This window comes from Toxorhynchites rutilus, chromosome 2, assembly GCF_029784135.1.
Source record: "Toxorhynchites rutilus septentrionalis strain SRP chromosome 2, ASM2978413v1, whole genome shotgun sequence".
Taxonomy (NCBI): Eukaryota; Metazoa; Arthropoda; class Insecta; order Diptera; family Culicidae; genus Toxorhynchites; species Toxorhynchites rutilus.
In genome coordinates, this window is record NC_073745.1 from 342,856,550 (window position 1) to 342,967,012 (window position 110,463).

General features: G+C 40.6%; 4 protein-coding genes and 1 long non-coding RNA gene across 5 annotated transcripts; 2 read left to right on the forward strand and 3 right to left on the reverse strand.

The window, feature by feature from the left end:
* Positions 1 to 19,236: 19,236 nt before the first annotated feature.
* LOC129767161 (uncharacterized) lies at positions 19,237 to 21,324 on the reverse strand. Its single transcript, XM_055767783.1, has one exon. It carries the CDS (start codon positions 21,322 to 21,324, stop codon positions 19,237 to 19,239), a length of 2,088 nt encoding a protein of 695 aa, XP_055623758.1.
* Positions 21,325 to 21,414: 90 nt separating this feature from the next.
* LOC129767162 (uncharacterized) lies at positions 21,415 to 26,768 on the forward strand. The gene is made up of 4 exons (XM_055767784.1): positions 21,415 to 22,424; positions 22,705 to 23,089; positions 23,169 to 23,684; positions 24,147 to 26,768. The coding sequence occupies exons 1-4, from the start codon at positions 21,415 to 21,417 to the stop codon at positions 26,766 to 26,768; spliced, it is 4,533 nt and encodes a 1,510-aa protein (XP_055623759.1).
* Positions 26,769 to 29,222: 2,454 nt separating this feature from the next.
* Positions 29,223 to 61,625, reverse strand: LOC129771274 (cell division cycle protein 27 homolog). Its single transcript, XM_055774762.1, has 6 exons — positions 60,880 to 61,625; positions 46,909 to 46,984; positions 46,699 to 46,846; positions 45,682 to 46,636; positions 44,759 to 45,616; positions 29,223 to 30,814 (listed from the first exon to the last, which is right to left on the reverse strand). Exons 1-6 carry the CDS (start codon positions 60,901 to 60,903, stop codon positions 29,996 to 29,998), a joined length of 2,880 nt encoding a protein of 959 aa, XP_055630737.1. The 5' UTR covers positions 60,904 to 61,625; the 3' UTR covers positions 29,223 to 29,995.
* Positions 61,626 to 69,178: 7,553 nt separating this feature from the next.
* On the reverse strand, positions 69,179 to 94,319 carry LOC129771273 (midasin). Its single transcript, XM_055774761.1, has 6 exons — positions 94,080 to 94,319; positions 93,776 to 94,017; positions 87,245 to 93,720; positions 75,683 to 84,713; positions 69,559 to 70,342; positions 69,179 to 69,499 (listed from the first exon to the last, which is right to left on the reverse strand). Exons 1-6 carry the CDS (start codon positions 94,170 to 94,172, stop codon positions 69,317 to 69,319), a joined length of 16,809 nt encoding a protein of 5,602 aa, XP_055630736.1. The 5' UTR covers positions 94,173 to 94,319; the 3' UTR covers positions 69,179 to 69,316.
* A 1,010-nt stretch (positions 94,320 to 95,329) lies between these two features.
* On the forward strand, positions 95,330 to 98,064 carry LOC129771275 (uncharacterized). Its single transcript, XR_008742325.1, has 3 exons — positions 95,330 to 95,451; positions 95,510 to 95,748; positions 95,825 to 98,064. It is a non-coding gene; the product is annotated as an uncharacterized LOC129771275 (long non-coding RNA).
* The last annotated feature ends 12,399 nt before the right edge of the window (positions 98,065 to 110,463 follow it).

A 110,463-nucleotide genomic window follows, 5' to 3' on the forward strand; every position in this document is an offset into this window, starting at 1 on the left:
GCAGATTGCGAAACCGGGTTTATTCAATATGACATAAAACCAAATAAAAAAAAACAAACAAGAAAACCAGAAAACAGTAAAAATCCGATACAGTTCCCAAGGAAAGGCGCAAGGTGGTTAAGCAAAATTTTTCTCATGCCCTTTCTTTTCACTCTTCCGCTTGCGGCAGTTTCGAGCGTACATTTTTAAACCGAACTCTGTTTTATTTTTTCTCACGAATATGTGCCACCACTTGCGAGAAATGATTCGTTTTCACCTGTTTTCCCACCGTTCTATTTTTGCCGGTTTCGCCTTTTGCATCCTTCGCAGTTCCAGCTTGCTCTATGCAAAAGGATGCGATTTTTTCCCACCGATTCGGGGCGAACTGTTTTGCTTGCCGGTGTGGTTGTTTGACCACCGCTGATTACTTGAAGGATATAGTTTTTTTTATTATTTGGAATTTTAAATGTCCACGCACGAGGATTCTTTCAACTCTTCCTGTTTTATCTTCTTCAACAGGAATACAGGAATTTAGGTAATATCTTCGACATTTGTATAGAATAACATTTTTGATTTCCGTCATGCTTGTTAAAACCATCCATAAAAAAGCTCTAAAGGCTGATTTAGACGATGCCAGTCAGCGCTCTAGTTGAAGTATCCAGTGAATAGAGAACAGACACTCTGTTCAAGTAAGAGGCCAATTACTTGTTCGATACTGGTACAAGTAACTTGAACAGAGTGTCTGTTCTCTGTTCACTGGATACTTCAACTAGAGCGCTGACTGGCATCGTCTAAATCTGCCTTAAAAACTAAACTAAATCAGCCGCACGAAATTGACCAACGGTTCCAACTTATTAACCCCATAAGAATGATTACCTCTATCCTTACAGATTACATTTTTTTTTTTTGTACTAAATTTATTTTCAAATGGCTCAGCAACATTAAGTAACAATGAGCCGAGTTAATGAATAGGGAAAAGCCTATTTGAGTAGAACAATTCCAATGTTCTTTCTCAAAAAGGCATAAAAACCCTATTATCTTTTCGTAAAATGTATAATGTAAACAATATGGATAATGACAAAATTCACAATAACATAATATTATAGGCTTCTTGTTTAAGCTTCTTGTTACAGAGATGTCCATCTCCTAGGAACTTGCTATCTCCTTGGGACTGAGGAAGGGATGAAAATCTGCTCACTTTTCGAATTCTGAAGAAGAAAGTTGCAATAGAGAAAAGGAAACGCTAATAATAAAAATCAAAACAATAAAGGAAAACTAAACATATATATTCATATTTGAAAGTGTATGGATTTGAGAAAATCATAAATTAAAGAAATAGCATCAATATTACGAGTAGCCAGAACGTCGCGAATCGGAAATTTAAGTGGCATTCCCTTATTGCGAAAATTTTCTATTAAAGATAACCTGTCATTTTGAAACTCAGAACAAAACCACACAATATGATCAATATCCTGATATCCTATACCACACACGCATAGGTTACTATCACTGATGTTAATTCGAAAAAGATGTGCATTCGAAGAATAATGGTTAGACATGAATCTGCACACTACCCATGTAAAATCTCGAGAAAAATTATATCCTTTAAGCCATGGTTTGAGAGAAACCCTAGGAATGGTAGAATATAGCCATCGGCCTTTATTACTACTATTCTAACTTGACTGCCAAGATACAAGTGCCCGTTCACGAGGAAAATGAAGATATTCATCGAAAGTAATAGGCCTATAGAATAAGTCTCCTTCCATAGCGCCCTTCTTGGCAAGAAAGTCTGCTTTCTCATTTCCTGGTATCGAACAATGAGACGGAATCCATACAAAAGTGATATTAAATGAACTAGTTATCAGAGCACTTAAAAGTTGATGGATTTCAGATAAGAAATACGACGCATATCTAGTTCTCACTGAACGGAGTACCTCTAAAGAGCTGAGACTATCAGAAAAAATAAAAAAGTGATCTGGGGTCAAGGTCTGAATATGGAGTAAGGCCATGTATATTGCAGCCAATTCTGCAACAAACACCGAACAAGGTAAACTAAGCCTACGGAAAGTGAAGAAGTTGATATTGAATATACCAAAGCCTGTGGATCCATTAAGACAAGATCCATCAGTAAAAAAAGATTTGGTTGGGTCAATATGTTTATACCTTGACAGGAATATCGCAGGTATAACTAAATGGCGGAGATCATCTGAAATATTATGCACATAATCCTTCATTGACAGGTCAATAGTAATAGAGGAATTGAACAAAATTGAAGGAATGATCTGGAAACCAGATAAAGTAGATGGACTTTCCAAAGTCATAAATACATGATATAGAGACATTCGCCTAGATCGAAAGCCTGAGTTCAACATTTTTTCAAAGTTTGCTATCACCTTCGGATTAAGTGTTTCACACCGTATTAAAAAACGGAATGATAACTCGAAAAAACGTACGGAAAGAGGAAGTATGCCAGCTAGAATTTCTAGGCTCATAGTATGTGTTGACTGCATACAACCTAGAGCAATACGCAAACAGCGATATTGAATCCTTTCCAGATGCAAAATATGGGAACAGGCAGCGGACCTGAAGCAAAAACTACCATACTCCATAACAGATAAAATGATTGTTTTATACAACCTAATCAAATCCTCAGGATGAGCTCCCCACCAAGTTCCTGTTCTGGATCGAAGAAAATTTATTCTTTTCTGACATTTTTGTTTCAAGTAGCCTATGTGTTTACCCCATGTTCCTTTGGAGTCAAACACAACACCTAAATACTTGAATGACATCGAGCGACGAATAGGTCTATCCAAAAGTTTAAGCTGTATTTGTGCAGTATTATGTTTTCTTGAGAATACAACCATCTCTGTCTTCTCAGTAGAAAATTCAATACCCAATCTACAGGCCCAATCAACCAAATTGTTAAGAGAATCTTGCAAAGGATTATGAAGATCGGTGCTGTCTTTGCCCATTACCGATACTACACAATCATCTGCAAACTGTCTCAAAGTACAATTTCCCGATAAACAAACATCAATATCATTTACATAGAAGTTGTAAAGAGTTGGACTAAGACATGAGCCTTGAGGAAGACCCATGTAGCTAATGCGTAAAACTGACGAAGAACCATGAGAAAAACTCATATGTTTTTCACGCATTAGGTTAAACAGAAAACTATTTCATTTCTGGGAAAACCCATTTCGACGAAGTTTTTTAAAAAGAACTTCAATGGAAACAGAATCAAACGCACCTTTGATATCTAGGAACACTGATGCCATTTGCTGCTTACTACACAAGGCAAAGTCAACCTCTGATGAAAGAAGCGCAAGACAATCATTGGTTCCTTTGCCTCTACGAAACCCGAACTGCGAATGCGAGAGAAGATTATTAGATTCAACCCAGCTGTCTAAACGATGGAGAATCATTTTTTCTAGTAATTTGCGAATGCAAGATAGCATTGCAATTGGTCTATAAGAATTATAATCAGACGCAGGTTTACCAGGTTTCAGAATAGCTATAACTTTAATTTGTCGCCACTCATGCGGAACAATATTCTGCTCAAGGAAAGCATTGAACAGTTTCAACAAACGTCTCTCCGCATTATCAGGTAGATTTTTCAACAAATTAAATTTGATCCTATCTTACCCTGGAGCCGTGTTGTTGCAAGAAAGAAGAGCAAGAGAAAAATCAGTCATACTGAACGGAGGCTCAACATCATCAGATGTCTCTAAGAAGGGAGAAGGTGCGGGGGCTGAGTCTGGACATATCTTCTTGGCAAAGTCAAAAATCCACCTTTCTGAATATTCAACTTCTTCATTTGAATGAGATGAATTTCTCATTTGTCTGGCAACTCTCCAAAGAGTGCTCAAGGAAGTCTCTCGTGAAAGCCCATTTACAAAATGACGCCAATAGCCTCTCTTTTTAGCTTTAATGAAGCTTTTGAATTTACGCTCCAGATAAATGTAGTTATCATAACGTTCAAGGGTGCCCAATTTTCGCCAATCCTTGAACGCATTCGATTTATCTTTATAGAGATTTGTACATTCTTGGTCCCACCATAGATTAGGAGGACGTCTACGAAACGAATTACCAGGAAAGCGCTTCGTCTGAGCATCAATAGCACTGTCAAGAATTAAACCAGTTAGAAAATTATATTCTTCCAGCGGGGGTAACTCATGAACTAATGCCACCGATTCTGAAATAATTGAAGAAAATCTCTTCCAATCAATGTTTCTAGATAAATCATGCTGAATATTTGTTGTTTCAGACGATTTTGAATTATTTGAAATGGAAATAGTGATTGGCAAATGATCACTTCCATGTGGATCTTGGATGACATTCCAATAACAATCTAAAGAAAAAGAGGAAGAACACAGGGACAAATCTAAGCAACTAGTGCGGCCTGAAGATGGAGCAATTCTTGTTACATCACCTGTATTCAAAATTGCCATGTTGAAGTCCTCACAAAGATCATAAATCAAATTGGCCCTTCGATCATCAAAAGACTCACCCCATCCAATTCCATGAGAGTTGAAATCTCCCAAAATAAGATTAGGTTGCGGTAAAAGTTCAACAATATTCACAAGATTTCTATAATTAAGCATAGTTCTTGGAGGAATATAAATAGAAGCAATGCATAAATCTTTACCCTTGATACGTGCCTGACACGCAAGAATTTCAATTCCTGTGACTAAAGGCAGGGGAATCCTGTAAAATGGGTAGCATTTTCTAATACCTATGAGATCTCCTCCATAAGAATCATTGCGGTCTAAACGGATAATATTAAAATCATGGATGTTTAACACATTGTCCGAACGAAGCCATGTCTCAGAAAGAGCAAACGCATCACAATTCAAAAAATGGAGCATTTGCTTGAAAGAATCAAGTTTAGGAAGAATACTTCTACAATTCCACTGCAAAATAGAGGATTTTCCTGGCTCATCCAATAAATTAGACATCGAAATTAATGATCGAGAGGAGGGGCCATTTTGAAGTCATTTGTTTAGCTATCTGGCTGATAGAAGGAAGCCAAGCAAAAATTAAACCTTTCATTGAATCTGATATTCCGAAAAAATCAAGAATCCATTGAACAATTGATGAAAAGGATATACCTCCTGAAAAAGATGAGGATTCAGGAACCGATTGAGAAGTAAATTGAGAATGGCTTGACAATTCAGGGAAATGAACGTCATAATTTGTAGATCTCCAATCAGGAGGGTTATTCTTGGGTGGAGCAGAATAATTAGAATATTCTGGATTATTAGAGATCAATCCTCTTTTTTTAGATGGCTTAGATGAAGAAGCAATTTTTCTCTTCCTGACCCTTCCTGTGATTACTGGATCAAATTGAGAATCCGAATCATCATCCTCTGATAAAACAGAGAAAGGATTTTCTGAAGCCTCGGGTACCTGAGGTGAAGCTGCCTTGAGCATATCAGCGAAGGATCGATTAGAACGATCCTTAAGTGATTGCTTGAGTTTCATCGAACGTAATTTGTATTTCGGACAATCCTTAATTGTATGAGGAACATCTCCACAAAAAATACATTTATCAACATCTTTGTTACAAGTGACTTCGTCATGGTCGTCTCCACATTTTGAGCATTTCGTTTTATTACAACAGTAGGTTTTAGTGTGACCTAACTGATTGCAATTTAAGCAAGTCATTATTTTAGGAATATATAACCGAACTGGAAGACGAAGTTTGTCAATAAGCACATAATTTGGAAGTGCTGTGCCTTCGAAGGAAATTCTGAAAGAGCCAGAAGGATAATACTTTTTTTCTGTACCCTCAGATTTCAAAGAGTTCAGAGATCTCACCTCCAAAACTTTAGCATGTGGAATATTTGCATTGTGGAAGATACCCTTATCTTTTACAAAATCTTGAAGTTGAAGAGATTTTTCCGTAACTACACCATCGATTTCAACAATGTGAGCCGGAATATAAACTTTATATTCATTAGTGAACAAAGAGTTTTTCACTATCGCGTTAGCGTCTTTGTAATTTGAGAGCACAACACGAAGTTTACCTTTATTGACTTTCATCATTTCTAAGACACCTGAGTAGTTAGACGTCAGGTCTTTGCAAATTTGAGATACTCTTAGAGGTTTCCCTTTCGGACGGAAAAATACCACCCAACGGTTTTTCGATGATGCCGGGGCGTTCTGGTATTGTCTAATACGTGGAAGTTGAGCAGAATTAGGCAGAGATTGTGTCGAAGAGTGAGGAACAGAGTCACTATTTGGTACAGACGAAGAGTTTGACTGCAATTGTTTTTGTTTTTTTCCTGAAGAAACCGTAAAATCATCTGGAGGAGGGTCTAAGACCCTCATTTCAGCATCGGAGGGTTCATTACCCTCCATTTAAAAAAAAAAGAGTCGAAAGAGTCGTAAAAATGAGAGAGAAGATTCTTTAGAACACGTAAATATTAAATGATAAAATTTAAAAAAAAATTAATAAAATGAAATATGTGTATGAATATGTATATGTATACGTATGCGTGAAAGAAAAATAAAACGGAAACTTATCTTAAATGTATCTAGATGAATGATAGAGAACTTCTAAAATCCTTGAAGCGGGTCCAATGGCAACTTCACACTCCAAAAAAACACTTGAAAAATAATTCCGACTTCAAGAAAATTCCTTTCTTTTCAGTATATCGTCCCGGCTTCTTTCGAAATACCGTCAAAAATAGTCTTGAATATAACTGAAAATCACAGAAAAAAAAGGAACGGAAAATACGTTTTTATTCGTGATGATTTGAAATAGACGTCACCTTATTCCCAAGGCTTGCTGCTATGGAATGAGATTACATATTGTTGATGAACAAGCCAAAAAAAATAATTCGTTTCTATGCGTCAGTAGCAGTAGCATAATTTTATCGTTTAATTTCTGTTTTACAAAAAATTAAATGTCATACATGGGAAATGCAAGATTAAAGAGTGGAACGGTCAAAATTTGTTCAACTTTATTTAGACATATTTCATTTGAGCGTGTAACATATGTAGATTAATTCTCGCGTAACTTTTGAAAAGGTCCTATGTAACATTCACATCAACTCGAGAAAAACGAAGTTGAAGGCCGGGACATTGATCCACGAATTGTTTCAAAAGGAATCGTTCTTTATCACTACTTTTACCACTAGCAGTCAATAATAACACTGAAAAAACGATCTTAACTGTTGTTATGTGATTTTAGTTTTAATTTGAAGCCTCCGAGCGAAAAATGTTACATTGGACGTTTTGATTGACCGCTTGGTACATAGGACAAATCACGTTGCACGATGAAAATTGAAAAATAACTACTGAACAACGATCCAAATACTCCCACTTCGTGCTAAAAGCAGATCATTATTGTTATAATTCGAAAATAACAAAAACTCTAAATGTCCAAATTGTGACTTAGTGTTGTTTTGATTGCTTTGTTACTTCGGACGTATCGAGCGTCAGAGGAAAGTGGCGTCCGAAGTAACAGTCGAATGCTTAAAATTCGAATCTGTACATTGGACATTTTTTGTATCGGTGATAGAAGGGCGAAAAGGATAGATACCTGAGCGGTTGTTTTCGCAATGCATTCAATGATTGAGAACTAATAGTGTGCATACATTAACTCGATTTGTTTACATTTGTTACTTAGGACCTTTTCAAAAGTTATGCGAGAAATATGATAATTTCAGCTGTCCGGTTTTTATAAGACCATTTCCAAATTCATAAGTATTATCAATGGAAAATTCAAAACAATCGGCAGATATACATGCCAATAATTGGAAACCTTGCCAGTTCGGTTAATAACCTGGAAAATTCTTGTTGGCATACTATTTACCAAATTCTGCTGAACGGATTTCTCGATATTTTCCCATGTCACCGATATTGTTGTTCACTGTTTATTGTTGTTTATTCATCCATCGGACTTGAAGGTCTACATGAATACTACACTTAAACTACATTTGAAATTTGATCACGGAGAACTTTACAACTCACATTAAAATGAAACAAATAATGAAAATAAAATTAAATAGCACACACATAGATGAAACTGGCTCGTGCTGAGCGTAATCTTTTCGGTGTGGTGGAAGTCGTAGGAAACTCCGCTGTCTGAGTGGTCGTGGTACGACGTTAATATCCATGGGGCATCTATCTCACCAAGGAGAAGTTTTCCAACGAATGTGGCTTTCATTATGTTCCGTCTCTTCTCCAGTGTTTCCATCCCCAGCAGACGGCATCGGCTTTCATATGATGGGAGCTCATTTGGATTTTGCCGAGGCAGAAATCTCAATCCGTACCTCAGAAACTTCGATTATATTCTCCCAATCCCTTCGATCCATACCCTGCGGAAGGGACTCCATTCTACAACCGCTGTTTCCAATGTGGATCAAACAAAACTAAAATACAGAGATCTTAAGCAGTATGGGTCACGAAATTCGGCGGATATCCGGAAGATGAACCCTAAGTTTCTCGTTCCCTATGCGGTAGGTCCAGATGATAGGGGTTTTCTTCCTAGTGAATGAGATGACTGTGACACTTCTTCACGCTTATGATCAGATAGTTTCGCCTACATATTGCGGCCTCGAGCTCTTCGTTATGGTATATATAAAGAGACCAGATGGTCGAAGGTCTAACGCGGGACACAAAAAACAAAACGTTATGTATATACGTTATGTGAAAATAAACCATAGTTTAGCGAGTCTCATTTATTCGTGAAACACTTAACATGTGTCCTTGCAATTAAACCTGATCTGTATTATCGTCATATCAGTTGTGATTTTTCGATGGTTTAGATTATGTTTACGCCTGAAAATCACTGGCTCAGTTAGAGCATTAAAACCTGGCAAGCACGATTCAAATTCAACAATTTTCTTCAAATTCAATCAATTTCAATCCATTTTTCATCCAATTCATTTATGTCCGCCGAACATAGCCGATCTGTTATTTACAACATTTTCTCCCTGTCGTTCCTTAAGCAGGGAGATCGAAACAACTGGCCAAACGGTGAAGGAGAATCTGGTCAAAATGGACATTTTTATGTGGAAGCGTCAGGAACCGGCAGTATCTGAGCAGCAGGCAATCTCCCAGAAGGAGTAGCTTCAGGTGCTGGTGAAAAACTTCTTTCCGGCGAAACACTTCTTTTCGTGCTTATAATGAAAGACGAGACGTGCTTGATGCTAGAATTCAACGAATGGCCGGGGGCCGGGTACTTTACGTTCCCCAGGTAAGCGATGACGTCGAATATATCATCCACATCAAGTTCTCGAAGAAGGTCCTTCTCTGACAGACGAGAAGGGAATGTCCAAGCCGCTCTTCTTTCGAGTCATATGGCGAACGGGGAACGTGTACGAAGTGCTTGCCGAAACTTGCGAAGGTAATGTGGTCTTTATGCCGAAACGGGGATCAGCCCATTATGCCAAAAGATCACTGAATAATGTATAATGAATCGGCTAGAGATAAACATTGTCGCGTAGCCAACCTTTCCAACATACCACAGTTGCTTCCTATTGAAAACTTTTAAGCGAGTGGCCAAAATGGAGAGATATCTGACTACCAAAGCCACGGAAAGGTAAAAGAACATGTCGACATACATGATTGAGGTTCCGACCAACATTTGCTTCATTTGCGATACTTCATTAAACAACCCTGCCTCTTCCTGTCCAGCATACACTAGTTCTTCCGGCTTATTTAACACGTTAAACCCTGACCGAGCTAGAGGACCAAAGATGAACTTTTCGTTTGACTCACGTTGATCCCTGCGGATCAATAGGGGACTTTTATAAAAAACATTATAAATCTTAATAAAAATCCTAAAAATAAATCCTTATAAAAATCAAATCTTTACAAAAATCAATTTTCCGATTTTATTGCTGTCGTTTCCTGTTTACACTCTCTAAACAAAAAGTCCACTGTGATGAAACCAGCTCAACGTATTAATCGTTAAATGCATTGGAAGCGCTCTTGAACAGTCTGACAACAGTTTATTTTGAGATTCATCCATTTAAGAAAATCAACATGACCAAATTGTAATACTGAAATATATTGATATCGCGGGACATTTTCGTTCCTTTTTGCCAAATGCGGGACGTTTCGCGGGACGTAATCCTACGCGGGACATTTTGTTGAAATGCGGGACTGTCCCGCGTAACGCGGGACGTCTGGTCAGTTAAGGTATATAGCAAAATTTATTCTTTTGAAAACATTCTTTGTCATAACATACTCAGCCCTACTGTATTCCGACGGTATTCCATTCTGTTCGAAACCGTTATTTCGTTCGAGTTTTAATTTTGCGTTCCTTTTTTCGAACGTTTTGCCCATTTAAGAACTGAAGAGCAAACGTCATAAAAAGATTAGATGAATTCTCGCATAACTTTTGAAAAGGTCCTAAGTAACAAATGTAAACAAATCGAGTTAATGTATGCACACTATTAGTTCTCAATCATTGAATGCATTGCGAAAACAACCGCTCAGGTATCTATCCTTTTCGCCCTTCTATCACCGATACAAAAAATGTCCAATGTACAGATTCGAATTTTAAGCATTCGACTGTTACTTCGGACGCCACTTTCCTCTGACGCTCGATACGTCCGAAGTAACAAAGCAATCAAAACAACACTAAGTCACAATTTGGACATTTAGAGTTTTTGTTATTTTCGAATTATAACAATAATGATCTGCTTTTAGCACGAAGTGGGAGTATTTGGATCGTTGTTCAGTAGTTATTTTTCAATTTTCATCGTGCAACGTGATTTGTCCTATGTACCAAGCGGTCAATCAAAACGTCCAATGTAACATTTTTCGCTCGGAGGCTTCAAATTAAAACTAAAATCACATAACAACAGTTAAGATCGTTTTTTCAGTGTTATTATTGACTGCTAGTGGTAAAAGTAGTGATAAAGAACGATTCCTTTTGAAACAATTCGTGGATCAATGTCCCGGCCTTCAACTTCGTTTTTCTCGAGTTGATGTGAATGTTACATAGGACCTTTTCAAAAGTTACGCGAGATTTAACCCTTTGCGGTCGTATTAATTTTGGGCATGGGTATCGTACTGGTCGGAATTATTTCCCTTGAAAACCCAGTGATATATGCAAGATTATGAAAAATAAACATTTTTTATTTGTTTGTGAACTTTATTTTGTGCGAAATCTTTCGAAATAGTCTCCAAGAGTGAATCATATGAAGTATAATCAATACATCATTTTATTTTTATTATCCGTTGAATATAAGACACTTTTTCCATTAATGCAATAAATGTATAATTGATGCCAGCAATGTGTATCCGAAAAGTTCAGCACTTTTCAATTTTTTTTTTTTTGTTTATTTTGCAGATTATTTAGATGACATAACACACTTATGCAAACAATTATTCTGCTCTTTAAAAACAACTACTTCAACATAATTCAAACCAGTTACTCAAATAATGATTTCAGCGTATCCGAAATGATCAAAAGTTTTCACTTTAGATGAACAAAGATTTTGTCGCTTGAGACACCTATAAGATGGAGGCGATCTGGCGTAGTGGTAACATCCATGCCTCTCACGCTGAAGGTCACGAGTTCAATTCTCACTCCCGACATTCTTCCAAAAATGGAAGTAAAAAGTGACGAACCAGTCAAATGAGTTGAAAATCACTATAATACAGATAAAAAAAATAATAAAACTTATAAGATTATTCAAATAACATGAGACATTTATGCAAACAGTAGTTCTGATATTTATGAACAATCTTTTCCATCACACCAAAGTGTTACAATGGCTAAATTCTGCTGTAATTATTTTTTGTCCCACATTCTTATGCGTTATTTTGTGTGGGTGACCACTTTGTTTGATACTTAGTACCGTTATCTATTACTCGTAGGAGCGTCGTATTGGTTCATTAGCAGTGCTTGGATTTTGAATGAACTGAATATGAGCATATGCCCTTCATTTGTTTTCTCATTCATGTACGTTGCTCCCTTTGAACCATTCAACACTACGGTGCCAGGCGTATTGCCTTGATTCACTGCCATCGACATCGGTGAACCATCAACATTCGAAGCTTGAATTTTAAAAGAGGAGCTCGAGCATTCTAAGCTCATTCTTTCTTCTATTCGCTATGATACATACTTGTGGACGTCATCCACTCACAGCTGTAAACTAAATACAGGCGCTTGTGCTCTCTTAGCGGGCTGTGGCCGAGCCTTGGCTGCACATATGGTGCACGGGAGGAGAATTGAATTGAAGCATTTTTCTAGTTTCGCATTTATTTTACTCACAGCAAACTGCTAGGCTTAAACATGAAGTTTATTAAACTTTTAATGTCATAACGTTTTATTTGAACGTTACGTATCTTTCAGGCAATAATATGAAACTTGAACTATTAATGTTAGTTCAAATATTCTATTTATAACAAGTTAATCTACCTAACAATGGTTTTAGGCTCGAATTATCTCCACCAAAATAGGTTTTTCAGAAAATCATCATAATTTTTGAACTTCAATAGTTGGGCTATGTTGTTTCATTTAGGAATGTAACACGGATTACATTTTCCTTTTCAACTGCAAACCGGAAACTGGTGCGTTAGTGCGCTTTTTATAAAGTAAAAAACTTTAGTACGCGAAGATAAGCGCTTTGGTGTTGCATGTATATATAAACTTATATACAGTATCAGAACAAAGCCATTCCTTATATTTCTATTAGGCATGGTAGAGTTTGATGAAAGGCACAACTTGACATACCTGACCCAAAAAGTTATTCGATATACAATTTTGGACTCGAAACTGTATACAGTTTGAAAGAGAAATATTTTTTTAATGTTTCGAATATGACTTATTTCGAAAAAAAAGTTACCTTTTAACGTTAAGGTGAAATATAAGTGCCTATTATAAGTACAGTGGGGTGAAAATCGTGACTTTTAAAGATTTAGTTGAATTTTTACCAGGAATTTTTTATATCGATATTGCATTAAGAAAGACAGAAGTTGGGTGTCGAAGAACAAATTGTAGAGAACTAGAGAACTTTAATCCAATCGATAGAAACAATTTTTTTTTTCCAAAATATATATTTTTATAAAGGCCCATATGGCGTTAGCCATATTAAACAATAATGTTTAATATAAATTTCTGGGACAAAACTAATAATAACATATTGAAAATTACCAACTTTTAAGTTTTTCACTTCCAAAATGTTATTTAAATACACTAATTTAGATGTTCCAGTACTTTATTCTTTAGCGTACTTTTTAATGTAGATCCAGTTAGAGGCAACAGAGTCTGAAACAACAAAAAGTTCTATAACTCTGTCATTGTTGAAATTCAAACATATGCGTAGAAGGATTTTTCTCATCAAATATGATCGTCTATCATCTCCTGAGAGATTCTGAATAAATTTATTTTTTTCGTATGAGAAAGGTGTGACTTTAAGAAATGAATCAAAAAATTAAATTCTACTTTTATATTAAAAAAAACGAAAATATATGCATAAAAAACGAATAGAACAATGTTTTTGACTCGATAAAATACAGAATTCGATTATATACAGTTCAAAGTTCGTAAAAAGTTCGGTACTGTAAGAAAGTATGAAACGCTGTTGAAAACTATAGAGAAACTGCTATACGCGATGTCCAGAACAACAACGACATACTGCTTCGCATAGTAGTTTCAAAACAATTGATTGTTATTTCAAGCAATAATTCCAAGAGTATAAATCTAAACATTTAATTTTTAAACGATTTGTTAATAAAACTTGTCATTATCGATGCGCGTTTTTATTAAAAACATAATCGAAGTTACAGAAAGACATAGACAAGTTTGTTAGAAAATACATTATATCGTTCCTATTACACGATATTGCAATGAATTCGAAGTTTTGAGGTAAGTTTACTGCTTGCTTTATTCACGTGAATACATTCCTCGTACAGCGAAATACAGCAAATATGTATGTGTTGTCTACCGTAAATTTCTTGGTGGAAGGAGTAATATTACATATCAATCCAATATATAACGTATGAACGTTATGTTATGAAATATCATTAAAGATAATTATACAGTAATTCAAGTGAGAATGAAAATATCTTATAATTTATCGAACATTGCATCGCTCACCCAATCATCACATTATATTCACATAAACTTAAACTCAAAACATATGAAGGAGTACCTTATGAATCTGCTTCAAAATAATGTCGACGATATTAATACAAAAAGTGCGACACACGGATCGCGCGCATTTCTAAAATATAGATTCTAGCTGGCTCAAATGAAATACGCTTGAGGAATTATTTGCATTCAAATTCAGTAGCACATAGAGATGTGCCATCCGCTCATGAGCTGTTCCGAAGAATCGACTCTTTGAAGTGAGTTGACGCGGAACAACTCGCAAAAAAAATCAAACAGCTCTTCAGCTCACTTTGATGATGATGAAGGAGAGAAAAGAGCTGTAGAATTGAAGAGAGTGTGTGAGCTGTAAGATTCAAATGAACTGACCGTCTCTCGCTCTTCGTGTTAAGACATCAGTTTAGTTTCATTTGTCCCTCGTCTTTTCAACTGTTATATTCGCGTTGACGGCATTGAGCTTTGTTTACCAGTTTAGGGGGCGCCAAAAATAATAATTGGCTCTCAGGCAGAATGAACACGTTTTTAAAATTCAAATTATTAATGAAAATTAACTTCTGTGTATCAAATGAGTATTCTATTTCAATGAAAAACACTTTGTTTGCAGGCGGTGCAAAAATCTCATAAGATTTTTTTTTTTTGAAGAAAACTTTCTATTGTAATGTAAAGCCTCAGTAAAAATGTCGGAAATGTTGTACTCGCCGAGTCTGTTGTAAATAATAGTCTGGAATACGTGTTTCAAGTAATTAATAATATGGTGTGAAAAATTTCATTTGAATTTTAACATTTTCAAACTGGCTTCGTGGCTATCGAGTTTGGGACCCAAATTGAAAGTCGGCACTGACAACTGAGCTGAAGAGCTGTTCATAAAGAACAGCTCATTTAGATGAGCTGATATGATCAGAGCTGTTCATCATGATGAGCTGATTTGCACACCTCTAGTAGCACACACTAAATTTGAATGATTCAACTGCAAACTGGCACGTGAATCTCATATGCTACTGAACCAAATATACTGCTTACAGCCTACGTTCAGGGGATAAAAAAGAATTGCTAGACTCTCTTTCAAATAGTCTCACGACTTTTTAGCGTTATGAGTACAAATTCTTCAGCACATATGGATGGACACAATCGTTCTCACTTTTATTTCTCGTGTGGTATCTTCAGCGCGAACAGCAGTTGCTTGGTACGTTAGTGTGAGAGCTTTAGAGCAACTGAACTGTTTTACGGTTCGTTCATTCAAATTTGAATGAATGGTGAAAGCACTGTTCATTAGACATCAAGCTTCGTTTAGGAAAAGCATAAACTGATACTTGGTCGCGTAAAATATAAAATTAGCATAGTTTCTTGTTATGGTGGCTGAGAGCAGACAAACGACCACAAAGAGTTAAACCCAGCAAAAAAACGAACAACACTTCTGAACGAAATTGACGTTAAATATACCTTATTCTAAGCATGCAACAATGTATGAAAATATCTTGTTGAAATTCTAACTGTTTGTGTTACAACGAAATATATTCAGGATGGTCATACAGAAGCCATGCTGCAACGAGCGACTCAACAAAACGTGGAACAATACAAACTGAAGCGAAGGCAGCAAACACATTTCTTTCGGGAAAAAAGCGCCACCTGGAAGAGAAAGAGTGTGAGGAGATGGAGCTGCTTTATCAGAGATGGAACATGAAAGGTGGGAAGATTTTGAGATCTGTGACGTCACAGATTTTGTTTATGTATGTTACTTTTCTTATGATAATCCACTACATAGGAAAAGTGTTGTTATTAAAAGTAAAAATAAGTAGATAAAATGAACGAGCTAGTTTTTTTTCCTTAAATCAATGCTAGCGTTCAAAATCATAAGGGATCAACTGACATTTTAACAGAAACTGAAATTTCAGTATTATTGAGGTGTTCTAAACTCAATTTAAACTCAATTTTACTTCTCGTTACGTTGCCCAAAAATGTAAATGAACAAAGTCATAGTCACAGAATCTGTTGTTCCATTGACGGAGAAACATTCGACATTGCATGGAAAAAAGATTGCAAGCTTTTTTCATGTAAAATGCACTTGGAAAATAAATTTAATTGACTCCGTATGACCTAGATTGAGACGAAAAGTTTTCCGCTTGGGTCTTAGTTTTAGACGAATGAAGTGTTCAGCACCCTAATTGTGAAAAATAATTACAATTGCTGACAAAGGATAAAACTACTTGAAGTTGCTCTAAAATCCAAACATAGTACACATTAGAATACTATATCTGATATAAGAAGAAATCAGAGAAAAAATTAAAGTTCGTGATATGTTCTGTTTTTTTATAATGCGAAAAATATTGTTTGGAAATATGTAATTAGTTTCTGTATATTCTCTTTCAACGTTATTCGTTGACACATTCAATTTTGTACCATTTGAGTAACTGACTGGTATGCCTGGTATGTGAACTTCCTATCTTGCTGGCTACTAATACAATCAAAGTTTAACGCAACCAAAACTCGTGAATCTTCCCACCTTCTATTCTTCATCTCGTGCTTTATCGTTCTCGAGAATCGCGAAAGTTCTTGAAGAAACTAAACACCTCGCACAAAGGCTTTGTGCCGCGAGCCGAAATGTGCAAGAAGAAGGAAGGAGGCATCTTGCCGAACGAACGCGAGGTGATCGAAAGGTGGAGGTAGCGCTACGATGAACACCTGAACAGCGCGTAGACAGGAAACCAAGACTGCCAAACCAAGACGGGACAGGAAACCAAGAGGAGGTTATCAGGCCGGATTCATGTCCGGTTGCTCGACGACGGACCAGATTTTTTCACTGCGGCAGATTCTCCAAAAGTGCTGCGAGTATCAGGTCCCTACGCACCACATCTTCGTTGACTTCAAGGCCGCATATGATACAATCGACCGACGACAGCTACGGAGGATCATGGCCGAACAAGGCTTTCCCCGAAAGCTGAAAAGACTGATTCAGGCAACGATGAACGGTGTGCGATGCAGTGTGCGGATCTCAGGTGAGCTGTCGGAATCATTTGAGACTCACAGGGAACTTCGACAAGGCGATGGACCGTCCTGTCTGCTCTTCAACGTGGCGCTGGAAGGTGTTATGCGAAGAGCGGGCTTCAACATGCGGGGCACGATTTTTAACAAGTCTAGTCAGTTTATCTGCTTCGCCGACGACGTGGACATAATCGGAAAAACACATTTGCCGGTAGCCGACTTGTATACCCGACTGAAACACGAAGCAAGGCTGGTTGGGCTTGGGATTAATGCGTCTAAATACTACTAAATACATGCTAGCATGAGGGACTGATCGCAATAGGGTTCTTCTTGGTTGTTCGAGCCGTTCGCCGCGAATAATTTATCTCAGTGCATCTGCGAATGCACCCCGTTGAATTTATCAACACATCGCTGCACGCAGTACCATCGTGACAGCGAGAAACTGCAGCCGCACGAGGCGAAGAAGAAAAGTGGCCATATTTCAAATTTTTCACTGTGCTTCCGATGCGTTTAGACGTGAATTTTAAGCAATCAAATAATCAAATGTAGTATTACTAAATATAGTTAGAAACCAGAAAAGAAAGTGTTTTTCATTATGATGTGCGATTCCGTGATTCCGTGTTAATTAAGGAAAAATTACAGTCCACTCGTTAATTAAGCAACATATTTTGGTCCAATCGAACTGGATTGAGTGCAGTGAAATGACTCTGACTAGAGATGGGCAAAACAGTTCACTTTGATGAACGGTTCACTCACTAACCGTTCATCTAAGTGAATCAGTTCTTTTGAACCGTTCTTTCGCTCTTTCGTTCAGCGATATTAAGAACAACATAGAATGTTAGCTGGAACCCAACATCATTAGACAGCAGCATCAATATTGATATCGTTGGATTGGATAGTGTATGTATGGGATTTATATTTTTGAAATTTAGTGGGGAAAGATAAGCTGCTTCATTAAAAGTCGCAAACTGTATGTGAAAATATGTTTATAGGTCAACAAAAGTTTATGTAATAATTTGATGCTCACAAAATATGTGCAATTTTTCATATTCTCTTTTTGGACAACACACAGGTTCACGCAATTGGCCAAACAATGAATTGAAAGCAACGAAAAAACTTTTTTCTCAACATACCCTCACTATAAAATTGTATTTTACTTATTCCATGAATCGCCCCAGCTTCCCCCAGATTTTTTTCTGATAAATAGAAAGTATATGATATGTATATGAAGTTTTGCTTTTAAAACTACGAGAATCTAATTTAATTTTTAACCCAAAATTGAGAATACATTAACAAAATAAACCCTGGGTTACACGCATTTTGCTCATAAATGACAAATCGTTTTATTTTCCTTACAAGCGTTCTCGTTATATTTATCCATTCCGCCCAGCGCAAATCAGTTCAGCTGCACTCGTTCGTTCGCAAACAATTTGTCCGCAAACACTTCGTTCTCAAACAGTTCGTTCCCAAACAGTTCACTCTCAATCAGTTCTTTCCCATACAGTTCACTCGCAAACAGTTCGTTCACAAACAGTTCACTCTCCAGCAGTTCACTCCCAAACAGTTCACTCGCAAACCGTTCTTACGGAATCAGTTCGTTCACAAACCGTTCGCTCGCAATCAGTTCGTGGGGGAGAACTATCGTTCTTTGAAAAAGAACGACCGCTCGTTCACTCTTTTCGGCGAACTAGTTCTTTCGTACCGTTCGTGAACGGTTTGCCCATCTCTAACTCTGACTGTTCCGGATAAAGAATCGGAAGTGAAGAAGTGGTTTCGAATTCCGAAATAGTCGGAAATTTGTTAAGAAAAAATAAATGCGGTAATGGTGTGTGCATTCATAGCCGCCATTGAAGTTAAGAAAAGCGACGTAGCCATTTTTCTGTGAAGTTGAAATTATGGTGTGCGGTCGCCATTTTGTGAAGTGAATCATAAATTGAAGAAAATTGACTATTCGAGCAATTAAGTGCTCAACGAAGTGAAGTTGGTTTAAGACCCTCTATTAAATGAAGTTGATCATCACAAAGCTGGTGTTCCGGTTATTCCGCTGTGTACGTTAGTAGAATCGTTGCGTGAGCATAGACTTGGCTGTGTTCCCAACGGATGTCAGGCATAAGGCTTGGTTTTAAGTGGTTTCACAGTGGAATTTAGGAAAAACGCTGAGTGAAGTACGTTGTTGAGAAGCCAGTGTTTCGGTTTGGTTACCTGTGTTGCTTGGTCGCATTCAAGAAATAGCATCGAGGAATCCTTATGGTACTAATGCTGAGGAACATTCCAGTCCACTTGATCCATCGTTCAAATATGTCTTCTGGCACCTTTTCGTCCCATTTCAATCCAGCATGCCACGTATCCTGCAGTAATATCTTCCCTTGTACGAGGAATACGCTAAGGAGTCCCAAGGGGTCAAATATTCCCAATAAACATTTTAGCATTTGCCGCTTGGTTGGTCTATTACCGCTATCAATTATCTGCTGTATCTCATCCTTCATATTAATCGCAAATTTAAGTTTATCTTCAGTCGTCAGCCACAACATTCCCAACACTCGTTCACTACTGACCGTTGGATTCGAGCAGAGGTTCTTGCTATCCAAAGTTTCCTTCTCCTGTAATTCGCTGAGCAACGAAGTGCTGTTTGAAAGCCAATTTCTGAGATGAAATCCACCCTGTTGATGTATTAACCTCACTTCCTTAGATACCAGCTCTGCTTCCTCTTCGCTCTCAAAACTATCGAGATAGTCATCCACGTAGTGGTTTTTCAATATTCCTTCAACCGCTCGTGGGAAGCGATCAGCGAATTCTGCTGCATTGACGTTCTTTACATATTGTGCAGATGCTGGTGAGCATGTGGCTCCGAAGGTTGCTACGTCCATCATAAATATTTCTAATTGTTCTGACGGATCGTTACGGAATAAAAATCGTTGAGCATGGCGATCTACTTCTCGAATCTTCATTTGGTGAAACATCTCTCTGATGTCGGCAGAAACTCCCACCCAAAACTGTCGAAAACGAAATAGCACATCTGGAAGCGACGTTAGTTGATCTGGGCCTTTCAGTAGCATGGAATTCAAGGATATTCCATCCACTGTGGCTGCCGCATCCCACACTAGACGTACTTTACCGGGTTTCCGTGGATTTGTCACTACTCCCAGTGGTAAATACCACACTCGTTTTGGATTGGCTCGATCTAGTTCTTCTTGAGTTGCGCGATGTGCGTAGCCTTTCAATACATACTCAGTGATCTGCTTTTTGAGATTGGACGCGAGTTCTGGATCTCTAATCATCTTGCGTTCCAGGCATTCGAAACGCTTGACCGCCATCTTGTGACTATCTGGGAGCTCTACGTCATCATATCTCCACAATAGACCTGTTTCGAACCTTTCACCAACTCGTATGGTCGTTTGCTCCATGATTTTCTTAGCGCGTTTTTCTTCTTCAGACTCTGGTACGGGTGCTGGTTTCACACCTGCATCTTCCATAGTGAAATAATCTCTCACTGCGTTGTAGAGCTTCTGATCACTTGCGCATTCACATGTATGAAAATTTAGCGTATGCGTTGACTCTTTACTGCTACCACCAAAAATGCTCCATCCTAACCTCGTTTTTACAGCGATGGGCTCGCCTTTTTGGCCTTCTTTCACTTGCAGAGGTATCGTAAGGTTCACATTGTTAACTCCAATTAACAGACGAGGTACAGCCTTCTCGTAGCTTACAACTGGCAGACCCAGGAGATAACAATAGCGTTGCGCCAAATCTTCATAACTGAGGCTCTGTTCCGGCAAAGTGAGCTCTTTCACGGTGCGAAGATCGTTGAGGTAGAACTGTTTTTGCCTATTAACTCCTCTAATCGAAACTTGAACTTGTTTTGAATCCGGCTCGAGTCTGGTGACGTTCCCTGTCCATTTTAAACACAATGGTTTCGTCCATCCATCGATACCCAACTGTTCCACCAGGTCACTCTCGATCAGCGACAAATCTGACCCATCGTCCAAGAAGGCAAACGTTTCGATGGATCCACGTGGTCCTGAGATAATGACCGGAACAATTCGGAATAGAAGAGTTTGTTTGTAGCGTTGATGAACGTGATTCTGCACCGTTGATAAACTTTGAACAGGCTGACCGTTGGAATGGTTTGAATGTAATAGCGGATGATGACGGTACTGACATCCTTCTATCACGCATTGTTTCGCATTTTTGCAGCTCCTCCTACCGTGTGCGTTTAGACAACACCGGCATAAACCGTTAGTTTGTGCAAACTTCCATCTATCATTCACGGAATACGCTTTGAACATCATACACTCAGCTATTCGATGATCTGAAGTGTACAGTTGCGTGAGCATATACTTGGCTGTGCTCCCAGCCACCACAGAGCATAGTGTAGCATGTCGGAAAATAGTGTTTCGAAGCAGCAGCAAATCGGAAAATCTGTAACTAGTTCTGCACTTGGGCAGTCTAATCAGAGTTCCTCTACTCCCTTAAGCAAGAAGGAAAAGAAGAAACTTAAGTTAACGGAAAAGTTGACCTCAATGGAGAACATACAAAGAGTTGTTCGCCGTCGTGGCACAGCTAAAGGTAAGGTGACTCGTATTTTAAATATAATTCGCCCAAATGAAGAGGAAGTAGTCCAGCTGACGGAAGCTGAGATTAAGGTATACCTGAAGAAATTGGAGGCAGCGCATAAAGATTTTAACGATGCCCACGACGAAATTATGAATGTGGTTTCGGTTGATGACTACGAACAACACGAACAGCAATACGAGGATCAGCTCACCAGGAACAATGCAGCTGTAGCGGCAGCCGCTGCGGCCATGAACGCGAGAAATGATCATCAAACCCAGCAGGCGCCGGTTGTAATCAATCAACCGCTTCGCATACCAATTCCCACATTCGACGGCCGTTATGAGAGCTGGCCAAAGTTCAAGGCCATGTTCAAGGATCTTGTGGATAAGGGTCCAGATCCGCCAGCAGTTAAGTTATACCATTTGGACAAGTCTCTGGTAGGTAATGCAGCGGGTCTAATCGATGCCAAGACAATCAACGAAGGCAATTATGCCCACGCGTGGAAGGTCTTGGAAGAGAGGTTTGAGAATAAGCGTCACGCTATCGATTCTCACATTCACGGTCTGCTGAATCTTAAGCGCATGACAAAGAAGAGCCATGTAGAGCTGCGGAGTCTGGTTGATGAAGGCAGTAAGCATGTGGAAGGTCTTAAGTTCCTGGAGCGAGACTTTAATGGAGTAGGAGAGGATTTCGTGATACATCTACTGGCAGCTGCGTTACACAACGATGTGCGTCACACGTGGGAGACCACAATTAAGCACGGTGAACTACCTGACTACAACGAGATGCTTAAGTTCCTGAAGGAGCAAGTTTTCATCCTGGATCAAGGCTAGTAACCAAAGGTCCTCGAAGTCCGTGTCTGCAGTCAACAAGCCTGTAGTGCAGAAAGCCCATACTGCCGTCTCATTAAGCGAATCGGAAATTAGTTGCGATTTTTGTGGAAAGGTTCATGCTAATTACCAGTGTTCAGAATTTAAGGCTCTTTCTGTGTCTCAGAGATTGGTTAAAGTAAGAGAGAGAAATGTTTGCTTTAATTGTCTCAGGAGGGGTCATCATAGTATCAACTGTTCGTCAGAGAAATCTTGTCAAAAATGTAAACGTCGCCACCATAGTCTTCTTCATGCCGAGGAGAAACCTAATCAAGTCCAGAATCCACCAATTAAGTCACCCCCGAAGCCAGTAGCGGAAAGGGAAGATTCATCCACATCGACTCTGGCGACTGCCACATGTTCAAGCCTGGCTAGCCGCATGCAGCAAGTGCTGTTGCTTACAGCGGTGGTCGATGTATTGGATAAAAACTACCAGCCGCATTCGTGTAGATTATTGTTAGACAGTGGTTCTCAAGTGAATTTAATTACACGTTCTCTAGCGAATAAGTTGGGCTTGAAGCTGGATTCATCGAACTTCACAGTAATCGGGGTGAACAGTATGAAGACTCAATCATCCAATTGTGGGGTTGTACATCTTTCATCGAGGTACAAGGATTTTCAAGCGAAGGTAAAATGTCTTGTAACTGCCAAGGTGACATCAGATCTCCCATCATCGATCATCAACATCAGTGCATTGGAAATTTCAGCTAACAGATCCGAACTTTTTCCATCCAAGTAAAGTGGATATGCTCCTGGGTAACGAATGGTTTCTTAAGTTGTTACTACCCGGAGAGTTTTCGTTGGCTCATAATCTTCCCATACTTCGTGAGACGCAATTTGGCTGGGTTGTCAGTGGAGTGTATGATGAAGGTTTGGCATTTGATGGAATAGTCTACTCGCACACCGTCACGATGGATGAATTAAGTCATACCATACAACGATTCTGGGAAATAGAGGATGTCGTTGGAACTGATGAAGGTGGTAGCGAAGAAGAGGAATGTGAAGAGCACTTCAAGGCAACCTATCGTAGAGACGCTTCCGGACGATACATCGTCCAACTGCCTTTAAAAGAGTCCGTAAGCGAGTTGGGAGATTCCAGACCACTTGCATTAAGAAGATTCTATGCGCTAGAACCAAAACTTTCGCAGCATCCAGATGTATGGAAGCAATACCAAGACTTTATGGATGAGTACGAGAGTCTTGGCCACTGCAAAGAAGTGGATGTAAGTAAGGATCCTACAGATATCATAAAATGGTATTTGCCTCATCATGCGGTTCTGCGACCTTCGAATACAACTACTAAGTGCCGCGTTGTGTTCGATGCGTCTGCAAAGGTATCTGGTCGGTCGCTAAACGATGTTATGAAGATTGGTGCTAACAAAGTGATATGCAGTCTATATGTCTTCGGTTTCGTTTTCCACTAAATGTTTTAGCTACCGACGTGGCAAAGATGTACAGACAAATCCTCGTCGATCAACGACATACGCCGCTATCTCGAGTATTCTGGAGGAAGAGTCCTTCCGATCCGCTGCAAGTCCTAGAACTTACGACAGTAACCTATGGCACAGCTTCCGCCCCGTTTTTGGCAACGCGAGCACTTTTGCAACTGGCTATCGACGAAGGCTCTAAGTATCCTGTGGCTACAAACATGTTTCTTTGTTTTTAAGAGGCTTTAAACTTTGCAGTTCATTCGCCTCCAAGCTACAAACATCGTTAAGAACAATTTCTACGTGGACAATGCTTTGTTCGGGTTTGACGACTTAAATGAAGCAAGTGAAGCTCAAGTGCAGTTAATAGATTTACTTAAGGCAGGTGGATTTCATCTGCATAAATGGGCTTCTAATCATCCTGAGTTGCTGAAACGGATTCCGGAAGGCGATCAGGATGAACTTGTCAGCATTGACGAAAATGGTTCAAATGAGGTGATTAAAACGTTGGGATTAATGTGGAACCCCGCTCTGGATGTTATGCAGTTCGTTTCCGTCTCAACCGTGTGTAAAGACAGTGTAACTAAGCGACAAGTGCTGTCGCTCGTGTCGAGAATGTTCGACCCGTTGGGTCTTGTGACGCCGGTGATTCTTATCGGCAAACTTCTGATGAAAGCCATATGGAAGGAAGAATTGGGATGGGACGATGAGCTCACGGGTGATTTGAAGGGAAAGTGTAATAAATTATTAAGTGCTTTAAGTGGAGTTAGCAATCTCCAAATTCCTCGTCGTGTTGTGGTCAATGGAGCCGTTGCATTTGAGCTGCATGGATTTGCTGATGCAACTTTGGAGGCCTACGGTGCCTGTATATACGTCAGGTCAATTGTACCTGATGAAGCAGCAGTGGTGAAGTTATTGTGTGCCAAATCGAAAATCGTTCCTAAAACAGTGTTGACCATTCCAAGAAAGGAGCTTTTAGCAGCGCTTTTGTTACACAGATTGGTGAAGAAAATGTTAGCTGTATTAACGCTGCCCTTTCGAGACATTTGTTTGTGGTCGGACAATCAAGTGGTGTTAGCTTGGCTGAAGAAAAACCCGGAACGTTTAGAAGTGTTTGTACGAAATCGGGTTAGTGAGATAAACTCTACCGGTTCACAATTTAAGTGGAAGAATGTGGATACGCTGGAAAATCCAGACGATGTAGTGTCGCGTGGCCAATCTGCTGACGTTCTTAAGAGTAACGATCTTTGGTGGAGTGGCCCATTGTTCCTGCGCAGCGAGGAATATCAGATGGTGGTTCCAGAGCTTCTACCTGATGAAGATGTTCCTGAGATGCGGCGAGCCACTGTAGCTTCAACGATTGTGTCATTGGAGTATTTGCCGGTGTTCCATAAGTTCGAGTCTTTTCGAAAGCTGCAACGAGTTCTGGCATACGTCTTGCGTTTCTGCCGGAATGCAATGGAGAAGGTGGTCAAGAGGAGAATCACTGGTCGATTTCCCAGTGTGTTTGAAATGCGAGAGTCTTTAAAAGTCATAATCAAGGTAATTCAGCTGCCGCACTTTGGTAAAGAGATAGCCATGATGATGTTCGGTGAATACAGTGAAGGGTTTTCTAAATTGAATCCTTTTTTGGACGTTGGTATGATTCGCGTCGGCGGACAACTGCGACATTCAAGTCTTCCTTATGGAGTTAAGCATCCGTGGATCTTACCAAATAAGGATGAAATCGTTCAACGCTTCATTGAGACAGCACATCGTGAGAACCTTCACATTGGCCCATCTGCTTTGCTGGCCCAGATTCGTCGTCAACTCTGGATTTTAGGAACCCGTTCAGCTGTTCGCAAGGTAACAAAGAATTGCGTGCAGTGTTTTAGACTCAACCCTCCTTGTGCTGGTCAGTTCATGGGAGATCTTCCCATGGCAAGGTGCGATAAGGCTCCGGCTTTCATAAGAGTTGGCGTGGATTTCGCGGGTCCTATACTAATCAAGCAGACTGGAAGAAGGCTAGCACCTGTCAAGGGATACGTGTGCGTCTTCGTTTGCATGGTCACTAAAGGCATTCATTTGGAGGTAATAGAAGATCTGTCAGCCGATGCGTTTATAGCTGCCCTACATCGATTTGTTTCTCGTCGTGGTGTCCCCGAGCAGATATATTCGGATAATGGGACAAATTTCGTAGGTGCGCGGAATGAACTAAACGAACTGTATCGTCTTTTCAAGCAGCAAGATACCGACTTCAAGATATTCGAGTTCTGTCAACCCTGGCAGATTGAATGGAAAATGATTCCCCCAAATGCACCGCACATGGACGGGATCTGGGAGGCAGGCGTGAAGAGCTTCAAGACCATTTTTAAGAAGAAGTGCCAATCAAGCCTCCTGACGATGTCCGAGTTTTCGACCTTGCTCTGTCAAATCGAAGCTCAACTCAATTCTCGGCCTTTATACGGTCCTTCTGATGATCCGTCGGAATTCGAGCCGTTAACCCCAGGCCATTTTATGATCGATCGTCCTCTGACTGCCATTCCGGAGCCTAGTTATGATGGAATCCCGGTGAATAGACTTTCCAGATGGCAGTATGTCCAGCATCTGCGTCGAGAATTCTGGAAGCGCTGGTCTGAAGAATACCTCTTGGAGTTACAGGTCCGACAAAGGTGGAATAAAAGGAAGGAAAACATTCTACCTGGAACAGTGGTGATTATCAAGGATGATAACTTACCTCCTCAGAAATGGAGGTTGGGGAAGGTCGAATCAACCTGTGTAGGAGCAGATGGATTGATCCGTGTGGTGGATGTTCGAAATAAGGCGGGTTTGCTGAGACGGCCAATTCATAAACTGGCGCCTTTACCTATCCTGAACAACCTTGAGATCAGAAAGGTCTAAATTCCCTCGGGGGAGGATGTTCGAGCCGTTCGCCGCGAATAATTTATCTCAGTGCATCTGCAAATGCACCCCGCTGAATTTATCAACACATCGCTGCACGCAGTACCATCATGACAGCGAGAAACTGCAGCCGCACGAGGCGAAGAAGAAAAGTGGCCATATTTCGAATTCTTCACTGTGCTTCCGATGCGTATAGACGTGAATTTTAAGCAATCAAATAATCAAATGTAGTATTACTAAATATAGTTAGAAACCAGAAAAGAAAGTGTTTTTGGTTATGATGTGCGATTCCGTGATTCCGTGTTAATTAAGGAAAAATTACAGTCCACTCGTTAATTAAGCAACATTGGTAGTAGTGTTGTAATCGAAGGCGACGAGCTCGTGGTGGTAGAGGAATTTGTCTACCTTAGCTTGTTGATAACAACTGACAGCAACAACAGCCGTGAAATTCGAAGACGCATAGTCAATGGAATCATGCCTACTATGGGCTCCGCAAATCCTTGAGGTCCAACAAACTCCGACCCCGTACGGAGTGTACCATGTACAAATCCCTAATAAGACCGATTGTTCTCTATGGGCACGAAGCATGGACGATGCTTGAAGAGGACTCACAAGCGCTTGGTATTTTCGAACGCCGAGTGCTCAGAACAATATACGGTGGTGTACAGGAAAACGGAGTATGGAGAGGAAGAATGAACCACGAACTAGCGCAACTCTATGGCGAACCCAGCATCCAGAAAGTCACCAAGGCTGGACGAGTGCCATGGACAGGGCATGTTGCAAGATTGCCGGACAGCAGCCCTGCAAAGATGGTGTTCGCACCGAATCCGGTAGGAACAAGAAGGAGAGGAGCCCAGCGAGCGAGGTGGTTGGACCAGATGGAGCAGGACTTGCCAAGAATATGTGCAGCCGTGAGTTGGAGAACTGCAGCCATGGATCGTGTTTATTGGCGAAAAGTTATGAATCAGATCTAATCTCTCAATGGGACGTTGAATCATTGTACAAATAAAATAAAAATACAGAAGATGGACAGATATTTTTTCAACAAAAGCCATTATGTTGGTTTTTTTTTATTTTTTTAACAAAAGCCAATGGTGTAATTTTGATTATCCCAATCTTCAAGAATGATTTTTTTCCGTTTTGCGGCCAACACCTACATTTCTTTCCTGTAGGAGGTTAAATCCAATATTTTTTCCTACATCACAATGTGTGATTTTCTATCAATGTAATACTGTAGAAAAGTTTACATTTTTTTTATACTTTTATAATGTTTTGTTTTCGGTTAGGTTATGTGTAAATAAAGATAATCTTATCGAGTCGAGTTCTTGCTCGAACTTCGTGTGCGAAAAATGGCATATATTTAAGAGTTTCTGAAACATTCCCCAAAGGAAAATACCGGGGACACAAACTAAAACAAAATAATTTGCTGAAGATATGCGACAAGCGAACCAAACAACTCGAAAAATTCTGACACTTGTATCGATAGCTTTTACTCCGTCGATGCTATCGACATTGCTCGGTATCTATAATAGTAAAATAGAGCTAACGAATAAAATTCTGATGGACTGATCGAGTAAGGGGCTCTTTTTTATCCCATTTGTTTATTTTAGGCTCATTAGCATTCAGCTGTAACAGAGCCGAATTTTAATCGTGTACATGTCACATGTTTATCTTATCTATAAATAGAACATTACACAGTTGTATTTTTTTTTTCGGCGTAGGAGTATTTCTTCTGTTCTTCCATTGTTCAGTTAGACCACCGGACAGCGGAGACAGTTGATATGATTCATTATTGTGTTATTAATAGAACAGAAGCCCGATGTTTTTTGCGAAGCAGAGCAGTTGTTTGGATGAATCGATCTTATTTCGACCGTGGATCGATCTCCATCGCCGTTGATTGTTGCGTGGACGTAGTTATTCTGTAACAACACAAAGGTGGTCACAATGAGGGCCCTGAGTTTTGAACTCACGATCGATCGCTTACTAAGCGATCTAAGCTTACTAAGATGGTCACAATGAGGGCCCTGAGTTTTGAACTCACGATCGATCGCTTACTAAGCGAACGCGCAACCAATGTGGCTACGAAGACCCTCTTATGGACCCTTGTCGAGGATTAGTTTAGAGAGTTAAGTTCTATCGCTGATCTATTTTTCGATCGATTTAAGAAATGTTACTTAAAAAGCTAAAGCTTCCTAAATATATCCAAACTTATTCGCTTTTTTGGCATATGCTACCAAAATTAGCTCCAAACTCAAACGGTTAAGACATCCTAGCCTCACTCTACCGACACCCTTGTGGTTTCTTACTAATGAGAATTCTTCATCGTTCCTATATCGATGATTATTTCCAACACGACGATAAAATTTACTTTCACTGAAAAATATGGAGCATAATTTCGAAGATAACAATACTGTCATGCAATTGATGAGGTCGCCAAAATAAACAATCCAACAATTCTTGTTTAAATAATTCATACAAACGACCTATTTATGGTTTATTTTCACATCTCTTCTTTTTTTTCGTTTTTTTTTCTTTGCGAATCACGATTATTTATTACATTTGTTATACTTCATATATCATTACTATTTCAACTACACCAGTCAATGCCTTTTATTCATATTTATAAACTTTGTATTGGATTTCAGGCGTACATTTCCATAGAGCAAGTCCCTCTCTCGGTAAGAATTTCTATTCATTCAGAGCATTAGAGGCTTGTTGAGAAAGTACAACTTGTGATACATTTTGAATGCACGTGTAAATTTACTTGGCAGCAAAATGTTCCAACATTAACCCAAATCCAGTATTGTGTTGTCAGTCCATACTACGCGCGATGATACCTCACTATAATGAATGAATTATGATTTTGATAACTGCCCGGCCGGTTATATCCTAAATGTACTCATGATGAATGTTTTGAATCTTCCTCAAGTTGGTGGGCACCATTTTTGCTGGTTTGTTAGAATTTTTCCTACACAGTCAACATTTGGAAAGTCTGAGGAGCAACTCACTACCGTTCTACTTGGATCAACACAAGATGACAGAATGCAAGCTATTACATAGAAAAAAAACTAGTACCGAAACGAACACAGCTAGAGGGAAACCAAAAAAAATCATTATTTAAGAACGAATCGAGGGCTCTACACAAAGCTATTTTTAGATTTTATGGTATATAAGGCTGGAAAACGAAAAACTTGCTAATGAACACCCCTGTAAGGGTTTAATTTGCTCTAGTAACTATCACTATCGTACAGATTACCGCCAAGAACATCGATTGACTCATTTCGTACATTGACGGTCGAATCGTCGCTAGAGACCTGCTCTCCGCCGACTGAATAATCTGGATCAGCACTACTGCTGCCAATATCCGCCTCGTTAATTCCACTAACCCCACCTCCATCAGTCCCATCAATATTAGTTTCAGTTCCAGATGCTGGTCCACTCGAATCTCCACCCGCGCCTCCAGCGGAACCATCCTGTGTCCGCATAATAGAATCGAAATTATCCTTAATCTGGTTGTTCGCTCCCTTCGAACCCAGATCCGTCGCCCAGCTGAGATGCATTAAAGCCAAGTCTACATTGCCAAGCTTCTTGTAGATCTTACCCATAACATAATATACAACTGCTTCTTTTGGCACAATCTGCTTCAGCTCCTCCAACTCCTTCAGCGCTTCCTGATACCGACCCATCGTGAAATACATCGATCCTCGGTGGAACTTGCACAGGGGGTTCTTCGGATCCAACGCGATGGCAGCGTTGAGCGTTCGCAACGCCTGATCGGTCTTTCGCAGAAAGAACTGCATCGCTCCAATGTGCACCATGATAACCGAATTCTTCGGATTTATCGCTAGCGCTTTCCGGTAGTGCAGCTCGGCCAGTTCGTACCGTTCCTGCTTGCTGAAGATGGTACCGATCCCGAACCAGGCATTGTAGTGACGTGAATCTCTCAGAATTGCATATCGATACATCGACAGGGCCTTCTCCAGCTCCTCGGTCATGACGAGCTCGTGTCCAAGCAGCGTGTAGCTGTACGGGAAGTCCTCATCCACCTGGAAAATTTTAATAAAAAGTGTTCAATTCCAAATTTTAAACTGTTAGGCAAGGCGCAAATTGAGAAGCGTATAGCGCTCGTAAACGAACACGAGACCACCAACACGACTCATACGTGCCACAAACGTAGCGTGGTGGAGCGCATATTCAGTCGCAGTTTGGTGTAAATAACGTGCCACTCGCATACAATGTCTGATTCACACAGTTTTGCGCGATATATTTATTTACTAACACAATCACCCGACCGGTACGACCAGCACGAGAAACTGTGGTTCAGCCACAGCGTCACGCGAGTCGTGTCTCACGAGCGCTCCACAATCTCGCGTCATCTGGCCAATTTGCGCCGTTCTATCTGTTTTCATTAGCCACAAAAACAGGCGCTATATCGCGGCAAGTTACTCGCGCTATACGCGTCTCAACTTGCGCCTGGCCTTAACTGAGCAATTCCAAATGAAATCGACAAATGACAAAACATGAGTATTTTCGATTCAAAAGCTTGGATACCATTTGGATTGGAGGAAATATGAGTTTTCCACAGCATTTGGGAATTTTTTGGCGTATCGATTTTGGTAAGGGAAATTTTCGATAATTTATATCTCAAAAACTATGAGTCGTACCGAAATAGTGTCTTAAAAAGAGTTAAGTGCGATTCACATACAACATCCACGTCATGTTCACGTTCCGTCACGTCACGTTGCGTCAATTATTCTTCCATGGAATTCCTATTGAAGCATTGAAGTATGTGAATGTTTGCATGAGATATTCTTGGAATTTAATTGAATTTAATTGAATAATTGACGCAACGTGACGGGACGGAACGTGAACGTGACTGAGATGTTGTATGTGAATCGCACTTTATAGACTATTGATGTTTGAACACGAAGAAAATATACACTGAGAAAAAAAATAGTAATAGTTTATTTACAAAAAAAACATTACCTTAAAATGTTTTTTTTTTTTTTTTTTTTTTTTCTGTATTATAGTGACTTTCAACTCATTTTGGCTGGTTCGTCACTTCTACTTCCATTTTTGGAAGAATGTCGGGAGTGAGAATTGAACTCGTGACCTTTAGCGTGAGAGGCATGGATGTTACCACTACGCCAGATCGCCTCCACTGCCTTAAAATGTGTATTTTTTATCTTTTTTAATTTTTTCTTATAATTCATTTAACATATAGAAATAAACGGCATGGTCCGCGAATTTTTAAAGGTGTATCCAGGGTTGCCAATTATAATTTTTAAAAATCAGGAAGAATTAAAATAAAAATCAAGATAAATCAGGATAGCTCATAATGGGTTGTCCGAAAAGTTTATTTAATTTTATATCCATAGTTCTGTTTCACAATCTTTCGCCATCTTTCACGCAGCTTAAATATTCTATCCTTCCAGAACATATTTGCTTCCTCGTCAAAAACTGATGCGAGCTATACATGTAAGAAACAGGATGCTTGATACTAGCTCATAATACAGAATCCATTCCAAATCCCAGAGTATATCTTTCTTCGGGCGAAGACCGGATATGTAAAAAAATTAATAAGCATGGTATGAATCCTCGCATAAGCGGAAATGCTAGTGTTTCGCCTAACCTTTTGATCGTTTATATATTTTTCCGAAAAAAAACTACAGGATCACTACAGTCAATTGCAAAGAAATCAATAATCAAATTTTCACTGAATTCATAATCCATACTTTGGAATGAATCTTTACTCGACAAATGAGGAAAGCATATCAACAGCAGAATACTTGTTGAATTTTTCCTGATTTTTCTGATATTTAGTACGGTTATAAATATATTTACCATAGTCCCGTCATTAAAGATGATTCTACTTTGAATCAGACGAACAAATTAAATATAAAATCTTTTTATACTGACTGTGGATTCAAACATTTTCTCTCGAGTAATTTTTTCACTCTGGGGATACATCTACATACACATTATCCTCAATAAAGTAATGTTGTTCCTCAAACTTCTTCTTTCTTCTTCAATGGCACTAACGTTCCTAGAGGAACTTCGCCGTCTCAACGTAGTATTACTTGCGTCATTTTTATTAGTACTTAGTTGAGATTTCTATGCCAAATAACACGCCTTGAATGCATTCTGAGTGGCAAGCTCTAGAATACGCGTGATCACAGTGCAAGTCGGAGGAAATTTCTTTGACGAAAAATTCCCCCGACCAGAACGGGAATCGAACCCGAACACCCGGCATGTTAGTTATGACGCTAACCACTCGGCCACGGGAGCACAAACTTAATCTCGTTGTAATTTCATAAATTCGTCGAACAATCTGGTTTCATGAAATTTCAAGCACTGTTTTGAAAAGCCACGAAACAATTGAGGGTAGAGATAAGAAAAAGTGAAGTACAACTTTGCGTCTAGAGAATTTATCTTAATGGAAGATATATACAAGTGCGAACCGGAGAACGATCATGACAGAAAATTTTGGCATGGAAACCAGAATAATTGTTACGAATAATGTAAAGAGTACAAAAATCACGAAAAATGAGGATCATTTCAAAAAAATCGGGATAAATCGAGCGTTCGTCAGGATATCAGGCAATGCGCTAAAAAGGCTGGGAAATCCTGAAAAATCAGGAAAGTTGGCATGTTTGGGTATATCTAAAAGAATATTGCATCCCATCCAACTTTTCGCATTTTCTTTTTATTCATACTTCGAGCCCAAGCCCGAATGCTCGCACCTTCCTCTTTACCCCGTCCATAAGGTTCTGTACAATGTCAGGTTGTAGTTTTTTTTTTGAACAGAAATCCATTTTCTCTTGAAGTCCGCCTCCGATTTGACAACTTTTGGGTTCTTCCGGAGGGCCTGCTTCACAATCGCCCAATATTTCTCTATTGGGCGAAGCTCCGGCGCGTTGGGCGGGTTCATTTCCTTTGGCACGAAGGTGACCCCGTTGGCTTCGTACCACTCCAACACGTCCTTTGAATAATGGCACGAAGCGAGATCCGGCCAGAAGATGGTCGGGCCCTCGTGCTACTTCAATAGTGGTAGTAAGCGCTTCTGTAGGCACTCCTTAAGGTAAACCTGCCCGTTTACCGTGCCGGTCATCACGAAGGGGGCGCTCCGCTTTCCGCAAGAGCAGATCGCTTGCCACACCATGTACTTTTTGGCAATCTTGGATAGTTTCTGCTTGCGAATCTCCTCCGGAACGCTGAATTTGTCCTCTGCGGAGAAGAACAACAGGCCCGGCAGCTGACGAAAGTCCGCTTTGACGTAGGTTTCGTCGTCCATTACCAGGCAATGCAGCTTCGTCAGCATTTCGGTGTACAGCTTCCGGGCTCGCGTCTTCTCTACCATGTTTTGCCTTTCGTCGCGGTTAGGAGCCTTCTGAACCTTGTATGTACGCAGGCCCTCCCGCTGCTTGGTCTGCTGGACGAATGAACTTGACAAATTCAGCTTTTTGGCGACATCCCGGACCGAACTTCTCGGATCACGTCTAAACTGCTTAACTACGCGCTTGTGATCTTTTTCACTGACGGAGCATCCATTTTTGCCGTTCTTCACCTTCCGGTCGATGGTTAGGTTCTCAAAGTATCGTTTTAGTACTCTGCTGACCGTGGATTGGACGATTCCCAGCATCTTACCGATGTATCGATGTGACAATTCCGGATTCTCGAAATGAGTGCGCAGGATTAATTCACGACGCTCTTATTCGTTCGACGACATTTTTCCAAATTTACGAAAAATTGACAGTGAAGCATGGCCAACGTGATCTATACACTCTTATCTGATTATAAACGAAAGCTGAAGATATAATTCCTAAAAATTAAATTTCTACAGCGTTTTTTCCGTGATGCAATTTGATGTGACACACCCTTTACCCCTGTTATAGAAGCTCGCTTCCTTATTGGCAAAAAACTCGGATAGCCAATTTTCACAGGCCTCTTTTGTGGCTAACTTCTGACTACCTAGCTCGTTCGCCATGGACAAAAACAGGTAGTAGTCACTTGGTGCAAGGTTCGGACTATACGGCGGATGCAAAAGAACCTCCCATCCGAGCTCCCGGAGCTTCTGGCGCGTCACCAAAGAAGTGTGTGGCCTGGCGTTGTCCTGATGGAAGACAATGCGGCCTCTGTTTATTAAAGATGGCCTCTTCTTCATGAGTGCTACCTTCAAGTGGTCCAGTTGTTGGCAGTACAGGTCCGAATTGAGCGTTTGGCCATAGGGAAGCAGCTCATAATAGATTATTCCTTGACAATCCCACCAAACACACAACAGAACCTTCCTGGCCGTTAATGAGGGCTTGGCCACCGTCTGAGCCGCTTCAGCGGGCTTCGACCACGACCGTTTGCGCTTCACGTTGTCGTAAGTGACCCACTTTTCATCGCCAGTCACCATCCACTTCAGAAACGGGTCGATTTTGTTGCAATTCAGCAGCGATTCACATGCGTCGATACGGTCAAAGATATTTTTTTGCGTCAACGTGTGTGGCACCCATACATCGAGCTTCTTTGTGAATCCAAGCTTCTTCAAATGGTTAATAACGGTTTGATGACTTCTCTCCAGCTCTTGGCCGATGCTACGGCTGCTACTATGCCGGTCTTTCTCGGCTAATTCAGCTATTTTGTCGCAATTTTCGACGACAGGCCTTCCGGAGCGTGGCGCATCTTCGACGACCTCTACACCAGAACGAAAACGTTGAAACCATCGTTGTGCGGTGGAAATGGAAACTGTATCGGGTCCATAAACTGCACAAATTTGATTGGCAGCTTGAGATGCATTTTTGCCTTTGTCATAGTAGTACTGTAAAATATGTCGGATTTTCTCTTTATTTTGCTCCATATTTGCGACACTATAACTCACGTACGACTTAACCAAACAAAACACTGTCAAGGAATATAGTATAGCGCGAATAATACCTTTCCAACAAGCTATAGTATGACTCGATACAATGAATACAACTAGAACTACGCGCTTACAACGACACCTCGCGGAAATACCGCAGGACTTTTTTGACAGCCTAATATATACCCTGCATCGAACTCTCGAACCGTTCAATACATAAATTTTCTGCCAGTAAACGACGTGGCCGACGAGTTTGGACTGGTCACATCAGACGATCCGCGTATCGGTGTTCATTCCAGAAGGTTGCAAGGTAACCTTGGAAGTGTATATCGACATTTTGAGTAAGTATGGACCATTTTTTTTTATTCGTCCTTTAATCCAAGTCCAAGTCATGGAAAGTTCCACCTGCGGAGTTTGACTGGGGCGATACATCTCCAAAACAATCCAAAACAACGGAGATGTCCAAAGGTCAGCTCAGTGTTGACAGAAACCACACGCTGAGCATAAGCTGCATAAGCATAAGCTGACTTGATCTCGACGGTCAGTACGTGTCGAGACAGCGAAAGTTAGGCCTTACGATCCTTTTGGTCATAACTAGTGTTTAGCAAGAGGTGTCAGGAAAGTTACCACCACAGGGATAACTGACATTACAAAAATTACAAAATACATCACACTTAAATTTACATCGAATTTCACCCGGATGACAATTGAATCGTTCGTTTGAGAAACCCTATAAGTACATTTGACGCTTTTGCGAAAAAACGACAAAACTGTTTTTTTCAAAATTTTGACCTGGTCCTCCAATTTGTTGGTATAAGGTTCGATTATTTTACCCAAAACATATTATTCGAGACCGCTACTACATCAATAGAACATGTTGAGTTCAAAATATAACGCTTCATAGTTGGTGGGCTTATGGGGTTTCTCAAACAAACGAGAAATCAGCGGTTTTGAAGTGATTAAATGCAAATTTATGTACCGTCGATGGGGATGAGATTGGGTTAGATCAGTGGTGGCCAAGCTGCGGCCCTCCAGCTTTGTTCATGCGGCCCGCAGCCTGATTTGAAAAAAAAAATCATTTGAGCGAAATTGAGAATATAGTTGCCATACAATTGAATAAAAATAACTTTGTGAGTAATTCTTGTTAATCGTGGTTATCAATGCTGATCAATTTCTGTTTACTTTTCCGTTTTTTCCGTACTAATTTAACCTTCTGACAATTGTTCTCGTTAGTACTCAAAGTACTCAAAGTACTCTGCTCACACTCGAATGAATTCGTGCCAAAAGTAACGGCAGTACAAAAGTAACGGCAGTCGGTTACGAGTAGCCCCATACATGCATGTTACTAATACAGGTTTACTCGCAACCGAGTAACTGACAACGTATAAACCAGGCTGGAAACTTTTTCAAGAGTCTTATGAAATAGAATGAGATGTATGTATGCGTGAGTAAATAAGAGAGAGAGAGATAGTTTGAGAGAAAATTCATTCGATTTTGCTGTGCTCTAGTAAAAAAAAAGTGGCTGACGAAGGTCGTGTATTCCAGGGAAAATTGTCTGAAATATACTTTTTACGTGCATAAATCATGGTTTATTTGTTTTGTAATGAAGCTGCTGCTGTTTCGAAGGTTCAATCTGAAACGAAAATATGATCCTGTGCAGGAAAACTGACTGAGTTAGGAGCGAAAATTGTTTGTTTGAAAGTTTGAAAGAACGAGCTGCCGACTATGTATTGTATTCAATAGTGATAGATGAGAAAAGGATTTCGAAGTTACCTAGGAATTGGCTTGCCTTTTTCCTATGGATGTAGGATTCGAGAATGTCTTGAAGGATATCGTCCAAATCATCAATCAACTCGTACGCATTGGATCATCGTGAGTTCCAGGCTTCTTTTCTTAATTTTTTTTTCTTTTCACTCGAAAACAAACTCAAATTCAAACAAATGGGAAATTTTCGTTTTCACCATTTTCTGACCATGTTTCAGTTATGGAAGAAGTGAAATCAAAGTCGAGGAATAATATACCTGATGGTCAGTCACTATTAGTGAATATCTCTCACATTCAAGCTGATTTAGATAAACGGCTCAAAAAACTAGTTCGAGTGAAATCGAAACTGTGTTGGATTATTCTTGTATTTAAAAATTTTCTATATTGAAACAAACAAAAAAAATATTTGTGGAAACTTTTTGATGGTTAGAAGAACGTTCGATTTAATCGTGATAACGGTATTATCAAGTTTAGCTATAAATTTTGGAGCGAAGAAAAATGGTAACAATGCAGTTGTGTAGTACGACGTTTCCCTTCACTCTCACAAAGTTCCGTGGTTCCTTCAGTACTTGTTCGGTTTCCTATCAACGATGAAGTTCGGTCTGCGTGTGGCAATTGTCACTTTATTTAAGTGCGGGAAAACGTCGAAACAGATTTACGAGTTGCTGAAACCGTTTTCTATCAATGAACGACTCGTATTCCGTACACTACTACAACAGTACAAAGAAACAGCTGGTGTGGGCGATAGGCCCAAAAAAGGAACCTATGTGAGTCATTTATTAACGCTCAGATTGAAGCGAATATATTTGGAACGATGAAAAAAAAATCCTAGAAAGGTTAAAAAACGAGACTAGCAACAAACCTGCCAGACTTCATCTCCGCAAATGATTGGCCATTTGCGAATCTATCGGATTTTCCCCCGTTTTTGACCCAATCTCACCCTTATCGACGGTACTTTTAATGTTCATAATGCTCATAACAAGTAAGAATGGGGCTGTTTTTAAGTTATTTTCTGCATTAAAGGAGGAATGGGTAAGGTGGGTCGGATAAGTATTACTTGTTTGACTCTTAATTTATAAGGAATATCAAAAATACGTTATGGAGGGTGATAGAGGATACATTATAATACTTTTTGCGTAACGTAATATATGAGAAGTAAATAGTACTACGGGGCTTTGCCTGCCACTCAGCTTAGTATTCTTTGTACACTTCAACAGTTCATTATTGAGGGCTTACTATGCCTTTCAGAAGCATCCGATCGTGCATTGTGTGACAAGGCAAGCACAACAATACGCTTTTTGTTCCAGGGCTGTCGAACGAATTTCCCGTGATGATAATTGGAAACATGGACTTATGGGGTTTTGTTCGCGCTAGTGAACGGGTTTCGCGATGAGTTTCGCGATCACAATCATTACACAACAAGAGCGACGACGACGACGAGTGTGCGAACATGAAAGGATGTGCATTTTAGGTGGCAGAGCGTGGATGAATAATCCTGATTCATTTAATTTAATTGTTTTATTCCACCCAGTATTTTATTCCGTTGGCACAACACCAACAGGTTTCTCAGACAAACGACTATTTGAAACCCCAGTTAGGGCAAAAATCCAGCAAAAATTCAATCAACTTTGATTCGATCCGCTCAAAGCTATAAATGTTTATTTATTTAAGACTAGCTGACCCGGCAAACTTCGTTCCGCCCAAAATGTATTTTTCTGTTATCAATACCTTCAAACATGCACGTTTTCTTGCTGAGCGAACGTTCATGGGTTCAATTGATCTTCTAATTGACACTTTACAATTTCCTTTTACTATAAATTTCCTAAAACTTCTACCAAAACTCATCATTGAAACATCAAATTATTTTCAGACACAATTTTCGTTCAAGATTTTCCACTTGCAAATAACATGTTTCTCCCCTACATGGAATACATGTTTGATACAAAAAATATAATAAAATGATGACATCTCAAATCGGACGATTCCTTCCTCGAGTTTTGCGCTTACGTTTTTGTTTGATTAGTTCTCGGGATATGCAAAAATTCGTATTTCATTTGTATGGTAGCCCCTCCCCCTCAACTTTAGAGAGGGATTTTTGGAAACCAGATGTAGTAGGAAAGTATCAACCGTGTAAATGAGGTTCGGAGGTATTTATGGCTATGGCAAACATCAAGCTCCAGTTTGAAGAGGGAGTCGAACGCTAACGCAATATCGCAGTCGCTGGTAGTTATAGTGTGGAAAAGATAATCTGAATTTCATGGCTGAAATGGTCAATGCATACACATTGTTAGGAATGATTCGAAAGTGGTCGGTTATCTGTGTTATAAAGCTTAACTATGTGTGTGTGTATTCTATTTGCCTATACTTTATGGCATGTGAGCAGAAAGAGGGGAAACTGACAGCATCCTCGTTTCTGCTAACTCGAACTATGCTGTGACAGAAGGATGTTCACAGTTGACTTATTTCATAGCACACAACACACATTGATCCATCCATCCATCCATCCAACACTTTTGAAATTATCTTCACAATCATGTCCTAATCACAGAGTTAATCTTATCTGGAAGACAAACTTCATCATCATCATTTATCGAAATTGAAGTTCATAGCAATTAAGGGTGGAGCGATCAAAATTTAGTCAACTTGAATTGTAGTTAAGTAAACATTTAAGAAACCTTAACACTCTTCAGCTTATACGTGTTTGTGCGTAGGATGCAAAGAAAGTAGTCTCCTCCCTGCTTTGTTCAAGTAGTGGTAGGCAAAAAAAAAGCAAACAATAGTACTAAACATCGATCGAAATCATACAAATTCAAAATTGAAAACAGTAAATTATCGCACCTGTATTACAAAAACTATGCAAAAACCGATGAACAAATGTGTGGAAAGGTAATATCGAAGCGATTTCGTTCCCGCAAATTGAAAATCTGATGAAAGATTAATTCACACACTGCTGATTTTTTCTCTTTCATTGATGCATCCATCAAGAGTCATCGCGACACTTTCATTGGTTTTGTTTTGAAGTGTTTAGTTATAGTGAGGCCACTTTAAGGGACCAAATTGGCGTTTTTGGAAAACGAGAAAAACCTTTCCTCCATTCCGGGTCATCTTCCGAAGTGATTGCAAACTAGTATTTTACACTTTCGCAAGAAGTGGAGTAAAGTGAAAGTATAAAATTGGAATTGCGTGTGAGACCAATTAAGAATTATGTAGGGTGGATAATCCTGGTCGACCCGTGATCGTGTTCTGTGGCAAATGGTTCCCGCGCATAATATCGATTATGAAAAAGTCCTGCCAAAGGTAATTATGTGCAGTGATTGGAGAAAGTTTACAGCATATTGCCTTACAAATGCAAGGAAAAACTTAAGACATTCTACATTGTCCACCCAATGTTTTGGACGGATATGATGACCTGGTGGTTCACGACATTGGTGACACCAGCCATTAAGACGAAAGCTCACTCGCTACCGGGCGTTGAGCATCTGTATTCAACGTTAGCGAACGATCAGTTGGAAAATCATTTCAAAACTATTCTGCTTCTGCATTGCGGGACTTGGCACTTCGACATTTTGCTGAAGTAAACAAAAACTGTTCAGTATGAAATCGATAAAAGATCACATCAAACATTATCTGCAGTAAAAATGCGGTGCACTATCGTGTCTATCGTCGGCTCGACTTGCATGATTTTTAGAACTTCGAAAATAAAAAACAGTAAAAAAACTTCATAACTTCGAACAAATTGAGTATTTTTTTCAATTCTAATTTCTTTGTGTGTTTAACACATGCGCTCTCTGTGTGTATACACAGGCAATTTCCTTTACCTTACCTTACCTACATCCTTTTTTTTTTTTGCTCTTCAGTTCTCAAAATGCCGTTTTGTCTCAAATTTCGAACACTCAAGCTTTGATGGCCATTCAACAGTGTCCCATTACTCAAAATGGTACTTGTTCGCGAAATTAATGTGATTTTTGGATACAATAAAGCCTTCTTTTTCATTTGACCACAATAAAATTGATTTACAAATACAAATTCTTGGTGAAAAACTATAAAATTGTTTAATCACTTTTATCTCAAATTCCGAACAGCAAAAATGCATATATTTTTTAAATCCTAACTTTTAAACTACTTGACCGATTCATATGATCGATTTATCAAAATAAAATCAATTAGCTAATCTTTTATGGAAAAATGTTATACTCGCAAAAAAAAATAAATTTTTATAACAATAAAGTTCAGTAAATTCACATTTAAAAATGAAGTGTTCGCAATTTGAATCATGCGTGAAACTTGATTCATACTCCGAAAACTAATTGTAATGAAGATTTCTGGATAAAATATCTATTTTTTATCCATTTATTGTAGATTCTTACCATTTCTAGCACTTAAAACATCAAACAAAATAGTTGAAAAACTACAAAAACTGAAAAATTAACGATGTTTGTTTTTTACAAAATTTGCTAACGCAAACATTTTATCATTAGTTTTGAATGTCACTGTTTTGCAAATGCTTAATATTATAAATTATAGGCTGTGTAGTACAGGTATCTAATGATATGAAAATGAAGACTACAACCCAAAGAATATCAGGGTTTTGATTATTCAATTATTTATACATTGAAGTTCATTAAATTTACATTTGAATATGAGGTGTTCGGAATTCGAATCATTCGTAGAAACTTGATTCATATTTCGAACACTACTTCAATATTAATTTTAATGAAGATTTCTACATAAAATATCATTTATTTCACCCATTTATTGTAGTTTCTTACATTCTCTAGCACTTAACATGAAAACAACAAAATAAATAGTTGGAACAACTACAAAAACTGAAAAATTTACGATGCTTGTTTTTAACGGAATTTGCTAACGCAAACATTTTATCATTAGTTTTGACTGACACTTTTTTTGCAAATGTCTAACATCATAAAATACTAGCTGTACCCTGCCACGCTTTGCTGTGGCACATTGTGGTTGCATGGTTGAGTTGAATTTTTCATTTTTTTATGTTGTAACAACAATCCTAGATGTGTTTGATTGTTTTGTATATTGTATCATAGTTTGAGCTCAATCGGTTCCGTATTTTTCGAGTTTTTGACGCGTACACAACGGAACAGAACATTTATATGTAAGGATATATAAGGATCAAGGATGTAAAACAAGGGAGCATGATGTGATTTACAATTAATCGCAAACTGCACAGATCGCAATCTGTGCAAACTGCGACTAACTATTAATCCTCACCCATCATAACCAAATGATTTTCTCTTGGTAACTCTGAGTAGACCAAAGCATTGCTAGACTGAAACTAGTTCGAATAATTGAGTTACTCTCCTTCCTCGTTTTGTTTTCAACAAACATATAGCAAAAACAATATTACGATCATAAGGTGTTGGACAGGTTATTCCAGACGACATTGGAATATATTCCATCTGATCATCTTTAGAAAGTGTTAATGACCTTCAAATATATTCCAATGCCGTCAGTTCACTGAAATTATTCGCATACCGTTTGATGATAAGGTAGGATGTTGATAATCATCTGCTGCGATACCTATTGTTCCAACAGTATTCATTCGACAATATGAAGACTGAATACCTGGAATTAACCAGATTCAACCATGCATATCTGCGGTCAAAGCAGTATGTACACTTGAGAGATGCAACAAGTTTGAAGGGATATAAAAAAACATTAGTCGTTCGATAAATCTACTGCCACATATGTCGGAAGTCCACGATACATGAATATCATACGTCCATACTATTTCATTACATTTATTCGCAACGAAGAACGTAATCACACAGAATTGAATTAATCAAATATGTGATCCGTTTTATCTACAAAATAAAAAAGGGTCTGAAATTCAATCGAATTCGAAAGGTGTTTGGTGAAGTCACTAATTGAATTACTATTGGAAAAATTATTTGGAGAGAAATGTGAATGTTCAGAATTATTGGAATCTAAAAACGATTTTGGGCGAGATGAGATTCGCCCAAATCTGCTGGTAATAAAATTAATCAATTGCATCCATTAACCGTCTGCTGTTTATCGGGCGGGAGACGACAGCAAAATAAAATCGACACGAGACTGAGTCAGCCACTCACTGCGGTCTGTGCAATAGAGAATTAAAATCCCTCGATGAGTGTCGTAAGATTTCAGTTGATCGTCTCTTGTTACACTTTCCGATCAAGAACTCATCATCCGCTCTATGGAATGGGATTAATCATTTGTGGCTTGCACTCACGATAAAACTTGAGTAGTAGAATGCTTCGAGAGTGCAAGCAGTGGGGATTCCGCTTTCATATTGCTTTTTTGAGATCTTGGTAGCTCACCGTTCCAAGTATTCTCTCTGTGTACATATGAAGAATAAAAGAGCCTCGCCTGCTGGGGGTGATTTATAAACATCCGACTAGAGGGATATACTTATTCATTGATCGTTGAATGTGATTTTTTACCATCCCTGATAAGGATAGACGAGGGAAATCGATAAATTTTAAATCACTTCGAACACAATTTCAGTTCATAATTTTGTCAAACACGTGCGAAAAAAGTTGTTTCCTTCACATAGAACACATATTCATTACTGAATAGTCGATTTTCATTAGAAGCTCAATTTCAGAAACGCACTCTGGTCATACATAAAATCTTTTTTCTTCCAATTTTCCATTTTTTTATGCCGTAACAACACTTCTTGAAGTGGACTGTATATTGTATACAACTTTGAACTCAATCGGTTCCTTACTTTTCGAGTTTTTGACGCGTACACAAACGAACAGAACATTTTTATATATATAGAGATTATAAATTATAGGCTGTATCGGTACCTTTAAATGATGTCAAAATGAAGCATATACCTCAAAGAATATCTGTTTTCATTATTCAATTACTTATAACATAACAGTTTAGTAAATTTACATTTAAAAATGAAGTGTTCGGAATTTGAGACTGTTCTGAATATGAGACAAAACGGTTCAAGCAAGAGGAGCAATGTTGAAAGTTTTGCACAGTGGACACTTCAAATATATTGCCGCAGAACCGAATACAAAAACCGATCTTGATCTTAATCAAGTCTAGATAAAGAGCAAGTCGTAATCTCGGTAACAATAGGCGAACAATTACTCAAGCCAGGTTTTACAGAGGATAGAAGCGGCAGAATCGGTCAGTCTGGAATCTGCAATCGTACGAAATAGATCAATTTACAGAATTATCATCTGTTTGAAATTTATCTGTCGACTTAGAACTTAAACATAAAATAAAATATAGCTCAATACAAATTCTTTATGTTCGTATACAAACTGCTATAGAGAAATATTTTAGCATAAAGTAGATTATACGGCCGGTAGTACGCCCCAGATTTTTTTTCTAGAAACATTAAGCTCACCTGTATTGCACGGAAGAAAAATTTGATCGCTGTCTCATGCTCCTTGTGGGCCGAAAAACAGTTGCCTGCAACGCACCACGTAATCGGCGAGGTTTTGTCCTGTGCCATCAGATCCTGGGCCAGGGCAGACAGCACCACATCCTTTTGCAGGTGCCACAAATCTGTACTGTAAATCTCCATGAACTGTAACCGATGTGGCTCTCGATCGTGGATCTCCCGGAAGATATTGACAGCCGCCTCATAATCTCGCATCTCATGATGAGCCAGTGCGATCATACTCTGCACCCAGCTGCTGTTGAAGTGATGTGGAGGAACGTTGCTAAAATGATCGATCGCTTTTTTACAATCGTAGCTCTGTAGCCGGAGGTACCCATGGCCGAGTTCCTTCAACAGCGTCATCAGTCCATCGGCACTCTGTTTCTTCATCGCTAGCACTTGCTGGGCTACCTTCTGCGCGCTGTTTATGCTGTTATTGATGAACACTTTCTCGCTCAGCGTTTCATTCGACGTGATGGTTTCGATTTTTTCCTTCCCATCACTTCCCGTGCATGATTTCCGCTCGACATTCTCCAGCAGATTGGCAGCGCTACTGTTCAGATTCTTCGAGATTCGTTGCTTCGACTTGCGAGGAGGCGATCGAGGCGCTACGAATTTGTTGTTTAGCTGAGGACTTTTGGTATTCTCTTTGACCGAGTAGTTGTTGTTGCTGAAAAGACGTGAACTTCGGCGAACATTCTGCGCCTGCAAAGCACCTCCGGTCGTGTTAGGTGTCCGCGGGGTTGTCAGTTGGTTGCCGGTCTGACTAAACACTATCGGTTTCGTGTTTGTACTCTGTTGCTGCAGCAGCATTGTTGTTGCCTTGGGATGAAAAAAGTTTTATCAGAATGTTTACTCGTAGTGGGATTCGCAGAATCAAAACTTACCGCTGTGTCATTCTTACGATTGATGATGTTCCCCATCGTACCCAAATTATGATGACCACGCATTTTCTTGTTGCTACTGAGCAAGGCTATCTTCTGCTGATCGCTGTCTGATATAAGCTGCTGTTGCTGTGTGCCATTTTGCTGAGTTTGCTGCTGACTCTGTTGGACTTGCTGCTGTTGCTGTATTCCAGTAGCCGAAGAAAGCTGCTGAGGTGATGGGGTCATAAACAGTGTCGAATGTTCGTTCAAACTTGGGCTATTGCCAATTGGAAGCACTCCAAAGCTGGGTGTGGTGGGACTTATTGCGGCGAGGTATTTAAACTGCTGCTTTCGGAAAGGTGTTCCGGCATCGCCCCCCGTGTTGGGTGTTTGTTCCTCTCCCATTGCACCGCTGCCAATTCTAGCGTTCGTTACACAGTTTGGATTCTGCCCTGGTGGCTGCGGTGGAGGATTATTTGGTGTGTTCATAATATTTTGTATCAAGCATTGTGAAACCTGATCGATTGGAGTGGACAGATGACCACCCCCGATCAATTGCTGATCAACGCTGTCCGCTGTTATTATTCCTCCCCCTCCTCTTACACCTCCCCCACCGCCTCCACCTGTGCCTCCTGTACCAGCGTTGCCGAACCACACCACCGCCGAAGTCATCGCTGGATGTGTCGCCTGGCTGGTCGCAAACACATCCGTACTCGTAAGCTGAAAGACACCATTTGGATCCGGTTTCTCCCCACGATTACACAGATCGGCAAACGAATGCCACATAAATGGATTCAGCTTAACTGCCTTCCGGTTTGCATCGTTGGCGAGCCCCGCTCGCTCAGTCTTCTGACAGATCTTTGAGAGCAACTCGAGTGCGAAGCAACCGATGTCACCAAACTCCTTCGCTACCTCATCCAGATGACGTGCCCTCAGGTGGTCATCGTTGATAAGTGTGTGCTCCGCTTCCGAATATCTAAGGTGATTGAATGCAAAGAAGTAAATTTCATTGGCTTATATTACGCAAACCACACTCACTGTTTCAGGTCGAAGGCACATTTGGACAGCAAAAAGCGACACTGCGTTGAGCGGACACTCTTTCTCGAGAGAAGCCAATGGGCCTGGTGCTTTTGTCCAGCGCGATAGTAACAGGTCGCCAGTAGAAACAAACTCTCCTCCGATTCCACTGTAATAATGAATGAGATATCAATTAATGGTTTCATCAATACGAATATCATGAAACATTACCTTCGGCACACAGTCTTTCCGCCAGGAAAATCGCATCCTGATAGTCGTAATGGTTCAAACAGTGCCATATTGCGGCCTACGGAAAAAAAGCAATCAAAATAAACAGTTATAATCGTATCCAATCAATAATCTCCGCTCTTTTTTCTCTGAGAACTTGAACCCTTTGACGTAATTTATTTTAGTATATTAGGCATTCTCTTTTAAACACTCCTTCCCTCCCACCTACAACCCTTGGACTGTTTGGTACGACACTAAATAAACAGTTTCTATTAATAATTTATCATTTTCATTGCTACATGATGAATCTTGAGCGAACGAATGCGCGCATCCAAATTGAAGCATATTGATTTGTTTTGCCCTATGACGCGCTCTTTAGCGCAATCGAGGTTGAAACTAGCGATGTCCTCTAATCGTTCGATTAATCGAACATCAAATCATCCAACGGCCACTACTGTTTTATTTTCTTGTAGAAGTGTTTTGATTGTATTCAACTCACATTGTACCCAGCGAACATTTGATCGTATAACTTGGCATATTCCAAGTCGTATATAACTTGGAATATAACAATCTTATATAATGTCGAGCGAAGCATGCATCGTGTATATCTAAAATCATATAAAATGCGAAAAGTCTGATTCTATTTATCACGACATATTAAGTCGTAATTGGACATTGGACATAAAAACCATCGGTTTTTTGATAGGCACTATCGTACAACTAAACAAATCGACATCATATATGCATATCTGGCAGATGCAGTTCGAGAGTCACATAAACGTATAATTTGGATCAATGTAGTACTGCGAAAAATCGTATACATGCTGTGGAAAGTCATTCAACAGTAAATCATATTAGATCGTAATTGAGGACATATTACATCATATTATGAATTTGATACATACAAGATTGTTGATGTATATTTCAAGATGCATCTATGGTACAAGCTGCGACCATTTTGTCACTAGATTGAATAGGAGAGCGGCATATGAAAACAATACGAAACGAAGCGCTTACCTGAATCATAAAAAAGTGAGGTTAAACGGAAGCGTTCGAAGTTCTGCATTCGTTCAATAAGTTTAGTGGTATTCAAATGATAGTTACTAGTACTTTTGCTGAAAAACAAAACACAATAGAGTTTCAAGATGGCTGCAGAGTGGTTTTGTCGTATTGACCAACTTGGATCAATTGAAAGAACAAATTGTTCTTAGAGTAATGAAAAAAAAATCTTTAGAATTATGAATCTTCTAGGTTATAATTTCGAATAAAAGAAACTGAGTATGTGGTTTGTTTGATTGTGTTTACTTCCTTTTCCTTAACACGTTGAGCCCCGGCCAAAATAGGAGACCGACAGTGAGCTTTTCGTCTGGCCCATGTCGTTCCCAACGAATCGATAGTGAACTTTTCTAAATATCTATTTGTAGCTTGGTTGTTGTCGTTTCCAATGCCGACACTCTTCGAAAGATAATTCTACTGTCGGTCCGGTGAGATTGCCACAAAAAAGACGTAACATTCAGTGTCAGTCCCTAGAGACCAACGCGGGGCTTAACGTGTTAATATATAGTTGAAAAAACGTAAGTGAAATCGGCACATGACGTATCCGTTTGCTCTTTCATATCATACTAGCAGACACGAACTTCGTCTCGCCAAAAAATGATTTTTATGTGAATACTTTCAACATTCACGTTCTCTCAATAAGCGAACATTTGTGAGTCCAATCGCAGAGCTCTTCACTGATTGATTACCTTTCGACCCTTTACAATTTCCTTCTCTTATAAATTTCCTAGTTCTTGAGCTTGAGCTTGAGCTTGGGTAGACTGTACAATTCGTAGTTGCTCTCCGTGATTGACCTGAACCAACCAAATTGCACAAAGAACACACAGAATGACGCTTGGGACTAGCAAATCATTCTCGTTGTGCAATTCTCGGTGATTCGAGCTTTAAATGGTCAATAACGACGCCGGCCACGTCCTTACAGTCACCAGGGGAAGGGAAGGAATGTTAGTATGATATTCGCCGCCCGAAGGCCAGAAGGGTCGCCTCTATAGCGTGGTTCCCTAGCGTTTATCATGGGAGGGATAGTTGTTAGTAAGGAGAGGTAAGAATCAGGATTCACTGAGGTAAGTGATGTGATTATAAAAACGTTAACTATCGACCATTTGACGAAATGAAATTCCGAAAATCTCAGTGTCACGATTATCTTTAGGTATCCCGAAAAGGAAAACCACAATCGCGAGGACGGAGAGTTATGGGAAACCTGAGAAGGTAACCAATAAAACTCATCTAAAATCAATTGGACCCACGATATATTCTTTTATTCATTTCGCATACTCTATATCTGACTTGAATCGTATCAACGGAGAATCATCTTTGGGAAACCTTAGAAGGTAACCGAGAAGACTCGTTTAGAATCAATCGGGCTCACGAAATATTCCGTTAATCAACGAGCGTATTATTTATCGAACTGCAACGGTGGGCAAGAATTTAAGAATTATTATATAATTAAAGAACTAATGAATTAAAAATTGAAGAATTAAAGAATTAAATCAAAAGTACGATTCAGACGCATTCCGTTATATTCCAAACTGAACACAGTAAAAAAAATGGGGCCATATTCGATAGCTGCCTGATCAACATTTTAAACATATAATATAGAATACAAGATAATACAAGAATCACATATTGACACAGAGGAAATAGGAGATGGAATTAAAAAATCTGGAGGTTGAAACTTATAATTAGTGTCGTAGTTGCGCGACATACGTAATAACATGTCACGGCCACGCAAGTGCTAGAAAGAACTTGTCTACTATGCAAAACAATACCACCAATACATGTGATACGTTGTCGCTTCCTCCAGGGTAGCAACACAACACTGATTAGCCCGTTTAATGTATACAAGACGCGCGACTATATTCATTGGACGGAATTAATACACGAACACTAATAAATTAGAAAGGCTAATGGCACTTTTGTCCTTCTTATCGCTGCACTTCCGAACTTTTGCTCATGTTTTTCCTTATTGTTCGCGAAACTTTTACGTTTTTCATCGTGAGAGCGATTATATTCGGAGAATGGGTGGGAAAGAACACACGCACATCTATTCAACCTCCGACGACGGTCACAGATATCAAAACACAAATATAAACCATAAACGAAACTATAAAAAGGAAGGCAATAAAATATGACACTGTTTGTTTTTTCTTTCTTCGTTCTCGCGCTGTTAAAATATATAAAAAGAAAACCTTCGGCCGTGAAGCGAGTAGAATTTAGTTAATGAGAACACCGATCATATTTCTGCGGTTACACTGCCACAAAAAATCACTGCATACGGTTTCACTCGCGAAAAAACGAAAAAAAAATGAACGAAACACGAAGCAAACTCTACATATTTTTTCTGAAACAAGTTCCTTTTCCAGAACAAAACCTAAAACACGATTTGACACGATTCCATTCGAGCGATTCCATACACGCACACGCAACGAAAAGAAAAACGCGCCAATACCCGGAACTAAGTGAACCGAGAATGCACTAACACATGCGAGAAGAAAAAAAAAAAAGCGCCGCCGAACGAAATATTTGTTATTCTTCATTTTCGGAAAAATAATCCCGGAAAAATAAAAAAATACACTAGATCAGATGTATCAACATAGGAAATACACTTTTACACTCGATCAATAAATTTTTCAGTCGATATTCCCGATAAATACTAATACTTGGAGCGCAAACAAAGAGTAAACGGACACGTCTAGTCTGCATCATCGCTCAACCCGAACTCCTCTTATAAATTTCCTAGTTCTTCTATCAAAACTCGTCATTATAGTGTAATTTTTCTTTATAATAAAGCACTCTAGAGCCAATCAAGCAAACGGAGCCAAATTTGACGTGTTAAGGTTTATGTTTATGAAATGTTTCTATGATGGCTTGACTTACCTTCCTACTCTGAAAGAGGAGACTCCACACAAAAAAAACTGCATAACTTGAGAACTGTTGAGTACGCTCCTGGCGTGTTTGCGCACCTTCCCATCCAATATCTCCACCCCACTCATACCAGTGTATGCAGGTATTGTATGACACCTATTTCACCGACGTTACCATCAAAATCTATTGTTAAAAGAACAATTTCGCGTGCTCCATGCAAACGTGCGGCAAAATTATTATAAACTTACAAGCTAACTTGTTGATTGAATTTGTGCTAATTAATGCTATATTATTGTGCTATCTATTGATTTATCAGGTAAAAACTAATATATGAAATATTGAAAGTCAGATAACTAACTAAAAGTCCTGTGCAGTGCTCACTCTAGAATACCTAGTGAATTTGTTCTAACCTAAAATCTACCTACATTCTAAACCTACATGCGAAGGTAAACTTACTAGTTAAAATATAATTAAAATGTCTAAATCTAGCCTATATAAAAGGTTCTAGTACGGAGAGTATTCGGTAAAGGGTTGATTAAAACAAAATCTACACTAGGAGACCGACGAAATACATCACATTTTCTTTGGTATACTGATCACCATCAAGTATCGCACTACGGGACTGAACGTAAGACAAATGAACAAATTAATTCTCATGTAGTATTCAAGATAAAAACATGTAAACTAACACATACACGAAATGTAATGTATTTGCAGGAATATAATAATATCCCAGTTGAGACATAAATCCCACGTCTTTGGTCGTCTTGATATTATTGATTCGGAAATCACCCCCCGTGGCGTTATAAGTTGGCAAATTCCCAACATTTTATTATATTCGTTTATTGAAAGATAAACGCTTCAAGTACCGTCATGTCGTATCGAGGTCGATCGAATAAAGGCAGTGATGCCGGTGGTAGCAATAGTGGTGCAGTTGGAGGTGTTCGTATAGAGGTCACCAACGAAACGATTGAGCCGGAAATTTCATTTCCTGGTCGTTCGTGTAGAGTTTGCCGTGCAGACGATACTGACGAAATTGGTGAGATGTGATAAGTATCTTAAATGGTTCCATTTTACCTGTGTTGGAGTTACCCAAGCAATTGAGGACATGCCCTGGAGTTGTACAGGTTGTACAAAATCGATCGAAGATTCCAAGACGTTGCTGAATCTGAACAGCGGAGGTACTTCCGTAGGTGGAGTTACAAAAAAATCAACAGCTGTAGTTGATGGTGAGCCTTTGGTTCATACTAAGCCAAGTGATTCTCTGGCTCTCAAGACATCGAACACGAACAAACCCGAACCAGACTTGAAGCTTCAGAAAAACGAGAAAAAGAAGTCATCGAAAGCAAAACTGTAACAGCAACTTCCAAGGTCAACAGCAACTGAAAAAACCACCGAGAATAGTGAAAAAGGCGAGTTCCGTGGTATCCAAAGTGTCCAGTCGAGCGTCCAGTAGAATTTCGCAGTCACTTGCGAAGTTGAAATTGCAGAAGCTGGAAGAAGAGCATACCCTGGATGCGAAGAAGCTAGAACAAGAACGAGTTTATTTGAAGGAGAAATACAAACTACTGGAAGAGATGGCTAGTGACAGTGGATCCTTCGGTGGATCAGATACGAATAGTGAGTTGAACTCCATAAGAAGTTGGCTTCCTAGTGCGCAATCAAGCCACAACTCACACAGGGAAGATCAACGCTCGGTTCCTGAACCACGAACGGGTCCCATTACTGGCCCGCATGTCAGCCATCGATCCAGAACCTCAATCGATGTGCCACGTAGTGTCCATAGTGAAAGTCCACCGAGACGTAAAGAAGATTGGTATCCGCTAACCAAGAAACAGTTAGCAGTGCGGCAATCATTCCAGCGTGTCTGGTATCTTCCAGTGTTCCCGGTAACAAACCCGAATAAGCCGGGAAAAGTGAGAATCGTGTGGGACGCAGCAGCTAAAGTGTTCGGAGTATCACTTAATTCTGCCTTGCTGAAGGGCCCTGATCGTCTTGCATCGCTGTACGCCGTATTGATCGGGTTCCGTGAAAATCTCATAGCCCTCACTGGTGACATACGTGAGATGTTTCACCAAATTCTTATCAGGATAGAAGACCAGCAGTGTCAACGATTCTACTGGAGATGAAAACGGAAAAATAGTCGTATACGTCATGTGCGTCATGACATTCGGAGCTTGCTGCTCCCCTAGTAGTGCTCAGTATGTCATGAACTTGAGCGCTACTCGCTTTGTTCAGGACTACCCAGCAGCAGTCGAGGTGATTGAGAAGCGGCATTACATGGATGACATGTTGGTGAGCGTCAACACCGAAGAAGAGGCTATCAGACTCGCCCAGGATGTGAAGTTTATCCACTTGCAGGGTGGATTTGAAATCCGTAACTGGACTAGCAATTCGCTGCGCGTTCTAGAAGCTCTGCGCGGAAGTAACGTCGAAGAGAAGAGCCTGAACCTCTCCTCAGAAACAGGAACTGAAAAGGTGCTCGGGATGTGGTGGTGTACCGCTGCAGACGTATTTACGTTTAAAATCAATTGGAACCGATTTGATCGTGATCTATGGGAAGGCCGTCGCCAGCCCACGAAACGAGAGGTTTTACGGGTCCTCATGACAGTGTTCGACCCTCTTGGTCTAATCGCACCATTCTTAGTGTTCCTCAAGATTTTGCTACAAGAAATCTGGCGTAGTGGCATCCGATGGGACCACAACATCGATGACAATGCCTTCGCCAAATGATGTAGTTGGCTACAAGTCTTGCCTCAAGTTGAACAGGTTCGAATACCGCGATGCTTCCGCTCGCAACTTTTTCTAGAATACGATGAAATTCAGCTTCACACATTCGTAGACGCGAGTGAAAACGGTATGGCTGCCGCATGCTACCTGCGATTCAAGCGGAACGAAGCAGTCCACAGTTGTTTAGTTGCCTCTAAAACAAGAGTAGCCCCTTTGAGATATCACTCGATCCCAAGGCTCGAACTCATGGCAGCGGTCATAGGCACAAGGTTGTCTCGAACGGTCCTTGAGTCTCTGTCCTACAACATCTCCAAACGTGTTTACCATTCAGACTCTCGGGATGTAATTTGCTGGCTGTATTCGGACCATCGTCGTTACACACCGTTCGTTGCCTGCCGAGTCAGTGAGATACTAGAATCGACAGAGCAGAATCATTGGCGCTGGGTCCCAACAAAACTAAACGTTACTGACGATGGCACGAAGTGGGGGAAGTTCCCCGACATGACTCCAAAATCCAGATGGTTCAGCGGGCCAGAATTTCTACGACTTCCAGAGGAAGCATGGCCTTGTCAACTGACGAAAGGGAGTAAAACTGATACTGAACTTCGTCCTTGTCTGCTAACTCACTTCACGGTGCCAGACCAAACGATCAATGTTTCCAGCTGGAAGCGGATGGTCAAGGTGGCTGCGCTTGTCCACCGTTTCCCAACAAACTGCCGTCTCAAGAAGCAAAATAAACCCATCATTTGTGGTCCACTCTCCACCGAAGAAATGCAGGTTGCTGAACGCTACGTGATACGCCAAGCTCAACGGGAAGCCTATCCAGACGAAGCAGCTACACTCCTGAAATCGTCGAAAGAATCAACGAAGTCCATTCCCAAAAACAGCTCGCTCTTCAAGTTGACACCCTGGCTAGATGATCATGGATTAATGAGGATGCGAGGCAGAATCAGCGCCTGTGCTCAAGCCACCGAAGACGCTAAAAATCCGATAATTCTCCCACGTGACCACCACACCACCAAGCTTATAATTGCACACTGGCACCATAAGTATCACCACCAGAACCATGAAACCGCTATAAATGAGCTCCGACAGAGATACTGCATACCTCGACTAAGAGCAGCCTACGCAAAGGTGCGTCACAACTGCCAACACTGCAAGAATCTCCGCGCCGTTCCTGAGCCTCCAATAATGGCCGATCTCCCTCCAGAGCGGCTTGATGCCTTTGCCCGACCCTTCACCCATGTTGGCGTCGACTACTTTGGACCAATCGAAGTCATTGTAGGCCGTCGAGTGGAGAAACGATGGGGTATGCTGGTCACATGCCTGACCACCCATGCTATCCACATTGAAATGGTGCCAAAGACAATTTACAGCAATCGTGGCACCTGCTTTATAGGTGCAAATAGGGAACTGACAGATGTTGCAACGGCTCTCAACCAGGACGAGCTGATGAAGGAGTTTAGCGGTACCGAGACGACCTGGAAGTTCAATCCCCCAGCTTCGCCACACATGGGTAGCAGTTGGGAACGCCTGATAGGTATTGTGAAACGGAATCTGATGGCAATTCGGCCGGCACACAAGCCAAGTGCTGAGGTGCTGCGAAATCTGCTTACAGAGATCGAGAACACCGTCAACTCTCGGCCACTGACGCACGACCCGGTCGATGACGAATCGGCTCCTGCTCTCACCCCTAACCACTTCCTCCTAGGTTCGTCCGATGGTACAAAGCCACTGTGTATCCTAGATGACACCGGAGCGACACTACGACGGACCTGGCGAATGTCTCAACAGCTAGCCAATCAATTTTGGAAGCGCTGGCTGAGCGACTACTTGCCGGAGATTACACGCAGAACGAAATGGTACACCAATACAAAGCCAATTGTGGTTGGAGACGTAGTGGTTATCGTCGATCCGAAGCTGCCCCGTAATTGCTGGCCTAAGGGCAAGGTCATTGGAATCAACGTCAACCGGAAGGACAACAAGATTCGTGCGGCAACCGTCAGAACCTCAAATGGGATGTTCGAGCGTCCTGTGGCAAAGCTGGCCGTATTGGATGTACGGCGCGATGAACTGTAAGCCGACCAACTGATCGACGTACCAGGGGGAGTGTTGAGTACGCTCCTGGCGTGTTTGCGCACCTTCCCATCCAATATCTCCACCCCACTCATACCAGTGTATGCAGGTATTGTATGACACCTATTTCACCGACGTTACCATCGAAATCTATTGTTAAAAGAACAATTTCGCGTGCTCCATGCAAACGTGCGGCAAAATTATTATAAACTTACAAGCTAACTTGTTAATTGAATTTGTGCTAATTAATGCTATATTATTGTGCTATCTATTGATTTATCAGGTAAAAACTAATATATGAAATATTGAAAGTCAGATAACTAACTAAAAGTCCTGTGCAGTGCTCACTCTAGAATACCTAGTGAATTTGTTCTAACCTAAAATCTACCTACATTCTAAACCTACATGCGAAGGTAAACTTGCTAGTTAAAATATAATTAAAATGTCTAAATCTAGCCTATATAAAAGGTTCTAGTACGGAGAGTATTCGGTAAAGGGTTGATTAAAACAAAATCTACACTAGGAGACCGACGAAATACATCACATTTTCTTTGGTATACTGATCACCATCAAGTATCGCACTACGGGACTAAACGTAAGTCAAATGAACAAATTAATTCTCAATGTAGTATTCAAGATAAAAACATGTAAACTAACACATACACGAAATGTAATGTATTTGCAGGAATATAATAATATCCCAGTTGAGACATAAATCCCACGTCTTTGGTCGTCTTGATATTATTGATTCGGAAATCACCCCCCGTGGCGTTATTAGTTGGCAAATTCCCAACAAGAACTAATAGAGGAAAAAATTCAAAATTGGAATGTGAGAACTTTAGAACACAAGAAATGCTTTTATAATGGTTTGACACCCCTCCCTTCTTTGGAAAGAGGAAGGAGATGTGTCACACACATTTCAACCAAACATGGCAAATCATATTTTCGGAAAACTGTAAAGGGAATTGGGAAAATTTGGAAAATTGAATTCCTACAATTACATCGTTATAAGCGTTGGTAGTTGGTATTTGATGTTTGCGCTTGATCTTTGATCTTTGTTCGAAAGTGGAAAGGCATTTTCAAGTGAAAATATAAATATAAATGTCGAGGAAGGAATCGTCCGATTTGAGCTGTCTTTATTTTCTTATATTTTCTGTATCAAACATGGAATAGTAACAAAGAAACATGTTATTAGCAATTGATTGAAGAATCTTGAATCTTTTCACTGTATATAATCGAACCCTGCATTTAATCAAGTCAAAAAGTTTTTTTTATTTGTTTTGCATATAGAATCTCTCAGGAGATGACACCGTAACGTTGAATTATTAAATTTTTTGGTACTTACGCATTAGCGTCACCGGAGCCGAAATTCGCATGGGAGCTCCGTTATCATTTGTGTTGTTTTTGCCTACCAAAATGCACTCATATTTCAAAGCAAAATTACCCGAGCAAACGATCAAACTGAAGGATCGTCTCCTATGTTTCAAACTATCCGGGCAATCGGTGGAACACAGATTTGCTTGCGAGAGACCGCCGCTTCTGACGGCGGGTCGGCGATCGACTCGGATTGCATAACCTCGGCGGCATGGCACGACCTTGGTTCCTTATCCTGGTTAGATGGAGACTTCGTCACCATTACATTCATCCTAGAATAAACTTCATTGCGAAAAAATACATTGGTAATGAAAATTGCAGTTCGGTGGCGTTCATACGTGAATACCGCAAAGCACAAATATGCTTTTTCGTAGCACTAAAAAACAATAAAATAGTGCAAACAACAAGGCAACAGCAACACAAAAGATAACTGAGTGCCCGTGCAAACCATAAAATTGCTTTCTATTGAAATTCGTCACCATTGTCGCAAAAACGTAAGTATCGATTTTGTCTTGAAACAAGTCATATTTGAAAAAAGACGGGTGGGTAATGTCGGGGACATAACCGGAGTGACGTAGGACTATACAAAGGGGACAGCTTTTGTTAAATATATATTTTATATATATTGTTTTATTTTCTTCTCCTACGTGAATACCTACCTATCTACCTGAAAAATGGATTAGTTTACTGTTTACTCTTTATTAATATGTTGAGGGTTGAAAAGAACCTTTGGTGTTGTGTTTTTGTTATCACTCGATATTCCCATCTTGTTCGGTTAAACCTTCCTGTTTAGCTATTACGTTTGCCACTCGCCACAGCTTTCACAGTTGGAAAATTTCTTCTTATCTAGCTTGTGACATATTGTTCAGTAAATTACATTTAATGCGACGTGCCCGAGAAGCACTTTGCCACTCACTGAAACTAATTGTTGCCTTGATGAGCGCCGAACCGAAGCTGCTCTGTTCTTGATGCGGGTTTTCTGATTGTCGTGAGCAGCTTTGCAAGCCAACTCGAGCACTCCGACGGCCGAAACTCTATAATAGCTGTTAGGTATACTGGTGCTCCGGCACCAATCCGTTCGGCCTAGTTACCCTTGCGGAGCAATCAGTGAATGCGACCAACAGAGAACTGGAGACCTGCACGGTTCGAGTGAGACTTTGCCTTTCCCTTAACTTGTCCTCCTTTGTTACGTCCACGATGCCGATGCCGTACCACCACACGGGTTTACGGTTTGAAAGAAAATAAGATATTTTTTTGGGGTCCGCGTGTTTTATACTCTAGTGGTACACACTCACAGGATAGAGACAAATCAGCAGACTCAGCCAGAGGGGCGAGTCCAACGAGACGAACGAATGAGCGTTAAAAGGGAGCGATGGCAAAAAAATACATTCATTACGATTTGTTCGCTCGTTGGATTCACATGCAGGCTAAAAAGGGTCCTTTTCAGGATCACAAAATTATCTTCAATCTAAAGAGTTTATTGTTTTGTTGTCACTCGATATCCCCATCTTGTTTGGCTAAACCTTTCTGTTTAGCGATTGCATTTGCCACTCGCCTCAGCTTTCACAGTTGGAAAATTTCTTCCCATCCAGCTTGTGACATATTTTACAGTAAATTACATTCAATGCAACGTACCGAAGCGCCACTCAGTGTCGCATTGGAGGCGATTTTAACCTGTAATTGAATATTTGCGATGACAGTGGTACAGTGTCGACTTTCAATGTGGGGTCATAATTTGGATCTCTATGTTTACAAAAATGTCCAACTAAATAAGTCGCATTACATGTCCGTCCAATTAGCTAAATGTCGAACTAATTGTAAATTACTGTACTTTCAATCTGGAAACAATTTAAGAGTTGGTGAAAATTGAATAATCTTGAAAGTCCCCAACTATCAATAAGCTCAGAACTACTGCCAAATTCACATACTCATCAGATCCTGGCAAACAAATTATGAAAACATCAATTTGTGTTTTATTATTATTTTGGATAATGTTTTAGAACGCATTGAACTTTATTTCCTAAACTCTTTTTTGGAAGGTTTAATGGCCCTGAAAAGCGCCTTGTTTTATGGAATGGTTCCAATTTAGAAAACTTAGTACTCGTGGTTTTGAAAAAAAAAACATTTCGAACGCCCTCGATGCCGCCTTGTTCTGGATTTGCCACCAAAGCAGATTGTAAAAAGAGCAAACTTTTTTCTTCTTCTACCTGATGCCGTTTTGCGATTGCGTTTGCCACTCGCCACTCGCTGCAACTGCCTGTTGTCGTCTTGATGTGTTCTGTTCTGAATGCGGTTTTTCTTATCGTCGCGAGCAGCTTTACCAGCCAACTCGATCACTTCGGCGGCCGAAACTATATAACGGCGGCTAGGTGGACTGGTGCACTGGTACTAACGCGCTCGGCCTAGCTACCCTTGCGGGGAACTCCATATCAACACGGTTCGAGCGGGATTTTGCCTTTCCCTTCACTTTTCCTCCTTTACCATGTCCAGACATGGGTGCTTGGGTTGGTTTGTTGATGTGTTGTGATGCGAACCGATGTGGTGTACGGTTTGAATGAGAATGATCGTTACGGCAGCGGAGCGGGGATTTTTAAGCTGACTGGCTGGCTCGAGAATTACGCATGTGTGAGACTGCGACCAATGTTTCGTTCATTTTTTTTCTTTTTCCTTTCCAATCGTGCTTCATTCTATTTCGCTGCTGCTCTGGTTGCCCGTTTTGGTCGGTACGATTTGAGGAGCACAAAATGGACCAATCAAAAATGGGTACATAGTGAATTTTGAGAATGCTTGATATTTCACAATTATTCAATTATTTATCTCAAGAAAAATGAAATGTTATTCGTTAGAATAGATGCGTAGATATATTTCCTATCAATTGATGCAAAAACCTTTGCGATCTATTGAGAAATGCTCGAGTTATAAGCGTTCCAAATCTTGCATTTTTTCCTACTTATTCAGTGCCTAGATTTCCATTTCACCCCCTATATCTTCCGGTTAGACGTAGTCCTACGTCAAAATAAATAAAAATAATTTAAACTGTATATAATCGAGTCAGTATATAATAGAGTGTGTATATCGAGTCTGACCTGTTTTAGTATCGTATCGAATAACAAACAACTGAAAAATATTCGATTATTTGATGAACGATTATTTTCAAAAAACGGACATCACTAGTTGAGACTTGTGCTCATTTTGTTTGGAAAACATTGATGTTACAAGAGCCGAGTCGATTCCCAATCTCGAGCAACTGCAACATATGGTCATAATTAAGGAACCATCCCTCGCATACCAGCGCTGGGGCGGAATGAGCATTTAGAGCAAACTGTTCCTCGATATTCGAAAGGTAGCCCGTGAAGTCCAAGAGAACCGGAAAATTGTCAAGGAACAAAATTTATTCTATCCAGTTTGTATGGGTCGTGGGTGGAAATCAAATTGATTAAATTATATATAGAATACAAAAACCAGAAAGTCTATTGCGACAGCATCCCACAATCGATTATAGTATACTTAGCCCGAGCAAACCAATGGAAAATGCGTGTGAGTGAAAAACCCCACCCGATGCAACGATCGCGATTATATGTGCGTATTTATGAAATTACAACATAACGAAATCAGCTCACATTCACCATCCATCGTAAGCAGAGCCATGTTTATCATTAGCAAGGGATGGATCACCTTTTAAATATATTTATGATTATACAATTACTTTACCGTGATATTCTCTCTGTTAGTGTACAACTTTTAGTTGTTATTTTATTGATTTATTGATCACATAAACCTTCCGTTCTTACGACAAAAGTTTTGTTCGCCTGATAAACAAATACATAACTCTTTGACATCGCTGTCAGAAATTATCTCCGATCGATTACTCACCTGCACAGGCTCCTGCACTATCATTTCAGTAGAGAAGACACAAAAGTACTTATATTCCGGAAATAGCTGATAATTCTGATTCAACTTCTTCCCAGTTCGATAAAACCCGATCTAGACGGCAATTACTCGGCTTCCTCCACTGAAGATAAACTTCCACAGTCACGGCAATGATGAGGAAAAACAAATTTCACTGAATACATTACAACACTTTCTCAGAGCCTATTCACTTTTTTCTGCTGCTGCTGCTGCTGCTGCTGCTGCTGCTTCTGTCTTCTCTCCTACAATTGCTGCCGCTTCCAACTTGGTTTTTCTTGTGTGTTACCCTTCGACTGCTGTTGCCTTTGCTGCCACCATCGATGCATACGTCCCTCGCGCACTGTGTGCTTCAAACTTTATTGTTGCCTAATAGAAAAATACACGACGCCCATGTGTAACAGGGGCCGCACGCATACTCCCTCACACACTAATCGCGGAGTCAACCTCAACCCCCCTGATTTGCTGATTGCAACCTTTTTCCAGCTTTCTCGTTTCGAGAGACAAATCCAATCGCGATGACGAAATTCACGTACAAGCGCTACTTTCGGAAGGAACTACGATTGCAGGAAAACCATCTTAGCGCCGATAATTTCACTCCGAATTTTGCTGTTGCAACGCGACAAAACAATCGAATTATTGAATAAATCCGTCTGCATCACGGGCAAAACGCCACTGTGACGATTTTTTTTCTCTATATGAACTGTGCGCGTTGCGGTTGTGTGCGTGAGATGTCTTTGACGGTTAAAATGTAGCTCGATTTTTAAGTCAGGCGAAAAGATTGCGGTCGACAGTGTGAGACCCACGTGGCGGAAAATGAAGATCAACCAAAGTAAAATACCAGGTGAGTCAATGATGCAAAAAGCGACTTGATAAAATGTGAATAAACATGTTTATTTGCGGGATTACTGTTTAAGAAAAGTTTAAGAGATTTTAATTATTAATTAAATGCATATACGATTGTGTGTTATCGGGCCTGATTCTCGAATACACTTCACGGTGGAAACGAAATAAACGGCACGCCATTAAACTACCTTTTACGAGTTAGTGAAGTGTCGAAGATAATAATGAGTTTTCAGGCAGAATGAGCACTTTTCAAATAAAAAATCATTAATGAAAATTAACTTCTTCGTATCAAACTGGTATTGAATGTGAGTGGAAAACTTTGTTTTCTTCATGTGATAAATGATCTCATACAAAAATTTCATCTGAAGATAATTTGATATTATAATGATAAGTTTAGTGGGAAACTAATCTCGTATCCAGATGTCGACACCGTACCGTTGTCATCGCGGATACGTTTCATTCCATTTCCACCGTGAAGTGTATTTGAAGTGTATTCGAGAATAAGGCCCATCGTGATACATGTTATAATGTATACCGTAACGGATTTAACGTTAGTATAAACTGACCAGACGTCTCGCAGTCCCGCATTTCAACAAAATTTCCCGCGTAAGATTCCGTCCCGCATTTGGCAAAAAAAACGAAAATGTCCCGCGATATCAATATATTTCAATAATTTTTCATGTTTAATCATGTTGATTTTCTTAACACTCCTATACTCGCGCATTGGTCTGTCAGACCGAGAAATCAATAATTCGTTCATTTCTCAAAAAATATCAACACTACGACTTTGCGCTTCTCTCTAGCTTCGTTTTTCGTCGTTCGTCATCGTTTAGCGTATCGCATGTGTTGGTACAAAAGGGACATGTGCCACTTTTTTAACACTTTCGGTCTGACACACCGACGCGAGTATAGGAGTAACTTTTTTGGACAAGTGCCTTTTTTCATATTCTAGAACATTGTTGAACGAAATGTGTAAATTAATGTTAGTGGAGTGGAATATTTATTGCATATAATGCATAGGATCATTACCGGACTATTCTTATTTGATTTCAATCCCTTCTGTAAATGGATTGAACGGATCCATGTTTAACTATTCGTCGTTAGATTCATACGTTCAAAAGCAAAACATAAATATTTGACTTTCGTAGAGTTATTCGCTAAATATAATGGTCATACATATACACACTTGTGAGAGAATTTCACTTGTGGTGGAATAATTGTAAACAGTAAACTATAAACTAATCGGTGGCTTATGCTAATTTCTAACAGTTACAGTTTCGGGGATATTTTTTTTATAATGGACAATATCAACAAGAAAGCAAGAAAAAGAAAAGGAAGTTCCTAGAAATCCTTTTATATCATCTTCCCCATCTAAAAAAGGCATTGATTTTCAGTTTTCCAAAAATACAGACAAAGAATATTAGAACCTCTATCATCTGGTAATTATCTGGTCGTTATACATTCTTCTCTTTGATAAAAGACCCGAAAAATACGCAACAACTGCATGAAATGTAAAAAAATATGTTTGTTTCGAGCATGCAGTTATGCTATGTTCTGATTCTTACTCCAATTAAAACAACATTCGATTAATACGTTTTTATGTTGTTTTATAGCTCTTTATACTTCCATAAATTATATTCAGTTGCTTACTTTTAATTTATAACAGTGAAAAATTCGAATTTCGTTATTTGTGTTGGAGTATCAAAAATTACTCTGTTTCGAGGAGGCTGAATTAGATGAATATTAAAACATAATAAAGCCGAAGAAAACATATCTTTTGGAGTTTTTTCATTCAATCAAACCCTCTCCTTCAAATAAATGCCAATAAAGTCTGAAAAATACACAATGGAAACATAACAGAGAAGTTCAATTTTCGGTCTGTGACACCGTGCGCGAGTATACGTGTTATGATTTTGCACGCGAGTACAGGAGGGTTAAATGGAAGAACCTCAAAAAAACTTTTATTTGGCCGACTGTTCAAGAGCGCTTCTAATGCATCCAACGATTAATACGTTGAGCTGGTTTCATCGCACCGACATTGGGCTTTTTGTTTAGAGAGTGTCAACTGGAAGCGACAGCAACAAAATTGGAAAATGATTTTTATATAAGTCCCCTATTGATCCGCAGAGACCAACGTGAGTCAGACGAAAAGTTCATCTTTGGTTCACAGCTCGGTCAGGACTTAACGTTTTAAATAAGCCGGAAGAACTAGTGTATATATATATGAAGTATCGTTAATGAAGCGCTGGGCGGTCTTACGGAAGTTGGCCGGAACCTGAACCATGGCCGATGAAAAGATGTATACCGGCGTGTTATTTTACCTTTTCGTGGCTTTGGAGTTCGTCTGTCTCTCTATTTTGGCCATTTGCCCAAAAGTTTTCTATCGGGCGCAGCTGGGGAATGTTGGGAAGGTTGGTGGTCTTCGCAACACTGTTTATCTCCAGCCGATCCATCCTCCAGTGATCTTTTGCATAATGGGCTGATCCCAGGTTCGGCATAAAGATCACATTACCTTCCCAACTCCGGCAGGCAAATCGTACTATATATCTAGCCGTTCACCATGTGACTTGAAAGAAGAGCGGCTTAGACATTCCCTTCACGTCTGTCAGAGAAGGACCTTCTTCTTCTTCTTCTAAATACCAGATCGGCTATTTCTGGCGGACACAAAGTGCTTCAGGATATCCAACTCCTTCGCTGTGGGGTGGAGCTTGCAGTATGGAAAAATCATGAAGTTGCTTGACAGTGCTGCTGCTGCGAATCAACAGCCTTGAATCATTTTTGTTGTAGACTTAATAAACGTAAGATTTAAAGAAAATTTGTTCCTATAAATTATCTTTCATCGGGAATAGTCCTTCTTTTGAATGCATACGTTAACACTAAAATCGATGAAAAATGAATTGGAATTTTCGAGCATTCCATTCGGTAATTTGAAGAAAATTGTAAATTTTAAATCGTGCTTGCCAGTCGTAAATGGTCTGATTGAGCGAGTGCTTTTTGGACGTACACAAAATCTAAACCACAGAAAAATCACAACTGAGTGCCGATACTCAGAAAGAAATAATACTGATCAGTTTAGACTCGCTAAACTATGGTTTGCGTTCACATAACGCATATACATACCGTTTTGTTTTTTGTGTCCCGCGTTAGACCTCTGACCATCTGGTCACTTTACGTTAGTAGAAACATAATAGTATTGATGTTCAGGTTTCATCTAATCATTTTGCGCTCATTCAGTCTCTAAAATCTTGTTTCTAACGATGTATGTAATTGTGGTCGAGAAAACGCTTTGAATAATGGAGTCAATCGGGATGATGATTGATTTTCGAGGAGTTCTTCTGGTTACCCTCTCAGGTTTCCCAGTTAACCGTCGCGATTTGATTTCGTTAAAAAAAAGTGCGCTTGATTAATAAAAGAATATACACTGAATCCTTTTTCTACGCGACTGATGCGTGCACGCAAAAAAAAATCGCGTAATTTCAAGCAAATCGCGTAATTCCGTGAGAATCGTGTGAAAAAAGATTTCGAATCACTGGCGCGCGCTCGACACAACCTCACTCGCACACGCTCACGCAAAATTTCTTTTCCTTCCCAACGAAGTGACTGTAGGTAGTGCAGTGTAATTGCAAGAAAAACCACGTATAACATCGCGTAATTTCGAGTAAATCGTGTATGAGAAGCCAGTGTATAGCGAGTACAATTAATTTTACAGGTTTTGCTTCTCAGGTTACTTGAAACATGATCTTCTTTTCGTCAAGATGTCGATAATTCGCGTTTAACAGATAACTTTCCGCAGTGAATCCTAATCTCTACGTCTCCCCACTAACAATTCTAAATCAGGGGTTATCAAAATGGCCGATATAGACCCCTTGGGGTCGTTATCGGTTCCCAAAGGGTCGACATAAAGAACAACTGGGGGGTCAACGCGGTCACGATTTGCTGACAAGCAATGTCAAGTGTGTTTCAAGTGTCTTTCTCAAAGCAGGTGAAGAAGGAGTTTGGAATGAGTTTTTCCTCAGGACTCTATAGTTCAACACAATCAATCAATCCACATTTTTACGTCTGATGTGTAAAATATGGTTTAACAGTTATTTCTTCTTATCATCTATCGACTCATTATACTTAAACTTGATGGTTGTAGACATGTGCACCAAACCATTTTCTTCGGTGTTCAGTAAATTTTTGGGATACATTTTCTGTTATGCCATTTCACCACCACGGGTAGTTGTGGCTAGAACTTTACCCCAAAATATGACTACATTAGTTCATCCGAAGAATAGTCTGAAAAATCAACATTGCGCAGCTCTCTGAATTTCGCATCAATTGGCTGAATGATTTCCCTGGGAACCGGATTAGGAAAATTTTCAGTAAGCAGTAGAATGATTTGGTGTTTTCTTCTGATGACATTGGACTAGTCCAGCATGGCCAGATTTATCATAACCGAGAAGTTGAAATCGAAGTTGATGCATTACATTAGCCATAAATTCGTTGAGCTGATCAACAGATATATTTCCATCGTTTACGTACTCCCTAATGAGTTGTTCAGCCGTTGTCCCAATCACAACACATTCTAAGCTCTCGTAATTTTGTTGATCAAACGCAACATTATTCAGATCTTTTAGCGTTTGCATGAACTCATTTGTGAAAAAATATCCAATACCGTGCGTAAAAGTCGTGTAATGCTCGGATGAAGAATCGGTAGGACTCTCACTTTAAAATAGCTTGTTTATGTTGCTAATCACTTTGAGTATGTATGACAAAAATGTCAAATAAATATTAGTCTACCACTTGGGAGTTCTCAACACGATTAATATGTTTCACAAATCCAAAGTAGATTCGGAGTGGTTCATGTCTGTCAAGCACTCTTTGCACCACTGCCATTTAATCGCGCATGGATGCGGAAATTTCAAGAGTTTTGAATCAAGAATTTCCTGAATCTCATCACTAACTAGTTCGCAAGGGACTGTAACTAAGACAGCTATTGGTTTGTTCAACTTAATCTGGAATATGCTTATACGTATACGAAGAGCATAAGGCAGATCTTCATAATGAAAAACGATGGACAATCTCTTTTAAGCAAAACGTCAAATGAGTTGCCTGGTGAAGCCATGGTCCTTTCTCCATCAGCCACATAGCCGATCAAATAAGTTTGGTATGCAATTTTGTCCCTCTTGAACAACGAAACCATCTCGTCATAAAACGTTCTAGAATTCGGTAACCTGTATAAGTTCATAAAATAGTCTTTCACGAACGGTTTACCATCCTTCCAATAACTAGTTCTGGCTACTAAGGGTGCTTATACACTGTTTGAATCTGTCGGTACATGGTTAGGTTACCTTAAGTATTTCAGTCGATTTTTTTTCCATGTTCGATGTTTGACATTATTTGCCACTGTTGATGATTGAAGAGTGGCGAACAAAATAATGTTTGAACAAATTTCAAACCAACTTTATCTGTTAAAAAGTGTCAATTATTTGACCTCCGGACAAACAGTCTACGGATACCTTGAGTGACTATTTCTTCGACAGATCCGTCGATTCGTCAGCAATCAAACTGAACGGATGGCTTCGCAGATGACTAATGGGCGCCTCGTGTTGGCCATCTCCGAGAACGAGAACTTCTGTGCTTCTCAGCCGCAGCATGCGAATCTTGAGAATATGGTGGATGCGGAAGCAATTCAAAGCCCAATTCATGCAATTTTGCCATCGTTTTCATTGATTTGTGCTTTTTTCACAATAACAAAAGTTGCTTCACTCTCAATGCTGTAACTAACGGACCAATCGACCGATTGCTGTCAAATTTTGACACGTATCCATTGAAAGATGATGTTTTGTGATATTCATGTAGATTTTTCCATCTAGACGTCAATCTTATGAACTTTTCGGCCGAACTGTTACTTTCTACGTAACACAACCTATACTGTATCTTGAAAGTTTCAAACAAGAACTTGTGTTAATTAATGGGGGTCGATTATTAGACTTCGACGATCCCCAAAATCAATTTTCGCTCATGTCGACCCCTAAGAAACCAATACACCCAGGTTTTTTTACGCGTTTTTTTACGAGGTTTTTTTTACGCGGATTTTCGAATTAACGCGGTTTTTTACGCGGATTTTCCAATTAACGCGGTCACCGCGTAAAAAAAACTGAGCAATATCAAATCTGTCCCTCATGCTTCCTGAGACCATATGACGGAACTTAGTGCTATTGACAGATATTAGTGCCGCACCTATGTGCCAGGTTCGATGTATCTGTTGCGAACACAGATTCAATTTGCCCGCGTTGTTCACCACCGCCTATGCCAGTTTCGATGGGAACGACCACGTCAAGTCGGAGGACAGATTTTGCAACGCAAATGCCTGACAGAACAGAAAGAATTAGACCAGAAGCAGTTAGAGTTGGAACAGAGGCAATTAGCGCTGCAGAGAAAGCATTTCCAGGAGAAATACAAGCTGGGTCGCTAGCTGATGAATCTGCAAGTGCAAGAAGAAGTATCTCGAGATAGCATAAAGCTTGTGCAAGAATGGGTTGATGAGCACACCACTGCGAAGCAGAAATCCTCCGTACGACCTTCGTGTGCAACGAAGTTTCATCCAACCCCACATTACGGCGGGGGGAAGAAAGATTCATGTACATGTATTTAAGTCCGCTCGTCGAGAGCCACACACAATGAAATTCATGCATAGCATCAATCCCATTTAGGAATGAAATAAGCGCGATTTTTGCGCGTAAACCTGAGCAACATCACTTCTCTCTCTCAGTTCATATCTCTCCCTTTCAATATCTCCCCCTCAGAGCGTATGCCGCACCCCATCACGATTCTCAAGAGTATTTTTATGTGACCTTTTTTTCTTTACGGGGAGTTTCCAATTAACGCGGATTTTCCAATTAACACGGTTTTTTTACGCGGATTTTCGAATTAACGCGGTTTTTTTTACGCGGATTTTCCAATTAACGCGGTTTATTTTACGCGGTTTTTTTTACGAGGTACGTATCCCCCGCGTAAAAAGAAACCTGGGTGTATCGACCACTTTGAGGACCCCTGGCTTATAGTATCTAAAATGACGATTTTCCCAGCCTCCTCAGTTTAGTATTACCACATTTTGGTCCACACAAAGGCAAGCGAGTACAAAAGTACTCCCTCGCTCTCGGTTTGCATGTATTTGCAATACCGAGTTCCCCAGGCAGCGTCTATGTTGGGGAAACTGTAAATCGAGCCAATCACAAAACGTAGCAGATGTGATGTTTAGATAACGCTTGATATTTTACGGTTATTCAATTGTTTGTCTCGTGAAAAATAACATCTAGGAGGAAACCGAAACTAAGGTTCAATTTTTTTCAATGAGAAATGGCTTCACTTAGAAGACAGTCAGTTATTATATTTTTTAAGGTACCTACCGGATCATGTTTACTAGAACGAAGCATTGGCACTAGTACCAATATTCTGTATTTATTTTTTCAACATTTATTGTATGTGAAGAAAGAATAATCTAATATATGACTAAATGCAGATTATATTACTGAGTAATAATATATCATTCAACAAATCACTTTCTTATAATTTACTGGTCACTGTTGACCAGTTCAAACCATTGACGCATAGCGTCGCTCAATACCAACGGTAGCTGTCCCAAATCTCGAACGATAACGTAGTACGGGAAAGGAAACACGTCCAGGTAAGACGTCATCACAATCTCACTGCGGTCCGCAGTAAACAACGGCACCCGAATGTCCATGACCGAGTGCTGAAATCGATTAACGATTAGGTAACATAACTCAAACTCACAAAACTAAATATACCAACCTTATTATCAGGATTATCGATGATAACATAAACGATGAATATTCGCTGTAAGCGAGCGAGCTTGACCGAATTTTTCACTTTCTTCTCCCCCTCGCTGTGAATATTACGCCCATCGCTGAGAACAAGCAGCAGATTTTCAAACAATCCATTCTCCGAGGAGCTGCTGTCTTCCGTGTTGAATGCCCTCAGAAAGTCCAGCAAGTCAGCGATTCTGCTCTGATTTTGATCGAAGTTCAGCGAGCTAATCAATTTCGCTCCGTCGAATTGGTCGGAATGTTTCAGCAGAATTTTGGGTGATTCTCCGAACGACATCACATTCAATCGGCCACTCTCCAGCAGTGTCAGCGCCTGAGAGACCAACGAGATCGCTTGCAGTGTTAGCTCCTTCGAATTGTTGTGATCCATCGATTTTGAATCATCGACGGCGATCGTGATTTTATAGTCCCGTTGGGCGGCTTTCGTCCGCCGAAGCCATATCTTGTCCTTGCGGAACTGAGATGCGATGTAGGGGATTATTTTTTTCATGTTAATACGACGACCGGTTCGGTAGTCTCCCTTGAGTCGGGTGCATTTGGTGGGTTCTAGGATGAGTCTTAGCTGTTCGCATAGCTCACGTGCGTTCGGAAGCATCTTGTTCGAGATTTGCTGCCAGCTGTCGAAATCGTCGTGCGCTGGTTGGGAGGAATTTGTCGCTAGCATTTCCTTTTCCACCACTTTGCGCATTTCGAGCATCTCATTAGTGGTCGGTTCTTCCGGCAGTGTCATGTCGTTGAGAATATCCATACTGTTGAAAAAAGTGGATATTAGATTCCGAGTAGACGATGAACGTGGGAAAATTGACGAATTTTATGCCAACTCGTCTTAGGAGTCTCAACACCACCAACTCAGATTGCAGTGAAACGTTTTGGGTGTTTGATCATTTAAGCAGCTTTGTATACTTGAAATCTCAAACGAAAAATAAAGATTTTTGAAAAAGTCCAAAGTATTTTTTCTTAAATTTTTAAAAAAATTCTTACCCAAAAACTATGAGGCCAACAACATCGCGCTTGCATCTGGTTTACTCTTTCTGTTGAGTTATTTTTCTTCACACAAGCGTATACGGTTGTGAAGACGCGCTGACGCTAGAATTTAATGTGTGTGTGTGTGTGTATGAAATGAGGAGCGCATCACATATGTGAGAAGCGATGTTAAGTGTCTGAATTCAGCGTTGTGTTCATTCGGCGCTCTCTTGTTTAGGAATTTGGCACACTTCGTACCAACAGAGAATATGTGTTTGTTATGAACACGCGCTGATGAAAATTAAACTCGGGTGCAGCACAGCGTATGTTTTCGGAAGACTGATTTTAAGAGAACACAAAAAAAGTTGTTGTAAGAAAAACTTGTTTCCTGTCGAAGTACGCTTCTTTCGATGCATGGATTACTTGTTGGTTATTGTATTGTTCATATATTTTTTTAACAATTTGAAAAAAAAGTTTTGGAGAAAAAATAATTTAAGTTTTTTAAATACTTTTTTGAATTTTAAAATGAAAACGTCTTATAACTTAAGTTTTTATACAACAAATTCTAACTGAACAATCCTACAAAATTCTGGTCAAAGAAGTAAATTGTTTAAATTTTTATTGAAAATAATGAAAAAAAGCTCATTGACAGTGAAAAAAATATATTGAAAAATTAAAATTCAATTCCTTAGAAAGTATTATTTCAACTTTTATTTTTTGAATATTGAAAAAATACGTGTTTGACAAAAATGAAAACTGATGATCAGGACTCAGCAAAGTCATATTTAACTGAAAATCGCCAAGGTACTATGAAACCATCAACTTTCGCATTCAGTTGGAAATGTCTTTTTGCTTCTTCCAGCAATTTATTTGTTAACATTAACCAAGAATCATTCGGGCGCTATCTGCTCTTATTTCGTTCGTGTTCATTTCATTTTCCACCGTAAGATGAACTTTACGGTATATTGAAATGACCACCCTTTCTGACTAATATCGTTTTGCGGATGAGTTCACGGTAGGTAAACAATGGAACCATCAATTCATGGTGTAACTACTTTCTTGCATCAGAATCACATCGTTTCACTCTATATAGACGTTAAAATAAGATTATGTGCGCGGGCAACGACGTACATGTCGAGGTGGAGTAGTATTCAAATTGAATGAAGAGGCAGATTTATGTTCATTCGCCAAGAAAATTAAAACAACCATTTGTTTCAACTAAAAACTAATTGACCAACGTTAAGAGCAAAAATAACTGATGGACGAGTCATGTTTGGCAGCGAATGCGTTCATTGTGACTCAATAACAAGAGAGAGGTAAACGTTTATGGAAATGAAGCGACTAAGAGGGAAGTTAATTTTAATGTTTCGTTTTCGAAAATGTTGGACCCTGGACCGAGATGTACATTTGTAGTGAAATACACCGGTACACTTTCCGCTGCAGCAAACAAGCAGATCACTTATCACAATCCCCAATTTACAACATTCCAAATACTGTATAAAGTTAGTTTATTGCTTTTACGAAAAAAATTAAAATAATTCGCATCGATTTCAGGAAAGTTCCAAAAACAGGCTTTTTGTAATAGTCTAAAAAACCATTTGTAATTTTGCGAATATTACAGTAAATCCGAATATTTGCAGGTAAATTTTTAGCCTAGTGTATCCCTCAAAAACCCCTGTAAACGTTTGGTATTGACATGTTCAGCCGATTTTTCAAAGTTTAGCGTAAATAAGAGCTACGCAACTCTCACAATGAACGATTTGTAACTTTCGTTCTAATGTGTTTGTGGATGATGAGTGCGTGCATATGTGGGAATGCGTATGTATACGTGTGAGTATCATCACTCTTTGCTTTTAGTACCTAGGATCGCATGGAAACGATTTGCAACGATTCTCATCTTTATGCGTTGATTTTTCACGAAGTTATAGCATGTCAAAAATCAGTTAAAACTTTCGACTTTGCACTCTGTTCCTTTAACTTTTTTGTCGAGTGTAATACAAATCAACAAATGCCAACTTTTGCCCCGCTTGTATGCATCATCTAAGAGTAGGTGGGATAATAATGACTTGATCGTTTTTGAATCCCATGATTCTGGCTAGGCCGGTTTGTTGTAGGTTTCGAAAAGACACACGGTACATCCTCATGAAGCTAAGGATCCCATCTCTTCCTAGCAGTTTTGTAACCTAGTTAGATCCATGCTGGATTTTGTTAGGTTTCGCAAAAAAACAAACACAAGGCACCAAAAATATTCGAGTCATACCAGATATCGCTTTGTTCAATGGTCTGCAATGGTTGGGGCCAGTTTCTCAGACTGCTCATTCCCAAATGCTGGTCCGAACCGCCCAAGGTACTCACTGACACATCATTGCAGAAGTTGAAATGTCCATTTATTTATTTATTATTTTGGCTTAACGTCTTTACAACATGCCTGATTCACAATTTTTCTCCAATTAACTCGGTTCGTGTGTATCTCTCTCCAATTCCGCGGACACCTCGTGCTAACCATATCATGTTCCACTTTGTCTAACCACCTTGCTCGTTATGCTCCCCGTTGTCTCGTACCAGCTGGATTCCCGATGAACACCTTTTTTGCAGGATAGTTGTCCGACATTCTTGCAATATGTCTTGCCCAGTGTATCCTTCCAACATCGATAACTTTCTGGATACTGGGTTCGCCGGTGAGTTACGTGAGCTCGTGGTTCGTCCTTCGCCTCCATAGACTGTTCTCTTGTACCGAAGATGGTCCTTAACACCCGTCGTTCAAAGACTCCGATTGCTCGCAGGTCCTCTTTGAGTATTGTCCAAGTTTCGTTCCCGCAGATGACAACCGGTCTTATGAGCATTTCGTACGGGGAACAGTTCGCACGATTGCTCAGTCTGTTAGACCTTAAGTGTTTGTGGTGACCATAGTAGGTACGACTCCCACTGAATATGTTTTTTTCAATTGCTTTTGAGTTACGCGAGCAGAATGGAGCCGTGCATTATCGTGGATGAGCAACAATCCTTTCGTCAATTAACCTGGCCTTTTGTTCTTACTCGCGGTCCTTAATCGGTCCAAAACTTCACAGTTACATCGTATTTCAAAAAGTTGGACGCTACGCACTTCGCGCTCAGAATAGAAAAACTCGTGCCACGCTATGAAAAATGCCTCGAACGTTACGGCGATTATGCAGAAAAATAGAAAATAAAACGTAGATTACGAAAATCACCTTGTTTTTTTGTCCTAACTTTATTTTTCCGCGATTTCTGAGGCACTGAAACTTGTTTTTGAACAACCTTCGTGTTTGGTTTTAGACACATTGATTTTCAGTCCAATTCTCTCCGCTTCGTGCTTAAATCTGGTGTAATGTTCAGGTACCGTCTCAAATAATCTACCGACAATGTCTACGTCATCAGCGAAGCGGATGAAGTTAAACGCCGCTCATCTCATAACACCCTCTGACGCAATGTTGAACAACATGCAAGAGAGACCATAACCTTGACGAAGCCTTCTGCGGGACTCGAATGAATCAGATAATCCACCCGACATTCGCACAGAGCACTGTATTCTATCCATCGGAGCCCTTATCTGTCTTGTCAGCTTCACGGGGAAGTCGTTTTCGTCCATGATTCTCCATAGCTCTTTTCGTGTTATTGAATCGTATGCGGCTTTAAAGTCAATGAATAGATGGTGCGTAGGAACTTTGTACTCATGGCATTTCTTGAGGATCTGCCGCAAGGTGAAGATTTGGTCAGTAGTAGACCGACTTTCGATGAAACAGACCTGATAACTTCCCACAAATCTGTTTGTCAGAGGTGATAAACGACGTAAGATGATTTGGGAAAGCACTTTGTAGGCGGCATTCAGAACGGCGATTGCACGAATGTTTTCAGTCTAGTTTGCCCCTTTCTCGAAGATTGGGCTAATAATCCCATCTTTCCACTCCCCCGGTAGCTGTTCTGTTTCCCAAATTCTGACAATCAGCCGAAGCAGATAACTAACCAATTTTTCCGAGCCCATCTTGATAAGTTCCGCTCTGATGCCATCTTTGTCAGTTGATTTGTTGTTCTTAAGCTTTTTGATAACCTTCCTAACTTCACCTATAGTTGGGGGTGGTACATCTCCATTATTTACTGCACCAACGTAATCGCTTCCATCGTCATCTTGGTCCTCTGCCTGTACGCCATTCAGGTGTCCATCGAAGTGCTGCCTCCACCTTTCGGTCACTTCACGTTCGTTCGTCAGTATACTCCCATCCTTATTCCGACACATTTCTACTCGTGGCACGAAGTGTCTCTACACTAGAATATCCCCTTAAGTCGTTGAATTACTTACTAATATGAACCTCTTCCTCAGAGCTGCATCATAAATACCGAAGAAATACAAACTAACCCTTCAACCCTCCCTCCCGAAGCCATTTTGAGCATTTCTGGAGTGCATTTTTCCAGATGGATTTTCTCTCGCAAGTCCTGTATGAAAACATTTTGCTTGAAAATATTTTATACATACTTTTAACTCCAAACGGTGCAAACCTTTGGACCACAAGCAATGTTTTTACTAATCCGATAACTACAAAAAAAAACTCTTGAAGTTTTTCACAGAAACGAATACGCATAATAAACTACTGCAGAATGATGATATTCTTGAGACTGTAGTTTCGTACTTTCTAGTTATTTCAAATATCTCAATCGTTATTCCGAAAGTTGAATAAATTAAATCAAAACGACACAAAACACTTCTTACCTTAAAACTTTCCGTTACTGTTATGAAATATATTTTGCACATATAAACAAGATATATTTCATAATAAATTTTTATGCTTGTATATTTCAAAAAGTCCAACGCGAACTTTTACACCATGCGAATTTACAACCCCCAACCCCCCCCCCCCCCCCCTCTTTATAAGCATTTCTTCATTTCTTTCTATGACCAAAGTTTGTAGATATTATAGTTATTGAGTTAGAACAATTTGTGAAAACATACGAAAAAAATTCGTCCTTTTTCAAAAAGTGCTCTAATTTTTTTAGAATTAAAGCATACAAAGTTGCTTAATGACCAATGTTGTTATGCCCACAACTATTCACTACAATCTGAAATAATGCTGCCAATGGCCACTCCAGTTAGAATGAAATTAGTCAATACTTACATGGTATGCGCAGTTGTTTCACTACCCCTGGACACGTGGGAGGTTTCAACAGTTTCGCCTTCAACTTCAACATTCTCCAAAGACTCCACTTGCTCCCGTCGTTCCTCGTTCTTCTTTGCTGGCTTATCTTTATTCTTTTCGTTTTTCTCGCTATCTAACAATTGTTTATCAACTTCATCCAATTGTTCCGGCTGTTCATCAGTTTCCATTAATTCTTCCGCAGCTTCGTCTTCCTGATTTGGTTGCTGTTCGTCTTTTTCGTTCTCCTGGTGCTGTACCTTCTTGGACTGCTCTTCGGTGGCAGTGTCCAAAGTGGTCTTGTCTGACTCTTTTGCATCCTTCACGTGTTGAAACTCTTCTGCGTCAGGATCCTGCTTCTCGTCGTTGTTCTCTTCCGTTCGATCTTCTCTGTTTATCTCATCGACGGTTTTCAAACGCTTCTTATCTGCCTTTTCCGGATCACCCAGCGACCGATCTTCATCTGTGTTTCCCTGTCGACGCTTTTCCTGTTTCTGTTTCTGATCATTCCGGTCCCGTTTCGTTCGTGTATCCTTCGACTCAGCTATCCCCTGATGACCACTGTCGGATTTATCGTTTTCAGCCTGCCCAACACCATCTTTATCCTCTCCGGTATCTTGTTCGTCCATGTCGGTCTCCTGCTTCGCTTCGGGTTTGTCGTTCGCCACCTGATCGTTGGTGCCCTTATTCTCGTTGTCAGGCATTGCTTCCACACGTTCCTCTTCCGTTCGCTTATCTTTGGACTCGTGGTGATCTTCTTCCTGCTTTTTCTTTTTGTCCTCTTCCTGTATTTCTGGATTTTGATCCACTTCGGGATCCTTGTTCTCATCCGGTATTTGTGGTGTTTCCTCTTCCGGGGTTGGTTGTTCCTCCTCTCCTTGCTGATCCTGATTTTCGTCCAATTTATCTTCTCCATCAGGGTTTTCCTCTTCCTGATCTTCGTCGGATGAATCTCCATCGTTTTGCTCGGGTGTCTCGGCTTTGTTTTGGGTATCATCTTCTTTCGGTTCTTCCTCTTCATTCTGTTGCTCCGCATTCTCCTTCATCGTGTCAATGTCAAACGGATTTTCTCCATTTTCTTCTTCATCCTTCTGGTTGTCGGGTTTGTTATCATTATCTAGATTAAATTCTTCATCCAAGTCTAAATCTTCAGGTTGTGGTGGCTCTTCCAGTTGGTTGTGGTACGGATTTTCCTGCTCCTCTTCGCCTTCCTGATTGTTCATATCTTCAATATCTTTAGGTTTCTCTTTTTTGTTATCATCCGCGGCTTTATCAATCGCATCCAGGCCATCTTCCTCTTCTCCTGGAGCCTTATCCTTCTCAGAATCCAGATTATTGTGTGTTTCATCCGTTTCACCGGAACCCTTACCATCTTCCTCTTCCATATCATCTTCCTTTTCTTCTTCCTCCTTGTCCTCATCGTCACCCCAAATTTGGTCATCCAGCTTTTCCGCTCCCTCCTCTGTATCACCCATCTGTTTGTCCAAATCCTCTTCGTCACCGTCTTTTTCTTCCTCTGAGTCCGAACCCTCCGGCTTGTCCACATCCTGCAGCTTCGAATCGAAGTCCTCACTCATATCGATTCCCTTCTCCTCCTTGTTATCCTTTTCCTCCTCATTTTTATTCTCTTCCTGGCCTGGTTTCTTCGCATCCTCCAGCTGATCCTCACTCTCGATCTTGTTCGACACATCCCGCTCACCCTCGCCGTCCTCAAAGCCAAACTTTTCCCCATCTTGGTTGCCCTCCTCTTGCTGGCCGCCCGCTTCCTGCTCGTCCTCCATCAAATCCTTCGGTATGCAGAATCCCTTCGTGCCCAGTTCGATGAACACCGTCAACATGACCGACAACATCTTGGCGCTAATCCGGTGGGCTCCCAGCTGCTGGATCAGGTAGTACTCGACCAGCAGATTGAACTGTTCGAGGATTGGAACCAATCGGGTTATTTTCCGGATGATTGCGGCACTCACCGAAGGATCGTCGGAGTCTTCCATCGCCGATAGAAGAGAACGGACTTTGGTGGTAACGCTGCGAATGTTTAGGGTTTTTAGATCATGGGTCAAATCGTCGGTGATCTTCTTCTTTAAGTGGTGCGAATGAAGGGATGGGGAATCACCGCTGTCGCCTTCGGATGGTTTGTCTTCCGCGGCGGTGATCGTGGAATGCTTTTTATAGATTTGTTGCATTGCGATCAGAACCGAGTGAATTGTTGCTTCCAATTCCTTGTTGAGGTTATTCGAGTCGGATTGTTCCGACTGAAGAGGCATATGCTTTTCAAGTGTACATTGACGTTTACAATCCTTTACAGTTTTCATCAAAACAATTATTGGTCTCGCAAAAACGGAGTAATCGTCGGTGTTTTTGATCTTCATTTCATTTGCAAGCATTGTGAGCGTTTCGCTCATACAGTCAAACTTTCTATCCACACTATCGATGAAATCACCTGCTATGTAGTTCTCGTCATCGCATTCCAACTCTTCGCTCAGCTTGGACGACAGTTTGAGACATTCGTGAGACAGTTTCAAAATTGGTCCCATCGAACTCTGAGTCAACCCGCGCTCACCTTTCAAAACCTGCACATCTTCCGGAACATCTGCCGGAGCACACTCCAGCAGCAGATGGAACTGCTCGAGAACACTTCCAACGTGAACGGTGCACTTCCGAATGGCCTTCAGTTTTTGCCGGGATCGTTCAAAATTAAACTGCGCCGATTTCGACTCGATGCAGGCTCTTAGCTGCGTGAGGTCCTGAATGCGGGCCCTTAGTTCGCGCACATTGGCAATGGATTTGCCCAGCTCTCGGCGCTGATCCTGCACCAGCAGAAACAGATCGATTGCGAACCCTTTGATTCGATCGATGTTGATCAGTCCCACATCCGGATTGGGTTGAAGCATTACCTTCATCAGAAGCTTAATTTTGAACACCGATTTGACGAAGTACAGGTTCAGTTTATCGTTGAGGAAGACGATGTGTTGATCGATTTTGCGGTACCGGGAGTTTTGCGTGAGCAGTTCCACCGAAAACGGTTTCAGCTGCACATCCACTGGGTCCGAGTTGATCGCGCTTTCCACCAAGCCACTGCGATAACTCAACCCCAACTGGGTGAGATTCTTGTAGAAGTCCGCGAGAGCCTTCCGCTTTTGGTTCAGTATGTGCTTGGCTTGGGATTTCTGCTTCGGTTTCGTTTGATCCCGATCGACTTCCAGCCCGCGTAGATATTCGATCGTTTCGATCTGATCGTGCGCCCAAGTGTCCAGGCTGTGCAGGAGACCTGGGAAGGGAGCGTGCAGAATTGCTTCCTTCACGACGTTTCGGGAAACCGCGAAGAATCGGTCGATCTTGACCAGGAGCTCCAGCGCCGATTGATCCTCGCCGATGGGGAACTTTTCGGTGGTGAATTTCTGTTTGAGTTTGGGCGAGGCTATGAAGTGTTTCACATCGACCATGTAGTAGGTGATCTTGCATTCCGAGCGAAGGTTTTTGCCCTTCTGTTCTTCGGCGTGGTTGATTTCAAGCGCTGGATCCTTCGGGCTGAATACGGGCAGGATCTTCTCCTTGAGCTCGGTCTCGAATTCTTTCAGGAATTTGTGCAGCTGACGATGGACCCGAGCAATGTTGTTTCGCATGCTGAAGTAGGACAGATCCTTATTGAACGACTCGATCTTGACGAACTCCTTCAGTTTTTTCTCGATTGGAGTTCGTTTCGTTTTAATGTGTTCTTCGATTTCCGCCGAGAACTGATCGTAGTACATGTGCAGGTTGTACAGTACCGCAATTACTGTATCCTTCTTGCGATTATCGTCGAACTTTAGGTAGACGAGGTATTGTTCAAACGACTTCAAGATACAAAGACGGGTCGTGAACTCCGCATAATTGGAGGACTCCATAAATTGCTTCAAAATATGCACAAGATCCTCAAGCTTAACGGTTCCTTCCTCGGGTTGCTCTTCTTCAAGAAGTTCATCCTCTCCAAAGCAGCGCTCAACCTTCCTGTAGTCCAACAAGTTACCCAGCTTTGCCCTGGAATCACTCTGCAGGTACTCATGCAGTAAATTGTACATAAAGAACCAATATCTGTACGCCTTGGAGCGCACCGTTTCGTGCGTATGACTCATACACTCCCTCCAGAACTGCAGCTCCATCCGCATCCAACGATGCACGAACTCAACGATATTCGCCTCCAGCTCGCGTAGATTATTTGCACGATGGGCTACACTGTTCCATTCGTCGATTTTCTGCCGCAGCAGCTGTAGACCCGTGCTGAATCTCACGATCGGAGCTGTCGAAGGGATTGCGTAGATTCGCTCGAGGATGCTGATGATGTCCTTGAGGACGGCATGATCCGGCCACTCCTGGAGCAGCAATCGAACTCGATCTTCTACCTTCTTCAGTACATCAACGCATTGCACGATCTCGCTGATGTTGGAGTCTTTGTAGAAATTGTAGCGCGTAGGTGTCGATCGTCGCAGTTCCAGATCGTCGTACTTGTTCTGTACCAATCCGATTAGCAAGCTCAAACCGGGGTAGAAACCTTCATCCAGTGTGCTGTTGAGTGCCGTTTTGTATTTTTGCAGGAGTTGTTGGATGATCACGACCTTTGTTTGGAATGGACCGATGTAATCGGGGCTGATCAATGTCGGTAAATCGGACACAGTTTGCGGATTGTAGTAGGAAGATTTGGAGAATCTCGTCATAAGGTAAATGAAACTTTCACAAATCAAGGTGTAATCCTCGCTGGTAACCGTTTCAATCAGCTTTTGATTGCGCTTGATTTTCTCCACCTTGATCACTTGTTCCAGCGTATCATTCTGGATGAAATCCGCGAAATCTTCATCTACATAGTTCGGGAAAAGACCATCAATCTCTCGTTGCGCTGTGACCTCTTCATCCTCCTCTTCACAGTGACTCTTGGTCTGATACAGGCTATCATTCTCAGCTTGTTTCTTCCGTCTCAGCAGTTCCTGCTTCTGCCAAACTTGATTGCAAATGTTCATAACCTTATCCAAGTCTACGAATTCGTCCGCCTCGAGGCACCCCAGTGCCGTGATCGAGTTCTTCACCTCATGAAGTTTCGATTTCAACAGTCTAAAGTAGCTATCCTCACAGTGATCAAGCTTCTCCAGAAGCGTGTACACATTAACTTTGTGCCCTGTTGCTTCCTCATCGAACAGTTGAATTGGTTTCACCACCGGGAACTGCACAAATTTTCCCACAATCTTTGACAGGGCATCGTTCGCAGCAAGATCGCAGAATACACCATTGCTTTTGAGCCCGATCGAATCACGCTTGATCAGCAGACAGTGCTTCAGTCCACTCAGCCCGTATTTCGTGGTTACGATGGCGTCACTCAGCGGCACCCAGAAGTCCCGATAGTGCGTCTCGTACCGCTTCATCGTGTGATGCTCGAACTTCTCGGCAATGGCGATCCACAGTTCGATCTGCTTGATCGTTTCATTCGAGTGCAACTGGAACTGCTTGGTTTGGGTGCAATTGGCGACTGGATTGCTCACGTCTATCTCGAACTCCAAGCATCGGACGGCGGTCTCAACCAGTTCGGCGATCTTGGCAGGGTAGCAGCATGACAGGAGGAAGTTTTGCACATCCCTCACCAGCTCGGGGTAGATGTTTTCAGCGGGACGTAAAGCGACCTTTCTGGATAGCTTGACACGTTTTTCCTCCAGAGTGCTTACATGATGGGCGAATAATTGTTTGGTAGATTCACCAAGGCGTTTGTAATTCAAGGTGATCGCCATGTAATCATACACTTGGATCAGTGTTCGGTAGTGCTTAATGTCTTGATCGTTGTACCGCTTTTTCAGAGCGTTCTTCTCTACCGGATCCATCAGCGGGAGATACACCAGAAGATTCAACTCGATCATTCCCCGAAGTGTGTGTATCAACGACACAAAGCGCCATTGAAGATTCCTGTTTGCACTAGTGCAAAGATCTTCGTAACTCATATTCTCCACCAGATCTTGTGACTGTTTTACGACCTTCCCCAATATGTCCGCGAGTAGTTCGAAATCCTGCACGAACTTTCCCTCTCCAGCTTGTTTGCACACCTTTTGTATGAACCCAAACTCGGCCAGCAATTTGGTCGCTTGGTCTACGGCTCTACCCAACTCAACACTCTGCTGATCGAACTCTCGTCTCAACACACCGCAATTCGCCCAGAGCATGTTCCGCAACAGCCTTACAGTTCTTCTCCACTCCGGGAGCTCCCCTAAGCCTGTGGATCGCAGGTCCCCATTTTTCGCAAGAAGAATCGATAGGCAATTGTTGGTCAATAGGGCACCATGGATCGATTGGTTTGAAACATGGTCAAGATGAGCCTCGTAGCTCTCTTCTGTGTCGTTCTGGTAGCAAACAAAATGATGAATGGCCAATGAGTTCAGTCGAATCTCGTAATTGCGTCGGTTCTGTGCGTTTGAATAAGTCGTTATAGCCTTGTAAAAGACTGGGAGGGCCTTCAGCAAGTACTCCAAGCCTCCCTCTGATCGAATCAATTTCGATATAAGACCGATCATTTGCATTAGCTGTTCGTAACGGGGACTATTACGATGTGCCAGGACACCAAGCGCATCCACATCCAGTGAGCGAGTACTTGCCACGTAATCATAGTTTATGATCGAGCTACCGCCTACCAACGATTTCAGCAAAAAGTATTCATAGAGAGGAAGCATTTCTATCTCAAATTTATGCGTCGCATATTCCTCGGTGGGTTGCAATCCGGCGACAAATGAATCGTACTGATCCATGAGTGCAACCGTGCGAGCGCACTGTTCGGTTTCGTCATCAATCTCCGCACCTTTCCACTGCTGAACCAACGCAACCAACTGTTGAAAGTCTACGTTGTCGTGATCTACAGCAGCCTTCTCATGATCAAATCTAACATTTTCCACCAAACCGAGATCTGTTGACAATCGCCGTCTCAAATCGATCGTCTTCGGGTGATTGATGAGGGTTACTCTCCGCAAAAATTCCTCATAATCGTACAATCGAGTCAAACGGGGCAGCAGTCGAATGCTTTCATTGAAATGCACCATCCTCTGATGATTTACAATCTGGTCCGGCGTGTAGAACGGCAAACTCTCCAGAAAGTTCTTCACGTATTTCTTTCGATACGCAGCCAACGGATGACACGAGCTTTGAACCGATTCCTCCAACGACTCACTGAGAGTTTTGATGTGTTGACAGTGCGACTTTTCCAATATCGAAATGGTGTACTTTTGGATCCATTTGATATGCAGCGTAACGTAATCCACCAACGCGATGTCGACTTCTTTGTCGTGAAACAACTTGCGCCGGGAGAGATCATTCAAGCGGTTCACCCAAAGATACGATCCCACTAATTTGGTGTAATCCGTTTCATTCAGAAAAGCCTTACCCAAAGCGTCTCTCACAATCTGATTGAACGTTGTGAGAAATCCATACAGTTGAGCTATCAACTTGTTTCCGAGGGTGTCATTGATTATTTGCGAGGAAACCGCTTTTGAATAGGAGATGAGATCGATCTTGCTCAGCTTCGTGGTGCCCTCCACCACAACCCGATCCAAAATCGTATTAAGCAACAACAAAGCGCTGATTCGGTACTGTTCGACAGGATTCTCCTCTTTATACTCACGAATTCGGGGGAAAATCGATCTGTTCCATGGAAGCGATCCCTCGCTCGAGTCCGAGCTTCGAATGATCTCAGGTAGAACTAGATTCAATTGAACCAACTGACGTAGCATTTCCTCAATTGTGATGGTTGGTGCTTCAACCACTTCTTGTTTCTCACGTTTCGTATGTTGAAGTTCGCGATACTCCGTCCACTGACCTTTCAAAGGAGGTTGCAGCTCCAAATCAACTGCAATGCCGTCACCGTTGGTGACGAGCTCAGTCTTCAATTTGACTTCATCAGTGGTTTTTATTGCCTCTAAAAACTCGCCAAGGAAAAGTTCACGATACTTTAAATCCTCGAATGAGCAAATTTCGTACAGGAAGTACATCATATACTTGATGTTATCCAAACCAATTTCACTTTGCTCCGCGAATTTATCCGATATATTGGTCAAGGCACCCACCACATCGACATGTCCATTCTGGTGACATCGCAAAACACACAACAAAGGCTCCGCTTGCAGCTTGATCAACTGCGAACTGTTGAGTTGATCCGATTTCAGCAGAACATTCTCGTAATTAACCAAATTTGGTGTCGGGATCGCCCGTTTAATCTCCTCTTGAATCACATCCTTCAAAGCATTTCGATAGAATTGCAACCCATACCCAAGCAGATCCGTATTCGACGATCTCACGTAAACTTCCATGGCACTGATGAGCAAACACTTCGTCTCTGCCAGCCCCATGTGTTGATTCTGAGCGACCAAATAGGCGAACTTCACGATGTGCGCGATACCAAACTGATTGAACTCGGACACCTTCCGCACCACTTTGTGCACCGCCAAAATCGCATTCACCAACCAACCATCCCGAACCCCATTTTCGAACACCAGCTTCCTCAGATCGTCCTCGAGGTACTCCCTGTGCAGTGCCAACTCGATGCAGCGATTTCTCATGGCGCGCGAAATCTCCCCATTCTTCGGATCGAGCGTCAGAAACGCACGGAAATTGCCGTGCGCCCGGATCAACTCGCTGGACTCGTTGGCACCGTCGCCACCGACGCCTTTCTCCGACACCAGCAAGCTGCCGTTCGGTTCGAAAATTGGATTCAACCGATCCAGTATCGCCGACGAGCAGAGATTCACGTGCTCCAGACAGATGTACTGACCGCGCTTGAGTGACTTGACGATCTTGGAATCGACCCACTCGAAGTGACCGCCGGTGTTCAGGGTGTCCGCGTTTTTTGAGATGTTGAACAGCACGGCCAGTACGGCTGCCATAGAATGTAAATGCTTTTGGTGATGGTGAATAATGTTTTCTTGGTCGATAAGGGTTGTGATGACGTCGCGCAGAGCTTCCAAACGTTTGTGAAACAGCTCCAGTTCCTCCATTTGAACGCTCTGAGTTGTTAGTGCTGGGGGGATGAAAAAATGCAATTAAAATCTAATTCAAACGTGCAAAAAGAATATTTGTAAGTATACAACTTTGCTTGGTAAATTTTTGTTAAAAAAACGGTATAGGGAACCCCATAGCTAGCTACAAGCATACCATAAGGACTCGGAAGGGCTCGATATGTAGCAAATCAAAGGAGTCAAAGGAGGCAAACTAGTACCGAAAGGAAAGCGAAATGACGTTTTGGTTCGCATGCTTGTGTATCATGAAATGCTAACCGAAGCAGAGTTCTCTCGTTCTTGTTTATGTCGTGATTTGTAGCATGAATAAAACGTAGCAACAAAGGATACCACTGCCAAACTATTCTAATTATGAAATATTTTTTTCGTTCAGTTTTTGTTCTATTGTAAAGGATAGATACACAAATAATGATATAATAAATAGTAAAAATATTCTTTGTTTTATTTTTTCGGAGCTCGAAAGAATGTCCGAAATTCGTGCCTTTACACTAGAATACCTCCTTAAGCGGTGCCTACTTACTGCCAATTACAACATGTGCTTTATCATCTTGGCTCAGGAAACACACCTCTTTCGATTTCAGAATCGAAGTTAGGAGACCGCGACTTTATCCAGGAATAAAAATGGAATTTTGTTACGTAACGATCACGGCTACATCCCCCCCCTCCCTCCTATGTCACATTAAGTAACGAAACCTCGACCCCCTCCCCCCCTCTACTTGCGTTACGTAATTTGTGCACGACGCCTTACAAAATCTACAAAATTTTTATCAAAGAATTGGATGTATGAAATTATTTATGTTTTCATTACAAAAAATATCAAACAAATTTTTGAAAAAACCAGAATATTTTGGAAAATAAAATTCATTTTCCACATATTTTTTTAATTCTGAAAAACCCCATAAAAGGTCGATACAATTTCCAACAAGTCACCCATACATCGGAAGATGGGCACTTTTACAGGGAAAAAGCTTTTCGAACAACAACTTTTTCTCGGAGGCGATCTGACGTAGTGGTAACATCCATACTTCTCACGCAGAGATCACGAGTTCAATACTCACTACCGACATTCTTCCAAAAATGGAAGTAAAAGTGACGAACCAGCCGAAATCTGCTGAAAATCACTATAATAGAGAACAACTTTCTCATGTTATTCTTTGAAAAATTACTATTAATGTCAAATTCGTAACATTTTTAGGTATAAATTATAGCGATTTACATGCTCTGCTAACTATTTAGAAACACGTCAAAATCATGTCAAACGCGAGAATTTACACACGAATATGTCACGAATAAAACATTATTTTTCAGGAATTTCCGTACAAAAAAGCCTTATATACCAGAAGCTATAAAAGATAGAAAGTTGACGTCTTCGACAAAAGTTCATATTTTAATATGATATAGAACTTTGTCGAATACATTATATCGCTATCTTAACTTTAAACAAAATTAGGATTAGTTGTAGTTCTAAAGTACGTTTTTGAGAAAAATAAGTTTTAAGTTTTAAAACTTTTTTTTTCAGGTATTTTTTATGAAAATTCTCACATTTTTCTTTCGACCAGAATTGCGTGGGTATTATATGATTTGAGTTATAATTTTTGAAGTAGGACTACGTCTTTCATTTCTATACTGGGGTGTAAGTTCAAAGTTTCGAAAACGAAAGTGTTACGCCAGAGAACGAGATTTTGAGCGTTAACAGCTCCTAAACAACTGAACGTAATGGTATGATAAACACTTCTTTCGAAAGATAAAATGTCTACGCGTTATATGCTTGTTAGTTTTTGATAAAAAAAATTTCAATAGCCCTTAAATTGTTTTTAAAACAGGCTTTGAAATCACACCAATCGGTATATAAGCGAGTGCCGTTCGGAAATCCATTCAGTTATGATTGCGCAACGATTGCGATATGATTGCTGGAATGGATGGATGTTTCCCTAACACAAACTTCAAAATCATGAAGCCTGGGGAAATCGGCATTGCAAAATAGATGCGAGCTGCGGGTACTTTTGTACTCGCTAGCGTTTCTGCAAATTGAAATGTTTCCCTAACACAGATTTCAAAAATATGGAGCCTGGGAAAATTGGCATTGCGAAATAGAAACAAACTATGGGTACTTTTTTACTCGCTTGCATTTTTGCGATCCGGAATGTATTTTCCCAATACAGATTCCAAAACGAAGAAGTTGGGAAAACTGGCATTGCAGATATATTCAAGTCGACAATACTTTAATACCCGCATGCATCTTTACACTTCGGAATTCGGTCTACAAAAGCGGGTACAAATGCAACACTTTAACTCGATTAAGACTGCATTGGAAGATATCTCTTCATGTCGCCAGCTCACTGAACTTCTACACATACCGTTTGATGATTAGGCAAAATGTTGATAACTATTTACTGCGATTACCATAATGCATGAATTGGAATAACACCTTCCAGCGCCACGTTGAAGAGCAGAAAGGAGAGTCCATCGCATTTTATGGTTTGATATATGGAAGTGAAAGCAAAGCTGTACATCTTATCTATCTAAAACTTACCCATTTTTCCATCGTTCAACTTCGAGTATTTCTCCCAAACCGACATTAGCTGCACCAGAAGCTTTATCTTCTTGACGCCACCACACAAGACAGTTTCCTTCACGGCATCCATCACGATGGACTCCACGTTGGTTGAAACTTCTTCCAAGTGCCTATTGAAATCAAACTGCTGGAAGCTACCGGTCACGGAGTCATCGATGGTATCCACATTACAAAACTTATTACTCAACGTCGTCAGCAGATGAATGATTTTCGTCTTCCCACAGTCACTCGGACCACACAGTATGACGGGTTTCTCCATCAGAACACACTCGGCAACGTTCTTCAAAGCACCAACCTGACTTGCCAGCAAAAGGGGACTCGATTTCTGAGTCTTCTGCACGATGGGGTTCATTTCATCCGCCCGCTCCGTCTTCTCCAGTACCAGATCACCGAGGTAAAGTTTATCGTCGGTCCAATAAACGCCAATGTCCTGCGATTGTTGCTCCAGCTCGAATGCATCACACGCGAACACCCGCGAAAATGCGGTTAGAATGTAGTTTTTGTCCACTTCGGTTCGCATCCGTTGGTAGTATACAAGTTTCATTTTCTCGAACAGAACTAGTAAGAAGCTACGATAGGTATCGCTTGATTTGGTAAACTTTTTGGGGAAGAAGCCAACTTGTGTGCTGCACAACAGTTCACACCATCGGAGAATATCACGAAGGTTGGCCTCGAAAGGACCACCCTTGTAGCCGAATTCCAAATTAGTTATGCCCGTTTCCAGTGTTTCCGAGAAGGTAACCATTCGTTTTGAGAGATCGAAGTCCACACTTCCTTCTGCGTCCGATGACATTGCATCAAAATAGCTTACATCGCTTCCATGTTTTCCTCCGAGATCTCCAATCAAGCCATTGCCGATATCCAGAAATGCTTGGCTGTATTTTCCGTCGATGACATGCAGCAAATCGGCCCGTTCCAGTTTCCTCAGATACACCTTGGTGAAACGATTCAGGAACGACTGGGGCAAACCCTTGCGTCCGCCTCCCTGCCACAGTGGATTCTGAGCGGCAAAGATGCGCGTCTTGCTACCCAACTTGAACGTCTTGTTCAACTCGGCGATAAATACCTCACCCCGGTGGTCGAGAATCGCGTTCAACCCCTCCAGCACACTTTGGGGAGCCAAGTTCAACTCGTCTAGTAGAATCCAGGTGTGCTTCGCCTTGAGCGCTGCCAGCAGGGGACCATCACGCCAAACGAACGAGCCCAGCTTGGTGGTTGCTTGGTGGTCACTTGGTTCCAGCTCCAGCGAGTGGGTGTCTGCTGGAAGATCGGTTCCGAAAAGATCGGCGAGATCGGTATGCTCGCAGAGATTTATTCGGACGATGGCGTAGCCTGCGGCTCGCGCCAGATTCTCCACCAGGGAGGTTTTTCCTACTCCAGGGGGACCTTCCAGGAGGATCGCTTTGTCAAGACTCAAGGCCGAGAGAAGGCGGAATAGGTTCTTTTGGGTTGTGGGGGCGCTAAACATGAATTCAGTTGCGCGATCACGTTGCTCTGGGTTGATGTTTATGAAGAAAGGTGCGATTCCGAAGGCGGTATCATCCGCTTGAATCTCTGAACTTCGTTTCAGATTGAATTGCTTGATTCCGAGATGAGTCGCTATCAATCGATGGAGAATAGCGAGAACTTCTTTACGCAGTGAGAGGATCTCTTCGTAGGTTTCGTACGGGAGCATCTCCAACGAATCCAGGAAGACTGTTTCCAGCCCGTATATCAGTGATTCGGCGAGGGGGAGATGTTGATTCTTGCTGATAAATACTGCCCACGCAAGCACATCTCGGATGCTGAAGTTCAGCTTGTCGATTTTTTTCTTCAGTACAAACACAATGCTCACGATCACTTCGGCCAGCTTGTGAGGATCCGCTTCTGGTTTCGCGTTCATTCCATTACGAAGACTGTGTTCAGCGATTCGAATGAGATCTTCTATGGAATCGGTTGCACGACACCAAATCTCAGTCAGACGATTTCGCAAAGCGGGTGAGAGCTCTTTCTTGCCGAAATCTCCACCAGGGTTCATCGTGGCCAGGAAGTGGAAACCTTCAGCAGCGGTAATTACAAACTCGGAAGCATCCGCCGAGACTCCTCCCTTTTCGGCTAACAATAGACTCCTCTCGGGTTCCAGCACACAATTGAGTCGTTCCAAAACGGAATCCTCGGCGAGGGATATTTCATCGGCCAAAAAGAAGCCTCCTTCCGCCATCGATAGCACCAGCGGACCGTCGGCCCATTCGAACAGTTGCTTCGCGTCCTTCTCGGACGAATTTTCCTCCCGGAAGGGTCTCAGACCCCCGATGAAATCCGCGCCCTCGGTGTGCATGTGGCAGTTAAGGATACGTAGTTTTTTGCCTCTGATAGCGGCCAAAATTTGACAGATTGTGGTTTTCCCGCATCCGGTAGGACCAACCAGCAGAACTGGTTCGTTGAACTCGAGTGCTTTGGCGGTTAGCACCGCCATCCGACGCATGTCGAAGGTCCAGACGATGTTCCGGAATGCCGTTTGTTGTACCAGTTGTTCGAGGATCGTTTGAGTCACCGCCGAGGTGTCTTTGTGTAGCGAGAACAGGTTATCTTCGGAGATACGTTTGCGGAAATGGGTGTAAAGCGCTTCCTGTATAATTTTTGTTTCGTACAAATTGCGTATTTTCGACGAAAGCACCAAGTAGCCCTCGTCAATCAGATGCTGATTCCAATCGTAGCTGTTCTTCGCGAGAAGTTTCCGATCGGCGAATGTGTATCGATTTCCCCAGCGGAACAGATCGCGCAGCGTGAAATTTTGCTTCGCTGTGGATCTCCGATTAAGCTGCAGCTCGGACATGACTTTCACCATTTTTTGCGAGTAGGATTTGGGGATGAGACAACGTTTCTCTAGGATAACCTCCAGCTCATCGCGTGGGATCTCGGAGAAGTGCAGCTCGATGAAACGGTTTTTGAAGGCTCTCGAGAGCATCTTACGACCTCCGTACAAACCGGGCGGGTTTTGTGTGGCGAATAGCATGAAATTGGGATGGGCTTTCACGACGACCTGCGTCTCAGGGATAAACAGCTCGCGATTATCATCCAGCACACGATTGAGGGCTTCCAAAATGTCACTCGGAGCAAGATTCAGCTCGTCGAGAATTATCCAGTACCCGTTGCGCATCGCTTCCACGAGGACACCCTCCTTGAAGGACAGCTTCCCAGTCACTTCCGCTGCGTAAGTCCCGATGTACTCCTGCAGATCGGTGTGCTCGTGGTTATTGATTCTGAGACAGACATTTCCGCTTCGCTTGGCGATGTATTCAATCAAACTGGTTTTCCCAGCGGATGTTGGTCCCTGGAGAAGCACTGGAAGCTTACCTATCGAGATGATTCGTGCCAGATCTCGCAAATTGTTCCGCACACTTGCCGTCAGTATGTAACTTTCGCATTCCTCGATAGTCTTTGGACCCTTCTCGATCCAATATCCCTCGAAGTTTAGCTGTTCGCCTTGCGCTGGCTTCGGAATCGGATGCGTGCTTTGACCAGCGTCGTGAAGCAGCGTCTTCTGGATGAAACTCAACACCATTTTGTGGGACCTGGCATCCAACTGTGTCAGGAAACTAAGACAGAAACTCTCGTACAGATTCCGTTCGATTGTGCCACACAAATTCTTGGAGCAAATCATCAGCGCCCGACACAGCGTACGAAGGGTGAATACAGGCTTATTGCCCAGTCCATCGTTCAGCTCTAGCTGGGACAACGCTCGTAGCCTTCGGTAGAGTTTGACCGTGTTCAGAATGCGCACCTTCTGAATCCCACTGCTGCTCAGATAATCATTCACCAAAACGAGCAAATCGTTTTCGGCCACCAATTCATCGACGAAAAATTCCGTGAAACGATTGCGGATGCCCACCGCTAGGTCCTTTTTCCCCACATCCGTACTGGGATTCATACAGGCGAAGATGCGGAAATCTGGGTGACGCCTCACCGGCACCAAATCCCCCTTCTCCAGCAGGATAATCGAACCATCCGGTTCGAGAATTGTTGACAGACATTCCAACGTTTCAGTCGAGGCCAGATTGATCTCATCCAGCAAGACCCAATCTCCGTTGCGGATACAATTGACCAGCGATCCCGGAATGAACGCAAACGACACATTGATCGAGTGTTTCAGCTGCGAATCGAGCTTCACGAGCTTCTGCTGCAGAGCGGACCATTTGGCGTAGACATTTTCCGACCGCAACTGCTCGTCCCGCTTGCGGAGGAATACTTTCTCCGAAATTTTAAGCATAAGCTTCACCAGAACATTGTATTCACCCCGGTTGTAGCAAATGCTTATGTTGATCAGGAACTTTTCATTTTTCTGGGCGTTGAAGGTTTTACTGAACAGATGCTCGAACTCGTACCGGAGAGGAGTTATAACGTAGCTCAAATCAACCGGTTTGAAGCCTCCTATCAAATCCGAAACGTCCGACTGGTTGTTCATGTTGACCACCACCAATTTGTGATGGGTTTGATATGACAAGTACTGGATGGAACTAGTCTTCCCGACTCCGGTTTCTCCCACCAAGAGGATGGGCTCATTCTGGGACACAGAAACTGCGATACGTTCCAGCAGACAAGATGCCGGCCGGGTAAAGGAAAAAGTAGGCGCCTTGCTTTGAAGCTTAAAATCCTGTGTCCTAACCTTGGAGGATGCGTTCTTATCCAGCCGCATTTTCTTATGAATAAATGTACCATCATTTTCTTCATCGCCCCCGCCAACCCTCATACCGCGTTTCAACGTAACTCGACCAATTTTGATTTCACTCGATGCCGCTTCATCAACAGAGGGCTTATAATCATCGTAAAGATGATCGCAACGGCTTTGATTGATACCTATCTTCCCACCGATGCTCACAATCATGTTCCGCTTTGCGTCACCGGCTGGCAAATGCGAACAAAAAATGTCCACCGCATTCTGGAACACAAAATAGGCGCACTCCGTGCTGGTAACGGAAAAGCTCGGATCCGATCTCCGACACAGTTTGATTAAATCTCTCGTGGACACCAAACGACCCGAGTTTGGAAGATTATTCAGCGACAAATTGTCATACTGGAACCTCGGCAAGCTATCTTCTCCTTCAACCTCAACTCCGTTCTGTTGGTGGCCTTTCTCCTTCGGCAAAATACTAATACTTTCATCGATTTCATCCGACTCGATTGCATGACCGCCGCTGGAAAATGTCAAATAAATGTCCACAATGCGACTTGCTACTGTTTTGAGCTTGGGAAAGTTGGCGCAAATAATCGTGCACAGTTCCGCGCGGGACAGCGGCAGCACATTAACCGTGTACAGATACTTCTCCAGCAAACTGTACGTATTCTGGTGGCCAATACTTCCCGATTTCTGCGTCCGAAGTGTGAGGAACAACTGAAAACCGGGCTCGATCCGCAAACAGTCTCTAAACCCCGGAACACTCAGATAATTATTCTCAAGCAGATTGGTGAGCACGGTACAAACATCCTGCGTTGCAGAGTCCAAATCTTCCAGCAGCAGCCAATATCCGTTCATAACAGCTTGGGTTAGTACTCCCGGTTGCCAGATAAACTCCCCGGGCGTGTCTGTACATCGATACTGACCCAGCAGCACCTTACTGTCGGTTTGATCACCCAGTTGAATCCGTAGAAATCCATTTTTAGGCGCAGCTTTCTTCAACTGTTCCAAGTTAATGTCCAACATATCATCCGACTCGTTTGCGCCTTTGCTAGCTTTCCGCTTTTTATTCGTCTCCTTCAGCGCCGTTTCCATCTTGCGCTCCATTTCCTGCACCTTCGGTGCAATACGACCGGTCTTCTTAGCCACATACTCTACAAGCGTGGTCTTTCCACAGCCCACAGGCCCGGACAAACAAATGGCCCGCCCCGATGAAACTCCCAGCGCCAGGCTCCTCACGTTTAGTCGTGTCGAATCCACAATCACCAAATCATCGGGCTCCCGCCTCTGCTCTCGAAAAAAGTTACAATTCCCAGCATCGAAAATGGGTAAAAGTACATCGCCTACATTTGCCACCACATCGCTTTTGAAGTTCCACCTCAGTTTCTCTCCAGTTTCTGCGGGAACATCAATCTGCATTTCGTCTTTTGATGATGCATCACAACGCAACTGTTCCTGCACAATGATCTCCGGTGCTATCTCACCATCCAATCGATTCAGTTGACACTGCGTCATACAAGCGACAGCAGCCATTATCCGATTGCAGTAGTACTTCTGCCGAGCGCATCCCTTCCCGCTGTACTGTTCGAAAAAATCGGACCAATTCCACGCGGAACGAAAGTAGACTGGATCTGCGGTCAGGAAGCGATAGCAGCACTGTACCAGTTCAAGGTCCGTTACCAGAGCGCTCGTTTTCTTCTGTTTCTGCTTCGGGACATACACCAGTGATTCGTTGACCCCGAAGGGGGGAGAGTTGCGACTGAAGAAATGGACGCTGAATCTACAAAGCGGAACATTGGAATTGAATTGAAAGTTACCGAATGAAACAATCAAACCTCAGAACGTCAGGGGAGCATCCGATCAGTTTAGACAATGCCACGCACTTTGTCCGGTGGATGTCTCTGGCGGATTCGCTGTTCGGCTCATTCGTCTTGTAATCGTCCTTGCCAAAAGCATTGGCAACAACGAGGAGCAAAATATGCTGGAACCGATTTCCTATCTCCGTCGTGTACTTTGGATCCTCAATTAGTTGTCCCAGCAGGGCTACTAGTTCATCCATATCCGCAGATGTATATTTCTTGGATAAAATCATTCGATCAATAGAAAAATTGCACCAAAACATCGAAATCCATCACTTACGGTTAACCTTAAAAATGGATCCATTTGAACACAGTTGAACTGATCGCGTAGATGTTTTAAATTCCTCCGTAATTTTTCACAATCCACCTCCATTTCTGCGCACGACAATGCAAACACTGTTTTTGTTGAAATCGAACAAACTGAATTATTATAATTGTACGGGAAACAAATCTGTGAAATCGGGTGCTTCCTCAACAAGAAAAACACCAAAACCCGTGGAACACACCGCACCGCATTGAGCACAAGTTGGTAAATAACAGCACGTGCGAGTGGTATCATTACATGCCTATAAAGTGTTGCTAGTTTTCCTGTTGTGTTCAATTTTTCTTGAAGGTCTTCAATCATGGCGCAGCGCTCGTAAGACGCGACGCGCGTGACATTGTGGTTGAAAAACAGTTTCTCGTGCTGGTTGTGTTGGCTGTGGTGGTTGTGTGAGTAATAATGATATAGCACCGTGAGTCTGACATTGTGCCAATCGGGTAGTTGTGATAGTAAACAAACATATCGCGCAACTCTTTGTGAGCCAGACAGTATGCGAGTGTCACGTTATTTAAACCAAAACTTCGACTCAGTATGCGCACCACCACGCAACGTGTGAGGTAGTGATGTCTAAATTTTTCATTTATTCGGTTATCGATTAATCGTTGTGGCATTTTTCAATATTCGATTCATTCGAATAATTGTCTTTCAATATTCGATTAATCGAGCAAATATTTATTCCTTGTAATAATCACGTATCACATAGTCATTCTGGTCGCGTGGTCTATCGGGTTGTCGATGTTAGATGGTTGAATAAAAAAATTATATAGTCTTATTCTTAACCTAAAAAAAGCATTAACCTTAGGGTACTCATACACTGTTTGACCGATGCCAAATATTTGACTATTTTTGACAGATAAAATTTGATCAACTGTACTGGTCAAATATATTCGACACAAAACACGGCGAGCAAATATTTAGTACTTGTTTGCTTAAACTTTTTTAGACCATTTTGTCAAACAATGTACTGACGTACGTTAAATATTTCAATAAAATTCTTTGTATTTTTAATGTTTGGCATTGTTTGCAACTGTTGATAATTGAAGAGTGGCAAACAAAGTGCAAGTGGCAAATAAAACTGCCAGAAGAGATACCAGATCTTTTTTATTATAATTTTTATTCATTCATTTTCAAATAAGTGAAAATATGTGTAATATGTGTTTTCTAGTTAAATTGTTTAGCTGAGTTTTTCATTCTTTTTATTTCACCAACCCCAACAAATTTAATCGATGAATTTTGGACCTGAGATGCATAAAACATTTTGAGCAACACAGATCAATCTGTGCACCTGGCATTCATGCCCGAAAGTAAACATTAATGAATGCTTCAGCGGGTAAACATTAAAATATTTTTAGTTTCGATAATCACATAACATCTTAGCTTTTTCAAAGAAGCGTGAGAGTGTTCAGAAAAAGAATGGGTCAACAGTCACAGTCGAATCGGTGATCAGTATATTGATATGCAGGATGGCAAAAATCTAATAAACTGTAGGAAGTATTATCCGTGGAGCGTCTGCTACTGCCTGTCATAAAATGCGTATTCACTGCGTCGAAATTATATCCTGCGCTGCAGTTCCTACGTGATCAGCGTGTCCACCTTGAGAACATTTGTTCACACGACATCGTGGACGGTAATGCCAGCTTAAATCTGGGATTAATATGGACCATTCTACGATTCCAGGTGAATAAATTTTTGTATCGTTTCAGGTACAAAACAAAAGGAGATACAAAAGGAAGAAATCGACAATTAAGAGACAAAATCCAATAAGGATGCGCTGGTACTTTGTGGTCAGATGAGAACTGTCGGTTACCCCAATGTGAACGTTCGCAATTTCACCATCTGCGAGTTGGTTTGGTACTTAATGCAATCATACACAAACACCGACCGTATCTGGCTCAGTTTGATAAGCTGACAAAAACAATCCGATTCAACACCTGAACAATGCATTCAATGTGGCCGAGGGGAAGCTAGGCCTGACCAACTGCTAGACGCGGAGGATGTTTTTGGCAAGCATCCAGATGAGAAATCCATCATCACATACTACCACTACTTCAGTAAACTGAAGCAAGATGTGCAAGGTAAACGTATTGGAAAGGTAGTCGGTATCGCAATGGATAATGCCCTATGATCAGTGAGTATGAATCACTATCGAGTGAACTTCTGAAATGGATACAATCGTCCAGCTTGGTGATCGGAAAATTGCCAACTCGCTCGTCGGTGTGCAGCAGCAGTTGGCACAGTTTTCCAACTACCCAAATTTGTGTAAAAAAGCAATCTGGAAGTGCTGCTTTTCACGCTGCAATCCATAATGATGGCAAACAATCAAAAGCCTGACGGCGCCAGTGGTTGTATGGTTAGCGTAACAGCCTCACAATCCGATCGGCCTGGGTTCAATCCCAGCTGGCGTCGTTGGGATTTTCTGAGGCGAAAAATCTCTGGTTACGTCTTCCTTCGGAGCGGAAGTAAAAGAAGTTGGCCCGGCTCATGAGTTGTTGAGTCTGATAGGTAGGAACAGGTGGAGTCGCCTCCCTGATGTCGGTGATTGGCACTAAAGTGGCGGAAATAGGCCGACGAAAAATAAGCGAAGATAAAAAAAAAAAAAAAAAAATCAAAAGCCGTACACACATAAAGAGGGGAAAAATGATTCCCGACATCAACAGAGCATGGAAGCGTTTGGAGAAATCTGAACACGAACGTAAGCTAACCTTTCGAAAGGAGCTGATCCAACAGAAGAAGCTCGAAGTTTTTACCGCAGGGCAACCATGAGAGAAATCTGGCTTTCAGAAAATCAACGTTTGGTCAGTATCGATAATTTCGAATTCGATCTGGCTGCAGTGGAAGCAACCGCCAGAAAGCATAAAGCGCGATTCACATACAACATCCACGTCACGTTGCGTCAATTATTCTTCCATGCAATTCCTATTGAAGCATTCACATACACCAGCAACAGCAAGTCGAAGTTGCCGTTGCCGGTATATGTGAATGTTTGCATAAGAACAGCTTGGAATAATTGACGCAACGTGAACGTGACGTGGATGTTGTATGTGAATCGCACTTAAGGCTATCGAGACCAACATTTTCAGGCTGTGGTGACTATCTGGAACGAGCTGGAAGTTGAACGTTACCACGATATGGAGCGAATTGCATTTCTCAAAGAAAATGTGTTGCGACTTTGGAACTACTTGCTGAAGTTGCTGCGCGCTAGAAGAATGCGACTGGAATTCTCCATTCGCTTGTAGCAGAAATTCTAGTTATATAGTCTAGCAATATCCCAGCAAACATTAAATCGTATAACTTTGCACATGATAAGTTACATATCATTTCGTATCAAATCACAATCGCATAAAATATCAATCAAAATATCGATCATATATATCTGAAATCGCATAAAATGCAAAAACAGGATTTTCCATGTCATCGATGGATTGAGTGGTAACGTTGTCGTATCAAATCGCATATCAGTCCAGAAAGCATCGCATATCGTTATATACGGCTTTATATACGTACAAAATATGGCATATACGTATATCGCCTCCACTTTTGTGTGTATATGCTAGTTATCTGCATCATATATCATACAAATGTGTCTTGGTTGTATGTATATCGCCTCCAATTATAGCTATTCATACGACTTAATGTTTGCTGGGATAGTTGTTTCCGTGATTCTAAAAAGGAACTGTAGCGACACGAAACTGTCTCAACGTCAATGCAAGTCGCTAACCGGCAGGAATTACTTTCCGCATTTGTGTATCCTGTTTTTTAATCAACGGAGTTACCAACCGGATAAGATAATCAAAATCTACAGACGCTACAGAAGTTCTTATATAACTTATATATGTTCTAATAAATATAACTATAACGGAACGGTGTTTGTTCTCTTGGTCTATCCTCCTCAATTATCATAGCTGCAGTGGACAGAGCTACAGCTATAGCGCCATATGATGCTACTGTTGAAGCCATTTTCATTTATAAATATTTTCTTCTTTGAAAAAATGACAGCGGACGAACACAAAATAGTATCCGACTCGACAAACAGTGTACGGGGCTGTCCACATACCACGTGGACAACTTTAGGGGGGGTAGGGGGTAAGAAAATGTCCACTCTTGTCCACGGAGAGGGGGGAGGGGGTATAGACTGAGTCCACGTGGACAGGAAGAATTTTCTCTGCGTATTTATCAATAAACGGATTGAGAAGCCTGAGAGTGCTGCCCATTCAAACGTTTATATATTTTCTCTCATATCATGGATCTTCTTCAGTGAAATCTGTATTATAAAAATATCTCACGTAAATTGTGAATGACCAACTATTTCCTATGATCGAACTTTTATAGTTACGGGATATGCAGAGCCCTCATAGCCAAAACTATAAAAATTAAACGATTCCATAATGGTTGAGATTCCATGATATGCGTAAATGATTTTTATCAAATATAATTTTCTATACGTTTTGTTATATCTCGAGAACAATATATGATAATAACGTCTGTATAGTTTTTCATACAGAATTGCGTGTAAAATCATTTTTCCAAAGTATTTTCTTTCCATTAATTTTCTAGGAATAAATATTTACATTTGCAGGAGATTGTCTATGCATCACTAGTCGTCAACTTAAAACAATCGAGCCAGTGTTCTGATAAATTATAGAATATTTCAGGAGGTGATAGAGGATCATATTTGATGAAAAAATCCTAGGCATGTAGTCAATTCTCAACTAGAAAATTGTTGAATTTTTGTTAAGTCTAATTTTATGTTTTGAACTGACTCTAATTTAGAAAGTACGCTCCTTAGAATAATTATACTGTTCATTGGAAAGATAAGAAAATTTAGTATAGAATGCAATTGTAAAACTTTCAAATTAATAGAACCCAGGATCAACTTTTAAATGTAAGGAACCAACTTCAAATCTTGTGTTTTTAATTAATTTTCCAAAAATGCATGATAAACTGGATTGTTTCTATCAGCCAAATTGAAGCTCTCCAACCACTCTACTGTTCCTTCCTTGACACCACACTATTATCCTTCTTGTTATCTTCCACTAATTTAAATGTGTTCACAACATAATTTTATGCAAATTTTCAAATGAAAGCATCGTGCGCATTTTTTGAATTTTCAGTTCAGTCATTTTAAGGCAAAAAACCGGTCTCAAGGAAAGTTCAATAATTCTTTCGTAGTTAAGATTTGATCATCAGCGTGGAAGATTTTTTATGATCCCCTATCTCTTCAAATTTTTCGGATCAGCTTAGGTATATATATAATAATATTATTTTAAACAGATATAATAGTTTTCGATATTTTATTCAATTTATGAGAAAGTTTTCTCAATAGTTTGAACATTTGTAAAAAAAAATAACAAAAATAAAAATAATAATGAATTTCTCAAAAAAAAAATGTTTCAATCGGGCAACAGGCTTCAGGGCCATTTTTGGAAAAAATGAACAAAATTTCAATAAAATGGGGAGGATCGGAGGATTAATTTGGCGTTGAATTGCTCTCTGGTAAACTGTGACGTTTTAATAAGGATTTAAGTGGAGGAAAACTAAAGAGCAATACAAATAACTTATCGTGCAAGATTAGTAAAAAAATATTGAGTCGTGAGTTTTCTGATGTTTTTTCCCCACGAGCATTTTGGAAGCTATCTAGACACTCAATGCAGGATGGTCAATAAGCAGTTGAAAAATAAAAAAAAATATATATAGATATTGAAAATATTTTTAATAAGGTATTAGTACCCTTTGAAACTATTGCGGAAAAGGTTTCTATTGCGCTGATGACTAAATGTGAATTGATCGTGTGAATGAACAGACATTTCCTGTGGCGAAATGTCGAAAATGTTTTGAGTGATCTTTGAAACGCTCTAACTCTGTTATAAAATAATGCATTCGTCAAAGCATCAACTGGACCATGTATTAAATATTTCCAAGATTGCGATGAGTAGATTTGACCATCGATTTGTTGTGCGAATAATTTTTCATTCGATAGAGAATACCTCTGTAGTAAATAGTTCTACTGAAACTCTCTATGAATTTAATGGACGCGAAATAATCATGTTGATTGGATTGCTTGTAAGCATATATTCTCAAAATCTAGAGAAACTTTCAAAACAAACTACAAACGCTTCATCTGTTCTTGCAAAGTATTTTATCTACAACACATATACACATCACACACTAGAAATTTGTAGCTTGAAAATGCTGTATTTTTTATCTTAATGTCATCATTTATATCGAAGATTCAGGCGTTCCGAAATCTCTGAAAAATTTCGATCTTTTACTCCTCATCCTTTGTCAAGTGAGGATCTATAGATATCAGTACATGCTTCCTACTTTATCTTTTTTTTTTTAATTCTTTTTAAATGATAGAAAAAGAGTCTATGTATATAAAATCGTTCTGTTCGTTTTTGTGCGCTTCAAAAACTCGAGCTCTGATGGAGCTCATATTAGAACACAACATACGAGCCACTTCAAAAATTGTTGTTGCTACTGCCAACGCCTCAAGAAGCTTCAAGCTTTCCACATGAAATGAGCACACTTCAGAAATAAATCTGTGAAAGTATGCGGATGCGGATTGTTCAACTGGATATTGTGCGTTTCCGTGTTGACAAACCAGATAGCAGATAGCCTTTAAGATAATAGAAAAACAAAGTATTACAAGTATTTTAATTAGAGGCGAATGAACTGCAAAGTTTAAAGCCTTTTAAAAGCAAAAAACAAAGAACATACAAGTATTTCAAAATTAAACTCATATGGAATTATATGGAATATTTACTACTCATTTTTCTGTCATAAAACACAAATGAGCCACGGCAAACGTGGCAGGGTTCAGCAAATAAAATTTGAAACAAAATAAACTTAAATGGAATTAAAATTTAATTCATGCGCAGTTCAGTTATTTTCCGAATTATTCTAATAAAATCAAGAAAAATGTCCACGTAGACAACAGGGGGAGGGGTATGAAAATGTCCACGCTTGTCCACGGAGGGGGAGGGGGGAGTTTAAAATCGTGCTTTTTCTGTCCACGTGGTATGTGGACAGCCCCTACTATGTGTTAACAGTGTTTGTCATTCATTCCGAATAGCTGTATTTAGCCAAATAGATTTATGTCAAATATTTGACAAAAACAAATAGGTGTAATTATGGTTGTAAAATATTTTTGTCAAACATGAAATTTGTACTAAATTTTGACCAAGTTTTTCCTGTCAAAAAGTGTCAAATATTTGACCTCCGATCAAACAGTGTACGGCCACCTTTAGGAAAGATCCCTTCTTTCATTAATAGCGATTACAGTGACAATTATTCGATGTGTTCATATTTTGATTTTGAATTATTCGATACAAAATTACTCGATTGAAATTTCAGATATTCGATTATTTGAATTAATCGAACGATTAACCGACGTCTCTAGTGTGAGGCACATGTGAGCCGTGTTGGTAGCAAGACGGGTCTATGGTACTAGGTGAGGCCGTTTCGTCACTAAGTTGGTTAGGGGAGCGGTATATAAAAAAGTACGGAAGAAAGCAGAAGGGGATTTTTTTTCCTTGAAGCGTGAAAGAGACAGACTGATCACGAGCGAGCTTGGGCACAAGCGTATTGTGTTTTGTTTACAAACAAAACACAGTAGACTTTCAAGATGGCTGAAAAGTGGTTTTAGCAAGTTGGCCCACCTTAGGATATACTTCTACGCGCCTTGGTTGGTAGCAAGGCGCATCTATATGTACCAGGTGAAACAATCATATGAAATGCACTTTCAGCCATATTGGAAATGCTGTCGGTATTGTTTACAAACAGCATCAGCACGCTGCCGGCGGCTCTCTACAAACTGCTACGACGCTTATTCGAACGATGCCTACTATGTTCGGGTTTCGCGAATTTATGTGAAAAAGAAAGAATGATTTTGTAGAATTTCATTCTCATCCACTACTCTTGCATGTGAAAATGCAAAAATGGCGTATCCTAGCAATAACAAAACAAACAACCCCCGCTCCACAAACCGTAATCCCCTTCTTATTGAAGTGATGATGTTGCTTCACCTGTTCTACATTTATGCAAGCGCCTTGGTTGGTAGTTAGCTCACGAGCGCTTCTCAACTGACGCTCAACCTCATGGTACCATAGAGGTCGTTCGCTTACCGTGGACACGCTTTTAGATATCCATCTGCGTGAATTGCGTTTCGATTTCATTTTAAGGACATTTTACTTTATAAGCGTTCATATTGTTCGTCTATTCCCTAACTGGACACGACGGTTAGAAACGGTCGCATTTCAATCGATCGTCAAAATAGTCGCGGTTGCCTTTTGACAGATAAATATGTCAAGAGTGACAGATTCTATTATCGTCTTTGTTTTTTTTTGTGGAATTTAAAGATAGATAATAGCATGGAAAATTCAATTCAAAAAACGTTCAGCATCGTCGAACTAACATCAACACAAAATGGGGGTAGTGGGGGCAAATTGGTCATGGGGGGGGCAATGTGGTCACCTGCTTGTTCGGTAGTATAACTATTGACTATAGATGCCGTATTGATAGTCACCTTATGTTTGAAGAATTTAATGACTTTTGAGTCACCCTGTACTTCAGTAGAGCTGTCACATGTCAAAATACAAATAAAAACAGAAATTACTCTCTCGATAGCCATTCGGCCGTAGTTCTGTGCGCATCGTATCTAAGGAATTTCTCGTGAAATTTAGTTTATTCATTCTAAAATGTTGGACAAATCATCAGTTTGGACGACTGTTCACATATTCTGGGAGAGGTGAACAGATATTTTGTTTAATTTCAGCGATTAATTAGCATAGAAATTATTTTCATGTTTGGGAGCAAAGTGGTCATAGGTGAATAATAACTTACAATGTTTTGTTTACTAAAGCCGATATACCTCATCACATCCTGCTCTTGAAGAAGATCCTTTTGTGGCTTTGATCCTGGATAAATATTCCACTCCAACTAACCCAAGCCTCATTATGCGGAACGTTATGTGTTTCTTACTACGTTTTTGTATGCAAGAGAAAATTTAAATTGAGACTCTAGGTGAATAGGCCAAGCTTATTTCATACGTGTACCTACTAAAACAAATATAATTTGAACAAATTTGGACGAAAAAAACGCATAAATGTATCCCATTTAGTGCGGGTGACCACTTTGCCCCCACTAGATGACCACTTTACCTCCAAGCAAAAAAAAGTTCGATTTTTTACCTTTTTTTCTAATGATGAAAAGTGTACTCAATTAAAGTAATTTTTGGATTGAATAAGAAATATTTGAAGAGAAACTTGAAATAATAATATGTAAACTATCGCCACTATCGGCTGTTCTATCGTCACTATCGCCACTATCGGCTGTTCAAGCCGCACTCACTAAATTTATCTTATATGACTGCACAGAAGTGTTTCCAAACTCGCACAAAACTTAAATCGCCCAAATGTGATAAATTCAATCCATCGGTGCAGTAATTTCTTTCTCACCATTTCCCCTCATGTATGTGACGTAATTGCAACGGAATGTTTAAAAACGTGGACTTCAACTTCACTTCCACACCATTTCTACGACAACTTGGTGTCCATATTCAAATCGTGTAATGTGTATAGCTAATTATCTTCCCATGTTTAGAATAATGTACGTTTTTTGTGTATCGGGCCCAGCAAATGTGTTAGAAACGAACGATTGTGAAATCTTCCATCAAAGTGGAATCAATACTTTCTGTATTCCGTTGTTGATTTACTAATGATAACGTGCTCTCTAGCACCTATTCTATGGATCCACCAGTTGAGGCTGGATCATCGACTGAATCCTAAGAGAACGATAGAGTCTCGGTATCTCTGGTAATCTAAGTGTTCTGTCATTAGTAACATTGTTCACTGCAGAGTATTATCGATCATAGGAAAATCTAATTCATCTTTACGTTCCGTTTTGGATTCACCTTCCTCCATATTTTCCCTGTTCAGCCAAAGTGTTTCATGATGACTATTATCGTCAACACAATGAAAAATCTTTCGCCAACGTTCGGAAAATATTCATAGGATGCGTTCCACTCCGTTTTCCAGCACCAAGTGTATTGGAAATGTTATCTATTAGGTTGTTTCGAAAGTTTTTACTCTCAATGGCCAATTGCCTCCTAAGCGCCTGGTAACATGCTGAATAGCATATTCATCGCCATCTTAATGCTTTTCCATAGAAGAGATACGTCACCATGCGCGAGTTGCTATACTTGACATCCAATGTGTCGTTCATATGCTCACACGGGGCAGATCTACCACTCTATGACCGCATGCACTTTTCATGCGTGCTATCGTGTATCTCTCCTACGTAACCTGACTAGGTTCCACCACTCGGTGACCACACCCCATGCCCCATCATGCGCGTTATTGTGTACACCTCTTCCATCATTCCGTGATCGCATCGCATGAATGCACGTGATCGTGTATACCTTCATACGCGCTATCGTGTATACCTTTTACGCAGGGTCCAACACTGTTCTTCGTCTAGATTCCCTTTTGCATTTATGCCACCATTTTCACGTTTCAACACCTCTTATACGGAAATTATGCCCTGCCTAACGTGTGATACCATCTTCTTTACACTCGAGTATCACTGACACGGGGGATATAGCACATAGAAGTTAGACCTTCAGTGCCCCTTATTCAAGTGGTATAGCCCATATAAGGATTACCTAACCTCTTCACGCTCCAGTACCTCTTACACTAGAGTTATACTCCTGGTTGATCAAATATCTACCGGAATTGATACCAGCAGTGTTATCGACCCATCATCCAAGCTCAGCTCTTAATAGTGTAAAACATGGCATCGCCAACGTCTACTCGCATAGCTTTTTCAACTCACTATAGCCATCTCTGACGGGATAGGTTGCTATACTTATACCGCAAGCCGGGGCACTTTGTTTGATCTGGAAACCGTAATTGGTTCCACCCAGCAGACATTAAATCGTATAGTTTTGCACGTGCCAAGTCTTACAAGAAATTCGAATAAATCATAATCGCATATAATATCAATCAAAGTATGTATCATGTATATATGAAATCGCATAAAATATAAAAACTCGATTTTATATACCATTATCAAATTAAGTCGCAATTCGGTATAATAAACATCAATTTTATGTCGTAAAATATATTTAATCCGCATCATATGCGTATATTACGCTGATGCAGTTTGTGTATCGTATAAGCATATAATTTAAATCGATTCAGTACTATAGTAAATCGTGTTGCATGCTGAAGAAAATCGTGAAACAGTAAATCATATTATATCCTAATAAAGAACATATTACATCATATTGAAATGTCAATGAAATGCTGATGCACTAGAAAGTTTTAACCGCTGTTGAATTAAATTTCAGATAGCGGCGCGAGATAGCTGGTGGATGATAATCCAGACGACCGGAGTTCGAACCAACATCGGAGCAGTTTTCACCAAACATCAATCTGTGCCATTTAAAACATTCATATTCCACTCCCAACACAAGTCAATCAAACAATTATTATTTTTACAAACATGAATAATCAGATATGAAAATGGCAATTCCTGAGGCTATAATAAACATTTCACGAAAATATTTTGCGCCATTTGTTTTTTTATCTATGTCTGTAATAAATCGTATATGAGTATGGCAAAAGTTGTATTTGGTGCTTTGACAATTCATGAATATATTCATATTAGATCGCAATTCAATTTCAACATAATCGCTATTAAAGCCGGTCAAAGTTGCATATTCATCCAAACAAATTCGGTAAGCATTTGCCATGTATGTATATGGCCTCCACTTTTGCATGCATATGCCAGTTAGGCGCATTATATGCCAACCAAATTTTAGGGCATATGATGTTATATATACGCTTGTTATGCGATTTAATGTTTGCTGGGCAGTGCCCGTCCAGAGCCAGACTCCGATGAGAGGGTGCTCCGGGTGCGGGGTTCCAACATTTTTTCCTCAGCATCCAAATTTAACAATTTTTTTGTCAACAGTGTTTCACATCCTGCTGGGTCTCGTTAATAAATATTTGATAACTGGGCGTGTGCCTCATGTATGGAAAGAGTCTTTAATTGTTCCCACTCAAGAGGTTGCTGGGACGATTAAAGCCGAAGAGTTTCGTCCCATCAACATTTTGCACACGTTAGAGAAAATCTTGGTACTCAACGGACTATTTTCAATGATTCTATTTCCAGTCCCGTAGGGAATAACCTGCGAGTACCTCAGGGAACTATATTAGGGCCCCTTTTATTTTTTATGTACATCAATGACATGCGACGAGTTTTACGTTATTGCGATATTAATCTTTTTGCTGATGATACTGTGTTATTCATTGCAGCTAAAAATGTATATGAGGCCGTTTTACACATGAATGGAGATTTGCGTCCTTTAACACTCCTATACTCGCGCATTGGTCTGTCAGACCGAGAAATCAATAATTCGTTCATTTCTCAGAAAATATCAACACTACGACTTTGCGATTCTCTCTAGCTTCGTTATTCGTCGTTCGTCATCGTTTAGCGTTTCGCATGTGTTGGTACAAAGGGGATGTGTGCCACTTTTTTAACACTTTCGGTCTGACACACCGACGCAGTATAGACAGTATAGGAGTAACTTTTTTGGACAAGTGCCTTCTTCATATTCTAGAATATTGTTGAATGAAATGTATAAATTAATGTTAGTGGCGTGGAATATTTATTGAATATAATGCATAAGATCATTACCGGACTATTCTTATTTGATTTCAGTTCTTTTTGTAACTGGATTGAACGGATCCATATATTAACTATTCGTCGATATATTCGTCGTTAGATTCATACGTTCAAAAGTATAAATGTTTGACTTTCGTATGGTTATATACATATACACACATTTCACTTGTGGAAGAATTGTAAACAGTAAACTATAAACTAATCGGTGGCTTATGGTAATTTTTAACAGTTACAGTTTCGGGGATGTTTTTGACGTAGGACTACGTCTAACCGGAAGATATAGGGGGTGAAATGAAAATCTAGGCACTGAACAAGTAGGAAAAAATGCAAGATTTGGAACGCTTAAAACTCGAGCATTTCTCAATAGATCGCAAAGGTTTTTGCATCAATTGATAGGAAATATATCTACGCATCTATCATAACGAATAACATATCATTTTTCTTGAGATAAATAATTGAATAATTGTGAAATATCAAGCATTGTCCAAATGCACTATGTGCCCATTTTTGATTGGTCCATTTTGTGCTCCTCAAATCATACCGACCAAAACGGGCAACCAGAGCAGCAGCGAAATAGAATGAAGCACGATTGGAAAGGAAAAAGAAAAAAAATTAACGAAACATTCGTCGCAGTCTCACACATGCGTAATTCTCGAGCCAGCCAGTCAGCTTAAAAATCCCCGCTCCGCTGCCGTAACGATCATTCTCATTCAAACCGTACACCACATCGGTTCGCATCACAACACATCAACAAACCAACCCAAGCAGCCATGTCTGGACATGGTAAAGGAGGAAAAGTGAAGGGAAAGGCAAAATCCCGCTCGAACCGTGTTGATCTGGAGTTCCCCGCAAGGGTAGCTAGGCCGAGCGCGTTAGTACCAGTGCACCAGTCCACCTAGCCGGCGTTATATAGTTTCGGCCGCCGAAGTGATCGAGTTGGCTGGTAAAGCTGCTCGCGACGATAAGAAAACCCTCATTCAGAACAGAACACATCAAGACAACAACAGGCAGTTGCAGCGAGTGGCGAGTGGCAAACGCAATCGCAAAACGGCATCAGGTAGCAGAAGAAAAAAGTTTGTTCTTTATACAAACTGCTTTGGTGGCAAATCCAGAACAAGGCGGCATCGAGGGCGTTCGAAATGGTTTTTTTCAAAACCACGAGTACTAAGTTTTCTAAATTGGAACCATTCCATAAAAACGGCGCTTATCAGGGCCATTAAACCTTTCAAAAAAGAGTTTACGAAATACAGTTCAATGCTTTCTAAAATAATATCCAAAATAATAATAAAACACAAATTGATTTTTTCATAATTTGTTTGCCAGGATATGATGAGTATGTGAATTTGGCAGTTGTTCTGAGCTTATTGATTAAATTTTTTATTTTTTTAATTTTTTTATTAAATTTATCACCAATTCTTAAATTGCTTCTAGATTGAAAGTACAGTAATTTACACTTATCTCGACATTTAGCTAATTGGACGGACTTGTAATGCGACATATTTAGTTCGACATTTTTGTAAACATAGAGTTCGGGGTCCAAATTATGACCCCACATTGAAAGTCGACACTGTACCACTGTCATCGCAAATGTTCAATTACAGGTTAAAATTACCTCCAATCCGACACTGAGTGGTGGTAATGCGACGTGCCATTGAATGTAATTTACTGTACAATATGTCACAAGCTGGATAGGAAGAAATTTCCCAACTGTGAAATCTGTGGCGAGTGGCAAACGCAATCGCTAAACAGAAAGGTTTAGTCGAACAAGATGGGGATATCGAGTGATAACAAAACAATAAACTCTTTAGATTGAAGATAATTTTGTGATCCTGAAAAGGACCCTTTTTAGCCTGCATGTGAATCCAACGAGCGAACAAATCGTAATGAATGTATTTTTCTTTCTTTCTTTCTTTGTTTTTAAGAGGCTTTAAACTTTGAAGTTCATTCGCCTCTAGCCCAGTGGAGAGCCACAATAAAACCAGCCCAGAGGGGACTGTCGAAAGGGAAACCAAAAAACGCAAAAACACAACGCCAAAGGTTCTTTTCAGAACCAGCAACATGTTCATAAAGAGTAAACAGTACACTAATCCATTTTTCAGGTATTCACGTAGGAGAAGAAAATAAAACAATATATTTAAAATATATATTTAAAAAAAATATATATATTTAACAATATTTAACTGTCCCCTTTGTATAGTCCTACGTCACTCCGGTTATGTCCCGACATTACCCACCCGTCTTTTTTTTATAATTGACAATATCGACAAGAATACAAGAAAAAGGATAAGAAGTTCCTAGAAATCCTTTTATATCATCTTTTTATGTCCCATCTAAGAAAAAAGCATTATATCTTAGTTTCCCAAGAATACAGAGACAAAGAATATTAGAAATATGCAAACTTTATATTCCAGAATCTTTATCATCTGGTAATTATCTAGAAGGTCGTTATACATTCTTCTCTTCGATAAAAGACCCGAAAAACATGCAACAACTGCATGAAATGTGAAAAATATGTTTATTTCGAGTACGTAGTTATGCTCAAGGCGCTTATATCAATGTATAACAGGTGAAGCAACATCATCACTTCAATAAGAAGGGGATTACGGTTTGTGGAGCGGGGGTTGTTTGTTTTGTTATTGCTAAGATACGCCATTTTTGCATTTCCACATGCGAGAGTAGTGGATATGAGAATGAAATTCCACAAAATCATTCTATCTTTTTCATATAAATTCGCGAAACCCGAACATAGTAGGCATCGTTCGAATAAGCGTTGTAGCAGTTTGTAGAGAGCCGCCGGCAGCGTTCTGATGCTGTTTGTAAACAATACCGACAGCATTTCCAATATGGCTGAAAGTGCATTTCATATGATTGTTTCACCTGGTACATATAGAGGCGCCTTGGTTATGCTATGTTCTGATTTATACTCCAATGAAACCACAATCGATTAATACGTTTTTATGTCATTTTAAAGCTCTTTATACTTCCATAAATTATATTCAGTTGCTTACTTTTAATTAATAACAGTAAAAAATTTGAATTTCGTTATTTGTGTTGCAGTATCAAAAATTACTGTTTTGAGGAGGCTGAATTAGATGACTATTAAAACATAATAAAGACGAAGAAAGCATATTTTTGGAGTTTTTTCATTCAATCACACCCTCTTCTTCAAATAAATGCCAATAAAGCCTGAAAAATACACAATGGCAACAATACTGAGAAGTTCAATTTTCGGTCTGTGACACCGTGCGCGAGTATACGTGTTATGTTTTTGCACGCGAGTACAGGAGGGTTAAGTAGATGGTTGAAGTATAAGCAATAGGGCGCTTGCAGCGTGCATGTGTATTGGTGATCTGTTGGGCAGGCAAAAGAGATCGCTGCATAGGATTTATATGGATCGACAAGATTGAGCTTTGTTTAAATAATTATATTACCGGAATAGATTACGTGCTATTCCATATTAATAACATGCGAACATATATGTCCTTAAATCAAAATATTTACTTTTAGCGTTAAAGGCATATACACGGAGAAAATTTGAAATCTCTGTTATGGCTATGATTTATATCAATGGAAGCAGATTGATTATTCAAAAAGTTGCACAGGAACAGTGAAGACTGCACATTGTCATTGTAGAGCCGGATTAAGTGAATAT

What these genes read in the sequence shown, in the direction of transcription:
- LOC129767161 (XM_055767783.1), bottom strand. Translation starts at nt 21,324, where the DNA reads ATGTTCAAAGCGTATTCCGTGAATGATAGATGGAAGTTTGCACAAACT.
- LOC129767162 (XM_055767784.1), top strand. Translation starts at nt 21,415, where the DNA reads ATGTCGGAAAATAGTGTTTCGAAGCAGCAGCAAATCGGAAAATCTGTA. An exon ending in ACAAGGATTTTCAAGCGAAG is followed by an intron (nt 23,090 to 23,168) that starts GTAAAATGTCTT and finishes TGGAAATTTCAG; the next exon opens with CTAACAGATCCGAACTTTTT. An exon ending in GCCACTGCAAAGAAGTGGAT is followed by an intron (nt 23,685 to 24,146) that starts GTAAGTAAGGAT and finishes TAAACTTTGCAG; the next exon opens with TTCATTCGCCTCCAAGCTAC.
- LOC129771274 (XM_055774762.1), bottom strand. Translation starts at nt 60,903, where the DNA reads ATGATAGTGCAGGAGCCTGTGCAG. An exon ending in TGTGCCTTCGACCTGAAACA is followed by an intron (nt 46,637 to 46,698) that starts GTGAGTGTGGTT and finishes CAATCACCTTAG; the next exon opens with ATATTCGGAAGCGGAGCACA. An exon ending in ATCGTAAGAATGACACAGCG is followed by an intron (nt 45,617 to 45,681) that starts GTAAGTTTTGAT and finishes TTTCATCCCAAG; the next exon opens with GCAACAACAATGCTGCTGCA.
- LOC129771273 (XM_055774761.1), bottom strand. Translation starts at nt 94,172, where the DNA reads ATGGAGGTGGATTGTGAAAAATTACGGAGGAATTTAAAACATCTACGC. An exon ending in ATCCATTTTTAAGGTTAACC is followed by an intron (nt 94,018 to 94,079) that starts GTAAGTGATGGA and finishes ATTTTATCCAAG; the next exon opens with AAATATACATCTGCGGATAT. An exon ending in GTTGAACGATGGAAAAATGG is followed by an intron (nt 84,714 to 87,244) that starts GTAAGTTTTAGA and finishes TCATCCCCCCAG; the next exon opens with CACTAACAACTCAGAGCGTT.